Source organism: Diceros bicornis, chromosome 10 (genome assembly GCF_020826845.1).
Source record: "Diceros bicornis minor isolate mBicDic1 chromosome 10, mDicBic1.mat.cur, whole genome shotgun sequence".
NCBI classification, from domain to species: domain Eukaryota; kingdom Metazoa; phylum Chordata; class Mammalia; order Perissodactyla; family Rhinocerotidae; genus Diceros; species Diceros bicornis.
The window spans coordinates 79,621,235-79,765,413 of NC_080749.1; the positions used below are offsets into that span (position 1 = coordinate 79,621,235).

General features: G+C 42.4%; 1 protein-coding gene across 4 annotated transcripts; it reads left to right on the forward strand.

Annotated features, from left to right (window-relative positions):
- Positions 1-14,595: 14,595 nt before the first annotated feature.
- Positions 14,596-104,365, forward strand: CDK15 (cyclin dependent kinase 15). Of its 4 annotated transcripts, XM_058549616.1 has the most exons (14): positions 14,596-14,785; positions 15,498-15,647; positions 15,849-15,943; positions 23,584-23,663; positions 32,561-32,655; positions 33,406-33,468; positions 40,873-40,996; positions 42,654-42,774; positions 61,307-61,400; positions 67,874-67,937; positions 82,332-82,380; positions 89,138-89,277; positions 99,670-99,811; positions 102,236-104,365. In XM_058549616.1, the coding sequence occupies exons 1-13, from the start codon at positions 14,663-14,665 to the stop codon at positions 99,777-99,779; spliced, it is 1,308 nt and encodes a 435-aa protein (XP_058405599.1). In that variant the 5' UTR covers positions 14,596-14,662; the 3' UTR covers positions 99,780-99,811; positions 102,236-104,365. The 4 variants fall into 4 exon arrangements, with proteins under 4 accessions (XP_058405599.1, XP_058405595.1, XP_058405596.1 ...); XM_058549612.1 differs by lacking the exons at positions 89,138-89,277; positions 99,670-99,811; positions 102,236-104,365 and adding an exon at positions 84,147-84,278 and having other exon boundaries at positions 15,846-15,943; XM_058549613.1 differs by lacking the exons at positions 89,138-89,277; positions 99,670-99,811; positions 102,236-104,365 and adding an exon at positions 84,147-84,278.
- Positions 104,366-144,179: the final 39,814 nt, after the last annotated feature.

The following is a 144,179-nucleotide window of genomic DNA, read 5'->3' on the forward strand; positions in this document are numbered from 1 at the left end:
AGGATGACAGAAAGGAAATGACAAGGTCAGTGAAGGCCAGTATTAGAAACTGAGACTGAGACTTATGGGGGGGCAGTGTGCAGGGATTTGCCTCAGAGTGGGGTCAGAACGAACAAGAAGTAAACGCTGGCTTGGGCTCCCATCCTCTAGATGTGTATGTATATGTGTGGAGGTGAAGGTTCATTCACACATATATAAATGCTATTAAATTTAACAGCCATTTATTAAGAATCTGAAAGGATCATATGATATAGTTCATACCTCAAAGATTGTACTTACCAACTTGTTAGGAAAACAGTAAAAATAGTGATTAGAATGCACAGTTCAGACAATCAGTGATCCAGGAGCCGAGCCTTGGGAGAGATGGGGCTGGGGGTGGAGAGAATCAAAGAAGCAAGGAAAGATTCAGAACAGAGACGGAACCTCAGCCAGCACTCGAAGGAGGGCCAGGTACAGCGGAGGGAAGAACATGTCAGGTGAGAAACACGTGAAGGTTGAGTTGGAGCCGCAGGGAAGGTTGGTTGGACGGTGAGGTGTGTGGTGTGGTGACAGTGAAGAGCGGGCGGATGACTGGGGAATAGTGGTGGGTGAGGCAGGGTAGAGGCAGTTGTCAAAAGCCAAGCTGAGGGATTTAGACTTGTTCCATAGTTCAGTACGGGGGCCTTTGAGGATGTTTAATTAGAAAAGATCAAAGAGGGATTTAAAAAGTATACCACAAAGAGCTCTTCTGGGCTTTCAAAGCAGAGCTGTAGTCTGTGTATCTTATTCTGCTTAACTATTAAGATAGAGGCTCTGTGTGTGTGTGTGTGTGTGTGTATTACACTTTTTAGTCTTACTGAATTAGATTACATTTCTCTCCCAAGTTAAAAAGAACAGTTAAAAACAGCTTAGACCTTTGTCATAAAAGATGGATGCTGAGATTCTAAGTGGCTGAGATTTTAGAAAAGGGGCCCCCACTCTTGTTGACATTTTCGAGCACTTCACTATGTGGCTGAACTTCATGCACCAAGAGAATGACCAAAATGAGGAGCAAAGACCTGCTGACAACATATTGTAATTTGGTGGAATGATTTAAACAGAAATGCTTCTACTCATCTCATACCAAAAATAATTAGTGGATTGAATGACTAATCACCAGATGTAGGTAAGCAGATGCCAACTTATTTTTAGAATGGAAGCACATGGCTATATGAGAGTTGTTGAGACATATATTCTATATTATGACATGGAGGTAACCATATAGAGCATAAAAGAGCAAGCATATTTTAACAAAATGTAAATACGTGTATTTAAATGAAATATTCTTCTATATGAGTTATTTTTATGCAATATGTGCCTAATAATGTTACACTTCCCTCTCTTATTCTTTCCTTGTCTCAGTCTTGTTGACAAAACCTGTTCTACTGAGGTGTCTTAGCATTCTGATCTCAAGCTGAGCATTACAAGTCACTTCATTTTTTTTTTTTTTCTATTTTGCTAAAAATAAAAAGCAGTAGTTTGGGCTAAAGGACTTCTTTTCTGTGTGTATTACAACAGGTAACAGGTAAATTGTTATAAACATTTAAAGAAAGCATTTAGGCCCTAACCTACATAAAATAGTCTCAAGTATTTATTTGCAAGTGAGTTGTTTGAAATTTAGGACGTGTTTTCCCAAAGAAACACGGAGGTCAATGATGGTTTAGTTCCCGGACTAATCTACAAACGTTATTTGATTTATGAGGTCGTTCCAATAACGTGCATTTGCAATGAAAAATATAGCTGAGAGCAATACTTTTGCAATACTTTATAATTAAAAAACTGAGAAGGGAGAACCCTTGGTATTGAGTGAGTAATTTTTCATGAATGCTGGTACTTAAAGAAAAGCAAGTTTTAAGGGTCAAGGGGGAAGAATTCGATGGAAGGGGCGGAGCTCCGGAGCGCGGAGGGGTAGGGGTGGAGAGGGGCCGCAGCGCCGCGGCCAGCCGTGTTGGATGGAGACTTGGGCCACAGGAACAGCGTGCGCCCTTGTCCGTGCACAGATCAAAATGTCCTCCAATACGTCGACTCAATCAGAAAAAGTTAATAAAAGCCGTACAGGTTAGAAAAACATCCATATCTAAATCTGTTCGCACACACTCAACGCTCATAGACCCGCCCTGCCCGGCGGAGGGGGCAAGAGGGCCCGGGGGAGGGGGACGGGCAGCCACGCGGCGCACCCGGGGCCGGTGGGAAAGGCTTCCCTTTGCACGGCGACGCGGGGTCGTAAAACAAGCCAGCAACAGCTTGTCTTTATTTAAAACGTCGATATTGTATTTTGTTCAACATGGATTTTTTTTTTGCGTTAATTTTGACTTTTAAAAATATTGCATTAAGATTATTTAGTTATTATTTTGATTTGTCTTGATTACTGAGGGGTTTTTTGGTGCCCTCTCATGCCTGATCCCAATTCTGGCACTGGTGGGAAGCGGTGAGGAAGGAGGCCACAGGAGGTGCCCCCAGGTAAAACTTTTCTTTCTCTCTGTCTCTTTCTTTCTCTCTCTCTTCCTCCCCTCCCTTCCTTCCTTTTTTATCTTTTAAATGTACTTTTCGAAGGCCGGTGGCTTAGCGGTTAAGTGCGCTGCGCTACTGGTGACCGGGTTCGGATCCGGATTCCCACCTATGCACGGCTTCTCCGGCCATGCTGAGGCCGCGACCCACGTACAGCAACTAGAAGGATGTGCAGCTGTGACATACAACTATCCACTGGGGCTTTGGGGAGAAAGAGGAGGATTGGCAATAGATGTTAGCTCAGAGCTGGTCTTCCTCAGCAAAAAGAGGAGAATTAGCACGGATGTTAGCTCAGGGCTGATCTTCCTCACAAAAAACAAAAAAATAAAAAAAATTAAAAAAATTAAAAAAATAAATGTACTTTTCTTACTTTGGGTCTCCAGCTCCATCAGCTTTCCCCAGCTGTTACAGAGGGCCCAGCCATGGCGTGGAGCCAGCTGGCTCCTGGGGGCTGGGAGCTGGGGAAGGCGCAGTATTTCTAAGGGGAAGAGCCCCAATCGATTTGCACAGGTTTTAAAATTCTACCTAATTTTTAAAACGTAGTTAAATCCTCTAAATGTCAGAGCCTTGGGGCCAAGTCTGGTTTGCCCAGCCCCAGTAACTGCTAGGCTTATGTATGTGATAAAGGCAGTTAGAGGAATAAGAAAAACTTATGAAGTAACTGGGTGGGCAGAAGAAAAAAGATTTTTTAAAAAGGATGTGTGTCATAATAAAGGCTATTTATGACAAACCCACAACCAACATCATACTCAACGGGGAAAGACTGAAGGCCATTCCTCTGAGAACAGGAACGAGGCAGGGCTGCCCACTCTCACCACTCCTATTCAGCATAATACTGGAGGTTTTGGCCAGAACAATTAGGCAAGAAAAAGGAATAAATGGAATCCAAATAGGCAAGAAGTGAAACTCTCACTATTTGCAGATGACATGATTTTATATATAGAAAACCCTAAAGAATCCATTGGAAAACTATTAGAAATAATCAACAACTACAGCAAAGTCACAGGGTACAAAATCAATCTACAAAAATAAGTTTCATTTCTGTATGCTAATAACGAACTAACAGAAGGAGAGCTCAAAAAGATAATACCATTTACAATTGCATCAAAAAGAATAAAATATCTAGGAATAAATCTTACCAAGGAGGTGAAAGACCTATACAACGAAAATTACAAGACATTATTGAAAGAAATTGATGATGAGGTAAAGAAATGGAAAGACATCCCATGCACACGGATTGGAAGAATAAACATAGTTAAAATGTCTATATTATCTAAAGCAATCTACAGATTCAATGCAATCCCAATCAGAATCCCAATGACATTCTTCACAGAAATAGAAAAAAGAATACTAAAATTCATATGGGGCAACAAAAGACCCCAAATAGCTAAAACAATCCTAAGAAAAAGGAACAAAGCTGAAGGCATCACAAGCCTTGACTTCAAAACATACTATAAAGCAATAGTAATCGAAACAGCATGGTACTGGTACAAAAACAGACACACAGATCAATGGAACAGAATTGAAAGCCCAGAAATAAAACCACACATATACGGACAGCTAATTTTCGACAAAGGAGCTAAGATCATACAATGGAGAAAGGAAAGTCTCTTCAATAAATGGTGTTGGGAAAACTGGACAGCCACATGCAAAAGAATGAAAGTGGACCATGTGCTATCGCCATTCACAAAAATTAACTCAAAATGGATCAAAGACCTGAAGGTGAAACCTGAAACTATAAAACTCATAGAAGAAAATATAGGCAACACACTATTTGACATTGGTCGTAAAGGAATCTTTTCGGATGACATGCCTGCCCAGACTAGGGAAACTAAAGAAAAAATAAGCAAGTGGGACTTTATCAGATTAAAGAGCTTCTACAAGACGAACGAAACCAGAATCAAGATGAACAGACAACCCACCAATTGGGAGAAAATATTTGCAAAACATATATTTGACAAGGGGTTAATCTCCATAGTATATAAAGAACTCACACAACTGAACAACAAAAAAACAAACAACCCGATCAAAAAATGGGCAGAGGAAATGAACAGACACTTCTCCAAAGAAGATATACAGATGGCCAATAGGCACATGAAAAGATGTTCAACATGACTAATCATCAGGGAAATGCAAATCAAAACAACACTAAGATATCACCTGACACCCGTTAGAATGGCTATAATCACCAAGACAAAAAACAACAAATGTTGGAGAGGATGTGGAGAAACAGGAACCCTTGTACACAGCTGGTGGGAATGCAAACTGGTGCAGCCTCTATGGAAAACGGTATGGAGATTCCTTAAAGAATTAAAAATAGAAATACGCTATCCCAGCTATCCCACTACTGGGAACCTATTCAACGAACCTGAAATCAACAATCCAAAGAGGCTTATGCACCCCTATGTTCATTGCAGCATTATTCACTATAGCCAAGAAGTGGAATCAACCTAAGTGTCCCTCGATTGAAGATTGGATCAAGAAGATATGGTATATATATACAATGGAATACTGCTCAGCCATAGAAAAAGACAAAATCGTCCCATTTGCAACAACATGGATGGGCCTGGAGGGTATTATGTTAAGTGAAATAAGCCAGAAAGACAAAGAGAAACACTGTATGATCTCACTCATGTGTGGAATATAAACCAACACATGGACAGAGAAAGCTGTATTGTGGTTACCAGGGGCAATGGGGGTGGGGGGTGGGTACAAGGGGTGAAGGGAGACATATATATGGTGATGGACAAACAAGAATGTACAACCCAAAATTTCACAATTTTACAAACTATTAAAACATCAATTAAAAAAAGTTTATTAAAAAAAAAAGGGATGTGTGTCAATTGAAGAAAGAGATTGCCTGAAGTGGAATCACCTTGGCTGTGAGTGGCAAAGTGCAAAGAAAATTGGGATGAGTGTGTGGTGGGAGGAGAGATTTTGGGTTTGGGAGGGGCATTCTCTTGAAAAAGAAGTTAGGAGGAAGAAAAGTTGATTTGGCCAGTTCTCCATTCTGGCCACCAAGTGGCGCTGTTGGTACTAGGAGGGCTGCTTTCCGGAACAGAGACAGGGAGTTCCGCGCTCCTGGGATGTAGATGGGGAGAGGGAGTCTCAGAGTCTGCACGCGGTTTGTGGGGATCAGAAATTCACAAGTCAGGTTTTTGTAAGTTGTGTTTATGTAGCCACAATATATGCATATTTTAAAGTAATAGTAACTTGCAGGAGACATTTTCAAACAGTCTAAAACTACTGCTTTTAGTACTGTGGAGTGTGCTACACTCCAGCATGAAAAAAGAGGGGTTTCCAGGCTAGACCTCATTACTCTGACAGAGCAAGAAACTTTAGGGCAATGTTAAAGAAGGTGATGGGAGCATTTTAATGCATTTCACAGAAATTAATGATGATGAGTTGTACAAAAGCACCACTATTCTTTAGTCGTTAGCCCGAGCACTTCTATAGCGGACTGATTGTTCTGCTCCCACTTTGACTGCAAGGAGCTGCTAGAAAGAGATGCATTGAGTTGAAGACAGCAGATGGAGAACGCTCACCTCAGCCTCTACTTTCAGGAATGCGTATTTCGTATCAAAGAGGAAGTTCTTTCCCGTGGGTTAGGATGCCACTCTGAGTCCAAGAAGCAAAATTCCCTTACACGTGCAAGGGAACAGTGTGCTGAATTAATGGACCCACTGTGTGGTAGGGGACAGAGTGCTCATTGTGTGGAGACATGGATAAGAGCATAGACCCTAGAGTCAAAACCACTGGGTTTAAATTCACTTACACTCTAAAAAAACTTTGGACAATCCCCGGTTTTATCACCTAAAATTTGGGGAATAAATATATATGTCACAGAATTAAATGAGATAATGTATCTGAAGTGCTTGGTTAGAATAGATTAAAAAATGGTAGCCATATTAGGTGGCAATGCCTAAAAAAAGAAGGGAGGACCAAGAACAGGTGTGGAAACTCTGGTGTGACTGATTATCTCCCAGTTCTTAAATGTATCAAGAAGGAAAATGGTCAAGTAGGTTTTTTTTTTGTTTTGTGAGGAAGATCAGCCCTGAGCTAATATCCATGCTAATCCTCCTCTTTTTGCTGAGGAAGACCAGCTCTAAGCTAACATCTATTGCCAATCCTCCTCCCTTTTTTTCCCCCAAAGCCCCAGTAGATAGTTGTATATCATAGTTGCACATCCTTCTAGTTGCTGTATGCAGGACGTGGCCTCAGCATGGCCGGACAAGTGGTGCATCGGTCTGCGCCCGGATCCAAACCCTGGGGCCGCCAGTAGCGCAGCGCGTGCACTTAACCAGTAAGCCAGGCGGCTGGCCCTCAAGTAGGTTTAAAAGACGGACTTGGGAGCTGCTCTGCCTTGGTATAAATCCTGGTTCCACGACTTCTGGCTCATGTGGCCTTGGGCAAATTATTTAATACTTCTGACCACAGAATTGTTATGAGTGGATACAAGTAAACCGTGTGCTGGCCTTATTATTACTGTCACTTTTTTTTTCTACCTATAGCCAGAACACTTGGACTAAATATGTGACAAGTTACCTCACCATGGGACCTGATTATGCTATATTTACAAATCTGTTCTTTATGAAAAATGTTAAATCATTCTTTTAAAAAATAATGCTGCTATATTGAAAGTGGAAATTTAAATAGAAAACTGGTGTTCACCATTTCAATGGGCACCCAATCATCAGTTCACGTCGTTTCTGGAATTTTCCCTTAATGCATTCAGACTCAATAAATTAAAACAAACAAGCAATCATACAAATGCAAAGAGCAACAGAGAAAGCATCTGGTCTATAGAAGCACAATTTTATTTTTTTGCTTATACTAGAAATAGGGAGTCTTCCATTTTTCTTGCATGTACAGATATCCCAAGGATTCCTACAGTTTTAGACAATGGGTCCTTTTTAGGTAGAGTGTTCAGCATAATTGTGTTGTTTCACAAGCTAAGCCATTCTGTCACAAGAAGACTTTGCAATTAGATTTCTTTACCTGCCTGTGAAATATCTTTTTTAACTTGTTGTTGCTTTCTTTCCAGTAGTTTTAGAATGTGGATCTACACATATGGAATCATTCTTGATTGAACGCAGCATTCTTGAGCATTCCATCTGTAGTTCACAGTTCTGATCCACAATAGGTAAATTACTCTTGTGGAAGTGAAGGCCAGGATATGGGGAAAGCCTGAATGAGAGGTGAGAATCTAGTATGAGAGCCAGGAGAACAGAATTTAAGCTAGAAACCTGGTAACTGGGGCATTTGGCATTTCCGAGCAGAAATGCCCAGAGCTCCAGAAATTGTCTTCTTAAATCAATAAGAACTTGTGAAATTTGGAAATATAGTCATCGAGCTCTACATACTTTCTCAATACCTCATCGGTTTTGAACCTCACTTTTTCTTGAAGGTGGTGGAAATAGATAACACTGGAATTTATGCCATCAACTTCATAGGGGAAACTAGCTACAAGTAAACAAATAGCACACTGATATGCAATAAAAAGATGATGTAGATAAAGACTGTAAATAAACTTAAAAGAACAAATGAGCTTGCCGTTCTGCTTGTTGTCAGCAGACAGCACTCACAGCATGTACAAGTTTCAAGTTAATGTTCTCCAGGAAGAAGGAAGACGTGATTTAAGAATCTTGCTCTTGGGCCAGCCCCGTGGCTTAGCGGTTAAGTGCGTGGGCTCCGCTGCTGGTGGCCCGGCCCGGATCCCGGGCGCGGACTGGCGCACCGCTTCTCCGGCCATGCTGAGGCCACATCCCACATACAGCAACTAGAAGGATGTGCACCTATGACATACAACTATCTACTGGGGCTTTGGGGGGAAAAAAAATTAAAAGAATCGTGCTCTGTAGCTTTTATATGGAATGAAGATGCTGTCCCAAGCCTTCTGAATAACAGAGTCATTGACCTGTTACTGGTTCATCCTAAATATAATAACTAATTTAAATTAGGCTTAATAATTAATGAGAAATGCGACCAAACTAAGATTTTGTGCTCTTTGTGCAAATACTATTATCAGTGTCTCCTCCTTAAATAAAGTTTGGGAAATTTGGTAGTTTTGGGGGAGCTTTATAAATATTTTCTACTATTTGCTAGTTTAGAAACCTTGGGGAAGTAACTTAAACTCTCTAAGACTCAGTTCCCTCGTGATCAGTGGGGATAATAATGGTACCTCCTCATTGTCATGGAGTTGGAAGATCAGCGTGGAGTCTGGCACAGAGCAAGCTCTGATGTGGTAGCTGTTACTGTTATTATTATTATTGTACTTTTATTTCAAGTCTCCCCCTAGCTTGTTGGAAGTAGGTAGGAATATAAGGAAATAATCAAAATGTATGGATATCGTGTGAATTGTGTTTTTAAAAATATTGTTCTTTTTCTACTTGCTTATTTAGAAAATTCCTAAGCACACAAAAATTAACCTTTATATAGCCATCACTCAGCTTAAATAGTTATCAACATTTTTACCAAATTGGTTTTTTATCTCCAACATTATTTTTCTGGAATATTCTTTATTTTATTTTATTTTATTTATTTATTTATTTTCCCCCAAAGCCCCAGTAGATAGTTGTATGTCATAGCTGCACATCCTTCTAGTTGCTGTATGTGGGACACGGCCTCAGCATGGCCGGAGAAGCAGTCTGTCGGTGCGTGCCTGGGATCTGAACCCAGGCCGCCAGCAGCAGAGGGCGCATGCTTAACTGCTAAGCCACGGGGCCGGCCCTCTGGAATATTCTAAAGCAAGGAAATTATGTCATTCTACCTGTAAATATCTCAGTATGCATCTCTAACCATAGGATTGCTTTAAAAACATAATCATCATGCAAAATTAAAAATAAACTCTTAAAATCGTCTAATACCATATTTAAATTTCCATACTTGTCTCAGAAGTGTCGTTTTACAGTGGTTACCAGGGGCTGGGGGGTAGAGGAAATGGGGAAATGTTGGTCAAAGGGTCAAGTTTCAGATATGCAGGATGAATCAGTTCTGGAGATCTAATGCACAGCAGGGTGACTATGGTTAACAATACTACATTGTACACTTGAAATTTGCTAAGAGAGCAGATTTTTTTTTTTTTTTTGTGAGGAAGATCAGCCCTGAGCTAACATCCATGCTAATCCTCCTCTTTTTGCTTAGGAAGACCAGCTCTGAGCTAACATCTATTGCCAATCCTCTTCCTTTTTTTTTTCCCCCAAAGCCCCAGTAGATAGTTGTATGTCATAGTTGCACATCTAGTTCTGTATGTGGGACGCGGCCTCAGCATGGCCAGAGAAGCGGTGCGTCGGTGCGCGCCCAGGATCCGAACCCTGGGCTGCCAGCAGCGGATGGCGCACACTTAACTGCTAAGCCACAGGGCCAGCCCAAAGAGAGTAGATCTTAATTGTTCTCACCAAAAAAAAAAAGTTAACTATGTGAGGTGATAGATACGTTAATTAGCTTGATTGTGGTAGACATTTCACAATGTATGCATCTCTCAAAATATCACCTGTACATCTTAAATGTATACAATTTTTATTTGTCAATTATACCTCAATAAAGCTGTGAAAAAAAGAAATGTCCTTTTACAGTTGATTTGTTCAAATCAGGATCCATAAAAAGTCTACATATTGCATTTGTTTGTTGTATCTCTTTTTTGTGTGTGTGTGTGGAAGATTAGCCCTGAGCTAACACCTGATGCCAATCCTCCTTTTTTTGCTGAGGAAGATTGGCCCTGGGCTAACATCCGTGCCCATCTTCCTCCACTCTATATGGTACGCCGCCACAGCATGGCTTGACGAGTGGTGCGTTGGTGGGTGCCCAGGATAGAACCCCGGGGCTGCCACAACAGAACAGGCTCACTTAACCACTATGCCACCAGGCCTATTGTATCTCTTAAGACTTTTTAATTCTCTTCTTTTTCTTTTTTTATGCCATTGATTTGTTAGAGAAATCAAGTTATTCGTCCTTTCTGATTTGGCTGTTTGCTTCATTGTGGTGTTATTTAACTTCTCTGTCCTCTGTATTTCTTATAATTTGGTTTTAGAACTAGACACCTGATTAGATTTAGGTTAATTTTTTTTCCTTTAGTCAAAAAACATCACAGGTGGTTCTTCCAGTGTGTTTTCTAGTGGTGTCACATCAGAAGGCACATAATGTCTGGATGTTCCAAATTTAGTGGAGCTAAAATTGGTCAGCGGACTCAGATGGTGTCAACCCAACCCTTCATTGCAAAGTTCCTTATCAATCTTTCATCTAATAATTTTAGCATCCATTGATGATGGTTGCTTAGATCTATTATTCCGTTAGGGATTGCATAATAGTGAATTATTCTACTTCTATCATTTCTTGTGCATTTATTAGCTGGAATTTTTCTATGAGGAAGATTTTTTCCCTCATTAACTATTTGATAACGCTGGAAAAACAATTTATATACAAAAGACACAATAAATATTTGATTTTTCCCTTTTATTTATCAATATTCAGAGTAATGAGTTGGTGCACTAAAACCCTCCAGGTGACCATTTCTGTTTAGAATCACTAAAAGTTATAGGTTTTACATATTTTGTGTTTCAATCCACTGTAGACATTATTCTTTTTGATATTCAAATTGTCCCATCTTGGGCTGGCCCTGTGGCTTAGTGGTTGGGTGCACATGCTCTGCTGCTGGCAGCCCGGGTTTGGATCCCGGGCGCGCACCCACGCACCACTTCTCCAGCCATGCTGAGGCCGTGTCTCACATATAGCAACTAGAAGGATGTGCAGCTATGACATACAACTATCTACTGGGGCTTTGGGGAAAAAATAAATAAAATTATAAATTGTCCCATCTTAAGCCAAATGGGAGTCCCTTCAAGTTGGCTCCTATGTCCTTTCAACATGACTACCATTGACTTAAGATGAGCCTGGGACATCTTTCTTGACAACTTCTTAGATTTCATGTTCCAAACATTCAGCCACCATTTGGTTCTTTTGAATGGAAAATGGTATTTAGAGAACACAGATTGAGCACTAGGGCTGCTTATTGCTATTGAGTTGTCAATGTTTCTAGATCTTTTTTGGTTGACAGAGCTTTTTTTTGAAGGAAAAAATATATATGTTTATAACAAATTTTATTTATTTCCAAATCAAATTTAAGATCACATAATTTTTACTTGATTTCTTTGATTTGATATTTATGTCTAGTTTCACTTATGCTGAAAAAAATTTGGTTTCTAATGATATTAGCATAATTGCTTACTTGTTTTATCCTAAAATATACCAATAACAGTTTTAAAATAAAAGTAGTAATATTGCTACTATTAGTAAGACTACTGACTACACTTTATTTTCCGTTATTTCTTTGCCGCAAAAGGTAACACACAAAACACGAAAGCAGTTTGCTTTATTCACTTAACAATATATTTTGGTGATCACTGCATGTCATTATATAGAGATCTCATTTTTTTCCTTACAGCTGCATATTACTCCACTGTGTGGAGGTATATGGATTATTTTTAATGTTTCTAACACGAACTTCACATTATTTCTCACGTTATTAATTGTTGAATGCTTGTGATAATCTACATATTCTGGAAACATAATAATTAGACCATAATTCCTAATAATCTGGCTGAATTTCATAAAGAAAAATGCAAAGATTAGAAAAAGTGCAAACTCTCAACTAAACACAGTAGTTTGAAGACACACCAGTTGAGAAAGGAAATAGGACTCCAAACATGTAGAGTGGGAGAAGCTAGCCTGAAATTGTCGATAACCTATAATATTACTGATACTTAAAAAATGACTGCCATTTGTCTTAACACAGTTTCCCTGGAAACAGAGCCTCAAGCAAAAGCTTCCATGTAACACTTGATTTTGACGGGGAGGGGTCATATGCAATCCTGGGGAAATAGAAGTGAGGGGAAAGGGGAAGAAAAGCAGAGAAGGAAGGAGAGCAACTAAGTGGAGTGTGTTTCTGAGCCAGCCTCAGCTCCACACACAATGGTGGAGGTGCATTCCATGGGACTTCCCGCGTTTCTCCATCGTGTCACCTGGCCCTTGCAGGAAGTTGCTGGAGAAGCCAGAGCCACTGTTGGTCCATTCAGGCTGGTGGCCAGGCACAGGGTCTCTCCGTCAGTCAGCTTCATGTGCGGGGGTTCTTTGGTCTTTGAGAGCAGGAGGTAGCAGTAACAGTGGCCATGCTGCAGGACAGCAGAGGGGGCTTCTCCCCGCAAGCAGCCAACCCCTGAGGTAGGTCCGGCTGACCCGGAGTGGCCCGTCAACTGGGTCTGATTCACAGATCAAAATGAAGTCATCTAAGTCTTCTGTCCTTATTCAGAAATCTTTGGTAACAAAAATTGTTCTGGACAAGTGCTAGAAAACATCTTAAGAAGTCATCTAGGTGCCTGCCTGGTGGCGCAGCAGTTAAGTGCACACACTCCACTTCGGAGGCCTGGGGTTCACAGGTTCGAATCCCAGATGCGTCTGACTCACCGCTTGTCAAGCCATGCTGTAGTGGCGACCAATATAAAGCAGAGGAAGATGGGCACAGATGTTAGCCCAGCGCAAATCTTCCTCAGCAAAAAAAAAAAAAAAAAAGAAGTCATCTAATAATTTCCTTGAGTTTAAACAAGACCATAAGTTGTTTTATTTTTGAAAATTCTGAAGACTATTTCACAATTTCCCTCATAGCCCATTCTAGAATCTAAACATAGCATTTTAAACCTTAAAAAATCAAGCTATTCTATTTTAGCAACTTGTGACTTAGATGAATTACCCCCTAGGCTAATAAAAATGCTAACCATTTAAAAATTATAAAACTTATGATAATTAGAGGGTGATAAAAAAAACAGCTCAAACCCAGTCTGGGATATAACTTTTGTATGATGAAATTCACAATCTCCTTTTAGGAAGAAATCAGCATATCTGATAAAATGTATTGTAATCAAATTACGATAAATTCTAATGGGATTAAGAAATATTTGGAGGAACTAGCTTCTCTCACTCTATTGATTGTCAAAAATTTAATAGTCTTTAACCAAATGTTCTTTTTTTTTGTATTAGTGTAACTAGTCACTTTTTTTTTTAAACTAAATGTCTCTAATTTGAGTAAATCTTTGAATTGGCTGTTTTAGATATCTTCTCTTGTCGCAATTTTGAAATAAAACTTGAATACATGCTCATAATTAAATTATCTGAAAGATTTTTTTTAAACTGTTGTGAGGTTCAGATATCAAATATACATAATTATTGTTGTGATAGTAGACATGACTCTCATTCTTTTCTTTAATGCTGAGATTGTGTGTGTGGGTATCCTACATTCTGTCTCACTCAGATTAGTACATTATAGTAGCAATAACCTTAGGAGTCTATGAGAGAAAATAGTTCTGTTCAAAGGCGTCATGTATTAATATAGTAAACAATAATTACATATATGTGGAAGGAAGGAAGGAGGGAGAGGGAAGGAGAGAGGGAGAAGAAGGAGGTACTTCGTTCAAACTCCTCTCTCTCCACCGTTGGGTAACATTATCTGTATAGTAAGAACAACACAGGTGCTCACTAGCTAGTTTTTGAATCAATGAATGAATGACTACCCCTCTGGGACTATTAGATACACTATTGCTTGAATGCAAAGAGATGGAGTAGATATCCTCAGCTTTCTTCCTGTTCTATGATTCTGTGGTTTCTTTGACTAAAAAGTTGGCTAGGTTGCAAATTTATTTTAAAATCTGAAAAGCAAAATGCTTTCAGGTGAAAACAGGGAGAAATTACTTCTCAACATGTCCACTTTAGCACCAGGGAAGCCTAATAAATATCATTATCATTTACATGGCCAAGCAATGTAAATTCATGAAAACTATGTATACCAATAGCACTAACTTGTGGCTGGAATAAGAACCTTAACTGCGCCAAACTGTATTCTATCCTATATTAGCCATCCTGCTTTCAGTTAGTACATAGGAATGCGGTTGGCCGCCTCTCCAATCTCTAGTTTCTTGCACCGATAAGGAAAAACTGCTGAAGTCATGAGGCTGCTCCAGGCAGAGCCCGAATGTGAGTCATATGAAAGCTCCAGCATTGCTGACCTCTGGCAAAGAGGGAGGGAACCAGGACACGAGAGGCAGAGGGGGAGAGGCTCAAGCGTGGGTTTTCTCCTTGAACCTAGAAGATTATGGGTCAAGAGCTGTGTGCGAAGACTCTCCAGCCTGGATGCAGCTGCCGTCGCTGTGGGGAGGGAGGCAATGCACACAGCTGTCAGAGGAGTGTGCCCGTGACGACCGAGGCTGCGATTGAGGTATTTGTATCCCAGGAGGAGCATCTTCCTCTATTGATAAACCAAGGAGGTCAGAGACTCCCTCTCTGAAGCAGGGTCTGATTTTTCTGCCATAGGTCTAAACCAACAAAAAGAAAATACTATTAAACTCACAGAGAATTTATGCCTGTTGTTATCAAATTTGGGGATTTTCTTGTAAACCAAAGGGGAAAAATAATCCTATGCTTTGGACTGCACGAAACTTGGTTGACTTGAATTCGAGAAATTTAGTTATTCTTTTGGAATCTCTGAAGTGCTAAATTACAGAGCTGAACCTCAGAAACCCAGCTGCAGTATTGGTATGCCAGGATTCAAAATTTTAATAATTAGCTCATGGTTATTAGCAATGCCATGCCAGAAAATTATTCCCCTAAAGAGATAAATTAAGGGGACATGAAAAAAAAAAAAAGCCTGAGTTAGAGAAAAATTGGAAACCATCCATCAAAGAGATTTAGGTTAACCTGTGTTAAAGACAAAGTTTTAGGTGAAGAAAGAATCTAATATTTCAGCAGTTGATGTTAGTATGATCTTTTTTAGGGACCTGACTTTCAGGAAAGGTGACTTTGGGGGGTGTAGGAAGCTCAGAAAACATTTGAAGAGTGAAAATCAGGCAAATAAAGAAAAAATGGTTTATGTCAGCCACCGACTCTTGACTTTGCATAAATTTTATTCCTGCACTTTCTTCTTTCTCTAGCTAACAGATCTAAAGGAAGCATCATGTTCCATGACTTCATTTCACCCCAGGGGACTTCAGACTGTCCGTGCCCAGAAGTTCAAGAGTAAAAGGCCACGGAGTAACAGTGATTCTTTTCAGGAAAAGGATCTGAGACAGGGTTTTCAGTGGGTGAGTGAGCAGCTGATGTTGATCAAGAAGAATTTACTGCATGCTTATCTAGGGAGATGGCCCTTACCTCCAGGGCAATTCCTGACCAGGCCTTCCCAAGTACATTCTGGTAATGCTAATTTCTCTGGAAAAAAATCAACACTAAAAATGTGCTCTTTCTTTCTTTCTCACTTCTCGCCCCTCCCTGTTCCCCTTAAGCAGAGGAAGAGCGTCCCTTTTGGGGCAGCCTCGTCTTACTTGAGCTTGGAGAAGCTGGGTGAAGGTTCTTATGCTACAGTTTACAAGGGGATTAGCAGGTGAGTGACTCATAGCTGGGAGAGACTTTAGAGATGAGGACCCCACCCCCTGATTCCACATTGTAAAGCCCCGGTGACACATGGCAGAAGTTCATGGCTTTTGGGACCTGGGCAAGGCACCATAGTCAATAGGAAGAGACAAGATGATTTAAATAGCTTGAAAGGAAACCAAACTTCACCTGCCCCAATTAAAGTCAGCTCGCTAAGGTGCTTATCAGCTTTTCCTCTTTTGTGTGTGTGTGTGAGGAAGATCAGCCCTGAGCTAACATCCATGCCAATCCTCCTCTTTTTGCTGAGGAAGACTGGCCCTGGGCTAACATCTGTGCCCATCTTCCTCCACTTTATATGGGACGCCGCCACAGCATGGCCTGACAAGCGGTGCATAGGTGCACACCTGGGGTTCGGATCCCGGGCCGCCAGCAGCGGAGCGCGGGCACTTAACTGCTACGCCACGGGGCCAGCCCCAAGAGTTTCCTCTTTTTTATTCAATTCAAAGAAAGTAGACTGGCCCACAGAACAGTTACTGCTCTTCAGCCTGGTGGGAAGTGCAGTTGGTAAGTTGTCTCTAAAGGGTTTTTCAAATCCCTCCCTAAGTCACAGCGACAGAGGTTTGCAATGGCAACCTTGAGCTTGCTCCTTCATCCTTCCACTTTGCCTTCGTGGAAGAAACTGAAGTTGGTTTCTACAAAGTATGATATATGCAAAAAATGATGAACCCTGGGTTTTCTACGTCCAAAATACACAGAATGGCTGGGGAATAAAAATACTGCTAATCCAGAAGCCAAGTACCCGTTTTCGCTAACAACAAGCTTTATGAAACATATACTAAAGATCCATGAACTCCACTGCTTCTTAGTTAAGGTGGGAAAGTCAGAAGGTCGGATTTCTTTAATTTATGTTACTCCAATGGAGAAAAATAATGGCCCAATAAAAATAATAGTTGTTAAATGTTAATTAAAAAAAATTTAATGTAGGGCCAGCCCTGTGGCATAGAGGGTAAGTGCGTGTGCTCTGCTGCTGGCAGCCCGGGTTCGGATCCCGGGCACGCACTGATGCACTGCTTGTCAGACCACGCTGTAGTGGCGTCCCATATAAAGTGGAGGAAGATGGGCACAGATGTTAGCCCAGGGCCGGTCTTCCTCAGGAAAACAAGAGGAGGATTGGCATGGATGTTAGCTCAGGGCTGATCTTCCTCACAAACACACACACAAAAAAAATGTAATATAAATACTACAAGACTACATAGTCATTATTTATCTTAGTACTTGTGTTAATATTTTTGTTAAAACAGGATTTTAGGGGAAATATAATTTTAAATATATTCCGTAGAAACAGGATTTAATTCACTTCCACAGACTATCTTAGGAACTGAGAATATAAAAGATTTCCTTCAAGGGACTCAGCCTTATAATAATATGAAGAATACATTAGAAATACTTGTCCAAGTGCACAGAGATACATGTAAAAGTGCATTCACTGCAGCAAGATTTGTGATAGAAAAAGTAAAAACCTGGTCACAAATATCCATTAATGGAGGACTGTCTAAATAATCACCGTACAGTGAAATAGCACACAGCCATCTGAAGTATGAGACTGATGTACTAATATGAAAAGATGTGCAATATTTTAAGAGAAAAAAGTAGGTTACAGAACAATATGTACCCTATGAACTCATTTAGAAAAAAGCACTCGGATGTACTATACATGTATAAATTTGTATGTGCATAGAGGAATTTGGAAAAATGCACAAGAGATCGTTAAAAGTAGACACTTCTAGTGGTTGAAACTGGGGTGGGGAAAGAAAGATCAAACTTTTCACTTTATTCCTTACCACGAAGGCATTACATTTATGATTTAAAAACAAGTTTAAATGTATCATAGAGATAGATGCCAAAAAGGCATTTGATAAATTCAACATCAATTACTAGTTTTTAAAACTCTGAGCAAAATAGAAATAGAATAATAATTCCTCATTATGATGTAGAATATTTCAAATCAACAGCCCACATACTTTTTTGTTAAATACTAGAGACATCACTATTACGTAAGAGATGGGGCAAGAATGCCCATTATCCTTTATTGTTGAAGATTATTGTAAATGTTCTAGCCAACGCAATGAGGAAAAAAAGACAATATCATTTTTGTGGATTATAGAATTGTCTACCTACAAAAACCAAAAGAATCATCTAAGGAACTGTTAGAAGTAGTAAGATAGAACAATAAGGTAATCAGTTACAAAATCAAAGTATACTTATCAAAAGTTGTCTTAGGTATTAGCAATAACCATTAATAGAAAATATAGTAGGGGAAATTACTCTCACAATGGCAACAACAAAAAATCATCAGCATCAAAAAGTGGGCAGGATTTATGTAAAGACTTACAAAGGGACATAAGGGACTTGAAGGAAGAGCCGACCAGGCATTCATTCATTCTACTAATATTTATTATGCACCTACTGATGTGCCAGGCATATTAGCCAATAAAGATTCAACAGAGAACAAAAGAGACAAAAATCTCTGCTCTTGTGGAATGTATATTCTAGTAGGGCTGAGATAGACAATAAATATGTTAGTAAAACACTGAGTTTGTCTGGAAAGAGTGAAACAGGGCAGAGGGACACGGAGTGCCAGAGTGGGGTGGTGGGTTACCGTTCTAAGAAGGGCGATGAGACAGGCCTTGCTGAGAAGGGAACACTTGAGCAGAGACCTGGCAGAGGAGAGGCGTGAGCTGTGTGCATGGACAGTGAAGAGAGCTGCAGGCAGAGGGAACAGCAAGTAACAAGTCCCTGAGGCAGGAGGAGGCTGGCATTGGAGGGGAGAGAGGAGGGAGCTGAGAGCAGGGAGGGGTTGTAGTTGCCATCGAGCAGTAGAATAGGGTCTCATAGGTCATCCCAGGGACAGTTATAAGGGTATTTGAATTAGAAAATCTAATAATGCAAAGATGTCAACGATTCTCTAATTTAGAGTTTTAATGTAGTCTCATTGTGTTCAAAAGCTACCGTAACTAAAATAGTGTAGCACAAGTATAAGAAAAGACAGGTCAAAGAAATACGATTTTTAAAAGTGCAGAACAGTCACGAATCCAAGTATTAGTAAGATCTAGTGCATAATCATGGTGGCGTGTCGAATCGGTAGGGAAAAGAAGGCAGTCCAATAAATGGAGCTGGGACAATTGTTTGCAGTTTGGAAAAGGTAAGCATGCACTATGAGTTCCCAGTGCATTAAAGAGTTAAATGAAATAGAAAACATATGAGAACTAGAAGAGTAGGTAAGAGAATTCTGTGTCACGTTTGGGCTGGAAAGGTCTGTCTATATATAACACTTTTTTTTTTTTGGTGAGGAAGATCAGCACTGAGCTAACATCCGATGCCAATCCTCCTCTTTTTTTTTTTTTTTTGCTGAGGGAGACTGGCCCTGAGCTAACATTCCTGCCCATCTTCCTCTACTTTATATGGGACCCCGCCACAGCATGGCTTGACAAGCAGTGCGTCGGTGCACGCCCAGGATCCGAACCTGAGAACCCCAGGCCAAAGCGGAGCACATGCACTTAACCACTTGTGCCACCGGCCAGCCCCCATAACACTTAAATCAGAACCCATAAGGAAAGATTGGAAGTGTCCATGTGCCCCATCTATCCAAGTATGTCCTAGGAGGCCCCAATTCTGAGATACCTTTTTTTTGTGAGGAAGATCAGCCCTAAGCTACCATCCATGCCAATCCTCCTCTTTTTGCTGAGGAAGACTGGCCCTGAGCTAACATCTGTGCCCATCTTCCTCCACTCTATATGGGACGCCGCCACAGCACAGGCTGACAAGTGGTGCATCGGTGCGCGCCCGGGATCCGAACCTGGGCTGCCAGCAGCAGAGCGCGCACATTTAACAGCTACACAGTGGGGCTTGCCCCCTGAGATACCTTAATAGAGGTTTCATTGAGACAGTTACCATTGTCAGATTGACCTGGGAACCCTAGAACAAAATCAAATGTGACCCTTTATTGTAGGTGCTCTCAGCATCTTTAAAATGTTAACATATACCATGACCGTCTAAGAAAGATTAAGAATATTTAAAAAATATAGGGGCCAGCCTGGTGGCATAGTGGTTAAGTTCGACATGCTCCACTTCAGCAGCCTGGGTTCTTGGGTTCGGACCTTGGGTGCAGTCCTACACACCACTCATCAAGCCATGCTGTGGCAGCAACCCACATACAAAATAGAGGAAGATGGGCACAGATGTTAGCTCAGGGCTAATCTTCCTCAAGCAAAAAACAAGAAGATTGGCAACAGGCATTAGCTCAGGGCCAATCTTCCTCACCAAAAAAAAAAAAAAAAAAGTATAAAGAGTTTTCTAAACATATTTACCAAAAAACTTTTTTGGGAGGGTGGGGAGAATTTCACAGAGCTATGCTCTGAGTAAAACATTTCGGAAAATACTGAAACCATAAAATTTTTAAATTTCAAAGATGATAAGGCAAACAAAAGAAATTGGTAAAAGTATATGCAGAATATTTCAATAAAAATAGGCAAATCATGAAAGAACAGAAAAGACCAATAAACTTATGAAAATTCAGTTCTTTTCAGAAAAGTAGTTAAAGAAATAGAAATTAAAATGTGATAATCCTTTTTACCTATTAAATATGCCAAAAAATGAAGATAAAAGCATGCTCCATGGGGCTGGCCTGGTGGCATAGCAGTTGGGTTTGCACGCTCTGCTTCGGCAGCCTGGGGTTTGCGGGTTCCAATCCCAGGCGTGGACATGCGCACTGCTTATCCAGCCATGCTGTGGCAGGTGTCCCACATGTAAAGTAGAAAAAGATGGGCACGGATGTTGGCTCAGGGCCAATCTTCCTCAGCAAAAAGAGGAGGATTGGCAACAGATGTTAGCTCAGGGCTAACCTTCCTCACCAAAAAAATAAAACAACGAATGTTCCACAAAACAGCAAACCCCACATTTATGGGGGTATGTCAAAGGGATGCAGGAACCAACTGAAAAAACTCCCAAAACAAAGCTGGAAAAATTTGAGCAACAAAATAAATAAATTAGTATTGGATTATAACTCAAAGTATAAAATAAATATCTATGGGGGCCGGCCCGGTGGCGCAGCGGTTAAGCGCACGCGCTCTGCTTCAGGGGCCCGGAGTTCGCAGGCCCGGATCCCCGGCATGCACGATGCGCCGCTTGTCAGGCCATGCGGTGGCGGCGTCCCATATAAAGTAGAGGAAGATGGGTACGGATGTTAGCCCAGGGCCAATCTTCCGCAGCAAAAAGAGGAGGATTGGCATAGGATGCTAGCTCAGGGCTGATCTGCCTCACAAAAAAAACAAAAAACAGAAAACAAGGAAAGTTCAGAAAACTGTCACAGTCAAGAGGAGCCTAAAGAGAGAAGGCAACTATCTGTAATGTGATACCTGGATGGGATCCTGGAACAGAAAAAGGACATTAGGTAAAAACTAAAGAAACCTCGGTAATCATATTGCAATACATAAATGTATCAAATCAACACATTGAACACCTTTAACTTACACAATGTTATATGTCAATTATATCTCAATTTACAAAAAGGCTAAGATAAATTTACACATATCTACTGTGATATCTACTTTAAAAGAGAAAAAAAGAGATTAAAAAGAAAGCATTTTGAAACAAAATTGGAAAGCCATAATAAACTTATAAGTGCTGTGAAAAAAAAGGCAATATACAACAGCAAATGAATTTTTAAAATTTAAAAATCATCTACAATCCATTGCTTTAGCACAGCAATTGCCATGTGCATTTTGTCTTACACAAGCACACATTCTATATAAAGTTACAAACAAGGTGTGCTTGCTATCTTGTATTCTATTATTCATTTCATCATGAATTTTTTCCATGTTTCTTTCTATATGTCTCTGGAATTAAGCTTTTGTTATGAATGCAAAATATTCCATTGTATTGATGTACCGCAAATTTTTAAACTGTTCCTCTAATGTTGGACATTTCAGATATTTCTATTTTATTTTCTATTATAACTAACACAGTAGGGGATATCTTTCACGCATTTGGAATTTTAAAAATCTTTATTAAATAAGTTTATTGGAAAAAAATTCCTGGGCATGGTACTTTATGACTTTTCCTATGTATTATCACATTGCATTCCTCCCAAATTTTACCAATTTATGATGCAACCCACAATAAATAATACAATTTTACTGCAAAAAAAACCACAAACCACTGAAGAATTCCTAACAAATGTACCACACTAATTAGTATAAGATGTTAACAATAGAAGAAACTGGACGTGAGTTACATGGAAGCCCTCTGTACTATCCTCTCAATTTTTCTGTAAATCTAAAACTGTTCTAAAAAATAAAATCTTAAAAAAAGACAACCCTGCCTAGCGTTGGGGACGGAGTGCTGGCATGGCCACTCTCATAACCAGTTAGTGGTGTGATCAGTTTGGGAACCTGTGTTCAAAAGAATAGAAACTTGTGCACAGCATACTCTTTGATTTAGCAATTCCACCTCTACCCTAAGAAAATAGTAGGAACTGTATGAAAAGACTGATCTACAAATATGATTGTCACTGTATTTTTATACTAGTCAAAAGTTAGAAACAATTTAAAAGCATTTGGAATGGGCTAAACACATTGTTGTATATTTATATGATGACATATTATGTCATTTTCAAACATCACATAATACAAGAATGAACAAGAGAAAAAGTTAAGTTGAGGAAAAACGGGTTGCTAATAATATGACATGAATCCCACTATATTAAAAACAGTATATTTATACTTGCATTAAAATCTTCTCTGTTCTCTGGCACTTAGCTTACATCAGCAGACAGAACAATGTATCAGGGGAGAGTAGGAGGAGATGAAGAAAGAGAGAGAATGGTGGGACCAGGCAGACAGGCAGCACCTCGGAGGCGATTGTAAGAATTTGGCTTTTATTCAAAGTGAAATGTGGAGATAGTGGTAGGTTTTGAGCAGAGAAGTGACTTATTTTGACTTTCACTTAAAAAGGATGCCCCATGCTACTCTGTTGAGTGCGGATAGTGGGGGTACAAGTGTACCAGCAGAGAGCCTGTTAGGAGGTCACCACAATAATTCAGATGAAAAATAAAGATGCTTACATAAGTGCACAAAGAGGAAAAAAAGGAACGATATACATCCAAATATTATGAGGATGGATTTGTTGGGTTTTTTCCTGTGCTTTTCTGTGTTCTCCAAATTTTCTACAATGAACATATATCACTTTGGTAAAGAGAAAAAATGTCTTGGTAAATATACATATGACTTTTAAAACTTTTTATTTTTATAATTTTATTGATTTATTTTTTCCCCCCAAAGTCCCCATAGATAGTTGTATGTCATAGCTGCACATCCTTCTAGTTGCTGTATGTGGGACACGGCCTCAGCATGGCGGGAGAAGCAGTGCGTTGGTGCATGCCCGGGATCCGAACCCGGGCCGCCAGCAGCGGAGCGCACACACTTCACCGCTAAGCCATGGGGCGGCCCTAAAACTTTTTATTTTGAGAAAATTGTAGATTCATATGCTGGAATATATTTTGAAGGAAAGCTACTTTTGTTAAACTATCCTTAGTGTAAACTGCTGCTCCGAACCTTCTTGATAAATATGTGCCCTCTCCCCTGACTCTCCTAGAATAAATGGACAGCTAGTGGCTTTGAAAGTCATCAGCATGAATGCAGAGGAAGGAGTCCCATTTACAGCTATCCGGGAAGGTAAGAACAGTCAGATGGATCCGAGAGATCTGTTTTAAGTCCTTGATTTGGTAAAAAATGCATTGAGTCTAGCAATTTGGTGTCTAGCTTTTGATATTTTTAGAAGTAATATTATAACTGCAATTTTATTCTTCGTACTAGTTTTCCAAGTACATTTACACTATGATTTTATTATTTATTCCCGAGGAAATTAAGATTCAAAACTATTATATTAGTTGACTAAGACTATGAACTCAATGAGTACTGAGTATGAACTCAATACCTTCTGTGTGTGTGGTCCCATACTAATGCTAAGGCTATATCTATATAACCCCAGAAAAATCCATATAAAAAAAGAAAAAATATATATAATCACACAAATTGTCAGTAAGCAAATTGCCTGAAAATAAGTCGTTTAGATGGCATTTGAAAAACTCTTTGGCAAGGCATGCATTTTTAGTGTTGCCCTGTTTTCTCTGTACCCTGGGCAGTATAGCAAGTGGGTAAGGAACCTAGTGTCAGATGGACTTGGGTTTGAATCTTAGATCTACCAATTACTAGTGGTGTGACCACGGGTAGATGACTATACCTAGTTAAGCCTCCGTTTATTGCAGAAAGAGGATAATTATACCTATTTCATTGAGTTGTTATGAGGATTAAATGAGAATATGCATATAAAGCACTTATCACGGAGTCCGTTTTCAGAGTTCAACAAATGTTGGCTACTATTATTCCATTCTTGTTCTTTTCCCTAGTGATGTCTTGTTCACCATCAGGATAACTAATAATTTATAATATAAAAGTCAAAAAGCCACTATAGTGAAAATAAATCATTAAAAATGCAATTTATTAACCTTTTTACACGAGCCATTTGAAATAAAGTGTTGGCAGGACTGCCAACCATTCCAGCAAAAACCCCGAGAAATGTCTCTTCCCTGGCTTTAATTTCTCCCCGTTTAGCTTCTTCGTCTTCCCTTCTTTATGGAGCACATGCTATGTGCAAAGCAGATTGCTGGGCGTTGTGAAGGATGAGAAGGAAAAGCCCTGACCTTTGCTCTATATCGTTTTCAGTCTTAAGAGGGCAGATGATTCAAGTTACAACAAATGTTATAATGGAGATAAAAAAGACGCCAACTCAGATGAGAACCAGCTAGTCTCAGTGTGGCTGATGAAGTCGGCACATTTGGGACTGAGCTTGGAAGGACAGGTTATGCAAACAGGCATGGAAAAAGCAATTCAGAAAATGAGTTTATAACTGAATTTGATGCCATTTTCAAAAGTCTTTCAGAGCCCCTGGGAAATACATCATTTCGAATTTGAGTAGAAGGGCCAAACGGCAATTGAGTTATCCTGGTCAGATCAGGTGCCTTCTGGAGGAAAGCATGGTTTTAAGTGTTTAATATAATGGAAGCTGCATTTACTGATGTACTTATTAGTGGTCACCATGAAAGGATGATCAGCTTTAGAAAGAGATGTGTAGATGAGTTAAAGAGTATTTCTGAACATAATGGAAATCCCAGGTCACCAACATTTGGGGAGGGTCTCTAGGCCCATGTTCACCCCATTCTTATGGTGCTGCCTTTGTCAGACTTGCTCGCTCCGATTTTGCCCACAGCCACGTTTTTCAGGTTGGCATTTGACTTGAACATCGAAACCTTTTGCCGGGTTTGCTAACAGATGGTTCAGAAAAGCTGGACCTGTACTGTTCTGCAGGCTAAACGTTCCTCTTATCGCATGTTTGCTGAAGAATTGCCTTTCCATCACAGGTGTTTGCAACTATATTTAGTCTTCATCTGTGGACTTTCTCGGTTTGTTTTATGGACTTACCTTACTGAATGCTTTGCTTGTATAATATTAAAAACCACAAAAGGATTTTTGACACATTGGAGGTTGTTAGGCATCCAATTTCCAACAACGAACGTTTCTTTTCCACCAGTGTGAAAGCTTGTTAGAGGAGCCCTCTCCCTCAAGAAGATATGAGGCCTAGTTTGAAAACTTTGGCACTGTCCCATTTTTCCTGTAAGAACTTTAAGGATGTGAGACCAGGGAGACAGGAGGTTAAAGGAGAAGGGCTGGAAGACAAAATAAGAACAGCTGGAGTTCATTAGTTAAAATCCAGGGTCACTAGCTAAAAAGGCAATCGAAAACCACGTGCAGAAAAACTGAACGAGTAATGCAGACTTCTTTAAAAAGCCTTGAAACAGGAATTACTTTTCCTGAACAGTTTGGCTGCTGTGATGGCATATCAGCCAAAGATTTATTGAGTAGGATTTTACTACATGTACAGTCTTTCTATTTATAGGTAGAATACATGTGGCAGTTTATTAATCTGGTCATTTGGAACATTGTGTGATCTTAACATGAAATATTATGAAATTAGCAAAAGTATGAACAGCACTGAGAGAAACATCTCTTAAAACACGTGCCAGATTCTTTTCATGTGTTACCTCCTTCAATCCTCTTAACAACCTTTACAGATAGATATTATTATTATTATTCCAATATAGCCATGATACAAACCAAATCTCTCTAATTCAACAATCCATACACTCTATTCATTCCCTCTACAGGTATTTATTGAGCTCCCACTATGGACAGGCGCTCTGCTGGCTGCTGGATACACACCAGTGCACACAATAGACAAGTTCTCTACCCTCATTCCTTGCTAATTATAAAGATTAACCGCCTTCATAGCAGCTTAGAAAATCTTTCATAACTGGTTCTAGAATTATATTTTAAATGTTTATTTTTACAAGTAGGAGAAAACACTTTCATTTGAATAGGCTAATATTTTAAGTTTTTATAAAAGAACACGTTCCCTAGTTTTATTAAACTATATATCAATATCTTGATAATGTGCATTATTTTAAATATCTTCTATAACAATAGAAACTTTGGGTTTAAAAAGGACTTCCAGGACTTTCAGCCTGTTAACAGCATTTGTTTAGGAAGCAGCCATATAACCAATCTTTTTTGAGGACTAGGCGTATGACATAATCTCTCCTCCCAATAATCTGTTTTTTAAACCCTTACATCAACTCCAGTTGGTAAAGTATGTTATTTTTGTTGTAGCAATGTAGGAATCTAAGCCTCAGAGAGGTTAGGTAACTTGTCTGAGGTCAGAGAGCTAGTAATCAGAGTTGTTAGGTATTAGAATCTATTCTATTCTATTCAAAATCCTTTCTATATTACTATAAAGTAGATAAATTTAGAAATCAACTCAAGCATTTCTCTTTTAGCAACAGTAAAAATAAAAGCAGAAATCTATTTTTATGATACATTTTGTATAAATGTTAAGCAAAATGCAGAAGAAATATTTTAAAGAAAATAATATATAATATTGTATATTTGTCGGTTCTGATTCTATCATTGACTTCCAGTAATTGCAGTGTTTAAATTAGAAACAGTTTCAGTTGAAGATATTTTAAGATCATTCTCTAGCAGAAAACATTCCAAAGTAATTATTCCTAGTCCAAATAGTAGAAAGGGGAGCCAAAAATAAACTAAGGCACCTCCCCAAGGTCATACAATGAGGTGGAGGATGCCAGCTAGAACTGCTGAGTCGATGGTCACCATACAGAGATTACGACAGGTCTGGTTAGACAAGAAACCCTCCGGTGAATGCAATCAAAGCACGGCAGGGACATTATGCGTTTACACGTGCATAGTTACATTTGTATCAAACAAAATAGTGCTAGGATGATGGTATGTGATCAGGATTACAATTCCAAAGAAATCAGATAACTATTATCTAACATGTGTCTTAATATTTATCTACATTTATCTAGACGATTTCTTTTCTTGGAACACATAACTCAACTCATTGACTTGATTTGTGACACCCAGGCTGGAGAAAATATAACATCAGGAACTACAAACTCTTTTTAATCCAATGCCTCATGTGCGGTGGGTGTGGGAATTGACTCCATTAGTGACTCCTGCATAAACTCATTACAACTGTCTGGTCTTCATTAATTCACAAGCACTTATTGAGCACCACATGCCAGGCCTGTGCCAGGTGCTCGAGATGCAAAGACAAGGACAGGGGCCACCCACAGCCTAGAGAGGGTTTTGACCACCAGACACTCTCTCTATATATGGCCTTGCCCCAGGACTCTGAAAATCAGCCTTGTTCTTCCTTGTCGTTGCCATCATTACATTTTCTTCTAAACTAAAGCAGAACAGAGCAGAGCAATAGCAAAATATCGTGACCCATTGCACTTGCAAAGCATCAATTTTCCTCAAAATTCACAAAACCACAAACTCCAATGAAATTAATAAAACCAAGAAATTAGATATTCTCATATTATTGCAAGATGAAAATATTTTTTTCTAAATTATTAAATCTCTTACACATATGAGAATCAGATTAAATTCCATTGGTTGGAATCCCATTGGTATTTAGTTGGTCCTAGTAAGCACCTTTTTTGGACATTTAAAATAAAGAAAGAACTACTTCGCATTTTTTAAAATGTGCTGAATAACGTTTTGTCATGGGTCATTTTTCCTGATTTGAGATTATGTTGTTTTCTTCAGGTTTTCTCTTTGGCTTTCTGAGTGTTCTCACGATCATACCAAGTTATCACATGTAAAATTCTTACAACAGCACCTGGCATGTGGGAAATGCTCAATGAGTGTTAGCTGTTATTATCATCATCAACATCATCATCATTATAAAAGTATTTTAGAAGCACTTAAAGTACTTCCATTGTGATTCCATTTGTCTGGAGCTTTAAAGACTCCCAAATTTATCTTTGCATCTTTTCCTTGAGGAAAAACAAAAATAAGTATACTTAGAATATGTGAATTATAAAAACAATAATTTTACAGGAATCAGAATGCTCTGATTTTAGGCTCTTTCCCCTTCTCAGTTGGCTTTTGCCTCCCTCAGCTGATTAGCCTGCGGAACACACCACATCCTGCTGTGAAGTGTATGAGCTGGCCCTGAAATAAGAAAGAAGACCTTTCCTTCCTGGGTTTAAGACCCACATATCTGAGGCTGTAGGCATTTTAGATCCCTCTGGTGGAAGGATCAAGCCATATACCAATACCGTGAGAGAAATGCTTCAAACATCATCTGCTCTTTCATGTAAATTCCCTATTATTGCTCATCAAATGTCACAGTTTCTATATAAGTATTTCAGTGGTTCTGGGGTGTTAAAAAAGCAGTAGTAGACGTGGCTATAACACACAGCGTTTATAAAGCAACTCCAAGACATAGGGAATAAAAGCATCTTCAACAGAAATACCTAATGCCAACCAATAATAGTACAGAAATGTTAGGTAGTGACCACTAATTCAATAGTAAATATTTACTGAGTGCTCATAATATCCCAGGCATTGTTCTAGGCACTGAGGGTACAGCAATAAGCAAAAAAGACAACAGTGCCTGCTCTCCGTGGAGTTTATATTTTTAAAGGTGGAGACAGACAAGAAACAGACAGCATGTCAGGGGTGATAGAACTATGGAGAAGAGTACAGCAGTGTACGGGATGGAGGGTCACTGGAGACCCACTCTCGTGGGTCGGGGTGGGGGGTTGCTATTTTATCAAGAGGGGTCAGGGTAGCCCAGACTTTATATATATCATTTGGGCAGGGACCTGAAGGAAGCAAGGGAGGAAGCAAGCAGAGAGCGGAGACAGGAGGGTTACAAGCAGAGACAGCAGCAGGTGTAAGACCAGGATGGAAATGTGTCTGGAAGGGTCCAATGAGCAGGTAGGAGGCCAGTGTGACTAGGCCCAAGTGAGCAAGGATGGGAGTGTGAGGAGATGAGGGTGGGGAGGTCATGAGGCTGGGCAGGCCATTGTAAGTCCTTTCCATCTTACTCTGAGTGAGATGAGACACCACTGGAGAGTCTGGAACCAGGAGCGACATGCCCTGACTTCTATTTGAGAAGGATCACAGTGGCTGGTGTTTTGTGGGGAAGAGACTGTAGGAAGGAAGGGAGGAAGCAGGGAGACTAGTTAGGAGACATCTTTAATAATTCAGACGAGATGTGATGATAGCTTGGCTCAGGAAGGTAGCAGAGGACATGGCAAAAAGGGATTCTGGACGTGTTTTGAAGGTATTGCCAACAGATTTGCTGATGGATTGGATGAGAGTGGGAGAAGAAGAGCTGAGAGAAGTTGCCATTTACTAGAGTGGTGAATCCTCATCAAATGGATTGATGGTTTCAGATGATTTCTGCAAAGAAATTGTGGATCAAATATAAGACTATTAATGCAAATGTAAGTGAACAGCACAGAAATGGCAAAACAGACACTTTTCCTACTCCTATGAGACAGAAATTATCAAGAAAACTATGCTAAATAAAGATGTATACCCACTGTTGTCAGCAGTGAGCCCCACCCTAAGTAGATATTGTTCCTTGAGTTTTCCAGCAAATGATGGTGTGAAGCCATAGTGATTAACAAAATATGCCATCATGATTTTAAAAATAAGCGTCAGGAGTTTTAGTAATATTATATTTAAGCGAGACTAAAATTATATTAAAAATAAAATTAAAATATCAATATTCTTAGCAATTTTGGCTTTACCATATCCTTTTAAAACCTAATTTTGGTATATCTTTTGTAATGTGTGTGTGTATGTGTGTGTAGAGAGAGAGAGAAACAAAAATTCATGAACATAATTTATAAATAAAAATATACATAAAATATAAGCATTCTCAACTAATGTTAGAAGTCATTGTGATTATGGAAGGTGTTAAAAACTCTAGCAGAGACATGACATAACCAAGATTTTAAGATGTTAATCTGGAAGTAGGGGTTCAGTGGGGTTCACTGCGAAAAGGAGGGGCAAGAAGCTGATGGCTGGGATATTAATTCTAATTTGCACCTGTGTGATGCTTTACAGTTACCAAGGGTTCCGCACATGGGATTTGGTTCCATCCTTCTGTCAATCTGTGAAGTCAAGTCAGGAAAGGCATTCTCTCTTTTTCATAAGGAGTGAATTGAGACTTGGGTTGAGATTCTCTCCCGACCTCACTCAGATAGAAAGTGACAGGGCCAGGATTCACATTAGAGCTTCTGACTCCACAGGTTTTCGTTAGAACACTTCATAAATATATTTGATAAATTAAGTGCTTGCTCTTGGCTGAGCGTTGTACTAGGTGCTGTGTCAGCTCCAAAAGAGAGGGAAGTCACTCCCTCGGTTCCCATGTAGTCTTCAGTCTGGGACTAGGGACATTAACAGATGCCTGTGAGACTGTTTACTATATTTACAAAGCAAAGTACTTGTAAAAGTGAAATAATAAATTTAGCTCATAGGGATTAGAGGGGCAAACAGTAAAAGAGCATTAGTCATTAGAGCAAAGGAGGGTTAACAGGTGAGTAGGGAGCCTTTGGTGGTAAGAGGTTCTCAGCTCAAACTGACTTAAGCGAAGAAGGAAATTCACAGCTCACAGATCTGATAACTATGGGCTTGCGGGATGTGGACAATGTCACCAGGAATCCACGTCTCTCCATCTCCCAGCACTGTTTTTCTCTGCCTTAGATTTACTCCCAGGCATGCTCTCGCCAGGTGGTGGTCATCTGGCCAGAGCAGCTCCTGGCTAAATCCTACAAGCTCAGCCCTCGGAGTGGAAAAGAAAGCACTTCATGGCACCAGCAAAGTAGGGCTCTCCCAGGCTTGGGTTTTGTGCCTGTGTCTGAACCACACACTGTGGCTGGGGGTGCTGTGCTCTGATTGGCCAGGCCTGGGTCAGATGCCCACTCTTGGGCAGGGGTGGGGTCAGCCCCACCAGAATAGCATGAGCTGAGTAGGGAGAGGGTTGGTTCCCCGGAGGAAAATGGAGGTGTCCCCACTAGAAGGGAGAATGGCTGCCAGGGGGGCAAAACAACAGAGGATCAGTACAACAGGATAAGATTCCTGAAGCAAGCAATTGTGTTCCAAAATTTGTAGGGAGTATTTGAGTTTGTTTTTAATCTTATGGAATCCTGGGAGAGAGTTGGTGCAGGGGATTCATGATATGAAGACATACCCTGCAGAACACTGATTAGGGTTTTTTATGCTTAACGTGTCCTTTCCTTTAAGTCTTAAGGACACTGTTTCTTCATGTAGGGATGCCCTGAGCTGAGACTCATCATCTCCTTATTGAGCCTTTTCTGGTCTCCACTCTCCTGAAGCTGGGGGTCTTCCTATCTCTGGAGCCCCCAGAGACAGCTTTTCAAACCCTCTCCCATTCACTCACTGGCCTTTTGTGGTGACTTCTCCCCTTTAAGGCTGCCTTTAGTGACCTCATAGTAACCTGTTATTGACGATGCGAGAGAGTCCTCTATCTCCCCACTGCCTTGGGCTCCCTAAGTTTAGCCCTCTCCTCTTTTCAAGTTTGCATTTTCTCCTGTCCACAGAGGTTTGCAATTCTCCCTTTAAGAAATCCCCTCCACTCTCTATTATGTTTCAACAATCCTTCATCCCATGCTCTTATCCCTGCCCTCCACCAATCACATCTGTGGGCCTTCTTGACCCCTTGTGGGATTTTAAATTTTAGAGAATGGTCATATGTTGCAAAGTCCTCTCTAGAAAGAACACTCCATTTCCTGCTCCCGCATTGGCCTCTCTCCAGGCTTCCTCTCCTGTAGCTCTGAAGCAGAGATGATAAGATTCCCAGAGGAAAGCATTTGCAAAGTGCTCTGAGTGCTTTGATGAAATTGATTGGGTAAATGGAAACATATTTTTTGCAAGGGCTCCAGCCTGTAAGAAAAATAAGTTATGTAAATGCAATGACTTGCCATTTAACAAATAATGAAGGTCCTTTGTGATTTTAAATATTATTTCACAACAAGAGACTTTTTCCAGCTGTAAAAAACCAGAATGCTTGATGTGAAATGCTTAAAAAATAAATGCTGCTTGGTGTCTTTTAAAGCAGTACTTTCATTATCAATGATTGAATTAACATCTTTGTTTAATTTTTCTAGCTTCTCTGCTGAAGGGTTTGAAACATGCCAATATTGTGCTCCTGCATGACATAATCCACACCAAAGAGACACTGACGTTCGTTTTTGAATACATGGTGAGTTGCCGCAGCACTTTACAAAGCATGAGGGGAAAGCCTGGCGCTCGTATAATGAATCTGTTAATATTTTATGGCATGATAAAACTTTCATTACCATGTGGAAAGTGTCATGGAAATTTTCATTACTGTGATTCATGGAGGCTGTTGTTCTCAGTCTGATTCTTTGGTCCTACTCCTCCACCTACTATATTTGCTGTCTTTTTTCCCTCACCAACAGTAATAAATAAGCACTTTGAGTTTGCCTCCTAAATAAAACTTTTGCACTTATTTTTTATCTATTTTTAATCACCATCTGAGCAGAACCCAACATTTTTTCATTGACAATAAAGACATAAATCACAAGGTTTTAAAAAATTATATGCAAGTTTACTAAAGAATAACTCACTTTGTATTTTTGAAAGGAAAAAATATTCAAATAAGCAGAAAGAAATCATAATGTGTGTGCACTTAGCTTCCCTCAACGACACTTGGAGAGTGGAAAATCCCCACGTTGCTGTGTTCAGTGCCAGTCGTTTAAAATGAGCATCTCTTTGTGCCAAGAAACAGGCCTCCTTCTCAGAGCAGCCAGTTGGAAAGGCATGCTGTGTTTGGCTTTAACCGTAGAATCTCAGAAAACCTGGTTATGTACCTTATGCTCCTTGTTCTCAAAGATTCTGAACATTGTCACACTCTGACAGTCAAGCCTACGGTCTGCTTTAGGACATAGTCCAAGCACCACTAACGCCCCTCTCTCCACCATCTTTGTAGCACACAGACCTGGCCCAGTATATGTCTCAGCACCCGGGAGGCCTTCATCCTCACAATGTCAGGGTGAGTACTTTGAGGGGCACGACTCTCCTCTGGCTCACCCACCACAGGAGAGTTTCGAAACAGACTCTCATCGCAAAGCAAAGTCCCATGACACTAAATAAGAAGATGAATATCGTTGATATTCCAGAGAAAAGTAAAAAAAAAAAAGAGAGTTACCTCTCAGATATGGAGCAATGTCTAGCTGTTTTCTGGGCAGCCGGGCCTTGTCAGTCATTGCCATCATGCAAATGTCTTTAGAAATATACACCAATTAAAACGAATTGCAGTAAAAGGAAAGAAGTGAAGCTAGGCCATCATAAAATAAATGCCGTCTTCATGGCAGAGGACTGTGGTCTGTGATCATGTCTGTGTTGTACTTATATTTCCCCACTAGAATTAGCAAATGAAGTACCTCTGTTGGATCTTAATCACTCACCCTTTTGCCTGCTCTATTGGATACTGTTATATCTGGGACTGACTTCCCTTTTGCCAGTAACTGGAATAGAAGTAATAATAAACTTTTAACCAGCTGTAATTCTACATCTGTTATAAATTTTAGAAATCATTTGTATTTCATACTTTTCATTCCCTAAGCTTTTATTGGCGTTAATTAATTGGCCCTAAACATAACCATATGAGATTTGTATATGATGTATTCATTCATTTAACTAATATTTATGTATTCATTTATTCATTCATTCAAAAAATATTTATTGAGTACCTCGTACTATATTAAATTCTGAGGTTTCAATAATGATAAGTTGTGTGTCTTCTTTTCAGTGAGCTTAAAGCCTGGTAAGATATATGGACTTAAATAGACAGCGGAAAGCAAAGTGACAAGAGCTATGGCCATGTTAATTAAGAATACTATGAGAAATCAGTAAGGGAGCCTAATCCACCTTTGGAAGCAAGGGGGAAAAGGTTTGAGGACAGGGGGTTGAGGAGAGTGAAAACATTTTAAAATAGGTGTTGGAGAATGGGATAGAGAACTAACTAGGAAACCGAGAAGGAATGTCTAGTAGTGTGTTAACACCCTGGTGAGGATGAAACCATTGAATTATCTGCATGAACATGGGATTTTTTTTAATGGCAGTGCTTAGCAATTTGAGTAGAGGAGCAGAGAAAGTAGACAGTTGAATTGATTCAGAGTTGGAGTTTTGCCAGACATGTGAGAAGAAAAGACAGTTGGGCAAGAGAATTGAGGAGATTGTCAATAGATAGGTTAAGGTGATGGTCAGCAGTTTCTAAATTGAGTCTAATCCGAGGGAAAGAGGTAAAGATAAGCAGGTTGCTGATAGGTAGGGAGAGAGCAGAAGAGTCAAGGAACTGGAGGTGTTGATGAAATAGAATGGTTGGAGAAAGATAAAAGATTTTCAGGCTTGAGTGACTCACATACCAGACACTGTGCTAAATGCTTAGAAAGATAAAAAGGCAGAGAAGACATGATTCCTGCCCTCAAGCAACAAAAACAAGAGATAAGAAATATACACCGACATTATCAAAGAGTGTTTGTGAATCATGCCAAGTAAGAAGTAAGACCTAGTATTGTAAATGTGCAAAGAAGTAAAAGATATCATCTCATTTTAAGAGGTTTCATTAAGCCAGACCTTAAAAGATGCATTGCATTTCAAGGCGCTGGAATAGAGGAAGATGTTACAGAAAGAAGCAATGTTTTCAGCAAAGGCACAGAGCAGGGAAGTAGAGGATGCGCTCAAGGAAGAGGATCCCAGAGTCATGTGCTGTTGGGTTAGAGGGACCACTGTGGTGTCAGTGTTCAGGTTCTGACTCATTAGTGGGTTATGAAATCAATTTGGTGATTAGCAACCAGCATTTTAAAAAATGAAATGGAATGGATGAGAAGAGAATAGAAAATATTAGAGCACATTACACTTAGTAAGCGTTATTTGGTGCAACTTTTGTTCCAGTTGAAACTGCACTTACATCTCTGTATGGATGTGAATACTGGATACATATATATTTCTTACTGTGGGTTGCAGTTAAAAAAAGCCTTAAAAACACTAGGCTGGTCCAACTTCCTTATTTTGCGGAATTGAAATCCAAGATTTGAGAGAACAAATACTTCACCTGAGGTTAAAGACCTAGCTTTTGCAATTGTAAGAGGGATTCTTGGTTAAGATTCTATTCCACTAATGCTGTACCACATCTCTGGTCCTGTTGGCCCAAGATATAGAGTATATTATTGAAATAGGGTACGTAAGTCCAGGGAAATAGATTGATAGGTGGCTGAGAGCCTTACTTTCTAAGATGTGGACTTTATTCCTTAGACAGTAGAGTCATTAAAGGAGTTTGAGTTGAGAGAGAATGATGTGATCAGAAGGAAACTTAGTAACTGTGGTCTGTGGGATGGATTAAGAGAGGAGATTGGAGTCAGGGATTCCAGGTAGGAGTTCATTGATGCCGTCTAGCCCAGTGCTTCTCAAACTTCAATAAGCAGACGAATGACCCAGGGATCTGACTCAGTAAGTCTAGGGCGAGGCCTGAGCTTCTGCTTCTACCATGCTCCCAGGTGATACAGGTGCTGCTGGTCAAGCACCAAACTTTGAGGAGCAAGGATCTAGGTAAGAATAAAGGCTTCAATTATGGTAGTGAAGGTAGGAATGGAAAAGAATGTGAAAAATGGAAACAAAGATGGGTTTAGCCAGGACACGTTGACTAACTGGGCATGAAGAGGGCAAGGATGGGGCCAAACATGACTGGTTTTGAATTTGGTTGGCCAGGAGAATTACAGCTCTGTTAACAGAAACAGGAGACAAAGTTGACTTGAAGAGAAAGAGGAGGAGTCCTGTTTTGGACGTGATGAGCTCCGAGTTGAGGTGGGACATCTGAAGGGAAATGAGCAGCAGCAACGGAAGAGGAGATTGGTGCTCAGAAGGGCGACATAAGCTGGAGGTGCAGATTTGTGGGTAATCGGCACGTGGAGTTTGTAGTTAAAGACAAGAGAGTTGGTAACCAAAAGAGCAAATACACAAAGAGAGAAGGACTGGTGATAGAACTTTTGCCTTTAGGGGAGGAGAAGAGGAACAGGAAACAGGGACCAAAGGGAAGCAGCTTTTAGGAATGCAAAGGATCCAGTAAAGTACATTTTAATGGAAGTCGAGGGAAGAGACAATTTCAAGGAGGGCATGGTCGAGAGTGTCACAATACAGTTGTGTCTTATACAACTGAAAATCATACGTGACAGCAAGGACTTTGTGGGTCCGTGAGGGATACACTAATAAGTAGAGGGGTTTCCTAGGGGTGTATGGAAGCACAGAGGAAGAAGTTATCCAATCAAAGCAGGTGGGACTAGAGATGAGTTCCCCGTAGTAGAGGCAGCAGTGAAAATACTCAGACGCCAGAGGGCGTGGTATATTCCAAGAACTGAAGATAATTCAGTAAGGCTGAGGTTTAGAATTAACAGAGTTGGGGATGGTTAGAGACGAGACTTGAGAAGTAAGCAGGAGCTAGAGAATGAAGGGCCCAGCTATGTCGTGCTGTTCCATGTGAGGAGCCACTAAATGGTTTTAAACAAGGAGGTGGTAAATTCAGATTTTGTTTTTGTAAAGCTCGCTCTGAGGACACTATGTGACTAGATTGGAAGGAGGGCAAGACTTTTTTTTTTTAATGTTACAGTCTCCTGTCCCCACTCTGTCCCTGTTTTTTCCTACTCCCACCCCATACTCCCATTTCCTCTAGTCATTCTCTAAATGTTGGTGTCTATTAGGATTCCAGCATTGACAGTGAGGCTAATCAGGACAACAGTGGTGCAGATGTGAGATGTTGGTGGAGGAAAGTGGACATATATTTGATCAGTTACTTAGCCAGGATTGACAGGAGATGGAAGAGTCAGCAATAATTTTTCTAGCTTTGACTATTTAGACGGATGATGGTGCTATTCACTGAGATAGAGAAACAGAGTGGAAAATGGATTTTAGAGGGACATAGTGAGTTAAGTTTTGGATGTGCTGAGTTTGAGGTGATTATGGGATGTCCAAGTGAACTTCAGACTCTATGGGTCTAAAAGTTAGGACAGAGATGTGAGTTGGAGATAAAGATTTTGAAATCATCTGAATACAGTTGTTAATTGAGGCAGTCAGTGAATTACATGGCTAAGGGAGACTGTGTAGGGTGATAAGATAAGATGGTCAAGGAGGGAGCCCTAAGGAATATCAATATATTAGAGATCAGTAGAGGAGGTAGAACCTATGAAAAGAGCAGCCAGAATGATAGGAGAAAAGTTAAGGGATTGTGATACCAAGGGGAGAGAGCTTCAGGAAGAAAAACATGGTGCCAAATGCTACAAAGAGAAGAAATGAGAGGTATCCATTGGATTTCCATAGCAAAAGGCATTGGTGACCATGGTAAAAACATTGTGAATGAAGTTCTCATTGCAGAAGCCATTTTATAGAGGGGCAAATTTCACATTTCAGAGGACAGTTGCATATGATGGCAAGACCCAGGGTGTGACCATGGGAGAGTGAGAGCTGAAGTGGACTGGAGAAGCAGATTTTTGGAACTGAGGAGGTTGGCTGGGCTTGTTCACATGACCACTAATGTCAAGGAAGCAACAGCTGTGATCCAGGTGCCCAAGTCTTTAGTGAATGATGGAGAGTGGCGGGGAGTTCCGTGGATGACAGTGAAAAGAGGAGTAGAGGAAGATGTACCTGGGTGGCATGAAAGTCCAAGGGACAGGGGTGGAGAAGCAATGGTTTTGAAGTGGTATTGGGGAGTCAGGAGGCAGCTGACTCCACCTCACGGTCATCAAAGATATGAGCAAATTGTAGAAAAACCAGCATCCACCTGAGAATGCTGCAGGGAAGCAGTGAACTCGAGGTGTCATTTAAGGAATGGAGCCAGAAGGAAATTCACTAGTGGTTGGGTTGTAGAGAGTTTTTAAATCAGGAATGAGGAGTGAAGAGTGAACCATGAGAAGGGTTGGGAGAGGGAGGAACGATGGATGCTGGGTTAAATGAGAGGACGTGCAAAGCAGTATGGCAATGAGCTCCCGAGGGGAAAAGGAAATAGTCAGAGAGGCTTGTACTTTGAGTAGTGACCACAGAAGACAGGGTGGTCACAGAATCACAGTGAGGACAGCCTGTGTCGTATTTCTAATAGAACAATCCCAGGGATCACTGGTGAGTGGAAGGACTTGGGCTTCCCTGCTGGAGTTGGCTGATTGATCTAATTGTGTTTTTGAGGGACTCCTAGCCCAGATGGCACTAGCCCAGTGGAAATATTTTGTTCCCAAGAGCCTCATTGTGTTGGAAACAGGACTAACCCCTGGGTTATGTGAGCCTCTCTGGAAAGAGTCACCCACCATCTGGCTTGATGGTGACTGGGAAAGCACCACCAGACTGGGGCGTATTGTTGGTGCAGCTTCGGCAGTGCTGATGGAAGAGTTCAGGTTCTAAGGGACTTGAGAATGAGTAGGTGAGGTTAGTCAGCGCAGACTGCAGTTTTGAGAAGCGTGGCTGTGAAATACCAAACCTTAGGACCGCAGTGCTTTGCTGTGTACAAATACATGTAGACGTCTGCTGAGACAGGGAGGAAGGGGACTGAGGAGCACGGAGGAGGGAGGCGGGTGTGACTCACAGATGAGAACAGTCCATCCCAGGGCCAGGAAAGGCATTTGAGCCTGCTGCTTAGAAGCTCCGTCTCTGGCTCGGCTGACTCTCTCCTTCCCCGGCATGTTTTAACCGTCTGCTCTTGGGTTTCTCAGCATGGCGTAGTGGAGTCATGCAGGTCTGAATTTGAGACCTGGCCCTGACTCTTTCTCAACATGTTTTTAAAGTTTCCTTGAGCCCTGTTTTTCTTATCTGTAAATCGTGGACAAGCATATCTTCCTCACAGGGCTGTTTTGAGGATTACAGAAGGCGCTAGGTGTTCACTAAATGTTATTTTCCCTTCCTTCCTCTGGTCTCTGTCCCTCACCTGTCTCCATCTGCCTCTTTCTTTAGCACTATTACATTGAAAAACGTATGTTTAAGCCCATACTATGGCATCTTATCTTGTACCTGGAATTTGAGTCGGTTCTTTATATGTCTTTTCCATGAACATCTATATTTATAACCGATTGGAAGGTTTAAATGTTGGTATAGGAATTTTGTGCTTTGGCAGCTGAGTGATATGATGAAGGGTAAAATGAACACTGTGTGTTTGAAGCACCAGGAAGAGAATCACTGGGAAGACTCATAGAACCAGTGAACATTTGAAGTGGGGGTCTCAAGAAAATTTTAACATTCTTTCACGGTTTGTGACCCTGATGTGGGACCTGCGTGGAACCTACACGGCCACAGCTGTGCTGTGATGGGTACGCTCCCCAAGGTCCTGCTGTGGTCAGATCACGCTGCTCGTCAACTCGGCTCCAATGTTTCTAAGGCATTGTTAGCTCAGTGCAGGTCCTAGCATCTCTGAAGTTCCTAGTTTCCGATACGTAATGGAAAAAGTGGATTTATCCACACAGCTCTGCATCTGCTATTTTGCCTGTGTCCCCAGGAATGCTGGGGCTGGCCCTTTCTTTTCTAAACAGCCAGAACATGTTCCCAGTTGACATAGGTCTTTGTAAACACTAGTGTTGGTGTTTGAATTCTCAATTGCCAGTGGCACTGGAAAATAGCAAAAGACACTTAGAATATTAAGCATTCTTTTTTTTTCCTTAAGCTTCTATATTGGTGGGAACCTAATAATATCTTTGGTTTCTGTGCCTTCTAGCCATGTGCAATATTTTAAAATTTGGGCTCAGAATATATTTTTGCTGTTGTTTTCGCCCTTCTTTCTTCTCTCTACTATTTATTTCTTATTCTCTTTTGATTTTTTTTTTTGTCTAATTTCTTTTGATCTCTCTCCCCTCTTAATCTATACTGTATATTTCCCTCGTTTTCAACTTTGAACCTAAGACTTTAAAAATAAATTTAGGAAGATAATGGTTGCTTTATTTCCTACTACCATCTAAGGATACATTTCCCAGTCTGGTCCTCTTGTGTTCTGTTTTTAAAAGGGTTTCATATCAGAGAGCCTGGAAAACTTAGGCAGTTGTAAACCTTAGACTCGCATTTCCAGGTCAACTTTGATCTTATACGCCAAGTTCATTGGTGGGAAAGAAAATTAAATCTTTCACATCTAAATCAATAACTAGTGTTCCAAAGGAAACTTCAAAGTTTCCCTTTAGATATTTAAGGAAGGGTAATTCCTTCAGTATCAAAGAGATGAGGTGTCAGGAAAAGCCAGAATCCCTTTGTTTAGGACATGGTCTACTTATTTGACTTTCCTTGTCCTTTTTTTCCCCTCTGAATGTAAAATCTTCATTTTTTTTGTCTCTCAGGAGACACTTTTACCAAATTCTTTCAGATGACTGTTTTTGATTTAGAGGAGAAATCAGCACATAGTGGCTCCACTCTGTTGAGATAGGGTGTTCATTCCTTCCAGCTTTTCATGTTTCAACTTCTGCGGGGCCTGGCGCACATCCACCACCAACACATTCTTCACAGGGACCTGAAACCTCAGAACTTACTCATCAGTCACCTGGGAGAGCTCAAACTGGCTGATTTTGGTAAGCCGCCTCTCGAGTCTCTTTCTGGGCTGTGAACAATGATGCTTTTGTGTGCACATGTTTAAAACATTGACTAGGCCTGGCCTTTGAAGAGTGGAGACCTGGGGAACGTGAGGCTTTGTGAGGATATCAAGCTACCATATAGGAAGCGTTGAGGCAAGAAGCAGGGTGAGACTGGTATCTGCTTAGGATTCCATCAAGCCCCAGTCTCATCAGGTCCTAAAACTCGGGCACCCCTACAGCCTCACTGCCATTTTTGATATAGAGACAGTTGTCAAGTGAACTGGACTTAGTGGGTTTCCCTAAATCTGAGTGGATGTACAATTTCTGTCTGAATAGGTCAAGGTTATCCCAGGATGGCAGGATAAAGAGGTTAACCCTAGATTGTAGGATAGACTTCTGCTGGAAGGAGGCTCTGAGACACTTGTTCCCGCTCACCTATATATCTATACAGGTATGTCTATATGGGTACCTGAGGTTTTTATTCCCATCAAAGTGATGCAGGTGTCCCCTGAGTATCACTGTATCATTCCATTTTAGCACTTGTCACAGTTTATAATTATACACACACCACATATATATACTTGTGTGATGATTTTGTCTCCTCCACTACATTGTAGGCATTATGAGGGAAGCCTGGGTCCATTTTTGCTTAACATTGTATCCCTAGTGCCTGGTATCATAGTAGGTGCTCAACAAATATTTGTTGAAAAACTGGTTCTGTGTGAGCTGAGGAACCATACTTCTCTGTTTGAGAGAAGTCAGATGCTGGTACTAGGGCCACAGTACTTTATTCTGAGATAGTAGCTTTCGTCCAGATACGTAAGCATTTAACAGACATTCATTTATCAATTCCCCACAAAGTGAACTCATCTACTGAGATTTTTTCCAGCTATAAATCATGATATTCTCTGAAATAAGTAGCTGACTGACAAAAGTACTCTCATTTTGCAGAGGAGCACTTGAGAATGACTCATCTAAGGTCCTACTACACTTACTAATTTGGATGAGCAATCCCATCCCTTTATCTACTAAACTGGGGGTTCCTGGACTGCAAAAATGGAAGGTGGCCATATAAGTTGTGAACTGAGTTCAGTTGCTGTTACAGAGGTGCAAAATTACAGAGATATAAACACGCTGGAAGCTTAACTTTCTCACACATAACAGTCTGACCTAAGCAGTCAGAGCTCATGGTGGCCCCATGGTGTCTTGGCACCTTCTGTCATGTGGTCCCACCATCCCTAGGCTGTTGTCCCAGCTGCATATTTCAAAATGGCGGCCACCTCCTTCTCATTACAGCCTGGAGGAAGGAGAAAAGGGAAGAGTGCTTAACTCCTCCATTCAGAGCATGGTCTGGAAGTTCACACATCACTTCTGTTTATATCATAGAGGCAAGAGTTTAGTCACCTCCCTACACTTAGCTGCCAAGAAGGCCACATCTTGCTGCAAAGTAGGCCAAAATTTGAGAAATTCACTTGATGGAGTGCTATACAAGGATCAAGATAGTTGAATAGCTTTTTAAAAGCACTCAAAGTTGGCGTATTATTTTGAAAATGTTGTTTACTCTGCCAGTTATACTCTCCTTGGTAGAATACATCACTTTGGCTCTCCAGGAAGTCCCAGGACAATGACTTCTGTGCTTTTCCCCTTTGGTCAGGTCTTGCTCGGGCCAAGTCCATTCCCAGCCAGACATACTCTTCAGAAGTTGTGACCCTCTGGTACCGCCCTCCTGATGCCTTGCTGGGAGCCACTGAATATTCCTCTGAACTGGACATATGGTAAGAGCTGGTGCCAAGAAAATGTGAGTCATCCTAGCCATGAGGGTTGCTTATCATATGTATTACATTTTTAATAATAACTCTAATGATACAATCACATTTATATACAGAAACAGATATATATACAGATATATATATCAAGTGCTTTCAAATACATATCTCATTTGATTTTTGTAATCATTCTATGAGTTTTTACAGTTAAAGAAACTGAGACTCAGAGAGGTCTTGCCCAAAGTGTCTTCTGAATCCAACGCTCTTTCGACCACACTCCTCCTCCTAACTCTTCTCTTCAATCCTTTGTCTTTTCTCTTTGTCCTCAGAGAAACACACATACACCCCCAAACCACACACACACACAAACACACACACAAGTCTGTGCATGCATACCCACACATGCCCAAACACAGTTCAGAGCCTGGTGAAAAAAGCATAAAGATTAAGATTCAGGGGACCTGATTTTCATGCCAGTTCTGTTTCTAATCAATTACTCTGGATTATGTTGTCTTGAGAAGTCATATATCTTCTTTGTGTCTGTATTTCTCCATTTTAAAAATGAGAGTAACAAACTCTCCCTATGAGGGGTTAAATGGGACTGTTGTTGGGGAGGCTCTTGGATTAACGGGATGCAGTAGTGAGTGTGGGATCTCAGGCACTCATCATCCTAGGGCAGTGGTCTTATGTTATCTGGATCTTATTCCTGGAAATATCCCAGCCGTTTGGGGACCACAGTTGGATGTGTGGTGACTTTGCAGTCACAGCCACCTCCACAAAGGTAACCAAGTATGGGGACTTCTTTCAATTCCTTACAAGGTTTTATACAAACAGAAGGCACAATAATAGATTTTTAAAAAATTAAACAGTATTCTAAAAGGCTAACCTAAGCTTTTGGATTTCCCAAAGAATTGAGAAAGGCTGCAGAAATTTTCCTCCAGTGTATCTGTAGTCATTGATTTCCCAGTACCCGGTACTATTTCTAGAAATATAACCTGCTAGTCAAACCCTTCTGAAACCGTCAGCTCTTGCTGCTCTGCGCTGTCACTTCAAAGGCCTTCAGCAGGCTCTGGCTTTCTCAGCTCTTAATGATCACTTCCTAGTTGTGCTTCACAGACAGATGAAACTTCTACTTATCACTTTTAAACTTTGATTTATTATGGAGAATTCAAAAATATATATAACATATTTATACGTCAGTGATTTTCAACCAGGGTCAATTTTGCTCCCAAGGGACATTGGCAATGTCTGAAGACACATTTTATTGTCACAGCTGGGTGGGGGTGCCACTGGCATCTAGTGGGTAGAGGCCAGGGATGCTACTAAACATCCTATAATGCACAGGACAGCCCCGGCAACAAAGATTTATCCAGCCCAAAATGTCAATAGTGTCAAAACTTGAAACCTGATGTAGATTAAGCAACGTAATAAAGTGAACTCTGTGACCCCACTACCCGTTGTAACAACTAGAACATAATCAATACTGTCACCTCTACTTGTGTCCCTTTCCCATCAGCCTGCCCCTCCTGACTTTTTTTCTTGTCATCATTCCCTTACCCCTTTTAAGAATAATGCTTTTATGTATTCTAAAAAATGTTGTTTTATTTTACCTGCTTTTGAGTTTTTATAAAAATGATATTATATTGTTTTTAGTCTTCTGTGACTTGCTTTTTTTTCACTCAATATGTTTCTAAGATTCATCCATGTTGATCGCTGTAGCTGCCCTTTATTTCCTGTCAATGAACATTTCAATTATTTAGTTTGTTTTTTGTTTTGTTTGTTTTCGCTATTACAAACATACTTGGTATGTGTATTTAAGGATTTCTCTAGGGGACTTTGGAGTAGATTTGCTGTGTCACAGGGTATGTGAATGTTTAACTTCATAAAATAGTGCTGAATTGTTTTCTGGAGTGATTGTACTCATTTATACACCAGCAGTGTGTTATAGTCCCTTATCCTCATCTGCACCAACTTTATAATAACAGATTTCTTAATTTTTGCTGATGAAGTGGGTAGAATGGTATCGTGTTGTGATCGAAATTTGCATTTCCCTAATTGCTAGTGATGTTGGACATCTTTTCATGGATTATTTGCCGTTTGTGTTTTCTCCTCTATGAAATACCTGTTTGTGTCTTTCGTTTATTTTCTTTTGGTCTCTCTGTCTCTGTTTCTGTCTCTGACTGTCGGTCTCTCCCTATCTCTCCCTCCCTCCTTTTCTTTCTTTATTGATTTATAGGAATTCTTATAGTCTGTATACTAATCTTTTATCAGTTATGTGTGTTGCAAGTAGCCTCCCCCAGTTCACACCTTATGTTTTCATATCTTTGTGTTGTCTTTTTGAACAACAGTTCTTAATTTTAATATTGCTGACCTTATCAATCTTTTCTTTTATGGTTAGCCCTTTTGTATCTTGTATATAGAATCCTTCTCTCCCTGAGGTCAGAATGATATTGTCCAATACATTCTTTTAAAATTGTAAAGTTTTCCCTTTCACTTTAAATCTTCAACACATCAGAAATTGACCTTTTCTATGCTAACCAATTGTCCCACCCCAATTTCTTCAGTGATCTGCCATGCCAAATCTCTCGTATATCAAGTTTCCATAAATGCATAAGTCTGTTTCTGGGCTCTTTATTCTGTTCCACTGGAGTCAATTTATCTGTCCCTGTACCAGTGTCCCACTGTATTAATTTCTATAACTTTATAATAATACTTGATATCTGGTAGGACAAGTCTCCCCACTTACTTCTTCTTCTTCCTCAGGAGCTTCTTGGCTATTTTTCCCCTTTAATTTTTTGTATAAATTTTAGATGAGATGTTTCAAGTTTCATGAAAAATCCTAGTGGGATTTTCATTGGAATTGCATTGAAATTATAGAGCACTTTGAGGATAATTAACACCTTTGTAATATTGTCTTCCAATTTTTAAACATGGTATATCTCTCTGTCTGTTTAGTTCTCCCCTAATACCTCTCAGTAAAGTTTTACAATTTTCTCTCTAAGGTCTTACACGTCAAGAGCAAAAGTCCTTGTAAATCTATTTCTGTTGTTTATTGTTTCTTTTGGTTCTTGCATCTGGTATCTTTTTTCCACATGTGTTTGGTTGTTTTTGACAGTGATATGCTAATTTTCCAGAATTTCATTTGTGAGATTTTTTTGAGGCCTTGAATGAGGTGGATTCCCTCAGAGAGGATTTGCATTTGATTCTGTTAGGTACATTTTTTAAAAAAGAAATTTATTATTGTAGATTACATAAGTAGTGGTCTGCCACCCAGATCTTGATTTCTTAATACCATTTCTTATTAAAAAGAACTAGGACTTTTTGGAGAAATGGTCAATTCTAAGGCTGGAGCAGAGTAAGTACAAGATGAACCAGGAACATCTGGTTGGGCTGGAACATTTTTTTACAAAGTGATCAAAAAATGATGGGCATATGTCAAAAGGACATAGGAAGCAGCTTGAAGAGACTCCCACTGGCCAAAGCTGGTACAATTTAAGCGTCAAAGTAATAATAAGAGTAATGGATTATAATCCATTGAATAAAATAAGAATACATGAGTCCATACTGAAGATAAATAGCTAGATAGGTAGACAGATAAGAAAGGAAGCTTGGGGCCAGCCTGGTGGTGTAGTGGTTAACTTCGCACGCTCCGCTTCGGTGGCCCAGGGCTTGCAGGTTCAGATCCCAGCACAGACCGACACATCATTCATCAAGCCATGCTGTGGAGGCATCCCATATACAAAATAGAGGAAGATTGGCATAGATATTAGCTCAGGGACAATCTTCCTCAACCAAAAAGAGGAAGATTGGCAACAGATGTTAGCGCAGGGCCAATCTTTCTCACAAAAAAAAAAGGAAGCTCTTCCTTACAGTAGAATGCCAACAAATTATGGAATTAGAAAACCACTATTTTGCAATATAGTAGTAATTGGTTCAAACAAGAATCATCAATGCTAAACTAGAGGGAAAAGTTTGATGAGGAATAAGATATTTACATAATCTCAAAGCACCTCTCCACAAAGTACCTCTTTGTTACTAATTACAAAGGAAAAAACAGTAACTTTATAGTAGAGAAACTTGGAAGACACCACCTTAACCAAATGATTAGAGTTAATATGATCAATAGTGGGACTGTCTGACATCAGGTGCCTCCTCATATGATGCACTGAGAAGGATACAATATCACTTATGTGGTTTTCCTGCAAAAAAAGCATAACCTGAATCAAATCATAAGGAAACATCAGATAAACAGTTTGAGGGACATTCTACAACATCACTACAACATCACTGGCCTATACTCTTTATTTTTTATTTATTTTGTGAGGGAGATCAGCCCTGAGCTAACATCCGTGCTAATCCTCCTCTTTTTTGCTGAGGAAGACCAGCTCTGAGCTATCATCTATTGCCAATCCTCCTCCATTTTTTTCCCCAAAGCCCCAGTAGATAGCTGTATGTCATAGCTGCACATCCTTCTAGTTGCTGTATATGGGACACGGCCTCAGCATGGCTGGAGAAGCGGCGCGTTGGTGCCCGCCCGGGATCTGAAGCCAGGCCACCAGTAGTGGTGTGCACGCACTTAACCGCTAAGCCACGGGGCCAGCCCTGGCCTATACTCTTTAAAAGGTTGTCGGGAAGGAAAAATTTTCCTCTATCCTCTTAGGTTCAGTGGATGGGCCTGCAAAATACACTGACAAAAGACAGATTAACAGGATTAAAGCAAACAAATTTGATTTGATATTAAAAGCATTATGTGACATAGGGGAATTGGCTTCATAGAAAAGAGGAAAAATCCCCAAAGAAGCAGCTAGGCTTGGAGGCTTTTATACCATTCTGACAAAGGACAATACATTTGTAGAGAAGTGACAAGACAAAGGAACAGAGTTTCTGCACTCTTTGGGAGCCGTAAATTGTAGGAAAGTAAATATATGGGGGACCCTAATGGTAGATAAAGGTTACTTAGCAAGTTTGTTTATGTAGATTCTTCTTGCTGCCATCTCTGTCTCTGGTGATAAGGTTGTTCTCCTCTCTGGGTATGGGAAGGTGGGGTCATCTTCACAACGGGAATTTATGCGCTGCTTTCAAACGGATAGGGGGAGGTAGTAAGCTCATCCTATGTCTGCTTTTTCTCAATTGCCTTTAGCTTAAAATAATCCTTATGTCAAAATGGCATATTTTGGGCTGGCGTTTTCTGTTCCCCTACAGGGTCAAGGTTTTAAAAGGCAGAGAAACACTGAGGAACTGTTCCAGATTAAAGGAGATCAAAGAGACATGCCAACTAAACACAATGCATGGTCCTAGATTGGATGCTGGGATAAGTGGAGCCAAAGAACACCGCTGGGACAGTAGGTGAAGTTTAAATAGGGACTGTGGGTTAGAGAGTGGTATTAGATCAATGTTAAATTTTGATTTTGGTAATTGCACTGTTGTTATGTAAGAGAATACTTTTATTCTTAGAAAATACGCATGGAGTATTTAGGGGTGAAGAGTCATAGCATCTGCAATTTACTCTCCACTGCTTCAGAAAAAATAGATGATAGATAGATATACAGATAGATGGTAGATGATAGATAGATGGCTAAATCGAGAGAGAGAGAGAAAATGATGAAATGAAAGAGTCAAAACGTTGGCAATTGGTGAATCTCTTTGAAGGGTATAACAGAGTTATTTCTACTATTGTTGCAATTTTAAGTTTGAAATTAGTTCAGAATAAAAAGTTAGCAAAAAATTGAGAAAAACCTGGTGTTTCATCAAAGATAGTGTAAGAAGCACTGGCCTAGTACATGATTGGTGTTTGCAATTATTTCATGGGTGTTCAAGAAGCATGCATATTCCTGAATTGTTGGGTACAGGTTTTTACAAATGTTAAAAAATTCAAGGTTGTTAATTGCGTTATCCAAATCTTCTTTACATCATTTTTGTCTGTTTAAACCTATCAATGAAAGGTCTGTTGAAATTGTTCACTATATTGTTGATTTGTCATAATTCTATCCATTTTTGCTTTATATTCTGTGAAGCTGTTTTCATTAAGTGCAATAAATTTAAAACTGTTCATTATTCCTACATGCACTTGAGGTCTTACTTTTGGAATAATTTTCCTTTCTTTTGAAGTAAATCTTTTAGAATTTCTTTAGTGGAGGCCTGTTGGTGGCAAACTCTGTTTTGGTTTCTTAAGATAAACTTTCACTGTTGAAAGGTAGTCTTGCTGGGGTATCATTCTAGACTGATGAGTATTTTCTCTCAGAACTTTGAAGACATCATTCCTACTTTGTCTTCCATTGCTGCTGTTGTGAAGTTTGCTTTTAGCGTAATTGTCCTTCTTTTGCAGGTGATCTCTCACTTTCTCTGGATGTTTTTCTTTGTGTTCATGCAGTTTTCACTATTAGGCATCTAGTGTGGCTTTCTTTTTACTTATCATACATTGTGCTTCTTCCAATTATGTATTCATGTCTTTCATCAGACATTTTCTTTTTGAATGTTGCCTATGTTGCCTTCAGTGTTTCTGGAGCTCCAGTGAAAGGTTATTAGACTACATCTTTCTATTATCCATGAATCTTATCTTCTCTCACATTTTCTGTCTCCTCAACTTTCTGTTCTGCATTCTGGGTCATTTCTTCCTGAGGCTTGGACCAGGTCGCCCAGCCTAGTTCTGTAAGTCTCTCCTAAACTATGTATCCCTTACCTTTTTACTGCATATACAAATATATATATAATTCCATCAATAAGTGTTTGATTAACTTAACTGTGAATAATGATGACATAAAATAAAATTCAGTTACAAATTAAAATTATTGTCATTACTCTTATTCATTCCATTATTATTGTTGTTTTCCCAGTAAAACTCAAAAAGTAACATAGAAATAGAACAATAGGCATCTTCCATTGAGTTTCCTGTATTTGTTCACTCCCTACGTAATTGTTAGGTAAGGGGTGTTTACGCTGAGATACACTTTCTCCCATTTTTTTTCCCCCTTTTCAGAGTGATAAGAAGAGAAGTGAGTAGGGAGAAGATTTCCAATTAACAAAGGAAGAAAAGGAAAAAAAATCCTATTCTGCTAGGCCATGCAGCCCCATAGGGTACAAACTGAATGGCTTTGTAGGAGGCAGATGATGGTGGGTGAGCATTAGAGCCTTTGTCTTAAAGAAACTGATTATAACACGGTAGTGCATGAGCTTCTTATTCACACTGAGCCCTGATAGCAGCGGTGCCAGTGGGGGGCCCAGAGCAGATGGTGAGATTATGGAAAATGTACAAGTGGGACAGATCAGTTATTCCTAGTGCTTACACCACATTCTCTTATCTCCCAACATCTTTTTTCTCTCTCTGCTACCTTTTCGGACCTTAAAAGATTCCATTAGCAACTTCAGTGAGAAAAACGCAATGTTTTAGGGTGATTACACTGGTTCTTTTGTTTGTTTTTACTTTTTTGTATTGTGTTAACATATACATGACATAAAATTTACCATTTTAACCGTTTTCATATGTACAATTCAGTGGCATTGAGCACATTCACACTGTTGTGCAACCATCGCCACTATCCATCTCCAGAACTTTTCATCATCCCAAAGGGAAACTCTGTCCCTACTGAAAAGTCACTCCCTATTACTCCTTCCCATCATCCCCTGGCAACCACCATTCTATTTTCTGTGTCTACGAATGTGACTACTCTAGTACCTCAAATAAGTGGGATCATACAATATTTGTCCTTTCATGTCTGGCTTATTTTACTTAGCATAATGTTTTCAAGGTTCATCTATGTTGTGGTAAAGTGGGTTTTAAAGAAGGATTTATTGGGAGTGACGTCAGCATCATGGCAGAGTGAGCTGTTCTCTTTGTCTCTCCCTCCTTAAGTTATAACTAAATGGACATTCAGTAGCCAACAGAGGATTCCCACACAGCACAACAAAATGCCTGGGAGATCCATGCAGCTATACATCTGAAGGTGGGTGGACTGAATCCCCAGAAAGCAGTGGAACTAGGTGAGCACACCCCTTCTGCTCCCTGGCAGCAGTGAGCCAAGTCTTGGAGCCTCACACAGAGGCCAGAAGCAACTGTAAGAGGAGGCGAGGGCAGCCTGGCATGGTAGCCCTGAGTGTTAGCCCAGCCTGTGGGAGCACCCACTGCCGCACAGTGGCCCCGCCCATGGGCACACTCCCCATTGAGTGGTGGCAGCTCAGCCCCCATGAAGTTGCCCCACACTCCAAGCACAGTGGCTCAGCCAAACCACCTGCAAGTGCAGGACCAGCCTGCACCTGCGCAACCCACGTGCTGAGCACAGAAGCTCCACCACCATGAAAACGACCTACCGAGTGGCTGTGGCCAGCCCATGCAAACCAAGGGCAGCCATACCTGCACAACTTCCAGCAGATGTGGCAGGATCAGAAGCACAGCTCCTGGCTCCCCTCCAGCAGTGGCAGGTGGAATCTGTGACCTTATATTACCACAAATGCACCGGCAAAGGATCAGTTCATCAAACACCATGAAAAACTCTAGTAACACTTCAGAGCAGAAGGAAAATGACAAGTGTCCAGAAACCAACCCTGATGAAGTCACAGAAATTTATAATCTAAATGACAGAGAATTTAAAATAGTGGACATAAAGAAACTCAACTCAAGTTACAAGAAAACTCAGAGAGACAGTTCAATGAGCTCAGGAATAAAATTAGTGAGCAGAGGGAATACTTCACCAAAGAAATTTAAGCTCTTTAAAAAAACTATACAGAAATTCTGGATATGAAGAACACAATTAATGAGATAAAAAATAACCTAGAAACTATAAAAAATAGAGCTGACATTATGGAGGACAGAATTAGTGAATTAGAGGCCAGGAATCTAGAAATGCTTTGGTGGAAGAGGAGAGAGAACTAAGATTTTTTTTAAAAAATGAAGAAATTCTTCAAGAAATATCTGACTCAATTAGGAAAAACAAGATAAGGATTATAGGTATACCAGAGGGAGGAGAGAGGAAAAAAGGAGCAGAGAACTTGTTCAAAGAAATAATAGCTGAGAACTTCCCAAAGCTGGGGAAGGAACTGGACTTACAAGTACATGAAACCAATAGAATTCCTAATTACATCAATGCAAAAACACCTTCTCCAAGGCATGTAATAGTAAAACTGGCAAAAGTCAATGACAAAGAAAAAATATTAAGGGCAGCAAGGCAGAAGAAATAATCTACAAAAGAACCCTTATCAGGCTTTCAGTGGATTTCTCAGCAGAGACCTTACAGGCTAGGAGAGAGTGGAATGATATATTCAAAATACTGAAAGACACAAACTTCCAGACAAGAATACTCTATCCAGTAAAACTATCCTTTAGATATGATGGAGAAATAAAAGCTTTCCAGGATAAACAAAAGCTGAGGGAGTTCATTGCCACTAGACCTCCCTTACAAGAAATAATGAAGGCAGCCCTCCTACCTGAAACAAAAAGACAAAGGTTTAAAAAAGGTTTGAGCTAGGAGATAAATAGACAGACAAAATCTGCAGAAAACTGCATCTCTCTATGAGAACAGGTTAGCAAACACTTAATTATAACATAAAAGATAAAGGGAAGGAAGGCATCAAAAATAACTTGAACACTTCAATTCAGTCACAAAATCACAACACACAAAAGAATAATTTTGACAATAACTCAGAGGGGAAGAGGAAAGGGATAGAACCTGCTTAGGCTAGTGGAGATAAGAGGCTATCAGAAAATGGACCATCTCATCTGTGAGATCTTTTATGTAAACCTCATGGTAACCACTAAACAAAAAATCAGAGCAGAGGCACAAATCATAAATAAAGAGAAAACTGAGAAAATCATCACAAGAAACCACCAAACTGAAATGGCAGTCGGAAATACAAGAGAAAAGAAACAATGGAAATATAGAACACCCAGAAAATAAAAGATAAAATGGCAGTATTAAGCCCTCATATATCAATAATCACTCTAAATGTAAATGGATGAATTCTCCAATCAAAAAACACAGAGTAGCTGGATGGATTAAAAAGCAAGACCCAACAATATGCTGCCTTAGGAAACACATCTCAGCTCTAAAGACAAACATAGGCTCGGAGTCAAGGGATGGAAGATGATACTCCAAGCAAATGGCAAACAAAAGAAAGTAGGTGTTGCCATACTTATATAAGACAAAGCAGACTTCAAGATAAAAAGGGCAATGGAGACAAAGAGGGGAAGTATATAATGATAAAAGAGACATTCCACCAAGAGGACATAACACTTATGAATATATATGCACCCAACACAGGAGCACCAAAGTATATAAAGCAACTATTAATAGACCTAAAGGGAGAAATTGACAGCAACACAGTAATAGTAGGGGACCTCAACACCCACTTACATCAATAGATAGGTCATCCAGGCAGAAGGTCAACAAGGAAACAGTGACCTTAAATGAAATACTAGACCAAATGGACTTAATAGATAAATATAGAACATTCCATCCCCAAAGAGCAGAATACACATTCTTCTCAAGTGCACATGGAACATTCTCAAGGATAGACCATATGTTGGGAAACAAGGCAAGCCTCAATAAGTTTAAAAAGATTGAAATCATATCAAGCATCTTTTCCGACCACAATGCTATGAAACTAGAAATCAACTGTAGGAAGAAGGCTGGGAAAACCACAAATATGTGGAGACTAAACAACATGCTACTGAACAACCATTGGATCAATGAAGAAATCAAAGGAGAAATCAAAAAATACCTGGAGACAAATGAAAATGAAAATACAACATACCAACTCTTATGAGATGCAGCAAAAGCAGTGCTAAGAGGAAATTTATAGCAATACAGGCCTAACTCAACAAAGATGAAAAATTTCAAATAATCTTAAACTACACCTAACAGAACTAGAAAAAGAAGAACAAACCAAGCCCAAAGTCAGCAAAAGAAGGGAAGTAATAAAAATTAGAGCAAAATAAATGAAATAGAGACTAAAAAAAAAAACAGTAGAAAGGATCAACGAAACTAAGAGCTGATTCTTTGAGAAGATAAACAAAATTGACAAACCCTTAGCCAGACTCACTAAAAAAAAAAAGAGAGAAGCTGCAAATAAATAAAATTAAAAATGAAAGAGGAGAAATTACAATGGATACCACAGAAATACAAAGGATTATGAGAGAATACTATGAAATACTATATGCCAACGAATTAGATAACCTAGAATAAATGGATAAATTCTTAGACTCATACAATCTCCCAAAACTGAATCAAGAAGAAATAGAATATCTGAATAGACCAATCACAAGTAAAGAGATTGAAACAGTAATCAAAAACCTCCCAAAAAACAAAAGTCCAGGACCAGATGACTTCTCTGGAGAATTCTACCAGACATTCAAAGAGGATTTAATACCTATCCTTCTCAAACTATTCCAAAAAATTGAAGAAGACAGAACACTTCCTAACACATTCTATGAGGCCAACATTACCCTGATACCAAAACCAGGCAAGGACAACCCAAAGAAGGAAAATTACAGGCGAACATCACTGATGAAGCTAGATGCAAAAATCCTCAACAAAATATTGGCAGACCAAATACAGAAATACATTAAAAGGATCATACACCATCATCAAGTGGCATTTGTACCAGAGACACAGGGATGGTTCAACATCTGCAGATCAATCAATGTGCTACACCACATTAACAAAATGAGGAATAAAAACCACATGATCATCTCAATAGACACAGAAAAAGCATTTGATAAGATCCAACATCCATTTATGATAAAAACTCACAATAAAATGGGTATAGAAGGAAAGTACCTCTACATAATAAATGCCATATATGACAAACTCACAGCCAACATCATAGTTAACAGTGAAAAACTGAAAGTCTTCCCTCTGAGAACAGGAACAAGACAAAGGTGCCCATTCTCACTCCTCCTATTCAGCATAGTACTGGAGGTTTTGGCCAGAGTAATTAGGCAAGAAAAAGAAACAGAAGATCTATTCAGATTCCCTATTTCTTCTTGATTCAGTTTTGGGAGATTGTATGAGTCTAAGAATTTATCCATTTATTCTAGGTTATCCAATTTGTTGGCATAAAGAACAATGGTTACACCTAGAAAACATCTTTCATCTTTCAAACTTAAGGTGCATAGACTTATTTTCTTACCAATGCATTGATATTTATGGTATTTATGGATATTCCAGATACTGAAATATAATTGATTTAGGAATTTTGTTTGTCTTCTAAATGTGTGCATGTAGGCACCAACCATACAAATGCAAATTGGGAATTTCAGCCAGATATTAGCATTTTATTCCGTAACACAAACTTCTTGTACTACTTTGTATAACTTGCATAACAGTCTTAATGTCCAGCTTTCTCTAATATATTTTACAAATTGTGTACACTCTCCTAGTGAAGTAGAAGATAAAGGACACTAAGAAACTGTGTAAGGAAAGGACTTCCTTCTTGGTTCCCCACAGCCACTGGTATGAAAAGACAACAAGCTTTTTCTAGCCAAAATGGAAAGGGAGAAGTGAAACTCTCGCTATTTGTGGATGACATGATTCTATATGTAGAAAACCCTGAAGAATCCGCTAGAAAGCTATTAGAAATAATCAACAACTACAGCAAAATGGCAGGGTACAAAATCAACTTACAAAAATCAGTTGCATTTCTATACACTAATGAACTAGCAGAAAGAGAAGCCAAGAATACAATTGCATTTACAATAGCAACAAAAAGAATAAAATATCTAGGAGTAAATTTAACCAAGGAGGTGAAAGACCTATACAATGAAAACCATAAGACAGTATTGAAAGAAATCAAAGAAGATATAAAGAATGGAAAGATATTCCATGCTCATGGATTGGAAGAATAAAAATAGTCAAAATGTCCATATTACCTAAAGCATTCTACGGATTCAATGCAATCCCAATCAGAATCCCAATGACATTCTTCATGGAAATAGAACAAAGAATCCTAAAATTTATGTGGAACAACAAAAGACTTTGAATAGCCAAAGCAATCCTGAGAAAAAAGAGCATAGCTGGAGGCATCACAATCCCTGACTTCAAAATATACTGTACAGCTACTGTAATCAAAATAGCATGGTACTGGCACAAAAACGGACACACAGATCAATGGAACAGAATTGAAAGCCCAGAAATAAACCTACACATCTATGGACAGCTGATATTTGACAAAGGAGCCAAGAACATACAATGGAGAAAGGAATGTCTCTTCAATAAATGGTGTTGGGAAAACTGGACAGCCACATGCAAAAGAATGAATGTAGACTATTATCTTAAACCATACACAAAAATTAACTCAAAATGGATTAAAGACTTGAATGTAAGACCTGAAACCATAAAACTCCTAGAAGAAAATGTAGGCAGTACCCTCTTTGACATCAGTCTTAGCAGCATCTTTTTGAATACATGTCTACTCAGGCAAGGGAAACAAAAGAAAAAATAAACAAATGCGACTACATCAGACTAAAAAGCTTCTGCAAGGCAAATGAAACCATGGACAAAATGAAAAGACAACCCACCAACTGGGAGAAGATATTTGCAAATCATATATCCAGCAAGAGGTTAATCTCCAAAATATATAAAGAACTCATACAACTCAACAACAACAAAACAAACAACCTGATCAAAAAATGGGCAAAGGATACGAACAGACATTTTTCCAAAGAAGATATACAGATGGCCAACAGGCACATGAGAAGACGTTCAACATCTCTAATCATTAGGGAAATGCAAATCAAAACTACAATGAGATATTGCCTTACACCTGTCAGAATGGCTATAATCACCAAGACAAAAAATAACAAATGTTGGAGAGGATGTGGAGAAAAGGGAACCCTCATACACTGCTGGTGGGAATGCAAACTGGTGTAGCCACTATGGAAAACAGTATGGAGATTTCTCAAAAAATTAAAAATAGAAATACCATGTGATCCAGCTATCCCACTACTGGGTATTTATCCAAAGAACATGAAATCAACAATTCGAAGAGGTTTATGTACTCCTATGTTCTATTCACAATAGCCAAGACGTGGAAGAAACCCAAGTGCCCATCAACTGATGAATGGATAAAGAAGGTGTGGTATATATGTGCAATGGAATACTACTCAGCCATTAAAAAAAAGACAAAAATCATCCCATTTGCAGCAACATGGATGGACCGTGAGGGTATAATGTTAAGCAAAATTAGCCAGACAGAGAAAGGCAAACACCGTATGATTTCACTCATATGTGGAAGATAAACTCATGGATAAAGAGAACAGATTAGTGGTTACCAGAGAGGAAGGGGATGGGGGTTGGTGGGCGAAAGGGGTAAAGGGGCACATATGTATGGTGACAGATAAAAATTAGACTATTGGTGGTAAGCGTGATGCAGTCTACACAGAAACTGATATACAATAATATACACCTGAAATTACACAGTTATAAACCAATATGACCTCAGTAAAATAATTGAAAAATAAATAAATAAAATAAGGAGAGATTTATTTTGGAACACAAGTCCTCTATTCAAAACCGACTTCAGGCAGCTGCTAGTTTTAGGACTACGACAAGTTGTCCCTGCCTGAAAGATCCTTTGCAGTTAGATTTCTTGCTGCAAACTTCCAAATATAAAGAGTGGCTCTGGGAAAAGCAAGTGGAAGTACCGTGTCCCTGCCATACAGTATGTTGTTCTGCATTAACTTCAATAGCGAAAAACAAAAAACTAATTCATTTCTCCCAACATTTTTATGTGCTTCTTGCACCTCCAAAAACCTAAAACTCCTGAGATAGTTTATTTCCCCAGAAATTGCCTAAGGAATTTGAGGAATCCTTTTCTCTCTTATAGAAGAATTTGTTCATGCTCAGAATAGAGCAAAGTTTAGGAAGAGAGCCAAAAAATGCAGAAAACACATAAGCTGTTTCCTCTAACTTGACTGAAGACCACAGTTGGAGCAATAAAATGACCCAGTGCATCTCTCCTTTCTGGAAGGCAATCATCATGGTTTGATGCTACCAGGTCTTTTTTCCCCTGCATGTGAAGTTCCCCTTTATCTGCATGGGTTGCCCCAAGGGGATCTCCATAGAGCAGAAACCCTCTGAGAAGCCTAAAGACGTGTAGAGTAAGAAGAGCCACAGGAATGAAGATTTAAGAACAAAACAGAGGAATAAAAGGGAATAGTAGCTGGTTCCCTATCTGGACCTGAATGTTCAGAATATTTAATGTTTGCTTAAGGCTAGTCTGGGGTGAGTAAAATAGATGATAGCCACGCAACTTGTTTAAGAAGCAAACAAAAAATATGAAAGCCACATGACTTTTTTTTTACAAAGCAAATAAAAAATAAAACAGTTCTGAAGAATAAATGAAAACAATAGAAAGATGAATTGTACAGTTTTTAAAGAACAATGTTGGCACCTAGAAAACATCTTTCATCTTTCAAAGTTAAGGTGCATAGACTTATTTTCTTACCAATGCATTGATATTTATGGTATTTATGGATATTCCAGATACTGAATTATAATGGATTTAGGAATTTTGTTTGTCTTCTGTGTGTGTGCATGTAGGCACCAACCATACAAGTGCAAATTAGGAATTTCAGCCAGATATTAGCATTTTATTCCATAACACAAACATCTTGTACTACTTTGTAGAACTTGCGTAATAGCCTTAATGCCCAGCTTTCTCCAGTATATTTTACATAATTGTGTACACTCTCCTAGGGGAGTAGAAGGTGAAGGACACTAAGAAACTGCGTAAGGAAAGGACTGCCTTCTTGGTTCCCTACAGCTGCTAGTATGAAAAGACAGGAAAAGGCAACAAGCTTTTTCTAGGCTCCTTTCCTTTTGAGAGGAGGAAAAAAAGTGGGCTACAGGCTTAAACCTAGCAACGACTATGGTTTTGAATATTGTTTAAAATGCCCTCAGGCCTTCTAGTGGTTCGTGAGGCCCTGGAGTTTCTGGAAGGTGTTAGGGTACTGGATGGAGACTTGGTTCACGTCTTCAAAAACCAAGACATTTCCATTTCTATTTTATATCAGTTAATAAAGCAATTACATATATGTTTTATATACACATGTACATACATACATATATGTGTGTGCATATATATATGAAATGATGTGAGACCTTTCAAGTACATACAGAGAAAGCGTGAGGGGCAGTGCGTAGAGGCCAGTTGACGGTATTCACCAACTCAGTTTCTCAGCTGGCTTATCTTATAGTTGACCATTGCTAGCAACCAGGAAGGTTGTTAATCATTTGACAGTTTCCATTGCTTTTATTCTCTTCCATATGTTGTTTCATTTATACCTTTTGCATCTATTGTTTTAAAGACAGGAGGCAAAAAGAACATGGATATTTAAATACAAGTTCATGAAGAGCTTTAAAATGACAATAATTCTAAAAATTCACTTCAAGATATTATTCACTAGATTCTTAAGTTACATTTGTCTCATCAAAATTCTTGCGTCTTTAAGATGTCTCTTGTACATGAAAAATCAGTAAAAAGTAAATATACTGGCCATTATATCCAAATCGGCTTTTTTCAAATTGGGGATAAAAACAACCTGTTGTTTGAGAGGGGGAGAAAAACTGCTCGCAAAACTCGGTCTGATATCTTTTATTTATACATATAAAAATTCTAAGAACAAACCAGTTTATTTTAAATGCAAACCAACTTAATAGGACATGAGAACAGTTTTTGTCTCTTTTGACATGATAAGATATAGTTAAATTTCAATCTTTTTAAAAATATATATTCTCAGGCCGGCCCCATGGCTTAGCGGTTAAGTGCACGTGCTCTGCTACTGGCGGCCCAGGTTTGGATCCCGGGCGCGCACCGACGCACGGCTTCTCCAGCCATGCTGAGGCCGCGTCCCACATAAGGCAACTAGAAGGGTGTGCAACTATGACGTACAACTATCTACTGGGGGGCTTTGGGGAAAAAAAAAAAAAAAGGAGGAGGATTGGCAATAGATGTTAGCTCAGAGCCGGTCTTCCTCAGCAAAAAGAGGAGGATTAGCAAGGATGTTAGCTCAGGGCTGATCTTCCTCACAAAAAAATAAAAATAAAAATAAAAAATAAAAATATATATTCTCTCCCCAAACCAGACACAAGATAAAAATTATTCTTAAACTTGTTTATCAAGAAATCTGCTTTCTCCTACACAATCAATTTAAAGTAAATTAAATAGCATATGTCTATAGACAGATGGAAAAAGTAAACATTTATCATATGTAAAAGTACATATGAATAATATTAAAGACCATATTTAAAATGAATTTGATAAATAAATCTTTAGTAATATGATGATCTATAATAAAATGTTTTCCTTAAATATCCTTCTTTATCAAGCCACACAAAAAAAACGTCAAGATGATTAAGGGAGTTTGCAAAATTATGTGTTATGGGGAAAGAGATTTGGAGTCAAAGTATTGAACCGGGAGGGTGATCTCTGTAATGGGTCACCTGAACCATTTTCATCACTCAAAGACTTAGAAGAATAAAAATGTGCATTATCAGCAAATGAATCTTACCCTTTACTGTCTCTCAGTAATTACCTTCCAGTTTGACTACACAGGAAAGAGAATTTATATTTCACCCTATTAAACCTATTTTAAGATGTACATTCTCTGTTAAATCAGGATGCGTCTTACAATAGCCGTCAGCCAGGCTGCAGCTGTGACTGAAGTTACCATTGCACGTGGAAACATCAAACATGCCAGCATCGAAACTTGTAGAATGGGTGTCAGTGAGTTGGAAGAAAGTCTTGCAGAAAGGAGAGCTTTGTTTTCTTCTTTTTAACCCCTAGGAACCAAATGGTTGCGGAGAAGGAGTGATCAGACATTCTCTAAGCAGGAGTCAGAAGTAGGCTTACTCTTCATAATTGCAAGGTCAGCTAGGAGCCCAGCACCCATGACCCTCTATTATTTTACAAAATGCTACATCATCAAACTCCTGACACAGAGGAGGACGCCGTGGATAAACCCAGACATCAAAGAGTCTGAGTCAAATGCTGAATGTGAAAAAGTTTGAGGAACACTTAAACCAATCTTTTTCACTTAATGTTTCATTTTTTGCACGTACAAGTATGATATATGATAAAATAATCTGTCTCATTAATTTTATAACAGCCCTTCCAAGAAGTATAAAAGAAACATTCTGATCATGTCACAGTTTAACCTACAGTTTTTTTTTTTCTTAATAGTACATACAATAATGGTGCCTCTTACAATGATAGCATCTTAGATTCAGTGAAAGAGGTATTCAATTTGGAGATTCAGTACTTTCCCCTATTCTCATAAAATTGATAGTTAATGAACTTGAATAAGCTAAATGTTTGCTATCTATACTGTGTTCCTAAATGCTGGTCTTTCCAGTTTAACAAAAGGCTGCAGGCTGTTCGTATTTTTATTTGACATAGGGACTTTTTTTTTTTTTGCCCAAGACTGTTAATAGCATGTGGCCCCTATTTAACCATCCTCAAAATATTTCTTGGGAGAAGAAATGCCAGTAGTTCAGTTCCACATGTATGGTTTCCTTAAAAGTGTTGGGTTAACTCTTGTTTCCTTTGCTAGGGGTGCAGGCTGCATCTTTATTGAAATGTTCCAGGGTCAACCTTTGTTTCCTGGGGTTTCCAACATCATTGAACAGCTGGAGAAGATCTGGGAGGTAAGAAAAGAATTCCTCCTAGGAAGAAGAAATATCTGCATTTCAAACTTTGAACCAAATTTGCCTTAGAGACAAATGAAGCAGTCCATCTGGTTTGAGATATTATGCCATATTTTAAGGTTGTGGAAACAATGGTATTTGCCATAGGTATAAGCACCTGGGGAATGAGTGGTCAGGAAAGCCCCTGTTGTCCTGGAGCAGCTCCTGAATCCACCTCCTCCCTATTCACTGTCTCACTCTCCCAGGGCAGTTCTGCTATTACTACGTATGCACATCCCTGCCTGGCCACCCCCAGCTCTAATTCTACCATATATTTGGCCCTGGATCTTTGTCAACTGAAGACAAGATACTAAATTGTCATAGAACCCTGATAAAACAAAGGCCCACAGGTTAGTGTGAGAGAAGTAATCTATTTGTCATGCTCCTCCCAAAACCAAATTCGTGTGATCTCAAGGTGCTTTTGTGTGTGTGGTTCCATTTCTTTATTCATTATTTATCCCTACCTCATTTGTGCCATGATGTACTTCATTTTTATGTCCCTTGTAGCTTATGTGCCATGTACTGTAGTCATCTGTATATTTCCTTTTTTTCTGTGTGATTTTTTAATTATGGTAAAATATACATAAAATTTACCATCCTAACCATTTTTTTTAATAATTTTGTTTATTTATTTTTTCCCCCAAAGCCCCAGTAGATAGTTGTATGTCATAGCTGCACATCCCTCTAGTTGCTGTATGTGGGACGCAGCCTCAGCATGGCCGGAGAAGTGGTGCGTCGGTGCGCGCCCAGGATCCGAACCTGGGCCGCCAGCAGCGGAGTGCACGCACTTAACCGCTAAGCCATGGGGCCGGCCCCTAACCATTTTTAAGTGTACAGTTCATAGGCATTAAATACATTCACATTGGTGTGCAACCATCACCACCATCCATTTCCAAAACTTGTTCATTGTCCCAAACAGAAGCTCTGTACTCATTAAACAATAGCTCCCCATCTTCCCTCCTCCTAGCTCCTGGAAATCTCTCATTTATTTTCTGTCCCTATGAATTTGCCTATTCTAGGATTCTCATATTAGCAGAATCATACAGTATTTGTCCTGTGTCTGGATTATTCACTTAGCACAATATTTCCAAGGTTCATCCACATTCTAGCAGGTGTCAAAGTGCTCCAATCTGGGGGTTATCACCTGTTATCCTGCATCCTGCTCCCTTTCAAGTTTACTTGCTTCCAGCAAGCATCCAGAGCATTCTTGCTAACAGCCTCCAATGCAGGTATCTTGGGAAATATTGCCAGTGTGTGGTTTTTGTGCAGGTGAGGAAACTTGTCTTCTTTCGAACTCCTTTGTAATTTTGATTTAGTAGCCCCAAACTTTTGCCTGTCCAGAATAATACAAAATTTTCATTTTCAAATTGCATAACCACTGTGGAGTCCTTCATTTATTTTTAAAAAAAGTTGAGTTTATCTTTAATACACACATAAAGGTGAGGAAAACCTGCTAGGAAACATTTGGGAAAAGGGAAAAGAGTTGCCAGTGTATGGAGGGTCATTGGCTCACCTCTGTGAAGAAATTCTATGCAAATCAGTCTAGTGCTACAGAATCATGACCCAGAAGACGTTGTCTTCTGGCTTAAATAAAACATGCTTTGTGAGATTAAGACATTTTATAGAGATTAATCACTGTCATGGGGCTGGCCTGGTGGCGTAGTGGTTAAGTTCTTGCACTCTGCTTCAGCAGCCCAGGGTTTGCGGGTTCGGATCCGGAATGTGGACCTACACGTCACTCATTAAGCCATGCTGTGGCGGCGTCCCACGTGCAAAATAGAGGAAGATTGGCACAGATGTTAGCTCAGTGGCAATCTTCCTCACCAAAAAAAAAAAACCACTGCAGTTAAGTTTTCTTTTGGAAACATGGGGATTATTACAGGGGAACATGGGAAAAATTGGGAAGCATTCACAAACTAAGAAAACATTTTTCAAACCAAAAGATTTTTTTCTTCCAAATCCCCTGCAAGATTGCTAAATGCTATCTTCAAACAGCATCGCTGGATGAGGGAACATCATCTAAGCTGGAGACAGCCTAAAGTAATGGCTTTGGAGTTGTAAGACCTGGGTTTGAATTCTAGCTACTTCCTAGCTAAACAAATGTGGGCAGGTGATGTAGTCTCTCTGAACTTCAGTTTCCTGTTTGTGAAATGGGGCTAGTGATGACATTCTAACCTTGCTGTGAGCATCCCATAAGATCAAATGCATAACAAGCTCTGTGCACCATACTTGCTCAATAAGTGTTTGCTCCTTCTTCTCTCATAAAAATTATTATTGTAGAGCTGTTTCAATAACCTTTCTGCTGACAAGCATTTCCTGACATTTACCTAACTGTTCTGTTCTTCCGCTTAGCATTACTTCTTGTCCACGATAGAGGACGCACAATCAGCACTGCCTAGACCTGACCCTGCAATGACCCTTACACATTTGAAGAGTATTTCCTAGTCATTTAATCAGGAAACAACACTTATTGGACATATAAATACTCTACAAGGTCTTGTAAGAAGTTATAAGGCATGGAAAAAAGGGAAGAATAAGAAAAATGCAAGTGTTGTTCAGTCTAGGAGGGGTGAGGGGTGAAGTAGAAGTAAATATATGGGAAACAAACATAAACTATGTATATGTGTAAAAGGATCTGTTTATGGGTGGATAGTTAATATAAGTTGTATTATTGAAGTAGAGTGTGTTATTAGGATATTTGAAAAGTTGAGCATAAACTGATTTTTTAACAGTACATACTAAGTTTAAATGATCATGCTATTAAAAGCAATCATTTTAAAGTTCTTTGCATTTAGCTCAGGACTTAGAAATCATAGAACAGAAAGAATGGGCTAGACGTTTCCCAGGAACTGATGGCTCTCTAGTTGTTGGTTCAGGGTTCCAGGACCGGTCTTGCTGACTGACACCAGCCGCCTGAACGATGTTTTAGGTAATTCAGTAAGTGAAAGAATTTGGACTTGAATCTGGACATAAAGTACCAAAACATGAGTGACGCAGCAAAAACAAACATGTCTTAACAAGTCAGTCCAACAGTTCCTGCCCAGGAAGCCATGTTCCCTTCTACCATTATCCTTATCACACTGCAATAAATCAAAGGGACTTTATTTTGACATTTATGACAACTCATTACAAATTTAAAACAAGTAACATATTAGATATAATACTAGCCTGGAGTCAGGAGACTTGAGTTCTGAACCCAGCTCTAAATTCAGGTTATGAGATAGAACAAGTCACATAACTACCCTCCCTGGGTCTCCAGTGTCATTAATTGTATTTGGTTTTCTGACTCCATGAAGTTGTGACTTCTTTGAACAAAGTGTAAAGGGAATATTGTTGCTCCCATCATTTTACATCATAATATTCTTCTCTGATCATTAGATTCCCCCCTGCTCCCCTCCCCCAGTTAGTTATTTTTCAAGTTTATCAACTTGCACAACTCATTGTTGACTTTGAATCAGCACTGATCAAGGAGATAGTTCCATTTTGCTTAGCCATACTTTATGGGCACCAGGAGGTTAGATTCATTCCATCTCATTTTCCCCCTGGTCCTGTCCAAGCAGGTAAAGCCTACCATTTTGTTAGCACATCTGTAGTTCCATGCCCTGAGGACAAAGTGAGAGAGTGGCCACGTTCAGCAGAGTGTTGTCTTTTATACTACTATATCTCAAGCGGGTTAGACATTTAAACATTACAAATAGCTCCTGACTTTGTGTTTTACTAAATTACTATCTGGTCTATACAGAACAAAATAGGAAAGCTATTTTGGGTTCTATGATATTTGATGTAGGAATTGCTTACTTGAAAGCAATGTGTCCATTTTAAATCTCCCAACCTCTAATCTCAACCTTCCTCGACATTTATCCTGGGATCTAACTCTTAGGAGGAAAGACATAATGAGAAGTCCTGAATCTTTATTTTGCCATCTTTCTGAAATGCCCGTGTGTGCACGTGTGTGTGTGTGCGCGCGCACTCTTGATCACATCTGAATAGCTGTCACTGCTTTCTGATCAATTTTTTAGAAATCTAATTCTTTCAATAAGTGCTTTAAACAAATAATCCCGGATGTGGTTCTAAAATTAGAATAAAATAAACGATGCAGACTTTAAAACCATTAATCAAAATGCCTTCAGTTTCCATTCCAACAAAGGCAGAAAACAGCCCCTGCAGCCCACAGTGGTTTCAAACATAGCGCCTTCAGGGAGGGAGTAAATCAACAATTTTTGGTTTTCAGTTTCCCAGACAGTGAAGTGGAGATTTAGTAATTTTCTCAAGTGAAAATGAGTTCAATAACTTTCAAATAAAAACTGAGCATCAAATTTCCAAATAAAAGATATTGAATTTTTGCTTAAAATGTTAAAAATCTCAAGCTTAAAGCTTTTGGCATAATATTTAAAAAATTTTGGTATCCATTTTGTTGGCTTTAATCAAACATAACACAAAGGAACCAACAATTCTGGTAACTTTCACCTTAGAGAAAATATGGAGGTGGTTCGTCGTTGTTTATTTCCTCTATTGCTTTCTCTTCCGTATCTTTGCTTTGTTTTCATTGTGCTTTGCCGGCCAACAGAAGACGTATGGGTACACGTGAATCACAGCCACTTGTTTACATGCACGTCTGTGCAAATACATAGGATGGTAGGTTAAAAAAGAAGAATTAGCTTCCCATCCTCTGGCCCTCTCCCACAAAAGAAGAATTAGTCCAGTCCGTTTTTCAAAATGGATTCCAGGGTTCTTCATGTTCCCTCAGGCTCAGGGTGGTTGATAGGAAAAGCCCATAATCCCCTCAGTAGCTTTTCAGTTTATTCAGGGGATGGATCAAAGAAAGAAGTGTTTACTGGGTGGCATGATTTTTTTATTATATGAGGGAAAAGAGCACTCCAGTGTCTTTTGTTTGAGGACAAGCTTAAGAGGCACCACCAAGTACACCTCTCAGCCAGAGTCCTAGTCAGCATGCTGGTAGATATTACGATTCTGGATTCCTCTTGATTATTTATTTTCATATTAATTAAGAGCTAGTGCTTCAATTTGGTAATCCAAAGCATCAGTGAGCCCTTTGTCAAGTGATGTTACTATTACGATCCACCAGTCAAAAACCAAATACCACAAGCTACTGGGCCACAGAAAAAACAAGCAGATAAGATGAATTTGGTAGAATGACTAGAGTTAGGTTTGGGATCATTTTTAGCCAACATTCCACTGCCTAAACGTCAGTAATCCGAATCCTTTTTAATTTGAGCACATTGGGGAACAGCTGAATGTCCACACTGAGGCATAACTTCAGCTGTCAAGTGTCTCTTGTTGATATATATATATATATATATATATATATATATATATATATATATAGTCATCTAATGTAAGGCAAAAGGACAGTCACTCCTGCCTCTTTATGTCCCCAACTCCCAACATAGCATCCTCATGTATGGTAATCATGCAATAGATATTTAGTGATGAGAATATGACTTGAAGCAAGGCTCTATGATCTGCCTCAGAATAGCAAGTGAGTTAGTGAAGACACAGGCTCAGGACCTGTATTTGTCACGGTTCTCTAGAGAAACAGAACCAAAAGTATATATAGAGATATACAGTCATGCATCGCTTAATGACAGGGACGTATTCTGAGAAATGCGTTGTTAGGCAATTTTGTCATTGTGTGAACATCATGAAGCATACTTACACAAACCTAGACGGTATAGCCTTCTACACACCTAGGCTGTATGGTACTAATCTTATGGGACCACCATCGTATGTGTTGACCGAAAGGCTGTTATGCGGCACATGACTGTGTAAGACGAGATTTATATGGGAATTGGCTCATGTGATTATGGAGGCTGAGGTATGCCATCTGCAAGCTGGAGAACCAGGAAAGCCACTGGTATAATTCAGTCTGAGTCCGAAGGCCTGAGAACCAAGGGGGCTGCTGGTGTAAGTCCCAGAGTTTGAAGGCCTGAGAACCAGGAGCTCCAATCTCTGAGGGCAAGAGAAGATAGACGTCCCAGCTCAAGAAAAGAGAGAGATAATTTGCCCTTCTTCCACCTTTTTATTCTATTTCGGCCCTCAGTGGATTGGATGATGCCCGTCCAAGGTGAAGGGTGCATCTCTTTACTCAGTCTACCGATTCAAATGCTAATCTCTTCCTAAACACTCTCACAGAAGTAATATTTTATCAGCTACCTGGGCATTAAGTTGACATGTAAAGTTAGCCATCTCAGGACCACAGGAATATACTACATAGAAATGTACTATAGTTTTGTCCATGAAACTACAAATGTTGGAAACACTAAAGTTTCTTTCTTGTATACATCAGCTGGTGTAATGTGACAGACGTCTAATTCCTCCTTGTTCCTCCCTGATCTGTCCTTCATGTCTCCATAGCTGCTCCATCTACCTTGTCTCTGCCTCATCTTTGTTTGTCTTTCTTTGTCTTTCTATAGGTGTTGGGAGTCCCTACGGAGGATACTTGGCCTGGAGTTTCCAAGCTACCTAACTACAATCCAGGTAATATTGATTTGAGCTTCTGAATGCTCTGAGAATTAGCAATGTGAGAGCACTGGCCACACAAACAGGGTGTCCATCTTTTATTGTTAACTTAACAGCAAAGATAGGTCTAGACAAATTTTTAAATTCACACATTCTCTGACTAATCATTTTACGAGGAGGACACTGAAATAAGAGTTGGGGTTAGATCAGTTCTCTAGCTGTGTAAAACACAAGTAGTAAGCTGAATAAGAATTTGAAATAACTATTTCTGTAGATTCCAAATCCATTTCCAAATACTCAAGGGCTCAAAAAAACACTCAAAAGATGGCTTCAATTTTGAGCCCTATGATTACTATTGAGTTTCTTTGCTAGGTTATTGTACCTTTACTGTATATAAAGTATAAAAGGAAAGCTAATACAACAGAGGGGAAGTGGAGGCTCACCAGGGCTAGGACAGGCCAGGGAAGATGGCCCTAGACTACACATGAGTCATCTATTGTCTCTAGACCTAACACTTGGTCATTTTCTGTCACACATTTGGTCCTCCAAGACGGGCTCCTGGGGTTGGATTTGGAAGAGTTGGAAGTGTTGCCCATGGGGGAAGCTGTGAGAAATGGTCCCAAGGCTGTGCCAGAGGGGTCAGAGTATCCAGTAGTCACTTCAAGGATGTTGAGACAGAAGGGAGGAGACAAGCAATGAGCTACAGGGTGAAGAGCCATATCAGAGGCTGGAGAAGCAAGGAATGGCAATACCAAAGCTGGACGCTTGCTGGTAGGATTAAAGGGGAGGTAGATATGTCCAGTTAAGGGTGAATGTGGCCCAAGTCAAATTTTCCAGTCTTTATATTATTACATTGTTCCATTACTAAAAATGGATTTTCCCCAAATTGTTGTCATTACTAACTTTGGTATGAGATTACCCTGGAAGAGTTTCATGAGAGCAAGAAATTGTAGGCGATTAAAAAGGCAATTAAAGAGGAAAACGAAAGACACAGGAGGCTAGGGATTTTTTTCTTCTTTTTCCAGCATCTGATACTTTTGCTCAAACAGCTATATATAGGGATCATGCATCTTGAACTGAGCAGGATTATAGAAACCCTACAGTAAGCTAAAGACTAACTGGAAAGTCATTTCAGCTGCTTTGTGAATGATCCTATGCGTTGCTAAATGGCCTTAGGGTCATTTACAAATAGTTTACCATTTCTAACTATCTTGCTTGAGTTTAGCCTCTGACAAAAATGCCACTCTCTGGCCACAGGGCTTGGAATAGTGCCTTTTCCCTTTGGTCTGAGATAGGGAGAAAAAAGAACAGACTTCTTGAAGAGACCATGGTCCAGTGTGCAATGGGTCCTATCTCCAGTTGCTACACTTTCTAGGAGAACCTGGGTCTCATCTTTTCCTACCCTGCCTGTACCTCTCCCTACCTACTCTCTTCTCCAGGTGAAAATGGGACCCCTCAGCTTCCTAACATGGATGCAGGCAGAAGTTTAGGGTCACAGATGGGTGTAGCACACAGTTTGGATGATGTCAACACAAAGCTGCCGTGATGAGCATATGCTATTCTCCCAAACTTCAAACATTTGGGTTTCTGATTGATTCAGGCAATAAACAGTGATCTGTAATACAGGATATCTTGGTGAGCACGATAATGATAGAAACTTGTCCAAAATGCTTCCCTGCAGATTCAGTACTAAATAAGATAAATGGGTTCCAATAAAACAGGGAAAAATATATTGCATTTTTCAATTTGCTGTCGTTTCAAAGTAATGTGCAATTTTTTATTTGTGAAGAGAATTCTCCAAACCCAACATCAATAGGGCTTATACTTTGCATTGTTTTTCTAGTAAGGATTCAGTTTAATTCAAATAAGTCAAAAAATTTTGAGCACCTACCATCCACCAGGCGCTGTTATGTGCTAGGTCTGCACAGATGGATGCGGTATGTTCTTGGGTCTCTAAGAGCCTGGGTTTGTGTTCATTCACCCACACTCTCTCACCAGCTCTCCTCATTTGTGAGCCCTGCTTGCATGGGCTTGGCGGTGTGTAGCTGTGGGCCAGGCTAAGCTTATGGAAGGAAGGGAGTTGTAACCTTCGCCACAGCCAAGATGCCTAACCCCGTATTTGTAAATCTTAAAAGTCTAGTGTATCTTAGGCATGGAGTCAGTACTATTGACAACTCAATCATAAGGACTATGTTTTAACAGGGTCATCCACATCTGTGTTCCAAGAACGTCCCCTTATGTGAATCAAGAAGTCCCTTTGAGCCACTCTTCTCCCACCCCATCCCTGAGCTGCTGCTGCTGCTTCCATGCACTTGAACTCCAAGGATTAAGGGAACAGAAGAGGGGAAGGGAGCCAGAAAAATGTCACAGAGAACTGATAACGCCATTCTGGATGAGATTTCCATTCCTTTCCTTCTCATTCTAAGTACTAGTAGAGCCCCCAAACTTCTAATTCAGCTGTACAACAATTTTGAGGGAACCAGAGAGCTCAGAACTTGGGAAAACCACCCAGTGTCCATCTATGCCCACTCTGCCCTTTCCAGACCTGGTCTGGCACATGTCTAGGAGGACAACACAGTCTCTGTTTGTACCAGTTTGAAAAAAACACCTGCTGCTGACCCAGCTGGACAGGTTTCTCTGACCAGTTGTTTTCTTGGGGTGCTGGTAAGAGGGGTTGTAGGTTTTCTAGCCATCAATTCAGACTCTTGTGCTGATTAAATCTGGGCAAAGAAAGAGAGGTGTGTAATTTTAGATACTGGTCTGTCTTCCTTCCTTCCTTCTTTCCTTCCCTTCCCCCTTCCCCCTTCCTTCCTTGCTTCCTTCTTTCCTTCCTTCCTCCCTCCCTCCCTCCCTCCCTTCCTTCCTTCCCTCCCTTCCTCTTTCCTTCTCTCCCTCCCCATTTTAAGCAAGCTGGCTGAGAACTCTGTGTCCTCCACTTCAAAGAGGCAGTTGTCTTATTTTGATGTGGGCAGATTGAGAAGTAGGCTTTGAAAAGGAGGCTTTTTTTTTTGTTTAATCTTTCCTCCTGGGATAGGTTTCAGAGCAATATATCCAAGTGTCAATGAGGGGATTCTGACGAGCCCGGATTCCCAGACTCTCAGCAGGATCATTCTCTAACAGAAATATAAAAGTGAAATATTAAAAACCCTGGAACGTGAACTCCATCTGCAGAGTAGCCAGTGTCTTGCCTGCTCGCACCATGGGAAAAAAAGATCTTGAAAAAAGAGGGAGGAGAAAAAAAGTGCTTTGAGTAAGAGGTTTACAGGGTTAGCAGAGCATAGTAACATCCCCTCAAAGAAGTGGGTGTTGCTCTGTGACCCCCCAAAATGCTCCTCCTTTGACTTAGCCGCCAGAACACTCACCCTCCCCTGGCAACACACCCCGTTTTCACATGCTAACTGAGGCGCCTGTGATTGGCTGGACAATACACCGGTCACACTTGCTAAAGGCCTGCCATCCTTCACACAATCAGCCAAGACACATTAATCAAACTGGCGGGAACCGGGGCTGCGCTGGCCGCCTGCAGTGGGGGAGGGGACGTTTGGGCTATCCCTAAGGAGAGTCTGCAGGAAGCAATAATAAAGAAGGGCATGCCTGAGGGGCCTCCACTCTCAGAGAGTCTAAAAAGGTGAAAGGCCCAACTGACGCCATATCTGCGGTGCCCTGGATCTGTGGCACACAGGAGCCCAGAAGCTTGCAGCAAACTGGATATTGGTCTTGGCTAAAATCTGCTAATACCAGACCATAGTGTGACTTTAAAGGGTAGACCCCTGGAGACATTTTTATAAAGTTCCCTCGGCCCTCTTGGCTTCCCCTCCGCCCCCAAGAAAACGCACACAGGAGTCCTTTTGAGCCTCAAGCACTTCAGGTCCAACTGGAACCAATGGAATAAAGCATATATAAAAAGTAGAGAGAACCACCTAGAATCAATTAAGAGAAAGTATTAACTGGCACGGTGTTGGTCCTAAACTAAGTATTCGGAGGACATTAAAAATAGTTAATTTAAGATAAAAAACTTTTAGCATTTGTACTTTCAATGGTAATATCCTCTGACTTCTTTTCCAAACTCCCTTTATATAGATTTTCCAGTGGCAATATAGAGCTAATAAGATCATACCTTAGAGACCAGTTTGCTACAGAATCATGTAAGGCTTTTAAGAGAATCAGCTAAATATTTAGACATTTCTCAGCTAAAGTAAACGGAGACCGTCCTCCTCTGGAGGTTGTCCAGTCACCATCTCATTAGATGCAAAGATCCTATGATAAAGAAAAACTTTTTTTTTGCCCACATGGTTGCAGCCCAGTTGTGGTTTTTAATGTGTTATTGATTGTTTCATCCAACTCCTTTTGCTCCGCTGAAAGGGTCTGTCATGGCTCTGTTTGCTTCCTTAAACATGGTTTTTGAAAGCGCTCATGCTGTGTGAGCTCAAATCCTAGCGTTAATGTACCGCTGGGTTCATTTCACCACACTCAAGAGCACTGAATTTAAATCCCTCTCAATTCCATTGGAGGCACCAGAGGCCTTTATCCTTCTCCACTAATGGTTCCAAGTTTACATCTAGATACTGGGGTCAAGGACAGGAGAGGATTTAGAAATAACGGTGTATGACATTAGTCCATGTATTTGCCAAATTGGCAATTAGTTCCTGATGTGCGTGCAAAGCATTTTATTCCTGTCTCTTTGATGCTTGTTCCCATTGAGAAGGGACTAGAGTCCACAGAGGCCTTCAAACTTTTAAAGAAATATCTGCTGAGTATCATGCCTGATTTGTGACATGAGCTCAGCGGCAGGGAAGCATCTGGGATTATCCTGGTTCTTTCAGCTCCAGGAGAGAACACTGCACTTGGAAAGATTTTCCACTGGAGGAACTTAGTGGAAATCAAAAGGCAGGAAAGCGGTACTAAAAGCCCTGTGGGGACCCAGATTCAGATGCACGATAAACGGTAGGCAAAATGGATCCTGTTGACACCTAGTTATTTTCAGGACGCCTCACCTGCTGTTTCACCTTTTGACCACCAGGTGGAAGCAAGAAATAACCAGGACGGAATATGACATCAGACAGCATTGTAGCACAGCAACAGAGCCTTACTCTTGGAATGTTCTATTTGAACCTCAAATCCAGAGTGAGAGCTTCACTTCATCTGACGCCACTACAGGACAGATGATGATTAAAATCTAAAATGATTCTTGTCCATACTGGGATGATAAAGAGCTGCCATGCCTTGGGCTCGTCGGGTCCTGAGCACATCTTTGTGTGTTTGCTATGAACCCAACGCCAGGTCTGCACGCCCTCAGTTGCACGAGCCGTTAGCCGGAGAGTCATTCAACGGGCTGAACTAAGGGAAAGATACTTTTAATTATGGCATCAACTCCTCACAGAACGGCAAGTCCAAGCTCCATCTTGTACTCTCTGGGGCACTTGAGGAAGTCACTTGTTTCCTAGTTCCCTAATCTGCAAAATGGGAGCAATCCTAGCATTTTAAAAGTGTTCCCTATGTGCAGACACAGGACACAGATAACTGCTAATCCTGACTACTGCCTGCTGGGGTGGGTCCATGCTGGTCGGAGTAGCATGGTTTTACATAGGAGGAAACAGAAGCTTCCTCCCACGTCCACACAGAGCATTTCCTAGATTGGAGATGGTCAATCCACAGCCAAACCTTGTCCTCCTCCCGTTAACGGTGTTGTATCCCTCTGTCTCATTTTGCAGGGTGGTTCTGAGAAATAAATGTAATTATTGAACCACCTCTGCCATGGTACCTAACTTTTCTTGAGATTTAATTGACATATAACATTGTATTAGTTTCAGGTGTACAACATAATGATTTGATATATGTATATTTTGCGAAATGGTCACCACAATTAGGTTAGTTAACATCCATCACTACACATAGTGCCTAACTTTCAGTAGCTGCTCAACAGAAGTTAGCTCCCATTCTATTTCTTACACGGTGTGGAAGTTCATTCAGCTGCTCGGTGCCTCGCTGGGGGTCAGACTCCATGACAGGTGTGTGAGAACTGATGCTATGCCTGTTTCTGTATGTCGAGCTCCCTCAGAATTCTCAGCTTCTTTCTAGATGTCAGGCACACCTCCTGGCACCAGGACTGACTTTTGGTTTTGCTTGCTTGGGCCTAAACATTGCTTGACTTCGCACACACTCAGAGCCGACCTACAGTTTTCAAACACCTACCTAAGTCAGTCTGAGCGCCCGTTGAGGCTGTCCCTCTGGTGGAGGCTCCATTCTGCTCCCCCTCCTGAGCTGCTCGGAGATGCCTGCCCACTCTATGGCACAGGGCTCTTCCCTGGGAGAGCCCCTATTATCTGCATGCTACATGTGGGTACCCAGCAAGGGCTACTCAATCCCAGGCAGTGTCAGCGTTGTCACTGTTGATGTCGCCCAAAGTGTGATAGAGTGGGAGGGTCTCTGCAGAGCAAACCTGGCCACTTCTAGTATTTCCAGTATTTTACACATGCCCCCTAACTGGCACATAAGAGTCAATAAATATGTGTTATATGAAATCAGTGACTAGGAGTCAGAAAACCTGGTTCTAGTTCCATTTGCCCCCTCCAGGACATAATAATCCTTGTTCTGCATGCTTTGCAGAGAAAGTACATGTTCGTTATTATTCACCTTATTCCTGGGTAACAGGAACTGCTGTTTATTGAGCACTAACTCTGAGTTAGGCACTTTACATATATTATTCTGCTTTGATTCACAACAGCCTCATCCGATAGGGCCTTGTTATCATCCCTGCTTTACAGGGGAGGGAGCTGAGGCTTCGGGAGGCACCTGTCTTGTCTAGGGTCACCCAGCCAGGAGGGGGGAGGCCCAGAATATCCAGACCTGTTGGACTCCAAGGTGATGTTCATAGCAGTATTCCACTTTACCGTCCAACTATCAAAGGGCAAATATAATGATTTGGTAATAAAACAATGACCTAGACTGGGGACCAGCTAACAACACTTTTTCAAGTCCATTTCCAAATGATTATGTCCTTCCACCCAGACTTGCTTTTAGAGTCCGTGAGCTTGGTGACGTATTTCTGGAATGTAATGCGAGTTGAGTCCCTACCCTGGGACACCAGCAACACTCCCTTGCTCCAGGTAATGAAGCCACTGGTGTTCACCGAATCTCTGAACCGCGATTGGGCTCACTACGGCTGCACTTAGGGAGCGCTGCCAAAAGCTCCTGGGGAGTTACTGTTAACATCTCTATTAACCCACCCCCCAAATCAGTCAGAGAAATTCATTTAGATACGTAGCCTACTTTGATCTTCATTAATAGTTTCTACATTTATTTTTAGTTTTCTCATCTTTATTTGGTGGCAATTATTAGTTTTTATTGAGGGGGACTGGATGATCGTAAAGGAGTTAAGATAAGGAAAAATTGCAAATGAGTGAAAGCAGGTTAAAAAAAATTTTTTTTCCTCAAGTAAAACCCTGCTATGTTCCTTTCCAGTTCATGAAAAGGAAACTTAAGGTTCTAAATATCATGACACTGGGTCAAACCAGAGACTCCTTCCCCGGCTTCACAACCGGTACTCTGTGCCATCAATCTCTGGGAAACACAGAGCAAGGCACCCATGGGCTCTCGTGAGTTACTTTCACATTTTAAGAATAGGGTTTAGTAAATCTACTCTATTTTTATTTTTCATCCAAGCATCAGTTTTTCTTTTTCTTTGTTTTTTTTTTTTTTTGTGAGGAAGATCAGCCCTGAGCTAACAACCATGCCAATCCTCCTCTTTTTGCTGAGGAAGAGCAGCTCTGAGCTAACATCTATTACCAATCCTCCTCCTTTTTTTTCCCCCCTTTTTCTCCCCAAAGCCCCAGTAGATACTTGCATGTCATAGTTGCACATCCTTCTAGTTGCTGTATGTGGGACGCCACCTCAGCATGGCTGGACAAGCAGTGCATCGGTGCGCGGCCAGGATCCAAACGCGGGCCACCAGCAGTGGAGCATGCGCACTTAACCACTAAGCCACGGGGCCAGCCCCAAGCATCAGTTTTTCATTTGTTCAACAAATATTTATTGATTTTGAATCTCCCAGGCCTAGCTAGGTGCTGGCCTGGGAGATTCAAAAATAAATAAGGACATTGATACCTGCCTTCAAGGAATACAATCTAGAGGGGGAAACGAAACAACAATGTGGAAAAAATATTATTATAGCAGCATCCCCTGGGGGCCTCTAGGAACACTAAGAAAAAGGCACCCTTGGTTTGGGGAATTTAGGGACTGAGAAAAAGACACATGAGCTAAGTCTCAAAGATGAACAAGTGGGCTTTCTCCAGGTGAGCAAGAGGGGAAGGATATTCCAGACGAAGACACTTGACACAGAGGATAGGAAAGCAGGTATATTTGGTACTATACCAAGTAGGTAAACCACTCGGGGAAGCTAGGATGTTGGCTTTGTGGTGGGGCATTGCTGGAGATGAACCTGGAAGGGTAGACGGGGACCAGATTGGGAAGTGCTTTGTAATCATCCCAAGGATTTGGACTTGACTAATAAGCAAAGAGAAGGCATTGGAAGATTGTTAGCAGGGAAGTGATATGGCACGATTTAAATTTTAGAAAAAAATTGCTTGGAAGACTATATGTAGAATTAACTTGGTGGTAGTCGAGACTGGAAGCAGTGTGGCAATGTTCTAGACTCTAGAAGACAAACAGGAAGTCTCAACTAGAGTGGTGGCTATGGATAAGGAATGGAGGGGACAAATCTAAAAAGTATCTGGGAGGTAGAGTCAAGGGGAGGTTGTGAGTGGTTGGACTTGAGTCGTGAAGCAGAAACTTCTCCAGTGGGAGAGAGAATGACAGCACCTTTCACTGGCACAAGAAAGAACAGGAGGAAGGAACAGATTTGTGGGGAAGGTGATGAGCGGAAGGTTTGAACATTTTGAGAGTAAGATATCTGTGGGACCACCAAACAGAGATATCTAAAAAGCAATTAGAAATACAAGCCTGTGATTACAAGGGTCCAATCTAGAAATACAAAATGGGAAGTCATCTGCTTCAAGTGGTACTTAAAGCCCATGTGTGAATTCAGCTGCCCAAGAGAGATCATGTAGAGAAAGAAGACTGATGGAACCCTGGGACACCAGTACTGAAGGAAGAGGAGGAAGCTGAAAAGAAACAGCCAAAAGGGCTGGAGAAGACCAGGAGATGATGATGATGATGATGATGATGATGATGATGATGATGATGATGATGATGATGATGATACTGCAGAAACCATATGGCCGTAAGCTCCTTTGGGGGAGGGCCAAGTACCATGTCTGTGTATTCTCAGTGCTGAGCACAATGCCTGCATGTGGTGGCCCTGAACCATTTGTAGAGACTACAGGGAAGTGGTAAATGTTGTCAAATGATGCATCATTACATGCCATAAACACCAGTGGCATGATCAAGCTATAGCTCAAACATCATTTGTGGGGATGGACAGAGATTAAACATGGTACTGCCCTCGGGAGAGGAGAAACTCTTAACTCTGCCCATTCCCTCCACCCTCGCCATACACCCAGCAGAAGCAAGGCCTGGCCTCCCCTTCCTCCGCAGAGACCATTACCTTAGGAACAGACTTCAGAGGATGGGATATTTTCTTAGAATCCACAGAAAGTTCAAATGCAGGGTTAGAAAAGTGATAAACCACAAACAGGAGTTGGAGTGCAAGGCTTACATGCCAAGGAGCACCCTCGGTGACAGCACTTGCTTTTGGTGTCCTGATGATTCCCGAACAGGAATCTAAAGCCTGGTAATGCAGACACCAGAAGAGGAGACTTAAGACTCCTTGTCCAAAGACTAAGGAAGCTTCCAAGCCACTACCTGAGAAGAGGGGAGCAAGCAGCTGTGAGGTGCGTGTTTGGGGTGGGGGTGAGGCGGAGGTAGGAGGAGAGCTACAGATTTTTGCGATGCAGTTTTAAAGTTACTGCTGCAGATAGTGAAATAAGGCTAACAACATTATCAACTATTTAAATATATGGTATCTCAGGAATGCATTGTATTCAGGAAATTCCAGAGGTGTAGTTCAGTAGACCACACCATAAGATAACCTTAGGGTGATTGTGGCAAGACTATAGCAACTAGAAAATGTTTTACCTTGAGCTAAGACTCAGAATGGTCCTGGAGATGTTTGATCAATCAACCACCAAATCTCTGTTGACTGAGATTACCATGCTTGAGCCAGTTGTGCAATGAGCTTCTTAAACGTTTATGAAAAAATGCATTATTTTGCTATGGTAGCACCAGTTCTGCCCTTATTTGAATTTTACTCCACTTAGTTGGGAAGTTCAAATGTTGAGCCTTTTAAGTTTCCTTCTGCAGCTTACTTTGCTTTTCCTGCCTTAAATTCCATTTGAACTCAAATGAGAGCTCTTTTAAAGAGAACTGCAGAAGGAGAAGACGGAGCAAAATCTGGTCTAATGATTTACTCTTGTCTTTGGAAGGAGAAGGGAAATAAGCTACCTACAGACCTATTATTTTTAGGGACTATTGAAGCCAGGGAAACAGACTGCTCTCACAATGGTGCTGTGTACAATGCCTATCTGTTTGTGGATTGTTCCCTCATTGATCGCTTGCAGCTTAACTACCGGGAGAAATCAATGGGAGAGGCAAGGTCGTCCAGCATCAGGTTATCTGCACACGAGTGGGAGGGAAGGCCGCAAATAGACACCGGGCTTTGGCTCTGCTTCATATTAGCGACCTGGCTGACTCTGGACACATCAGTCCCTCTATCTCAGCTCATGTAGCTGCAAAATAGATGTGGGGAGAGAGTCAGGCACAGTCTATGCAAGACATGGAACCTCAAGTTCAATGTTGTTACAATGCCTCCTGGGGCAACTTTTACAGGTCGTTCTTCGCTGGTAGAATTTATGAGAACTGATTTTCCCCTTGTTGTGCTTCCTCTTTCCCATCCTTGAAAAATATATTAAGTATGTGGCAGACACTATGTTCTGCAGTTTTTATATACAGATTAATTGAATTCTCACAACAAGCTCACTTGAGCAAATGAGCCTCAGAGAAGTGTGTGGGGGTCACTGGTGAGTTGTCGACCTGCCCTCCTTGCTAGACTAGCATCCTCGGCCTCACGTAGTGCCATACTAGAAACATCTGGAGACCATTAAAGACAATAATAACACTGTGGCAGCCCGGGGTTGGGATCCCGGGCGCGCACCAATGCACCGCTTGTCAAGCCATGCTGTGGTGGCGTCCCATATAAAGTGGAGGAAGATGGGCACAGATGTTAACCCAGGGCCAGTCTTCCTCAGCAAAAAGAGGAGGATTGGCGACAGATGTTAGGTCAGGGCTAATCTTCTTCACACACACACACACAAACACACACACACACACAAAACCAATAATAACAACACAACATGGACCAATGCTGGGTCCTCCCTGGGCAGGTCAATCAGACTCTCTGGGGGTGGATCCCGGGCTTCCCTGCGTTTCCACACTCTCTCAGGTGATGCTAATATGCAGCTTGTCTTGAGAACCACTGTTAGACCACACTACCTCTCCAAAATGAGAGGTGAAAACAAGCATAAAAAAATTAAAAAGGAATAAGACTAACATTTATTGAGCCCCTACATGCCAAGTGCTTAATCTTATCTAATATTCCCAAGCAACTGGAAAAGTATTCCCATTTTACACATTTGGAAACTTCTGCGGTACTTAGCCAGAGAGGTTACGTTCCTTCCCCCAAGTCCCAGAGCTCATAAGGGGCAGAAAGAAGATTTGAGCCCTGGCTTGTGCTCACGTCACTGCCCCACACGGCTAATAAACATGCTTCTGGCCCACCATGAGGACTCAGAAGAGATCCAGCCAGGATTGTAAGAACTTGAGCCTGAAGGAAGTTAGAATTTCAGTAGAACAAAACAAGTATGGAAGGTTTCCAAGGGGAACAATAAGGCAGAAATACCTCCAAGGAGAGGGAGAAGCATAGTACATTGGACAGGGGGAGAGGCAGCAAGAAGAGGCAAAGGGTAAGGAAATACTTGTATTACACTTACTCTCCGAATTCTCACAACCACCTCAGGCGGCAGGAACTATAATTATCCCCGTTCTGCAGATGGGAAAACTGAGGACCAGTGAGGGTAAGCAACACCCTCAGGTTACCCAGCTGGTAAGTGGCATAGTGTGGATTCAAACCCCGGGTCCAGAGTCCTAACCACAAACGGCTTACATTGCCCATCACTTTTCAAAGGCAGAGAAAGGAGGAGAAGCAGACAGGATTCGTTTTGTTTAACGCTCTGAGGCAGGCACATTCATTCATTATCTCAATGAACCAATGAATTCAATGAATCACTTCATCCTCTTGAGGCAAATATGACCTCCAACTTGAGTTAAGGAAACAGGCTGGCCGAGGTTTGAATCTTTTGCTCAAGGTCTCAGCAAATCTGAAGCAACAGTTTCAAACCCTGGGTTCAGTGTTCAAACCCTAATTCAGCTCATTCCAAACCCATGTTCCACAAGAACAACTCTCAAGTTAGAAATAGTGTTAAAATACTAATGGCCAAAAAACACAGCACATGGGGTTCTAAGAAGGGGAAAACCACACGGGAGAGGATTGAAATGGATTCATTATGTTGATTGGAAATTGGGATATGACTGAGTGAGGAAGTGTTTCAATTTTGTTTGGCCAGGGAAGAACTGAAAACAGGCAGCAGAAAGTGGTTTGGAAATAAACCTACTAAACAAATGCCGGATACTCTTATCTTTACTGGTTGGTTGAGTCTGGGCACAGCCACCCGAACAGAGAGTAGCTAACCTGTCTGTCTGAACCTGGCTTCCCTTGTGCCCAACTGGGACGTGACCGCCAGCAGCGAGGTCCCCATTTGACCGCATCTGACCTTGAAAACTCAGCTTAAATCGCTTTCTTTGATCACTTCTGTCACTCTACAACTCTTAGAACTATAAATGCCATTTTTAATTGAACTTATTTTCGAAGTTACAAAATAATATATGCCTTTTATTTAAAAAATAAACTTCAGAAGATAAGCATGGAAGTAAAAAGGGTGAGGCCCTGTAACTGCTATTACTATCTGCCAAGTAGTCTTCCGGGTCTTTTCTGTGCACATGACAGGAATATGTCAGGATTGTCCAAATCATTTTTGATGATTAAACTCTATGATCAACTATGATTAAATTCTTTGTTATGATAAACATCTTGGTGTATTCCATTCCTATTTGAGATGGAAGAAGAGACCTTTTAAAACCAAAACAATTACATTTCAGGCCCAAGAAAGGTATAAGGCAGAAACATCATTTTAAATGAGAGTTGAAATACTGTTCTCAATTTGCAGAGGGAAATAGAGGATTTGATGAGGAGCACCAGATTATATCCCCTGCAGCAGCTCTCAAGGCCCTCACATAGAGTAAGCATTCAATTAGCACTTCTTGAATGAATGAAAAATTGTCCCCTTTTATGGTGGTTTTATTTTGGGTTAAGTAGTGTCAATACCAAGAATAATAGAAACACATGTTTCCACATATAAGTGTTATAAAGAGTGCTCCAAAGAAAATTACAGATTTTATTATCATCCATTTTGGATCATTTAAGTCAGGATTCACTTCCATTTTTGCTGCAAGTGACATAAAATCAGCCCCGTTGCTTTTTACCACTTTCGAGACTTTGAGCCTTTGCCCCATCATGAGTCACGTGACTTTTCACGCGCGCGTGCTTTGTCCTCTCTAATGAATTGTACACTCTGCAAGGGGGGAAGATTTCTTATGCATTTTCCTCAGCACTTGGTACATGCTCTGCACACAGTAACTGTCAGTAAATGTTTGTTGACCTTACCGAATATTGTGACCGTATTAGTTTGCTAGGGCTACCATAACAAAGAACCACAAACTGGATGGTTTAAACCACAGAAATTTATTGTCTCACAGTTCTGGAGGCGAGATCTGAAATTGGGATGTTGGCAGAATTGGCTCCTTCTGAGGTTCTGAGGGAAGGATCTGTTCCAGGCCTCTCTCCTTGGCTTGTGGATGGCCGTCGTCTCCCTGCATCTCTTCACATCGTCTTCCTTGTGCATATCTGTCTCTGTGTCCAAATTTTCCCTTTTTATGAGGACACCAGTATACTGGATTAGGGCCCGTTCTAATGACCTCATCTTAACTAATTATATCTGCATCAACCCTATTTCCATATAAGGTCGAATTCTGAGGTACTTGGGCTTAGGACTTCGACATATGACTTTTGGGGGGGACACAATTCTACCCATAATTGTGACCTTCCACAGAATCATACAAATTCAGAGTAAGGAGGGGCCTTAAACATCGTTTAGTTTGCCTATCTGATACTTGAATTCTCTCTTACCCTAAGCCAAGAAGAGCATTTAGAATTTTAATAATATTTTTGGTGACAGGATTTTAGGGTTGTTTTTGTTTTTTAACATGTCCGTGTATGCTTTCCAGAGTGGTTCCCACCGCCTAAGCCTCAGAGCCTTCAGAATGTGTGGAACAGGTAAGCACCACCGTGGCAAGCTTACCTTTCAGCAGGGTTGAAGGGACATTTCCCTGGACCTCAGTGCGCTGAACGCCCAGCCCCTGAGCACCTCCATCTGGGGGCCCTAAGCCCCAGGAAGATGCCTCTGGGGAGCCAGCCACCTGTGAGTCTGTTAGTTTTTCTCTATGAACCATTTTACTTTCAGTGAGTTTAGTCATTAAAATTGTTTTGTGCCCCTCAACCATGCCTGAGGCCTCGAGAACGAGGGAGTGTTGGCCTGCAAGAAAACCTAGTGGGTTTATTATTCTCTGACACACAGAAACCAAATAACATCATTGAGTGGCTAAGGGCGGGGGGGCAGCTTGATTCATGGAGGTCATCCTTTCCCAGGCCCTCTCTACGCAGTCTCGGCTCAGACCAGGGCAGACTTTTATTACCAGCTTTCAACAAATCCCTAGTTTCTTTTGCAAAGTAAAACAGATAATAGAGACATTCCCGGAATAGTTAGCTAACTAAGCCGTGCCAGGCAACCTCAGGCCTAAGAAGAACTCAGTGTTTTCGGACAATGACCAATTACAATAACCAGTATTATTTGATCTGAGAGTAATTAGCTGAGGCTCTGTTCTTTCTGCTTCAGTGAGGAGGCTAAAAGGGCAGTGAGGAAGACATCAGAGCAGGGGAAGCGAGCTCAAATGTCAAAGAAAAACACACTCTGGCAGGTGGGGAGGGGGGAAGAGAGCCTCACCGAAAGTCTGAGCGTTGTTCTTCCCTGAAAATGTGGAAGAGTTTAACCCGACCAAATTTTGTTTGATATTTTCCCATACTGACTGTTCTTGTGCTTTAAAAGCCTCCGCGTAGAGTGACTATCAGAGCACAAAATGAAATAGGTGGGAACACAGAGCTATGGACTGGGAGGGACGGTCTCTGCAGGATGCCCGCACACTCCACTCTTACCTTCAAGTGCGCTGTGTCACCTGGAACCCCCGTTGTAGTGGAGACGGGTTCCAGGGAACAGCTGTTCATCACTTCACTCCAGATGTGCAGACCCTCTTGTCAGCATGGCCAGCCTCCCTAACCGCTAGCTAGAGATGTGTGGATTCTAGCTCTGCCCTGCGGCTTTCTTCCATTTCATTACCGGCTTCCGCAATAAATGGTCACTCCAAACCTGCAAACCACCTTAATACCCCATGCTGCTGCTGTGGGCACTGTCGCATGGCAGAAAAAAGTGCCGCGAGCCTCCTGCTATGGTGCCACCAGCCCTTCCTTCTAGACTGAGCGGCACTTGGGTTCGCTGAACATCCCTCTGGCTTTTCTGACCGCACACAACACCCACCACCTCTGCCCATTGCCTCACTCCCAGCAATGCCTTTGCCTTCGCTCAGACTTCTGGCTTCTCTTTGCTCAGATCCTCAAGGCAAGGAGTAACGTCCAGAGACGTGCTAACACAGTAGCCACTAGCCGCATGTGGCTATTTAAATTTAAATTAATTAAAATTAAATGTAACATTCAGCTGCTCAGTTGCACTGGACGCATTTCAAGGGCTCAATAGCCACACGTGAGTAGTGGCTACCATATCAGACGGGGCAGAAATAGAATATTTCCATCATCAGGGAAACTTCTATTGGATGGCACTGACCTAAATTATCACAGGAGAAAGTTCTTGGCTGGGGGAAGGGCTTTGTTGTTGAAAGAGGGATGTTCTGTGGGATGTTTGCAATGTGCCTAGCGGGGTGCTGCGTATTTTATTTCATTTATTCCTCCCAAATCTCATTCCCATTTCAAAGAAGACGAAACTGAGGCTCAAAGAAGTTGAGTAACTTAGCCCAAGTCATCAAGCTGAGTAAGTGGTGGAGCCAGGATTCATCTGGTGATAGGTCTCCGTGGCTTTGGCAGTTGAGTCAGGTTGCCAGTGCTATGAGTAAAAAGCAGCCAAGCTGTCACTGGCTTCTTTACAAGATTTCTGCAGAGGAGCAGGGGAACTGTGCTCCTGCCGGAAATGCCCCTCAGGACCTGGCCTGGAGTTGGATGGTGACCGGACTATCGGGGGCCTGGTGAGTGCATCCTCACTTGTTAGGTTGAGTGGAGAATTACAGACAGCTTCTGTTGTTTCTTCCTGGTGTTGGATGTGTTTCTTATTGGGGGGTCTGCTCCACCTCATCCTAAACTGACAGCATTAAAAAAGCCCCCACTCTCCTGGAACAACAACAAAAATGTCACTATTGAAAAAAACCAATGTTATTTAAATAAAGTCTGCAGCTTAGTTACTAGTATTGTGCCCATATTAACTGCTTAGTTCCGATAATTTGACTACGGTTATATAAGATGTAACATTAGGGGAAGCTGGTGGAACATGTAAGGAAAATCTCCGTATTATTCCTGCAAGTCTTCTGTAAACCTAAAATTACTTCAAAATAAAGACAAATTGAAAAAAAATGCCCACACTATCCCTGCCCTTTTTCTCTTTCCGTGGATCTAGGGGAAAACGACCAAAAAACCCAGTTGAACTCATAGGGACTAGCCTTGTCCTACAAACAGATAAAGCCCTTCCACCGCCCAGGTTGATGGCAGCAATGGCGGTGGGAGATTTTTATACTCAGAGCCAGGCTGAGCTCAGAAATCAAGGCTGCTGCCTCAGGCACCTGAGAACCATGAGATTTCAGACGTGTTGAAGGACAGGCTGGTCGGTGGCACTTTATACAACCACCAAAGGAAAAGCCTGACTTTCATTTTTTCTTATTGTTTATGTTTTTATTCTGGACTTCTAAAATTAAATGTGGATGTCCTCGCACCCAGCACATCTTTTAGGATACATTTACAATTTTAATCCTTTTTACAACTTGTATAACCAATGGGACCTGTAGCAATTCAAATCTGGTGGAGGGAATTTGTTTTCCTTGCACACAGGGACAGGAACTCTCCACAGCTGCTATGGAACCGGAAATTGGTACAACTTCACTAAATGATTTTCTTTTTCTTTTTCTTTTTCTTTTTGGTGAGGAAGATCAGCCCTGAGCTAACATCCGTGCTAATCCTCCTCTTTTTGCTGAGGAAGACTGGCCCTGGGCTAACATGTCTGCCCATCTTCCTTCACTTTATATGGGATGCCGCCACAGCATGGCTTGACAAGCGGTGCCTCGGTGAGCACCCGGGATCCGAACCCAGGCCGCCAGCAGCGCAGCTCGCACACTTAACTGCTACGCCCCGGGGCCGGCCCCTAAATGATTTTCTTAATCGAAAATTTTAACATGTTGTATATCCTTCAACCTGGGAGTTTCGATTCTCAGAATTTGTACTAAGGAAATCATTGCACAAATACACAAAGATTTCTCATTGATGATATTTGTCACAGCATGATTTTAATAACGGCCCCTAACAAGAAAAGAAACAACTTCAATAAGGGTCTCACTATGAAGATTGTGGTGTACTCACATAATGGAACGCTATGCAGCTGTGACAAGTTATGTCCTAGGAGGCTAGTCAGAGTCCTGGGAAGATGCCCAAGATAGTCAAGTGGAAAAAGTAGGTTATAACAGCATGTAGAGGATGGTCCCATTTTTTTGTAAAACAAAAAATATATCTGCATAAAAATAAAGGACTAAAGAAGAAAAAATGAACACCAAAGCAATGATGATTATCTTTGAGTGAAGGGAGTTGTCTCAGAGTGTTGGGATAGTTTTAATTTCCTTTCTCTGCATTTCCTAAGTGTTCTACAATAAGTATGTATGACTTTGGCAATGGACCACTTCTCACTTCTTGAAATGTTACTGGAAGGAGAGGTCCATCAGAGGATTCTTTGTCTTTATTAACAGACTCTCATTAATTGTGTGTGTGGGTTCTCCTAACTCTGCAAGAGACTCCTGGCATGTTCTGTAGTTAACATCACAAGCCTAACAAATAATATTTATTAACATTTAGTCTATATGGAAAGGTGCTGGCAGGCAAATCAATGTTTGTGATGTTCGCTTTTCATGCCAACTTTCATTTCCAAAGTAGAGGTGGTAACCAGTGAAGATCTGTCCTAGTAGGAGTTAGAGGAGGTGGCAAATTGTAGAAATGTGACAATGAAGGCGGTGGATAGTAAGCAAGACTGTAAATGCAGAAAGAAGCAGAATGATACAAACATGGAAATCAATTAATATTTGTGCCCAAAGAAGCAACATCTGTATCCGTGGGCCTCTTTTCTCAGCTCCCAAATAAGAGTGCAATATGCCAATGGCAAGGTGGAGACTATAGGACACTTGCCCAGGTCAGGTTGTCCTGCACGAGTGCCGCTAGTACAGGCTTATATTCAGGAGGGCACAGATTTGGCTTATCCAGGGAAGACCAACATGAACTTGGCTCATGGGAGGAAAAGCTTTCATTTGTATACTTTGCCCTGGTCTATACTTTGCCTATCTCTGCCTCCTGGGGAGCAGGAGAAGTGGGTGGTGGGGGTCATAGTTGGGAGGCCTTGGGACGGGAACAAATCCTGACTGCACTGAAACCTTGCTATAACTTGTGGGAAGGTGAGGGCAAGGTTGGTTAGTTGAAGAGGAAAGTCCTAAAAAAGAAGTCCTCACGTCACCCATCAGGACCTACTCTCCTTTCTTTCATTTATTTGCCTGGTAAAAAGGGCCTGTGCTTGCATGTGTCCCTGCTAACCGGTAGGCTCCATCAGCCTTTCCTGGCTTCCCCAGCCCCCAACATTCACACACAGTCTAGACACAAACAGTATGCATGTCCTGCTAACACAGGACCAAAACTGGTCCCCTAGCCTTCCTTATCCAATCGGATTGCAGTTCCCAAGCCCCTTCTACAGAGCAATTCTGTAACAATTCAATTGTTATGGGCCCGTGGGTGGGAGCGTTGGGAGAGAACAAATCCCTGATTGGGGTGGAGGTGGAAGCTGACACATGCATTGCTCCCCACTCTCCATCACCAGCCACCCAGCCCCTGGAAATTCATAGAGTGGCTGCAGGCCCCAATTTTGGCACGCATTCCGCCCCACCACCCTATAGCGTGCGGCGACCAGCTAGAACTTTTTTCAGGAGATTTTCACTGAATCTCCTTCCAGACCGCCACCAGGCCCTAGTGATGTGTTCCAGCTCCCCACTCCAAGCCCCAATTTATTGGCCTGAAAACCTGTGCCTGGGGAGGGCACCCTGGATGGAGAAAACACCCGCCAGCCCTTCTTCAGCCACAAGCTAATGAGCAGCCTCCAGCCCAGGGGCCCTTCTCTGCTAACGGGCCTGGAAATTTGCAAGGAATGGGGATTTGCAAAGTTCTTCTCTATCTTCAGTCTGTGAAGCAATTACTCCTGAGATTGAGGTACAGTTATTTGTTTATAGAAACAGCTCTATGTCATGGGAATCAGATACCTGACAGTTTCTTATATAAATCTTATGCAAAAATTAGGCAAATTGCAACTCTGGGCCAGGCCTTCCAGCGTCACTGCATCATGGCCCCTGGGAAGGGGAAGGGTGTCAGTTCTTTGTCGCTTTGGTTGGTTTGTATATTCGACATTATATAAGCTCATCGATTTTGGCTTAATTGGGGATTTGCATGGCCACGCACCATAATTCTGAATGTCAGACATCAGTCCTGCAGTTAATTACCTCCTGGGATCTGCAGTTTTCCATCTCGTGGTTTTCCACTCGCAAACCTGTCTGTGGGCTCTAGAGATGGGTGCACTTAAATGATTGGCACTAGATTAGCAAAGACTTTCAAAACATTATAAGTAAGTAGCAAACATGGAGCCCCACAAGGCCCGCCCTCCCGCAGCTTCATATCTGGCCCACTCCCCCTCCTTGTGCCAGCAAGCCAACTGGCCTTTCTTCCCTGCCTTAAACTCACTCTCCTCCCTCCCACCTCCCCAGGGTCTGTAAGAGCAGCACAGATCTCTGCCTGCAGCGCCTGCTCCTCCCCTGCCCCAATTCCTCAGCTCTCAGCGCAAAGGCCACTTCCTCAGGGAAGCCTTCCCTGCCTACCTCTTCCCACACTAAGTCAGGTCTCTGGGCCTTTTTCTTCACGGTGGGACTTAAGCATTTGTATGATCATTTGGTTAGCCTCTGACTGCTCTACTAGACTAAGCTGCTGGAGGCAGAGTCTTGACTGTTTGTCCCAGAGCCAACCACCTACTAGCACATAGTAGTTGCTCAATTAATGGATTTACTCATCTCCAAATTTATAACTCAACATAGGGTCAACTTGAGGATTTGTCTACTGTAATTTGGGAACTTAATTGTCTCTCTTCCTGTGCTCCATCTCAGTGGGAACCAAGACAGTGTCTTAGCTAATAACCCTGGGAGCCGAGCTTCAGAAACACTGTAAATAAGGGTGTTTTCTACCCAAGCTTCCCCCTCCAGAGTCGCCTCTCCCCCTCTTCCCCTTGCAGGATTCTCTGCTCGCAGCGCAGCCTTTGGAGTCCAGAGCCTAAAGCATATTTCCAATGGGGCTTTTCTGCTCGCTGGGAGCTGCTGCGTCCCTGAAAGAAGAATCCTTAATTATATGTTTCTGCTTCTATAATTACAATTCTGAGTCCTTTCTGTATACACGGTGCCAGAGACATGGCAGAGGGTGGGGGCGCTGGATGACAGAAGCTGAGAGTTTTCCCTTCATCTTAGTAACATGACAGGGAAGAGTTTCCCTGTGGGGCTTATTTCCGCTTGCCATCAACGTTACTAATCCCAGGAAAATTCTACTTGAAACACTCTTCTAGCCATCTCCTTTTCTTTCTTCCCCTTTACTTTTCAGAAGGGAGGCCTCTGGAGGAACTTTTTCTCTTCCACTTTTCCAGGTTGGGCAGGGTTCCTGAAGCCGAAGACCTGGCCTCACAGATGCTGAAAAGCTTCCCGAGGGACCGCGTCTCGGCGCAGGAAGCGCTGGCTGACGGTTATTTCAGCGCCCTGCCGGCTCAGCTGCGCCAGCTTGCTGACGGTGCGTCTGTGAGTGTGTGTGCGTGCACACGCGTGAGTCTCAGGGTCTAAGTGTTTTCTCTGAGCGCCGGGGAATCGTAGCATTTGCAACCAGGAGTGAGCTCGGAGATCAGTTGCGTGGGAGAAGTGAGATGGGACCAACCTTGCCTGAGTTTCGCACGAGATTCTCTAAAGCTCGAAAGCGCTGCTGGGTCGAGGTGAGACAGACCTCCGTGTAATGATCCAAACACTTCCACATACACTCGCACGCTCAGAATCAGACGAGATGAAGGCTGCCCCTGAGTCGTTTGCTTTCGCTGGCATCTGCCAGGAGTAGCCAAAGTTTCTAACAACCCCCCTCTCTTTCCCTGGGGAGTAAGATGATAGGTGACATGGATATGTCAGAGAGCAGAGCTGGGCCTTTCTTGCTTGGTAACCTGATGCTGCTGAAGGAAGCGCCGGGGTGGGGCGCTGGGGGCGGGAGCGCCCGCCCAGGCCAGACGCCCATGGGAAACACAAGTTCCCCTGAAATCAGCTCTGCTGCCTGGGCCTGAAGTCATCCTCCAAATCTGAAATCTGCTGAGGGATCATGTGGCTGGAGCGCTGCTCAGGTTTCTCAGAATGTGGCCGGGAAGGGCCATGCGGAGGACGTGGGCAGTGCGGTCACGGCCCCGGCTGTTTGGGTGACTATCCTTAGGTGGGGTTTCCTTGAAAACATCCACCATGCAACAGAAAACAGTTTTTAGAAGTCCTAAGCCGGAAAGAAGAAAGCTAAGAAGGAAAGGCTAGGGGCTCAGGCTGGGAGGAGGGCGCAGGGATAGGGTGCGGAGGGCGAGGATGGGGCCAGGGCGGGAGGCACTGCCCGGGAGCCTTCGACAGCCGCGCCGGCCGCAGTCCCCAGGATTGGCCAGAAGCGCGGCTCGCCTGCATCCAGCACAGTCCCGCAACGGTCCAAGGCTCTTAGCTTGGGATGTCTTGAGGTATGTTATTATTAAAGTGAGTCATTTAGGATCTCCAAAAAAAACCATAATCATCCAACGGGGGTTAACGTCTTACTTAACCCTGTGAGAAGTCATTCGTCAATATTTATTAAGTTGCCATTAAGTGTCAAGAACATATTAAGTGCTATAAAAATTGAGGAAAAAAAGAGCCTTGTCCTTGACCTCGAGAATCCTCCAGAGTGGGAGGAAAAGAGGGTGAGGAAGAGGAAACAGGGACCCTTGTACACGTGGCAGCACAAATCACATCTCAACAGCCCGAGTCTGTGCATAATGAGCTGCAGATGGTCAGAGAATACGTGTGTACTGAAGGCGGTTCTTTGGAGGAACCAGAATAACTCAAGGGAGAGGGATTAGACCGGAGGTGAATCTGGACTGGAATTTGGAAGGAGGGGACGGACGTGGTTTGGCATGTGGGTGGAGTAAGAGACATTCCAGGCGACTGCAGTTCTCACCCCTTCCTGCTACCTCACCCCCACCACATCCCCATCGCTCCCCCGCTCCCATCCCAGCACCCTCTTCCCAGTCTGAGCCCCTGCATCCCTCCTTCTTAGCTTTCTTCTCTTGGGCTGGGGACTGCTAACTACCACTTCAGGCAAATATACACACTTGGGCGTACACACACACACTCAGAGACTCTCACTCACACACACACACTCTCTCACACACACACATACTCACACTCCCCTCTCTCCACTTAAAGAAACTTCCCCACTGCCCTCCTCCAGGATCTATTATTCTACATACTGAGAACCGTTGTCGGGGACCTTCAAAGTTGTCTGGGCCCCAGCTTCTGCAGGAGGAGAGTCATTAGGAAGAAACAATCACTGTGCCACCTGAAGGGAGGGTGGAAACTTGGGTTTGATTCTTCCTGGCCACCGAAGCAAAGCCACCAATAGAGGGGCTCTGCACATGCATCTCTGTGTGTCTGTCTGTCCTCTGCGTGTGTGCTCACGGGCACATAAAAGTGTAAGAGAGAGACCGATCTGTATTCCTTCTCTGTTCGCCCAGCCACAGAGCCCAAATCTACTTTGACACTTATAGAAAAATGAAAAGATGGAATCTTGCAGGAGCCTGCCTGCAGTGGGGGGAGACAGGAGTGCTCACAGCAGGAGGGAAGTTGACTTTTCTTTATACATATAGGGGTTTTTCCATGCAGAGTTTAAATTATGCCTGATAAAAGGAGTTTCGTGGATGTTTCAGTTCTTTCAAATTCTCCTGGCTTCCTCCCAATTAAATGAGGTTTGTCAAAGCCACAGGGCTCTGCTGCCGCTGCCTCGGCCGACAAGCACTTCCTGCAGCGACATCGCGAATCCCTGAGGGAGAAGATGAAAGGGCCGGCGCCAGGAGACAGGGGGAGGATGGTGGGGGGTGTATGTGTGCATGTGGGAGGGGGTGCAGAAGCAGCTTTAGAGACAGACCAACAGATAGGACGTGGGACAAGTAGACAGGGAAAGCAAAGCTCCCAGGAAAATTGGAAAGAAAAATAGAGGGAGAGAGAGAAGCAGCTGGGGCCACAGCTTGTGCGCCTTGACCCCAGTGACCCTCCCCATGGACACGTCCACTAAGGGATGTGCTCTCCTGGCCTGGCAGGGCCAGCCTATGTTTTCACTGCCCACAGCAATGAGCCTTTATTAAGAGCCTCCTTGGCAGACAGGGAGCACCTGTCTGGTTGTCAACGTTCCCAACCTGCAGGGACACAGAATCTCCATCCCCAGGATGGGCTGCCCCAGGCCGAAGAATTTGGCAGAAATAAGACATGCTCTTGTGAGTGGTTTGTAAAGAAAGTTGCATAATTATGCAAGAAATGTTGCTCTCTGGTGGCATTTCAGTATGGAATCATTTAGGGGTTTATATTTATATCATTTTATTATTCTGGTTTTATTCTGGTTGCGGGATAACAAAGTTGTCACTTTAAAATATATTCGGTTTCCCCTTTGATCTGGGAGATGCCAGCTCGTATTGTCTGCCCTCTGACGAAGACAATTTAAGCATGAAACCTGTGGCTGGGAAATGTGTGAAGAGTGGAAAGACAGCCTAAATTCCCAGTGGAAGAGTGGCATGGAAATTCCCCAAGAAATTCAAGATCGCTCCCATCCGTCCATGTCTGTTTTCACGAAGCTGAGAAATCCTGAACGACACTCTCTCTAGGTTGTGGCAGCAAGCTGATGGCCAGAGGAAATGGGGGCTTACTTGCCATGAGAATCCAGGGATTCCAGGATTGGTTCTCTTCTGGAGAGCTCTCTGAGGGGGAGAAGTGTGAATGTTAAAATGGCAGGCAGGCGGGAACTTCTGCCAAGTGCTGACATCGTCCCTGCTTGACTCTTGAACACCTGAAGAAACATTTGTTGAAGGAGAAATTATTGGTAGTCTCTCTCAAAACACACCCAACAGCAAGCTAATTGCTTTTGCAGATGGCCAGGGAGATGTTCTTCCCACTCAGTGCCCGGCTTACGGCTGCACTTGTGATCCTCAGGCTGAGGCAGCAGCAGGATGTCAGCTGGGGCTGCCAGGACCTAAAATTAGGCCAGTGGCAACTTCTCTAATCTTAGCTGCAGGTTCAGCTTCTTCGTTTAATTCCCTCTGCCCTCAGCATGAACTTGGGCTCTGGGAAATGAGGACTGTGTAATGATTTGGGGGTAGGGGGAGTAGAAAATCATTAAGCTGCCCCTTCTAGAAATAGGCTCCACTCCGTTCCTGCAGGGAGCCTTCCAAATGTTACCCTTGGAAAGTGAAGACTGATTTTGGAAGCTAGCCATTGTGAACCACAGACACTGATCCCCAAAAGTACGTTTTTATCTGGGGCCGTGAATGCCACGCGATTTAAGAGTCTGGTCCTTAAGCCCCAGGCCTTGATCGTCAGGACATCAAAGGCTGTCTCTCTGTGGGTTGCTCCCATTCTGCTTTTCCAATCCCAGGCTTGAGTCTTTCCCATTTCTTCCTGGACTAAATCCCCCTTTTCCTTTAAAACAGGTTTCAGCATCTTAGGAAAAAGAAAAATCCTAAAACTTAAAAGCTTACAATTGTTTCACAAGTAGTTTTGCAAAAACAACTTGCCAGAGTCCTTCTTATGGTCGTCCGCCCCTTACTTGTGGGGATGGAAGAGGCCGTGGCATTGGCCTCCAGCCGCATCACACCACCTGGTATCTGTACATACGCTGGTGGTTCCTCAGCCCTCAGCGAGCCTTATTCATATTGCCCCATCAAAATCTGAGTGATTTTTTGTTTTTTTCCAATAAAAGAACCTCAGCCTTTCTTTTAATATTATGTCTTTAATATATTTGAAGATCCTTTGGTATCACTTTCCAAAGGTCACTTTTCTAGGCTGAATTCCTTTGACCCCCTTCCATATAGATTCTATTTCTCTCACTCTTTAATCATTTTGTTTCATTATTCTATTCTGAACCTATCTCAATTATTTTGTTTATCTCTGAGACTATGGACCCAATGTAGACTCAGGTTTCTAACATAGTGGGAGAATTATGTTCCAGCGCATTCACGGAAGACCTACTGAGGGTCTATTAGGCGTGATATTGAGGGATACAAAAGTGAATTAGCCATAGACACTGTCCTCAAAGAGCTTACAATCCTTAGGAAATGAGACAATTATATAAACAGCCACAGATCAAATGTAAAGTACTCTGGGTGTTAGGAGGAGGTGAGATTAACTCTGGTTGTGGGGATCCAGGATGGCTCTGTGAGTGGGTCTTGAAAGATCATGGGGCCTGGATGGTTGGGACGGAAGGACATCCAGAGAGAGGAATGTCACCCTCCTTGCAATACGATCTAATGTCGTTCTGAAGGTGTCTTCTTTTTAATAATGGTTGCACAATCCTGACTCATATTCTATCCTAGTTTTTACTCCTTATCATTGTATGCCTTCTTGCAACAATTTAAACATTCTTTAACACGTACTAGTGAAATTTAGTTTAGCTCTTTTTATGCTGACGATACAAATCTGTTCTGTTTGTTGCTTTTATTGTCTAGTCTATTCAAACTTTAACCAGAATACTTTGTCATTCTAGAGGCCAGGTTTCAGGGCTTGGGGATGATGGGGACAAAGAAAGGGAGATTCTGAGCCAGGTCTCTCAACTCCATTCTGCTTCTAGGAGTTTCTAACCTAACTCAGACCACTCTCTCTACCTTTTAAATCCTCCATTAATCAGTACTTAAGAAGCCATACATTAAGAAGCAAGTTAGGAAGTGTCCTCCATCACACACTTCTTCACCTGCTATGCACAAAGCTGTCCTCAACTGATTTTAACGCATTAGACGAGATTTGGGGTTGAGACTTGGCTTATGGTGTTGCACAGAGTTGTGTTGCCAGGAGAAGTCTGGGTAAACCAAGTCCCTCAACCCCACTAAGCCGTTAAATTGGTTCAATTTGTTAGCATTTGGGGCTGAAAGAGTCTCCAAGTAAAGACAAACCATTCAGGAAAGAGTTAGAGACCCATTGAGTGGGAAAGGATCTTAGAGACTCACTATTCCAAATCTTCATTGTCAGATGAGTCCCTGACACCAGGAAAGAATAATGGTAGCTGCCATTTATTGGGCATCTCTGTGCTTTACAGAAATTCCCATTCAATCTGTATCCTAACTGGTGAGGCTGGAGTTATTATCCTCATGTTACATATTAGAAAGTTGGGACTGAGGGAGGCTAAGTAAATTGCTCAAAGTCATGCGGCTAGTAAGTGGAAGGGCCAAGATTTGACTTCAAGCCAGACTCCCAAGCCACTCTCTTCCCAGTCTTCATTGCTGCTTGTTAAATATCACATGGGAATTTGGTAGAAAAACTAAGATTAGAAGCAAGATCTTGACTCCCAGCCCTCTGACCTTTCCACCATCTCATGCTCTGTCTATGTTTATCTTAAAGCCTGCCCAGGAAAGATTCCACGTGTCTCCAGGTAACATGTTTAATATCTCACAATTAAAAGGGCTCAAATTTATGTTTAATAGAGACTCATGCCCCTGACCTCTTCCTCAGTCCTCAACGTCATCTTGTCTTAGTTCCTGTTCTTTTTCTGTTTGTTTTTGTTTTTGTTTTTTTTGTGAGGAAGATTAGCCCTAAGCTAACATCTGTTGCCAATCCTCCCCTTTATGCTGAGGAAGACTGGCCCTGGGCTAACATCCGTGCCCATCTTCCTCCACTTTATAGGGGACGTCGCCACAGCATGGCCTGACAAGGGTGCGTCCGTGCGCACCCAGGATCTGAACCCGTGAACCCTGGGCCGCCGCAGCGGAGCACGCGAACGACCTCTATGTCACCGGGCAAGCCCTTCTTTTTCTGTTTTTTGGGATTTTTTTTGGTAACACACAATCACCGTTGAGTTTTAAAATTTCTTAATCAATAGTGGTTATTTTTTCGTTTCACTATAACTCATTCAATTGTATAAGAAAAATATCAAGAATCCAATGGAAAATTGGGCAAAGGCATTAATTAGCAATTTATGTAAAGGAAAAAAAAGAGCATATTAACACATAGAATAAATAGACAGCCTTACTAGTGATGAAATAGATACAAATAACTGTTAAAGTAGTTATTTTTCCCCTCGGCCTAATGACTCCCAGTGCTGGTGAGGTTGTGGTGAAGTGATTCTCTGCTGATGGTGGTGTAAGCTGGGGCAACATTTGCAAAGCATTGTGGCAAGCACATCAGGAGAAATGGTCACATCACAGAAATGGTCACAACCTCCAATCCTATACTTTCATTCCTGGAATTATCCGAAGAAACAATTGAGCAGGGAAAAAAAAACCTAGATGCATAAAAATGTTCATTGCAGTGTTGTCTGTAATTTAAAAAAATTGTGCAATAAAAATAAAAGAAACAATCTAAATATTCAACACTAGAGAACCGGATGGACAAATGTTGGTATACTGACTGAGCATACAGTACTATGTAACCGTTTACAGTGATAATTCACAGGAGTGGGTGGTGATATGGAGATGTTTACGCTATGACAGGAGCTAAAGGAAGTAGGATACAAAATTGCATATTGTAGTGTACCTGTGAAAGTGTACTATGCATATCAACAAAGCTGAAAGCTCATGTACAAATATAGAAATGCTCTTCTAGTTTAGGGGGACTGTGGGTAATTTCTTTCCTTTTTCAAAGTGTTCTGTAATGTTGATGTTACATTGTGTTTACTGTTTAAAAGATGAGGTAAGACAAATGGTACAGGGAGCCCAAGCTCTGGATTGACAGTTAAAGGACCTGAGTTTTCTTCTTTTTTCCCAGCATAACATGCCTTATTGGCCTTCCTAAACCTCAATTTCTCAATCTACACAATGGGTTAACACTAGTTTCCTTTACCCCAGATTGATAGAATATTTACTTTATAAAGCTTTTAACTTACTGAATGCAAGACTGTTCATATAAATGTGGTCCTGGGAGAATGAGCGGCGGGAGGGAGAGGAAAAGATAAATAGGCACTAATTAATTTTAAAAGGAAAGATCATCCACTTTAATCGGAAATGCACATGTGCTGTGCCCCTAGTCAGAGTTTTAAGAGCACTCCGTGTTAGTTAGCAACTTCAATTTAAAGCACTGTGTGATCCTGTGGGCTTTGAAGATATGAAGCTTATCCACGCACATACACACACACACACACACACACACACACACACACGAACTCAGATTACCGCGGAGTCACGAGGCGGCGTGCACTCTGGATAATTAAATGCACTAAGCAGCTCGGGCTGATGGATTGATGATGTGTAAGAGCAGCACAAAGACCACGTGACAAGGGAAATTACAAGACATTTTGAAATGATGGTTTAATTTCCAAGCTTTCTTTTCAACTTGGACTTTCTCTTTTAGCCATTATGGGCGAGTAAAGAGATTTGATTATCTCGTTTCCTGTGAAAGGTTATTTAGCTCCTCAATCCTATTAAGTCACTTTCTGCACTCCAGTGCACCGGAGCCCTCACCAGGTTATCAGCCCAGGAAGAGTGAATGGAGACAGCAGGATCAGATTTCTAAAGGAAGGAAAGTCACAGCTAAGTTTGAAAGGGGTGACAGCCAGCAGCCAGGAGCTTAGGAACTCAATTAGATTGAAAGACAACTATCTCATTATCTCGTTCCGAAATGATCTAAATACATAAGAATCTAAAAGTTTTAAATAAACTTGTCCTACTGACTGTCTAGATGACTGAATTTCCCTTCTCAAAAATTTTTTAAACGCCCTCTTGCGTATTTATTTATTCTAAGCGCAAAGCAGCTGCGATAATTATGCTGTCAGACTCAGGAAGCTAATGACAGTCAGGCGGATGGAAGGGTTTGCGTTTGTGAGGTTGCTGGGGAGAGCCGCTCCGCTGCTTTTCCCTTCTTTCTTTTGTTCCCCCCTTGTTTTCCTTTTCTGTTTCTTTGAGTTGGGAAGGAGAATCGAGCAGTCCACTGCCAAGTTGGAATCCCTTTGATTAACTCCCTTTGGTTGCTGTCCTGGCACCGTTCTGCCAGATAATGTTTCTCTTTCTCTCTCTTCTCTCCTTTCTTCTTCTTCCTCCTCTTTTTCTCTTCTCCAACTTCCACCTTCTTCCTCTTCCTCTCTCTCCCTCAATCCCTCTCTTTCCCTCTCTCTCTCCCTTTTATTGCCTCTTTCCCTCTTCCCTGTCTCCCCCTCTTTCCCTCTCTCTCTCTCTCCCCCTCTTTCCCTCTCTCTCTCTCTCCCCCTCTTTCCCTCTTCCCTCTCTCCTTGCTTTTGAGGAGCTGCTGCTTTTCAGGGGCAAGGAAGACTGAGGGAAATCTTCATGCCACTGTCCCCAAGGCAAGAGGACACTTCTCCCCAAGGGAAGTTCCTATGATGGTTTGGACTTGAGTTGATTTGAGAGTAATCTGTAAAGTTTACATGCTGTTTATTTTAACTCTTTGACTGTTTATGCTATGACATGAGCTAAAAGAAAGTAGAATACGAAATTACAAATTATAATGTTCCTGTGGAAATGTATTATGCATATCAACAAAACCTGATGCCTCCTCTTTCCAGCCCAGCAAATACATAACTCCAAACCAAGAGTCAGGGCCACTGATGACCCACGGCATCGGAGGCAGAAGTCTAGGCCCAGCGAGGCAGAGCCAGCATTGCAGGTTTATTTCTTCCCTCTGGGTGTGAGCAGCTTCCAGCAAACAATATTGTTAAGGCATTTTATGCTTTCAGTGCGCCAAAACTAGAAGCTTTTCTTTTTGTTAAATTGTGAGATATTTAGAGCAACCCAGGTTTGTGCAGACTGTGGGCCTTGGAGAAGCAACACCTGAGTGGAAGGATGCCCTGGGCGGGTTGTGTGGACGTGCCTTGGGGACAGTGTGGCTGCTGCCTCTTGCTGTTTTTCTCAGATGGTATCTATGCTGATGCTTGTAACAGTGGCTAACTAGTCATTAAAAATACATTGTGTATCAGGAACAACCCAAGATGCTTTGCATGTATTATCTTCTTTAAACTTAGAGCAATCTGCCTGGAAGTTTTATTATCCCCATTTTGCAGATGTTAACTTTTGGAGGACTTGGCCCATATCTTTAGCATAGTAAGCACCCAGGAACAACACACATTTAGCAAACACAGGCATTTATAAAAATGCGAACTACCAGCCTTCCAAACTAACCAAATACACAAATCAGAGGACAAAGGTAGTGTGTATAAATATATATATATAAATATATACTTCAATTTTTTTTTTTTAATTTTCAAAAGTTGCCCCTTAGAGTCTGTTTACAGAGACTGTGTAATGTATCTCATGTAACAGGACTTGAAACTTTCCAAAACATCTCTGGGCCAGCGTGACAGTCACTGCCTATCATCACTGGGACTAATGTCCAGACTCCTTGGCTTGATATTAACTCCCCTGGTTCCAACCTATTTTCCTAACTTTATCTCTGGTCTGTCTTGCTCTAACCAGGCATGATTATTTGCAGTTCTCTCCAACACTTTCCTTCCTCCAGGCCTTTGCTCATACTGATCCCCCAGCGAGGAATATCCTCCCTGAAGTCCTTGACTGTTGAGAGCATGGTCATCCTTCACGGCTCAAAGGGTGCTGGTCCATGTTTTTTCCTGCTCCTCAGTAGACCTTGGAAAGGGGCTGTCACCATTCTGTGTTTGCACCTCACTTTTGGCCCTTGTTTGTAGTGTATGTGTCTCTCCCAGTTCTATTCCTGTTTTTACCACCTTCCACACCTAGCACTATGCTTTACCCAGTGTTCATTTGATAGACATGCATGGAATTGAGTTGAATAGGAGGCACTTAACAACTATTAGTGCATTCAGTAAAGTGAGTTATCCAGGAGTCAGCGTAAATAATTGGTGGATAAGTCTGGCTCATGTTTTGATGTCTCTTCGGGTGAAAAATATTACAACAGAAGTAAAAAATACAACATGAAAGATCCCAGGAAATAAAATATCGATGCTTTTCTCTTTTCCTCCCTATAGAGGAGTCTTTGTTTACGGTCTCAGGAGTGAGGCTAAAGCCAGAAATGTGTGACCTTTTGCCCTCCTACCGGAAAGGTCGTCACCCAGGCCGGCTTAGGAAAGGCTGGTGAAAAGAAAGGCGACGTCACCAAGATCCTTCCAGGTACGTGGTCCCAACAGTGAGGCTCCTTATGGACAGAATTGAAAATCGATCGCTGCCAGATGGAGACGACATTGTTCACGGAGTCGGAGCACCTCTTTTCTTTGTCTGGCTCTTCATTCCTACCCTGGGGACTGCTGGCCCGGCCTCTTCAGGCTGAGAAAGGAGGATGGCAGTGTGCATCATGTGTCTCTCCCACTCCCAGAGAAGCAGTCGGACTAAGACAGAACTACAGGCCATCGTAAGGCCTTCAGCTGACACATGGAGTAAAGGAGCACTCTGGCACATTGTATTCCCTTCGCTACACAGTTCGCTCTGTCGGCTGATAGGGCAAAGCCAGAGGTCAGGGTGACCAACTGTCCCCATTTGCTTGAATCTGAGGGGTGTCCTGGATTGTGGGACGTTCAGTGCTAAAACTCACACTGTCCCAGGTAAACCAGGATGGTTGGTCACCGTATGGTGCAAATTACCACCTGGCCGGCCCCCACCTGGCTCAGAGTCTGGCCCGCCCAGGAGGTGGTTTTAGAGGATCCAGTCACCGCTCTCCAGGCTTCTTAGGCCACCCTTTCTGCACAGGAGTCACAGGGAGTCCTCTCATTCAGGGGGAGTTCTGGGAACACAAGGGCCTGATGGAGAGGCCGGAGCCATCCACAAACATCACAGACACAGCTGCTTGCAGGAGTCTCCTCAGTCAGCCCAGGGCATCCCAGCCTTCCAAAGTAATCTTGAGGAGGAAGGGGTGCTGTGGAGGGTTTTCCCAAAGGCACCATACCCTAAAGGGAGTTCTGCTGGTAAGCACAGGAAGCCAGGTGGGACAGCTCTGAAAGCCACCATAGTACAGACACTGCTAGGTGTTACAAGAGCACTTCCCACGCTGGGCCTTCCATGGTGGGTGGAGAGGACAGTAATCTAGATAGAGGAATCGAGGGGGACCCATACCCAGAGCCAGCCAGCCAGCCCTTTAGGTAAGCTACAAGCATTGGACTATGATTTGGCCACCATAGCTTGGCTGTGCTTCCTAACAGAACTTCTGGGGCCTAGATGGTATCCACTGGCATACTCCCTACACCGCCACTTGCCTCGCCACGTCATTCACATGGCAGGATTCAGCTCTTCACCACTTTCTCTTGGATCTCTCTCTGGCTGCTGATATTTAAAGGCCCATACACATCTAAGGATGTCTGCCTTCTGGATTTTCTAAGATCGTTGTGCTTAGAAATATGGAAAGATCAGGGAAGTTTAAAATTACAGCTGTTTCCTCAGAGCATTTTTTGAAATACCTAAGTTTTTGTTTTGACAATATACAATTGAAATTACAATAGGCAATACAATAATATGGTACTTCCCAAGCAAAATATTTTCTAGAGCAGAGATTTTACTGTGTAATTATGCCATTTTAAACCCACTAGTTATGAAAATAGGATGTACTTTAGCTACATTCTATAAAGTGAAGGATTTGCCCTTCGTAAAATTATCAAAGACATTGAATGGTAATGGTCTCAGATCGTTGTGCTCCATTAGCATTACTATTATTTCTTTTGTTGTTGTTATTTTGTTTTACTAAGCAGCCAGAAGGTAGAAAGATAATCTTGCCTCTCTGATCTACAGTGACTTTCCACAAAGAATTGTTACCTGTAGATATAAATTGGCCACAATAGAAAATCAATTAAATGCTGAGTCAGAGTTGATGCCTGTGCCAGCAATGGAAGAAGGGAGGAGGCAGACTTAGCCACTATAGGAGTAATCTCGTGATGTCCCCAGGCCCTTGGTGCTAATGTAAGGAGATAAAACCCATAGGAGATGAACCACAATAGGGAAAAAAGCTAGAGCAATTAAATTGTTTAGTAAACGGCTTGGGATCAGCCAAATCGGGGAGCTCTGGAGTTGAAGAGACCCACAGACACTTGGGGCCTGTAAGTCTTTTCCACTAAATTGAATTTATGTTAAAATATTCACTTTTCAGGAGATTCAAAATGTAAATTGGGATATTAGGACTTGTAACTGTCAGCAATGCCTGAAAATTAAGACTCTTAAAAGATCCTCAAAATGTCAGTTTCAGGTATGGAAAAAATGTGTACCAATGCCTGCAATAGAGAAACAGAAGGGAAATAAAGGTACTGGGTACACACCACGTGCCAGGCCGTTTACACGTACTATTTCAAGGCTTGGCATGTTTTGAACAGTGGGGTGTGGTGAGGTACAACTGTGGTTTGTACACCCAGAGATAGATTTTGGTTATTTTTAAAACTTTCTTAGTTTTTATTACCAGGGGTAAGAAACTACTTCTGTTATAATTTATTATCACCATTTCTATCAATATATATAATTCTATTGATAACTTTGCAATAGCGTTTGACAGGTTTTCTTACTAAATCTGTACGATGTTATTCATTATTTTGATTTTGTTTATTCTTCATTTACTTCCAGGGCTACATTACTGCTATTTCAGTTTTAATATGCTTGAGTTTACTAAGAAGCTTCAAATCTAACTCCACACTGGACCAGGGGTTTTATACCATCACCTGTGACCTGAAATCTTTTAAATATGAGATCCAAGGCAATGGTCATAATACTTGAAGAAAAAGCAATAGAAGGTTATTGCTATTGTCATTTGCCTAAAATTTAAAGGTGATTGGCTCAAAAATTAGACATAGACTGAAATAGTCTGAGAAGAGAACTTCTGAATAACTTCATCCATTTTGTGATTTGATAGAGAGACTTCTGGGCTGGAAGGACCACAGGATGGATGGAGACTGACAACTGAAAGAATTGGGAGCCAGAGCTGGTGCTTAGAGAGGCCTGTCCCTCCTGTGTTCACTCACAATTTCTCCCAACAAAAGGACTTCTGTGGCAAGGAGAGGATTAGTCTAAAGTTTAGAAAAAGTCTCCAGGAAAGATGGTTTCTTGGGTAAAGTTGTCGACAGAAAGACTTGCTTAAGACTCTTTGTTATGATTTCCTAGGGGGCGCTTCCTCCTTCCCTAACTGGATTATAAACACATTACCACCCCACCCCAGCCAGATTTGAGGAGTTTGGATTGAGCTGCTGGTTAGAATTAAATTTCGAGCTATCTCCTCTTTCTACTGAATCCTAATTGTCTGTGATGATAGCAGAAGTGATGAGGAATCTAAGCTCTGATTTGATGGTAGAGATACTGAATAAATAGATAGGAGCAAAGAATTGCAAAGACGTAATTCAAGCCCTGTTGCACCATCAGACACACGTGCATGTGTGCACTCACATAACCATCAAATAAAATGAGAGATCTGTCTCGGCTAGCTTAGGTATCACTTTTTACAATGACTCATTCTGAAAGAAGCCAGGGAAATTCAAATTACTTTGTCTAGGGATCGTCTACTCAGAAAATGTAGTAGCCTAGAAACCAGAGACCTCTATATATCCTTTAGAAAAACAAAGAGGAACTAATTAAGAGAGAATTAAACAGTAGTACCTATCCACCCAAAGTCTGAGATGGAAGAAGGAAAAATGCATACAAACAGTCCAAAGAAATCTACCTTAGTGAGTATTTGATGTTAGAAAGGCATTTGACAAAGCCTGTCCAGATATACCTGAAAGATGAAACCATGTGGGCTGGTTGATGGGGCAGATGTCTGTGCTCAAAGAATGGTGGTCATGCAGCCTAGAGACAGGCCGATAGTGGTGTGGTACAAGGTTTGGTCTTGAGTCCCATTCTGGTCAAATATTTTTATTAATCACTTGAACAAAATCAGAGAAGGTGCATGATTTATTTATACAACTCGTTGAAGTAAGTACTGTTATCATTAATTTATTATTTCCATTTTACAAAAGAGGAAACTGAGGCTCAGAGAAGTTAAATAACTCCTCCATGGTAGTACACCAGAGTTAGGGTACAAATCTCAGATCTGGCTGTCTCCAATATCTGTGATCTTTCTAGTAATCACATACCTATCAAATCTGCAGAATACTCAACTCTTGAAGAGGCAGCTGATATTTAGCATTAGACTATGATTCAAAAGACTGAGACCTTGCTAAAAGCTAATGTGTACCACTACACATCTATTAGAATGGCCAAATTCTGGAACACTGACAACTCGAAATGCTGATGAGGATGTGGAGCAACAGGAACTCTCACTGGTTGTTGCTGAGAATGCAAAATGGTAGAGCCACTTTGGAAGAGTTTGGTGGTTTCTTACAAAACTAAACATGCTCTTACCATAGATCCAGCAACCGTGCTCCTGGATATTTACCCAAAGGAGCTGAAAACTTATGTCCACACAAAAACCTGCACACAGATGTTTATAGCAGCTTTATTCATAATTGCCAAAACTGGGTAACAACCAAGATGTCCTTCAGTAGGTGAATGGATAAATAAACTGTACTACATCTAGACAATGAAGTATTATTCAATGCTAAAAAGAAATGAGCTTTTCAAGTCATGAAAAGACATGGAGGAAACTTAAATGCTTATTACTACGTGAAAGAAGCCAATCTGAAAAGGCTACAGATTGTATGATTCCAACTATATAACATTCTGGAAGAGGCAAAACTATAGAGACAGTAAAAAGATCAGTGGTGGCTGGGGGTTAGGAGGGAGGGAGTGATGAACAGACAGAGCACAGAGGGTTTTTAGGGCAGTGAAACTATGCATGATATGATAATGGTGGATACATGTCATTATAAATTTGTCCAAACCTATACAATATATAACACTAGGAATGAATCCTAACATAAACTACTGACTTTAGATGATAATGATGTGTCAATGTAGATTCATCAGTTGTAACAAATGTACTGCTCTGGTGGGAGATGTTGATAATAGGGAAGGCTGCACGTGTGTGGGGGCAGGGGGTATATGGGAAATTTCTGTAACTTCTGCTGAATATTGCTATGAACCTAAAATTGCTCTAAAAAATAAAGTGTATTAAAAATACATAAAAAAGCTAAAGAGCAACAAGCCAATACAACATTTATTCCTATCAAATTTCATCTGATCTAATTTCTTACACTTTAGGCTTAAAATGTCAACAAGTTAATTAAGGCTGTGACTTAGTGGAAATCGGCACTTTTTAAGTACAGTATGAATTAATAGTTTGTCTGACTGCCCACAAAAAATAATGGTAATACTTTTAGGTGATATACGTGAAGGAATAAGAGAGTCCCAGAGAAGGGAAATGGTTTACTCTCTACTGATCAGATCACATCTAAATTATTGTTAAGTTTAACTCTGCCCATCACACTTTGAAAGAAACATCATGTTGAAGTATTTACTGTGCATCTGTTAGTTTACAGAGCTAATCCTGTTTCCTCCTCTTAACAAGACCAAGAGGTAGGTGTAGTTGTTCCCCTCTTTGCAGAGAAGAACAGAGTCAAGTTTAAGTAGCTAGAATTTGATGCTTAGACTCTCTGTCTTCAAAATCTGTACTGTCCTCACCCTCAACCCCAACTCTGTTGCATGCTCTAAGGAGGGCTGCTAGGAGAATAGGGGGCCTGGAGACCAAGGCACAGGAGGAAGAGCCCAAAATAGAAAACCCAGGGGGCAGAGGAACGCCCTCCAGAGGACTGAGGGTTTTACGGAGCCAAGGGGCTGGCCCTCCTGGGGGGCTGCAGAGCCAGGACAAGTACATTGAAAGCTCAGAGGTGCTACTTTTTTTTTTTTTTTTTTGTGAGGAAGATCAGCCCTGAGCTAACATCCATGCTAATCCTCCTCTTTTTGCTGAGGAAGACTGGCTCTGAGCTAACATCTATTGCCAATCCTCCTCCTTTTTTTCCCCAAAGCCCCAGTAGATAGTTGTATGTTATAGTTGCACATCTCAGAGTTGCTACTTTTGATGCCTCAGGAAGAGTTCTCGAACACTTTCACCTGTCCACCAGTGGAATGAGCTCCCACAGCAGTAGAGGACTTCCTCTGCACTTGGGAGGTATGGAAAGCTGTAGGAGGGAGTCCACATTGGAGATTAGAACAGCTGACCTCTAAGGGCCCGTCTCAATCCAAGATTGTCTAATAAAGACTTTTGAACAGCTGTGGAGAGGCTATACTTGGAATTACAGTAAGATCCTATTGTTGCAAGAACAAGTAGACTTTTCTTTTTAAAGAATATTTTCTTTAAGTAGAAATTGACAAAATTACCCTCTTTAATTATAATGGAAGATAAGTCATGCTTGGGCTTCCTTCTTTTTCTCTTTTAATTAATGGATTTGCCTATTCAAAAGCTTAATAAAAATTATATATAAAACACCAAAACATCATTACAATCTTCCTTCCTTCCTTGATTTTGTACAAGGAGCATTCCTGGTGTTTGTGCAGAGTTTTTGTTGATTCTCTTGTATAGACATACACCTGACTTTTAAAAACATAATTTATTTTTGTTCCATTTGATATGTTATTTTAGTGATGCTTATTTTTTCCATCACCAGTGCTACTCACCTAATGTTTTTGACTCCCAGGCTCCATAATTGGGTGGCACTTCCTGGCCATCTGGTGGGAGGAAGGGCAGCGTGATAAGCTGGCCAATGAGTGAAAGTGATATGTGTCACTTCTGAGCCGAGCATTCCTTTGATTGCCAGTGCGGGACCCTCCAGATCTCTCTTTATTTTTCCCTCTGTTACAACGACCAGCAACATTCAAGATGGTCCCAGAATGAGAAAACATAGAACAGAATCCCCAGATGACATATGATGAATGTATAGTGGGAAAGAGAAATAAAACATTATTTTAAGCCACTAATATTTTGGAGTTATTTATTGCTGCAGTGTAACCAAGTGTATCCTGACTAGTACTGGGTCACAGAAAACACAGACCTGCCATGTCCAACATGGTAATTACCAGCTACCTGTGACGATTTATATTTAAACTTAAATTTAATTAAGTTAAAATTTCAGTTCCTCAATCACACTAACCACATTTTAAGGACTCAATAGCCACATGTGGCTAGTGGCTACCGTGATGCACAATGCAGATACAGAACATTTCCATCATTGCAGAAAGTGTTGTTCAACAGGGCTGACAGAGAGAGGTAGCATTTTTATGAGAGTTGGTAATGATATCTTCTAACATTTCTTGTTATTTTAAGTGCACATCTAATACCACCTTGGAGTTATTCTCAAAAGGTTTGGCCTTTTTAAAAAGAAATCTCTGGGAGCATCCAGTGGAGGTTACCTTCTGGAAGAAAATAAATCACCCTGACCAGTTACATTTCTGAGAACCAAGTGCTCAGAAGGTCTATTCCTGAAAGTTACATTGACGCAGAGGATTGACACCTTTTTGTTCCTCTTGACACTTCTCATAAATGAATTCCCAGAGTAGATTTTTTCAGTCCATCCTCTATGAGCCTATCCACATTTTCTACTTCTCATTCCTCTCTGTCCTTAAGTAGCTTAATGGGCACCTGGTGTAAGATCTGAGGTGGTCTCTCTTAATGAATTCATTTAAGTTTATTAACATCCTTGTAAACATTGTTTCTATTATAAGAAAATCTTGTGGGAGCCCAAAACTGAACCAAGATATGAAATAATCCTTCCCAACTATTCATTAATTCATTCAACAAACATCTAAACACTAGAAATACAAAAATTAAAGTTTCCCCACAGGCCGGCCCCGTGGCTTAGCAGTTAAGTGCGCGCGCTCCGCTGCTGGCCCCCCTGGTTTGGATCCTGGGCGCGCACCGACTCACCACTTCTCCCGCCATGCTGAGGCCGTGTCCCACATACAGCAACTAGAAGGATGTGCAACTACGACATACAACTATCTACTGGGGCTTTGGGGGAAAATAAATAAATAAATAAAAATTAAAAAAAAAAAAATTTCCCCAAGGATCTTATAGTGTAAAGGAGCGTTAGATGGAAATAAATACAAGATCCAGTGACGACATATCCGTCTGCCCTATCATAGAAGAGATGACAGTTAATCTTTGTCTTGAAGTGAGAGTTTGGGGGCCCGCCCAGTGGCGCAAGCGGTTAAGTGCCTGCGCTCCGCTGCAGTGGCCTGGGGTTTGCCGGTTTGGAGCCCAGGCGTGCACGACGCACTGCTTGTTAAGCCATGCTGTGGTGGCGTCCCATATAAAGTAGAGGAAGATGGGCACAGATGTTAGCCCAGGGCTGGTCTTCTTCAGCAAAAAAGAGGAGGATTGTCATTGGATGTTAGCTCAGGGCTGGTCCTCCTCAAAAAAAATAAAGTGAGAGTTTGATAGACAGGAAATCAAGGGGGTGAAAAGAAGATAGCCTTGTGAGAGGGAAAGACAGAAGGGACAGGATGTTTTTTGCTGTGAGGAATTGAAAACCCCAATTCAATGGCTTAATCCATGAGGATATTATTTCATATAAGAAGTCCAGATGGGGCCGGCCCCATGGCTTAGCAGTTAAGTGCAGGCGCTCCCCTACTGGCGACCCAGGTTCGGATCCCGGGTGCGCACCCATGCACTGCCTCTCCAGCCATGCTGAGGCCACGTCCCACATACAGCAACTAGAAGGATGTGCAACTATGACATACAACTATCTACTGGCACTTTGGGGGGAAAAAAAAAAGGAGGAGGGTTGGCAATAGGTGTTAGCTCAGAGCTGGTCTTCCTCAGCAAAAAGAGGAGGATTAGCATGGATGTTGGCTCAGGGCTGATCTTCCTCAAAAAAAAAGATGTCCAGATGTAGGTGGTTCCAGCACAGATTAATTTGATGGATCAACGACAGCATCAACAACCCGGGTTCCTTCCATCTTTCGTCACCACATCTTTGGTGACCTTCATCTTCTCAATTCTCAGACTGGTTTCCTATCATGGTCGCAAGACGCTGCCACTGTTCCAGGCATCACGTGAGGTACAACAATGTCCAACTGAAGAAGAGAATATCTCTTCCCGTGTGCTTCCTTTAAAAGAAAGCATCGTCCTCTTCACATCTTACGATCAGACTGTCGTCGCACGGTCCCTCCTAAACCCCTAGCGAAGGAAGTTAGATGATGGCTGCAGAACGGTCAGCGTTTACTCCTGACAGAGGCTGGGATCACCTGTCTCGAGGGGCAAATTCCTGAATAATCACAGTTTTCTTTTAACTGAGGAAGAAGTGGAGAATGACTGTTGGACAGACAACCAACAGAATCTGCCACCACGACTAATTGGCTGCGGGGTCTAACGGTAAGGGGAGCAGGGGGGGTGAAGAATGGTGGTAAAGTTTCCAGTCCGGGGGCCTGGATGGCTTGTTACATCATTTGTAGTCAGGTAATTCGTTTGGGAGAGAAGGTTATAGGCTCGTTTCTAGACATCTTGGGTTTGAGGTATGCCTCAGACAATTGGAACTGCTGACCTGGGACCAGGAAGTGAGGACTGGCTGTATGTGGGCATCACCTACACACCGATGCCCTTGAAGTCCCAAAGGTGTGATTGCCCAAGGGAACATACACAAAGAGGAGAAGCACAAGGTGGGAGAAGGAAGAAGCAGCAAAGGAGACAAGGCTAGAAATTGGTGGGTTGGAGAGGTGAGACAAAAACCTAGAATCATTGTGGGTGATAAAAGTGAAGAGTCTTCCAAGACAGAGCAGCCTACAGAGAAAAATGTCAGGAGGATGTAAAGTATGTCAGGCTGCGGATTTTCGTGGCTGCTGGTCATCAGTGACCCACAAGGGAGCAGTTTCGGTGGCGTGGTGGTCACAGAAAAGTGCTGTGGATTAAAGAGAGATTGAGTGGTGAGAAAGTAGAAGCAGGGAATACCTTTCAGAGACTGTCACGAAAGGATAGAGAAGATAGAGTACTAGCTACAGTGCGGAGGGCCTCAGAGGGTTCCTGCTTTGTTCAGCACAGGAGAGATCTGTGCATTTTTTTGGACTGGAGGAAAAAGAAAGAAAGAAGTTGGAAGAATCAATGGACAGTCTAAACACATCTCTCCTCGGGATTCTGCCTGGCTCTTTCCTCTGCCCAGAACTTTCTTTCTCCCAAATATCCACACAGCCAACTCCCGGGACTACTTCAAGCCTTTGCTTCTGATGGTGCTCAGGGCAAGCTGCCCCAGGAAGCACCACTCTGGTATGCGGATTATTTCGAGCTGAAGACAATAAGGATATTTGACCTCCCCCACTAACTGCCTAGAGAATCTGGCATGGTGGCTCATTCCTGGAACAGATCTTCTATCATGATGGCTATAAAGATAATGTAAAATAGATGTTGCAATGGGAGGGGCACCAAGCCCCTTTTATCAAAAAACTCTCTCTCTCCCTGACCAAATTATCAATAGATGACCCTGAAAAGAATTGTCCTTCTGCCCTCTGAAGTCCCAGGCCACTACCCACCCCCAACACATTCCTTCACCTTTAGCTGCAATACTTAAGCAAGCAGCTTAGACAGAGGGACGAGTTGCTCATTTCTGAGCTTCTCCCATGTATACATGTTATTAAACTTGGTATTATTTTCTCCTGCTAACCTGTTTTGTTGATTATTTGGCCAGCCAGAAGAACCTTAAGGGAAAGGGCAGAGGGAGATTCTCCCTCTTCCCCCGACAGTTTTGGCGTAGTCGGCAGGATCCACACTGGCTGGCAAGTTGCCTTCTCTGGCTGGAAGACCTGCCTTCTCCCTGGACTACTACAGATGGTGAGATACGGGAACACCTGACGAAAGCCGGCAAAAGGTAAGACTTCTTACCACGTCAGCCTCCCGGAATCTCTATCTGCGGAGTCCGGCGGAAGGAAGTGGTGAAAATTTTTTTCTCTTTCTAAATTTAGATTGGCAGGAAAAAATATTTGAGAAACTAGTTTCTTGGGCTTTTAGTGACTCTTGGTTTAAATTTGGTAGAGTACTCTTGGTTTTTGATCTTGATCTCTTTTCCTCCCAGAGATAGTCTCTGTTTTTCTCTTTTGTCTGTGTCTTTTGTTGTAAGAAAGAAATACCATAGGGTAAGACGCAGGCATAGGCCCTATAAGCCTGCTGTCCAGGCCGGCCCCACAGACTGGTGAGTTTGCGGGTCTCACCAGACTGGCGTCTACAAACTTTGCTGTGGGTTATTATGCACATGAAGTGAAGGTCATTGCCAAGGGCATCTTGAAAGCCAAAAAGGCCGCAAATTTGGTGGGCACGGGTTGAGCAGTTAAGAGCTGTTAGGGCGCTCGCCACTTTCAGAAGACTCTCGTGACAGGATAAGTTGGGTCACGGAACGGGGTAGATGACACAGGTCCCCCGCCAACTGCAAGAAAATGTCCGTGCAACGACGAGGTACTCTATAAAAGCACACAGTCCCCAACCCCGCGGCACCTCCCCCGCTAGGTATTATTCTGGCTCCAAGAGACCTAAGGCGTGACTAAAGCTGTCATTGTGCACATAAAAACAAAAACAAAAACAAAAACCAGATGAGGTTTTTCCTTCTGTCTTGTTCTGTGTCCTGAGAAAACTTGGCTTTGTGACCAGTGAGAATATTCTCCTTGGTCTCCACCATACGGAAGGTGCATTTACCGGGGTGCACCTTGGTGGCCAGTCAAGTAGACTGGGGTTCCGAACTGTCTCTTTGTCCGGCTGTGCCAAGCTCTCAGGGGAGTTTGTCATAAAGGGCCCAGTCCATAAGGGCTTTTGTCGTCTTAACCTTCGTTGCTTGTTAGTGCTAGAAAAATCCCATTCCAATATCGCCTGCCCGGTGTCACAGATTAGCGGGTCTGTGACTGGAGGCGTTCCACACTATTGTGGGAGACCGGAGACACCGTTTTCACTACACCATCCTTACCGCCTGTGCAACGAAGGTCTTTACTTTCTCTGAATATCTTTGAGAGTGAATTCTGTGGATCATGGGGGCTACATCATCTGCGCCCTCACCAGGGACGCCTCTTGCGTCCATGGTGAAGATTTATTCTAAGCGTGGAGAGTTACCTCCGGGTCTTTCCTTAAAAAGGCTTATTGGTTCGAGTCACTATTGAAATAAATATACAAATAAAGAGCCTACTCATCAATGGCCAGACGATGGATCCTTTGAATTGGAAAAACTTCTAAATTGGGGGAAAAAAAATGTTTTGAGAGCTCTCACATAATTGCTTAATTGATACCTAAAAATTAAGGCCAGAAAAAAGAAGAGAAAAATTTGACTAGTCTTAAGACCTTGACTCAGGTTACAATTAAATTGAGAACATGTAAAAGTGTAAGTGTTGATAAGATTATAAAGGTTGAAATGTTTGAGCTAATTTTATACAAAGAAGTTACATCAACTTTGCCTGAATATGTTTTAAAGTGTCTGACTGGGAATGCTTCTCTTGTCCAAAATTAGAAGATCAAGACCTATTGATAAAAACCTTAATGATAATTATGTTTAACGGTATAAGAGGTGACGAAATTTACATGAAATTTTGTAGGAAAAAAACTGATGTTATTGCTATTACAGAACTGGTTAACAAAAACAGTAATTTAAATGATGGCTAATTTTATCTCAAGTCTTATGAAGTCTTGTAGGCAATCTAAAGAATTATTGGGAATAAGTAACTAAATAGTTGTGAAAAAGATGAATGTTGGATGAACTTTAAACAATAATTATGTGTTATGGTGGTTACAGCTTCCAAACTCTTTTTGGTGACCTAAAACTTTAGAGTTTTGCTGAATTTTATGATAAAAATTCTCTGAGTATCATCATTTCCAAACAAGATAAAATATTAGACATTGATTGCTAAATGTACATTTGTCTACTTTTGGCTTGTCATTACAGGAAAACTAAAAGATATTTTGGGTCTATTGGTAAACGTGTTTTATTAAAAGATTGTACTATAAAGTAATGTGTTTCCAGAAGTTATGAAGTGTTTATAAATTTTCCAAGCCACAAGATACTAATATAAAAGAAAGTTTATAATGGTTTACTTAGTTTTTACTCACAAATTAAGTTTTCTAAAGGTTAAAATTTCTAATTAATATATGTGATTGAAAATTAAGAAAAATATGTCTGTGTACAAGGAAAGTAAGATGCATAAAGAAGGTACAAAGAATGGAAATATTTTGTTTGATTGATTAAGAAAGATAAATTTGTCCTCAAGTACTAGGAGGGAAAAGAAAGACATGGAACAAATTCTGAATGTAAAAAGAAAGTTATAGAAGGTTTGTGGAAGAGGAATTCTGGAAAAGGAGTTTTTGCATGATCAAGTTGGCTAAGATTGAAATGAATTTAATTAAGTAAATGAGTTTTAATAGCAGAAGTAAGCTGGTGCAAAATTAAAATTTGGTCTTATTTCTCTTAAAAAGATAATCTTGAACTTGATAAAGAGGTTATAAAAGATTATTCTTTACCTTTGAGTAAGTCTACCAAAAAGAAAAAAAAAAAAAAAAACTGTTAAAATAATTTCCTGTGTTCAAAAGACTGAGGTCTCTCTATTAAGGCTTTTTAGACTGTTAATGCTCTGTTTGCTTTGATTGTTTATATTTTTGACAAGCTCCACCAAAATTCATATCTTAAATAAAGTCTTTTTTTTTCTTTGAGAATTTTCAAAGGGCCTGGAACTTCTCAAAGAAATTTGCTCTCTTCCTATAAGGGGAAAGATACTAAACTTATTAGGCTTATTCAATATGTTCAATTACATAGAAAGCATTGTCAGACCAGTGATGATAAGCCTGCTTAGGTGCTATTATGTGGGCAAATGTTATTGACATAGGTGTTTTAAAATTGTATAACATTACTGAAATTCTGATCTGTCCTGGTTATCAGTCATAATTCTGGTTATTATTATTTTAAAGTGTTGTATGTCACAAAATTAACCAAATTTCCTTGTCAATTGCCATTTTGAGGTCTTGTTGTTTACAGACTTATTTCTTTGCTCTAATGCTTTTGCAAAATGTTTCGACTTCAGAAAAATTCATGGAAAGGACTCTGACATTTACACTGGAGTACAGGTTTCTGACAAACTTTCTGATCATAAAACTGAACTGGGTAAAAAATTATAGAAATCTGATGGAGAGACTGATAACTTCATGAAGCTGCTAACAAAAAGATTGGGATCAAGAATGGATTACACAGGACTGAACCAACTTATAAGGATGATTATAATTTTTATGATTTTTCATTTGAAGTATTGCTGAATTTTTAATGTTTTTTCAGATTTAAGAAAAACTTTCTCTCTTTTCTCCTGAACTAGCTATGACGTATAGCAATTTGGTAAATGATACTTTTGTAAGTAAAACTGAAATATTTATCTTTTTCTCTCTATCTGATCCCTCAAATTTGGAAACTCTTAGTGAGTGAATATTGTTGTTTTCATGGCCATATAGGTATTTGCATAAGTTCAATAAGAATCTGTTCTCCTTATAACAGGACACAATTGGAAACACTGGTTATATTACCAAGGTTGTGACTGGAACATCATATTTGCCATATAACCGTACAGCTTTTGAGGAATGAAGATTGGACTTTATGGAATAAAGCCAGGTAGAAATATTGGCCTGGTACCTTATGTTCCAAGCAGCACTTACCAGGATAAGTAAAGAATGTCACTTATCTGGCAGGTACAAGGAACCTTAAAATATTTTGGGGAAACCTCGGAATAGAGGAATTCACCCAAATCTATAGGTGTTGCAGGCAAAGACTGATGACAAAATCCTTGGCTTGGCTTTCCTGGCCTCGAGAGACCTTTAAAGTTCAATGTGAGATTCCTTATAAAAAGTTCCAGCAAAGCAGATTTAAAAGAGCCTATGTGATCAACTGCTATTCTTGCTGTACTTATGTAAATAATTGAGCCAACTCTATTGGAACTAGACTTATTTTGCAAACTAGTTTTAATTTTGCTATCTTAATAAAAATGAGGGTGATTTTAGAGAGAAAAATTATATTTCAGTAAAAACTATTTCAGTATAAATTTGCGGATATTAGATCCTAGTTTTGTTGTCTTTTGAGGTTTTTGTTTTATATCTGTTGACTGGACTGGATCCTGATTTCTTCTAGTCTCCTAAAATATCTGGCTACAGATGTCCAAACTAACGTTTTTGATTTTTTCCATCATTTTCATTTGAAATCACTGAGAACTGAACCTGCCCTTTTTCCTGAAGCCTTACAAACTGAAGCTGATGAACTTGATATAAACTTAAGAGATGACCTGACGACACCATCAGAGACATTTTAAACTGCAAAAGATACTTTGACGCTGACATCTAAAATTCTTCTTCACTGGCTGTCCTCTGAACTCAAAAACTGGTTTACAATTTGCTCTAACCATTAACCTTGTTTTTCTTTCGTTTACACAAATATGCTTTTAGAGTCTGCCATGCTGTTGGCACAATTTGGAAATCCCGTGGATTCTTAACTTCTGCAGAAACTCCTATTGCTAATGGACACTTAATTGCAGCCTTATTACAAGCTATTCACCTTCCTTCAAAAATTGCCATTGTTCATTGTTCAGCCCATACTAAGGAGACTGATGTCATATCTTTAGGCAATGACAGAGCTGACAGAGCTGCTAAACATGCAGCTCACTATGGACCGCCTTATCCGTTTTCCACCCAATTTTTAAATCTGCCTTTATCCCTGACTGATGTTATTAACTATCAGGCAAATGCCCCACAATCTGAAAAAGACAATTGGATACAAAAGGGTGCCAAACAATTATCAGATGGATTATACATTGGACCAAATGGACTTCCAGTAGCTCCTTTTCTTTTGACTTTTTGGCTTGCACTTATCTCCCACCAAATGGGACATATGTGCAAACAGGGGATAGTTAAGGAACTGAAAGACAATTGGTTTTGCCCTGGCATCCATAAAATTTCTGACCAAATCACCTCCCAGTGCACAACTTGCAAATCTTACCAAGTCTCTGGGAAAAATCAGTGTGATCCAGGAAGTCCTCCCAGGCCCACGCTGCCTTTTGCGGCACTCCAAATAGATTTTATAGACTTGCCTTCAGCTTTAGGTTACTCTCACTGTTTGGTTATTGTCTGCATGTTTAGTGGATGGACTGAATGCTATCCGACCAGACATGCAGATGCCACAACAGTGGTAAAGAAATTAATAACTGAAGTTATTCCTCGCTTTGGCATTCCTTTATGGATTGAATCAGACCAAGGAACTCATTTTACAGCAGAGATAAACCACTTGCTTGCAAAAACTCTGGGGTATTCATTAAAATTTCATACCCCATATCACCCTCAGTCATCAGGGCAAGTGGAACGTAAAAATCTAGATATAAAAAGAACTCTAGGAAAAGTCTGTCAAGAAACTGGACTTAAATGGCCAGAGGCTCTGCCCTTGGCCCTTATGAAGATTCAAAATACTCCAAATAGAAGGCATGGACTGACTCCTTTTGAAATAGTTTTTGGACGTCAGATGCCTACTGGCGTCTCTAAACCTTCAATTCCTGGATTAAATGAATATTATGGGAACTTAAGTGAACAATTTGATGCTATGACTTGTTATATACAAAAATTAACTAGTATACTTAAAGCATATTGTCAACAGGTAAAAGAGGCATGGCCACCACCTTCTGACAAGCCTTGCCATCCCTTTCGACCAGGAGACCGGGTGTACATCAAGGTCTTTAGAAGAAAACACGCACTGTCACCTCGCTGGGAAGGACCTTATGAAGTCTTACTGACGACCTGCACTGCCATCAAAATAAAGGAAAAATCTTCCTAGATCCATGCGAGCCACGCCAAAATAGACCCAGAACATCGCTCTCAAGACAACTGGGAGATAATCCCCACAGGTGACCTTAAACTAAGGATTTCGAGGGCCAAAACCCAGGCCCCAGAAGCAGCTGACATCACAAAGTAGACAGCTTTTCCCAAGATCACGGATCGAGAAAACCTACTTTGACCCATTTCCTCCCCCTTGCTTCAAAACTCCCTATATATATACACACTCACACACAAACTATTAGTGGATATATATATATATATATATATTTTAATCATTTATTAGAAAGCTGACTGGAGAGTGCTGGTCTCTATCTGTCCCTCTTCCCCTCTCTAAGTCTCCGCTATGGGCTCTTTTCCGATCCGTGTCTTGCTTTTACTAACCCACTCCTTTTCAACAGGTCGGGCACAGACCAAACACCCCCTTATGCCAGTTTACCAAGCCCTAGCCACGCTAACTAATCAGTCTGACTGTTGGTTATGTCAACAGCTAGATAGTGCAAAAGAACCTGAACTAGTCTTTGTTCCTGCTGATATGAACACCTGGTAGACTAAGTACGGAAAATGGATGAATAACAGAGTATGGTATCCGCAACAAGGGAAACTTCACTCTGCTTCTTCTCCTGGTGAGTCACTTGGGCCCCAGAAAGACTACTTAGAAGGTCAAGGACTGTCCCTTGCCCAAGTACAAGCAATAGGTAAAAGTTTTTCCCTCTGCATTGAAAGTAAACATGGCGCTGGACCTTTCCTGGGTGACATACCGAGACAATATTGCAGTCAAACTCTGTGGTTTGATTCCGCAGGTGACATCTTCAGAACTCTCAAGGGAATTGTAAGTGACTCTATCACTACTCCCTCTGGCAAAAACATTTGCCAAATCACCAAGTGCTCTGGATGGCCTACGAGCCACCCGTGTGCAACTTGGGGTATCGCAGCTATCCGCATGGTTAGGCTGCCCAATGCCACAGACTATATATGGGTGGATCAAAAATCTGGACTCACCTGGTCAGGTGACAAGACCAGGCTTTATAGCTGCCAAAATCAGACTGCAGACCTCCTGTACCAGCTATTCCGCAATCTATTCTGTTCTCGCAGACTGACAGGAGCTCATGGGAAATGGAGATGTTTAGGTAGTAACAGTGCAAGTGGCAAAGATCATGAAATAGTCCAGATCCTGGGAACTACAGACTCAATTCTAACCTTGTCTTTAAACCACACTGGTCTTTTCATTTTATGCGGCAACAAAGTGTATAAAGGATTCCCACCTAATTGGTCAGGAAGATGCGGACTTGGATACCTGGCTCCTTCTGTCACCAAACACTTCACCTTAAATGCTAGGCAAATTACAAACTTGGGTTCGTTTGTTCATAAGATTGTGCCACATAAACGTGCCAGTCGAGAAATCGTGGAAAATCCATTTGTGTATCACAACTCCAAGTTCTTTTCAGCCTTGAGAGTCCTATTCCCCAGCTTTGGAGACTGTGAGTTGGAAAAGGCAATATTAAATCTCTCTATGGTAATGGAGCAAGAGTTCAACACCACCATGCAAACCTTGAACGTACTCCAGTCAGAGATTAACAGCCTAGCATCTGTGGTGCTCCAAAATCGACGTGCTCTGGATGTGCTCACTGCCCAGCAAGGAAGAGCATGTGCAATCATTGGAGAAAAATGTTGCTTTTATGTGAATCAAACAGGTCAAGTAATATCTAACTTAAATCTATTAAAAGAGAAGATTGACATTTTTCATCAGATAAACGAAGCTAACACATTTTATTGGACTGACTTATTTCCAGGATTGGGGGACTGATTTAATGGAGTGTGGGGAAATGTGCTCCGATTTGTTTTTTTCTGCCTGTTCATCCTCATTCTAATCTACGTTCTTTTCTCCCTTTGCAGACTTCTTATCACTCGGATACTAACACGATTTCTCTCTCCACAGTCACCAGCTCAGCTTTTAATATGTGAAACTTCTAGGGAAGTTTCAGAGGAGGGAACTGATGGTGCTCAGGGCAAGCTGCCCCAGGAAGCACCACTCTGGTATGCAGATTATTTCGAGCTGAAGACAATAAGGATATTTGACCTCCCCCACTAACTGCCTAGAGAATCTGGCATGGTGGCTCATTCCTGGAACAGATCTTCTATCATGATGGCTATAAAGATAATGTAAAATAGATGTTGCAATGGGAGGGGCACCAAGCCTCTTTTATCAAAAAACTCTCTCTCTCCCTGACCAAATTATCAATAGATGACCCTGAAAAGAATTGTCCTTCTGCCCTCTGAAGTCCCAGGCCACTACCCACCCCCAACACGTTCCTTCGCCTTTAGCTGCAATACTTAAGCAAGCAGCTTAGACAGAGGGACGAGTTGCTCATTTCTGAGTTTCTCCCATGTATACATGTTATTAAACTTGGTATTATTTTCTCCTGCTAACGTGTCTTGTTGATTATTTGGCCAGCCAGAAGGACCTTAAGGGAAAGGTCAGAGGGGGATTCTCCCTCTTCCCCCGACACTTCCATGCTGCCCATCAGCGAAGCCTGCCCCAGCCACCCTGTGAACACCCACGCCTCCTGCACACCAGCCCCCCTTGCCCTGCTCGGGATTCATGCTCTGTAACTTTCGGTTTATTCATTTATGATGTTTATCATTTCTCTCTCCCCGACTAAAATGTACGCTCCATGAAGGTAGGGAACTCTGTTTTACTCACTGCCGTATCTCAAGCACCTTGAACGGTGTCTCGCACATAGTAGGTCCTTGATAAATGTCTTTTGAATGAATGAACTCCTCCACCATGTTTTCAATTGCAACCCAGCACCCCTTTGCTCCCTGGACCTGTTCTGGGTTTTTTCACGTATGACATACTGACGTTTTACATTTATCATTTATTTTCTATGGCTCCCACTAGAAAGTAAGCCCCACAGGAGCAAGGATAAATCACTTCTGTTCACTGATGTGTCCCAAGCACCTAATTGTGCATGACACACAGCTGGTGTTTAATAAATACTTGTGGAATGTATAAGTGAATGGCTCAAGGAAGATTCAGAGATTGAAGGAAATGAGATTAAGAGCCTATGTTTTCCTGGGAGAGGATAAGAGATATGTATCTTCTGAGACAGGAAAAAAGAAAAGTACATGAGTAAAGATTTAGAAAAGTTCTGAAGATTGCTCAGCCGTTGAGCAGGTGTGCAGAATCGAGAGACAGACTGCTTGTAAACACAAGGTCTGGCTCTGCACTAATGAGCTGTGTGACCTTGGGCAAGTTCACTTCACTTCTCTGTGCTTTTATTTCCTCCTTTGTAAAACGGGAATAAAAGTATCTATTTCACAGAGTTGCTTGTGAGGATTAAATGAGTTAATACAGTTAAAGTATTTTAAACAGTGCCTGGCAGATAGTAAGCACTACGAAACTAGCAGTATTAGTAGTGGTGGTGGTGGCCATGGTGGTGGCAGTAGTCGCAGTAAAGCGGAAGAAGGAACCAGGGAAATTGAAGGTGTCAGAGCCCTGGTGCTCTGGCCAGCAAGGTAAGGCAGGAGTCCAGGAGGATGATAAGAAACCAAGTTAAAGAGTGAAAGAGTTAGATCGGGGCTTAGGGTGAAGTTGGGGGAGGAAAGGCGACCCCACCGGGTCTGTTTGGGGTGACTGCAGTTCACCGTGCTGAGACTGGCTAGTTCAAGTTGCAGGCACTTTTTTTTTTTTTTGGTGAGGAAGATTGTCCCTGAGCTAACGTCTGTGCCAATCTTCCTCTATTTTGTATGTGGGATGCTGCCACAGCATGGCTTGATGAGTGGTGTAGGTCTGGACCCAGGATCCAAACACACAAACCCCGGGCCGCCAAAGCAGAGCACACAAACTTAACCACTATGCCACGGGCCGGCCCCTGCAGGCACTTTTATAACGAAGTGAACTTGGGTTTTTTTAACCTCCTACTCTAATAAACATTCAAAAATGAAGATCCGGGGGCCAGCCCGGTGGTGTAGTGGTTAGGTTTGTGTGCTCCACTTTGGTGGCCCAGGGTTCACAGGTTCGGATCCTGGGCATGGACCTACACACTACTCATCAAGCCATGCTGTGGCAGCATCCCAGACAAAGTAGAGGAAGATGGGTACAGATGTTAGCTCAGGGACAACCTTCCTCAAGCAAAGAGAAGAAGATTGGCAACAGATGTTAGCTCTCAGGGCCAACCTTCCTCACAAAAAAAAAAAAAAAAAAATTGAAGATTTGTGTTTTAAAATATATTTTTCTCACCAGACAAATTCCAATTCCTGAAAACTTGTATGAAATATAATAATAGCACAGATTTTTTTTGTCCTCTCTGAGACTTTTGGTCTTTTTTTTAGCTTTGTAATTTATTATGTTTAAACAATGTTTGATGAAAGATCTAAGGGATTCAAGGCAGGAAAGGCAAAAGGCCAAGCTGGTCACACTACCATAGCCCATGACAGTGGCTGCATCGGGCCACACATCTCTGGAAAAGACAATTCCCCAAAAGGGTGGCTGGGGGAGGCAGATAAAAGACCCAAGTTGGGTCATGTGACAGGTGTCACTTGAGTACCATGCTGGGGCCAGAGATGAAAGCCCACGCCTTCTGGTCACATGACATAGCTTCATTACACTCTCAGCGGGGGGCCAGAGAGTCTGGATGCCATTTTTACCTATTTATTTATTCGTGTTTTTTCCCCCTTATTCTGTGATAATGAGAAAATGTTTAAACTCCCATCTCTGTGTTTAAACATTTCTCCCTGCTGACAGCAGCAGGGTACCCCTTGATCAACTGTCAGATTGGAAAGCCAAATTTCTCTGGAAAGTAAACAGCATGTTAGCTGGTTGGAAATAATTTTCTGTTTACTGGTAGCTGTTAGTCCAGGAGTGATGGAGCCCTGGACAGCACTTGTCAAGTGAGGAATAAGAAACAAGTTTGGAAATACCTTTAAGACATGGCTCTGACGATAGGGCCTTACTGTTTTTTGATAGAAATGTACTCTGAGAAAGTTATATTAAAATGGGCAAAAAAACTTTTCCCGTGTTACCAGCTCCTGGAGATCCTTCTGGTGAAACTGACGTGGAATCAAAGGCAAACTCACGGAATGCTGGAGTTGGAAGGGTCCTTGGCAGTCACCAAATCCCCCACTGGGGAAACTGAGGCTCAGCCAAATGCCTTGGATTCTTCTCACGAATAAGAGGAAAACACAATAACTATCAATATAACAAAGAAATAAACATTATATTTGCTTTTCAAATTCATGTGTGAAGATAAATGGAAAAAACTGATGGAGGCAATTTAAACGTTTTGACCTATGTATACTTAACAACCAGGTGTAATGGCTCATGTATAACGTGAATCTTTATTAGTCTTTTATTGATTAAACATATTGTCACCAGAAAAAAATGGCTCCAATAGAAGTAATACATATTCTCAAGCTGTATAGTCATCGGTCTATATTTGCCTTGAATTAGACTAAATCTGAGGTCCTGATTTGTCCCCAAATTTGCCTCACTTCTTCCTCATAGCTAGAAAAGCATTTTCAGATGCTGACAAGGTGCCTTCACCTAGATGCTTCCAACAAGTATGTCAAGCCCTGCATGCCCAGACGTCTTCTTCCCCACCGTGAACAAGCAAAGAGGTCTCCTCCTGCCCATTTTGGTTAATAGTATCTCCATCCACCCAGTTGCCTGATCCCTCCCCTGCCTCCAAAACACCTTCCAGTCCGTGTTCTCCTCTCCATCTCCACTGCCAGGCCACAGACCTGTGCTTCTCAAAGTGTAATCCCTGCACCAGCAGCATCAGCCTCAGCTGGGAAAAGGTTAGAAATGTACATTCCCTGGCCCACCCCAGACCTGCTGAATCTGAAGCCGGGGCCTGGGCCCCGCAAGTCTGCATCTTAAAAAGGCTTCCCGGTGATTCTGACACACTGAAGTTTGAGAACCACTGCCCTGGCCGTGTCCTCCAGGCCTTGCCCGGTAGTCCCCTAACAGGCCTCCCAGCCGCCAGTTCGTTCTACTCTGGAGTGTTCTCCACACCAGTGGTTCTCTACCTTGGCTGCACATCGAAATACCTGGAGAGTTTTTAAAAATACTGACGCCTGGGTCCCACCCCGGGAATTCTTGTTTAACTGATCTGGTGCACAGCATTAGGCTTCAGGATGTTTCACAGCTCCCCGTGCTACTCTGAAGTATGGCCGGGGCTGATAACCACCGCTCCACACCAAAGCCAGGGCTCCTTGTTAGCAGACAAATCAGATGATTCACTATCTCCCCAGAAAAACCTCCACTAGTCACAGGATAGTTCTGAACGAGACTCTCGGACACGGCCCAGCCGACCTCTCCAGCCAGCTCCCTCATCATCGAGTCTCACTTGCTCCTCTCCTCTCAGTCCCCAAATGCAGTGTTCTGTTCATATCCCTAGACTTGTGCACTTTCTGTTCCCCTGCTTGGAACGTCTTCTCCTTCCTTCTGCCTGTGAATTCCTACTCATCCTTCAAGACTCAACTCAAAGGTCACTTCCCTGCCTGCTCCAGCCCAGAGCACTGGGATCCCAGAGCACTGTCTGCTGTGACATCGTAGAATTGGTCCTATTTCATTGTAATTATCAGTCGACACTTCTTTCTCCTTCACTAAATCTGTCTGCATCAGGAGCAGTCGGAAGGATGCTCAGTTCTAACATTTTATCCCCGGGGTCTAGTGCAGGGATGCTCGATAACTGTCGGTTAAGTGAGTGAATTGAAAACACAATCCACGATGCTTGCTGCCTTTCACGGAGATCAAATCACGGTGCCATGCGGCTTTCCTTTCCAGGAACAGTAAAGTTCACGTAGCTTGTACTACACAGATGACGAGGAGTCAACAGACCGAGGCTCTGTCCTCGCTGGCCTTCACTTTCTAACCTTTAAAATAGCGTCAATAATACCTACGTTGCAGAGTCAGTATGAGGATTCGTTGTGTAACACCCTGCAGTATGCTTGACACAGAGTAGGCACTAAATAGAGTTTTTATGATCATAATAAGTAAAACTAACGGAAAACAAAGAAAGTTGAACTGAGCAGTGCATCTGTTTATGCATCTTCTGCCCCCTTCAGAGTGTGCGCTCCTGACAGGCAGAAGCTGTCTTATTTATCTGTGTTCCCTGGGGCCAGAACCCAGGGGGCATTCATTAATTAATTCAGTCATTCATTTAACAGCATTTATTAAACTAATGAATGAAATGAATAACATTTGTGTTTGAATGATGGCTTGCTGTTTGGAGGCATAGACAGAATCGCACACTGGCCCATCTCACAAAACAGAGAATTGCAGTCTTGGCAGCTGGAAGGTATCCTGGAGATCATCTTCAAAGCTTCTAATTCACAGGAGAGGAAATGGAGATAACTAACCAAGAAAGCCATTTTAATTTCCATATTTAATAAAGAATTTCTGGGTTACAAATTGGTGCTAACCCAGCTGGAAGTCAAATCCGTGTCGGTAGAAGTTGGCCCTGCAGTGCCTCGTGGGGCGAGCGATCACAGGGCAGCACCTTGTTTTTCACGTGGTGAGAAACTGGGAGGTTGAGATGAATTTCAGGGAAAAAAATCACTGGCGGCAACTTTGAGTATGGTGGGTTCCAGATTATATAGTTCCTGTCTTGGAAAATAAAGCACCTTTTACCCAAAAGGCATTTAAATTCATGTTACTGTGTCCTCTCACAAGATGGGTAGAAGGCACAATTTGGGTCATTTAACAGGTGTTATTCAAGCAACAACAAAGGACAGATACAAGCGTTTAACAGATATAATCGCATAAATAAGCCTCGTTTAAAAATGAAATCAAAACTACGATGAGATATCACCTCACGCCCGTCAGAATGGCTATAATTAACAAGACAGGAAACAACAAGTGTTGGAGAGGATGCGGAGAGAAGGAAACTCTCATACACTGCTGGTGGGAGTGCAAACTGGTGCAGCCACTGTGGAAAACAGTGTGGAGATTCCTCGAAAAATTAAGGATAGAACTACCATATGATCCAGCTATTCCACTGCTGGTTATTTATCCAAAGAACTTGAAAACACCAATGCATAAAGATACATGCACCCCTGTGTTCATTGCAGCGTTATTCACAATAGCCAAGACTTGGAAGCAACCTAAGTGCCCATCTAGGGACGAATGGATAAGGAAGCTGTGGTATATATACACAATGGAATACTACTCAGCCATAAGAAACGATGAAATCCAGCCATTTGTGACAACATGGATGGACATTGAGGGTATAATGCAAAGTGAAATAAGTCAGAGGGAGAAGGTCAAATACCGTATGATTTCCTTCATTAAGTAGTAGATAATAACAACAATAAACAAACACATAGAGACAGAGATTGGATGGGTGGTTACCAGAGGGGAAGGGGGGAGGGAGGAGGGTGAAAGGGATAATTCGGCACATGTGTGTGGTGATGGGTTGTAATTGGTATTTGAGTGGTGAACATGATGTAATCTACGCAGAAATAGAAGTATAATGATGTACACCTGAAATTTATACAATGTTATAAACCAATGTTACTGCAATAAACAAAAAATTTAAAAAAAAAAATGAATCACCTCAATAGACACGTTCTGAGATCTGAGTCACTCCCAAGAGGTCTGAAAGCCACTCTCAGCTTTCTGGGGGTGTCTACTGTGGACTCTCCCCGAGAGCCGGATGACTGGACTGGGGAGTCAGGAAGGCTGGTCTGCTGGTGCCGAGGTGACAGCCCAGAACATGGTCACAGATGTGCAGGAGGGAAATCCAGGAGGCTCTTTGTACCCAACGTCCAGCACGTTCGGCCTCAGTGCCCTGATCTCCAGGAAGCATCTCGATGCAGGGTTCTCCCCGGGAGGCCTCTATACCCTCCCCTCAGCCCTGTGTGCAAGCCCCGAAACGAAATTTAGGCCTAGTGTTAGTTTGCTAGGGCTGCCATACAAAATACCGCAGACTGGGTGGCTTAAACAACAGAAATTTATTTCCTCACAGTTCTGGAGGCTACTAGTCCAAGATCAAGATGTCTGCAGAGTTGATTCCTTCTGAGGCTTCTCCTTGGTTTGCAGAAGATACTTTCTCACTATATCCTCACATGATCGTCCCCCTGTTTGTGTTATCTGTGTCCTAATGTCCTTTTCTTATAAGGACACCAGCCATATTGGATTAGGGCCCACCCATATGACCATATTTTACCTTAATTACCTCTTTAAAGGTCTTATCTCCAAATACAGTCTGAGGTATTGGGGGTTAGAATTTTAAATATGGATTTGAGGGGACACCATTCAGCCCCTAACAGGCCTCTTAGTTACAAGACTGGCTGCTGACTTTTCTCATACAGAAGAAAGATGGATGAATGAATGAATAAATGAATGAATGCTCTAGACCAGCCAGACACTAAGCTGCAAACAATGTTGTGTTTTCCTCTGGTCACTCAGGGTTTTTCTTCATTTCACTCTGTGAGAAGGCACTATGGGAAGGGGGGAGTCCCAAGCAGGGGTTGGGGTTGGCAGGCAGCGCCCCACCCCAGATAACAAGTTGCTCTCGAGGAACACGTGTTGGGAAAAGTGCTTGATCAGAGTGTCAACTTGTGGCCGAGGAGGAACACTAAGTGGTTCTGTCTGTCACCTCCTCCACCTCCACTGGAATCCGGCCATAATCTGATGGAAACGCTTTGACCACTTTCGGGAGAATTTTCCACTATCAGTAGGCTCTCTTTCATACTCAGGCTATCACCAAAGGCTTTCAGAGCAGCCGGAAGTCTGGCCCCGGGGGGGAGGGGGGTGGATCTCAAGGGTAGGGGGATGTGGACCAAAAGCCACTCTGTGCAGAATGTCCTGTTAATTGAGGCTTTCCTGCACATTTTATCATAGCCTGCGTTTCCGAGCACAGCTCTGTGCAAAGGCGACTCCCGCATCTCTCCCATCATCCTCATTGCAGTCGAGAAGACTCAGGAGGGCCCACAAGACAGATGACTGGGTGAGCTGGGTTTCAAACTCAAATCCAGCCCACGCGGTTCCACAGTCTGTGCTTGAACCCCTACTCATGCTGTCCTCACGTGAAATGAGCCTCCAGAAGCAGCTGTACGAGAAAGGGTTACAGGGGCTAGTGGAGGAGTTGGAATGCCTGGTTCGAATCCTGACTCCACAGCTTTGTAGCTAAACGCTTTGGGGCATGTTATTTAACCTCATCAGGTCTCAATTTCCTCATCTGTAAAAATGGGTCGAATAACAGGGCCTACCTCTACCGGGGTTATAGTGAGGCTTGAAAGGGTCTGCCCACCAAGGTCTTCAATAAACGATAGTTACTAGTCCTATCATGTCACCACACACGCAATCGATATTACAGATCTGCTCCTACCTAGAGGTGAAGAGGCGTGTGTGTTTGTGTCACACAATGCGTCCATGAAGAAACAACAGCCACTGTGTACTGAGCACCTACCGTGCGTTATGCGGTAGACCAGGTGCCTTGTATACGTGACCTTGTGTTTTACATATATGACCTTGTTTATTCCTCGTAGGCATCCTCTGAGGGAGTTAATATTATAATCCTATTCAGATGAAGAAAATGAAGCTCAGAGAGGTTGACTTGCTTGAGGTCACACAGTTAAAAATAATGGCGCTGAACTTTGGTTCCAGGCCTGACTCCAGAACCTGTGATTCTAATCTCTAAGATACGATGCCTCTCTGAAGTCACAAACTTAAAAAAGAATCCAAAAGTTGCTACCTTCAACTGTGTATAATCTTTTAAAGAAATCTCTTTGAAAGGCACTGACGTATCCCCTCCGTGCTGCCATTGTTCTTACCCTATGGCTCTCAGAACCATCCACAGCCCTCAGGAGAAAACTAGTCTCATTCAATTAAATCAGCCTCATCTTTTAATCTAAAATGGTATTACTTAACTTTAGTATTCACCTTATTTCCCAGACTTTGATCTAAATGAATTTTGGCTGTTGTTAAAAATCAAATCCACCTTTAAAGGGTAAATATTTGCCCCATCAAGATACTCCGAAGAATTTAGACCTAAGTGTCTAAAAAGAAACGATCCAGAGTGTTTTTAACAGTATCTTTGGAATAAGTGATTCGTCTTCTAAGGAGACTACTTTGAAGGGGAGGCTCATGTGGGATGCATCAGCTCTGGTACGTTTATTTAAAACATACCTTAAATTTCCTTATATATATTCACAAGTAACAGGCCTGGAAGACGCCGCACTCTGCTAAGGCAGGGGAAATTGATCAGGTCACCGAGTCCTTTTCAGTTGTGTCTTGCCCGGACTTTCAAATTTTATTCTGTGGATTATAAACGTGAGCAAAAGGGGTCATTGAGGAAAGGGACCCCTGCCTAAACAGAGATACCCCCACACGCGCCCCTTGCACCAGCTCTCTGTTCTGCAGTGCTGAGCCCGAAACCAGAAATGGCAACTAGCAGCTGGGAGAGAGTCTCGGGCTCTGAAGAGACAAATGAGAGTACCGGGGGCAGCTTTTTAAAGCAGAAGTCAGCAACTCTCCCATTCATTGCGCTACCTTGAACTTAAACGCCTCCCGACTGCTAGAAAACTGATGTGGCATCTGATCCCTGACAGTGCTGGATAACTGTTGACCAAATTTCTCCACGTGGTTGTTACGTGGCTGGCCATTTGATGATCAGTTTAGTGTCAGACACGTGGGATGGCCCTCCATAGCCTTTCTCAGCCTCCAACACTAGATGAGTCAGGGTGGCTAACCAGGCCCAAAGACATTCTAAGCAGATGTAGTCATTACATCAGACGCTACTTAAACCCCTCCTTTCCAGTTCACTCAGAACACCGCCCTTCTACTTTTTGCAGTAGTAGAACTTGGGTGTCTTTGAGCGCTTGTCACTTTTAGTTTTGCCTGCACTGCTGCACAGTTCCTCCCGAAGCTCCCCCCTCACTGTACTGTGCTTCCCAGATGTTTGCAACCTGAAATACCCCAGGTGGCACAATGCACACACATTGTAATTGTCCAAGTACGTCCATCTTCACTTACGTTGGTCTGGCTCTCATTTGTCTTATCAGTCAAATAGTAAAACTTCAATTAGTGGGGTAGGCACAATAATGGTCCCCCAAAAATGTCCACATGCTAATCCAGGAACCTGTGAATATGTTACATTACATGGCAGAGGGGAATTAAAGTTGCAGATGGAGTTAAGGTTGCTAATCGGCCAACCTTAAAATAGGGAGATTACCCTGGATTATGTGGGCAGGTCTAATGTTGACACAGGGTCCTTAAAAGTGTAAGACAGAGGCAGAGGAGGAGGTCAGAGGGATGCAGTACAGAACTGGACCCACTCTTGCTGGCTTTGAAGATGGAGGGAGAAGGCCATGAACCGAGGAGCGTGGGCAGCTTGTAGAATCTGGAATGGGAACAGATTCTCCCCCAGAGCCTCCAAAACGGAGCTTGGTCCTGCTGAGACCTTGATTTTAGCTCTGTGAGACCCATTTTAGACTTAGGAACTACAGAATTTAAGATAATAAATTTGTGTTGTTTTGAGCCACTAAACGTATGATTGTGTGATTTGTTACAGCAGCAATAGGAAACAAATACAGTTAGCTGAGACCTCAACAACCAGAAAATACAATTCACTGACATTTTTTCTGCTTATCACTTTTGAGAGAAATATTCAAATCTCAAGAAAAGTTTAAGTCAACAATCTAATTTTGAGCAAGATCTTAGATTGAGTTCTCCTGAGACGGACTCTGACATGGAAAGCTGGGGCCACAGGTTCCCTGGGGAGAGCTCTTGGGAGACGCGTCCATGAAGGGGGAGGACCTGGCAGGGGAGGCCTGGCCTGCGATGCCACTGACCCTACAGGCAAGCCCGGAGCCAGGGCGGCCCTTCAAAATTGTCCCAAATTGAGGCAATGGGGCTGAGCCCTTGTTTCCACATCATCCAGTCTGGGAGGGACGATGAGCTTAGGCCAGGCAGTTCCTGGTGGCTGAGGGCAATGCCCAGCTAGGAGCACAGCTGTGAGTCATCTGATTCCCAGCTGCTGGGGGACAGGTGGGCTGGCCCTGAGGAGGGGATCTGAGCAGGCACTACAGTGCTCGCTGCAAGCGGTCAATATTTCTAGGGTATGTGAGATCTACCTATGTTCCATCTTGTCTTCATACAATGGGTAAGAAGAACTATTATTTGTTTGATGCTTCTTATGTGGCAGATACTAAGCTTAAGGACTTGACTCTCGGTATCTCTAATCCTAACAGAGTAACTACTGTTAGTTCCACTTTGCAGATGAGAACGCTAAGGCTCAGAAGCTCAGACTGGTGAAGCAGCTTGTCTCAGGCCACCCAGCTTGTTAAGCAGCAAAGCCGGGTTTTGACATCAAAGCCAGCCCACTTAATCCCCAGTCCATATCAGAACACACAGAGTGCGTCCTCAGGAAGCGAGTTCACGTTACAAACATCAATCTGACACCGCAAGATTCTTGGCCATCAAGAAAGATAAGATTATATTCACAAACTTTGCTTCCTAAATAGGAAAGTTGTCCGAGACCGATTGATAACGTATTAAACAAGGGTGGAAACGAAAAAGAATTTCTGGTGGCCCAGAGGGTCGCTAGATCGAGGTTTGCTCTACACACTGTAAATCAGAGTTCATTACATTTTTGCTCCGCATTGTACATGATGAATTGGGTCATCACTTTTAGGTGTGCCTTGGTGCTCTCTTTCCAAATGAAAGGTCCTAAGGGAAAAGCGTCAAGACAGTCTACCTTTCCTCGTGTGGCCCCCAGCACCGTCTCAACACAGGATGGCACATAATAAATACCACTTGATGATTTTCTTCCCTTGCAGTCATGGCCCCGACCCCGTCCAACCGCCTATAACGCAATAGCTTTCTCTTTGCGCTCTCCCTGTGGGTGGGTCTAGAAAATATGGTGCTCTGAGAAACGCTGTAAAACTCTCTTCTTTAATAAGGATCCTGGTGTCCCGTGATGCATACTATAAAATCGTGGGCCGGCTGGGGTGTTCAGGGCCGTGTGGGCCCATTAACAGCGTCTGGTTCTGTGGTAACGTACTTCATATCCTACGAAGGAGATGGTGGTCACCAGAGTGCAAAAGCGAAAGCATTTATTACAAAGAACACGAGGTGACCCTGGAGTAAACACAGCTGTGCCCTCGTGGTGTCTTGTCAGTGGTGCTCCCTCAGTAGATTAAAGAAATCCACGTTTTATGAGGCCATCATTTATTCTGTATATACACCACAGAAGGCTGCTTCTCTGTCAAGCCTCGCTCGCTGCATCTAAGGTTTCAGGCCCTGGAATTGCATGGTGCAGAGATGCCTCACTAAGACACCTATTCTTGCATGTTCTAATATTTTCAAAGGGGGATGAGGATCAGTTCCCATTTGTTCCTGAATGATTTACACGCATTTCTGGCTCCGCATAACTTGTAGCTGCCCTTCCAGTGTCTTACAGCCTCTTCCCACGTACCCCCTGGCGCTCTCCCCTGCAGCCGGGGCGGGCGGAATGAGCAGGAGACTTTCTCTAGGAAGGCTCGGGGCCTGGCTCTGTCGTCTACTAGCTGTGGGGCTCAGGACTCTTCCTTTAACTCACTGAGCCTATTTTTCTCATCCTTCAGTGGGGAGAGTGAGCTCTGTTTCCTGGAACTGTGGTGAGTTAGATCGTTGGCCCCCAAAAGGGATGCAGAGTCGGGGGAGCGTAGCAATACATAGTAAGACTCTAAGCTTCTGGGAAAAAAATAGAATATATATGAGTATTATTACCTTTACGTAATATTATATACATATTAATAAATGTAAGTATTTATTAAATATATAAATTTAAATTCACACAAGGATTATATATACTGTATATGTACATTCGTGTATGTATATATATGTATATATAAACCCTTGCGTGATTTTTCGTGTATACCATCAGCGCAGCAGTCCACACATGATCTCCAACTCCCCCTGTAGCGGGGTGAGCTGTCGGGACCACTGCACGTGCAGGCACAGCTGTGGACTCACGCCATCGGCGGTGGTGAACCAGTGGCTGTGTGGGGGTTTTCTCACAGGGTTTCCACCACTTCTCCAACCACTTCCTCCTCATTGGTCAGGATTAGACCCAGAGACGTTGCTCCTTTCATTGTTTTCTCTGCCTTCTGCAAACTGAGATGATCGAGCTTTCCTCAGCACTGAAGAGGGTTATCCCGAGTCAGAGGGAGGAGGCATCCCCAGTGAGGTGGATGGTGTGTCTATGTCCCCTACAACAATTGGATTTTTTGGAGAAAAAGCTATTATCGGAATGGAAACAGACTCTTGAAGGTTCTATTTATACATGAGCTTGGTTGCCTCTCCTCTATTCCAAAAGAAAAAAAACATATAACCTGCTAAAATAATGCAGTTTTACATTATTTACAATACAGCAGTCACAAGCTGAGGGCCACTGCATATTTATTTATTCAGTTATGTTCAGAGGGCCCACTATGCCTCAGGTACGTTGCTAGGCCCTGGGAATTCATAAATCTCCGCCACCTCATCCATGCCCTCGAGGTGCTCACGGTGGCGTGGGGGAGATGGACAAGTCAACGGAGAATCATAGAGCATGTGTGAAGCGATGAAATTTGTACAGTGTTATGGGCACAAGTAACCTGCCTGGGGATCCAGAGAAGGCTTCCCAGAGGCCTCAGCTTCCTAAGGAGTGAGCTGAATTTTGCCAGATGAAGAAGAGTGGAGTGGATGGAGCGAGGCGTGCAGGACACAGGGAAGCTCGTCTGTGAAGGGAGGGGGTGTGGAATGGCACAGGGCAGCCAGATAGCAGGGGTGCACCGTTCTGAAGGCCTAGAGAAGAGAGGGTGTTCAGGAGAGTGCCGGGAGATGACCTAGCGAGTTAAGCAGGGGTGGTGTGTGAAGAGTTGTGTGTGACCTTCTCTTATAGGCAAAGGAGGGGTTTGAGGCTTGTAAGCAGGACACAGGCACGATCATGCAGTGGGGTCCACACTGGAGATTCAACATGTATTTTCCCATTTTTTAATTAGCAAGTTAAAGGCATTGGGGATGGACTGGGACACATTAGTCAAACTTTAAACAATCAGATCAGTGTTTAGTCGTGTTAATTACCGGAATATCATAGGACACTTCGTAGAAGTTATTTTATTATCACTATTAGGGCAAGCACCCACCCCACCCCCACACACAAACACAAAATCACCTTTAACTTGCCACGTTAATATTTCCTCAAAATTGGAACCTATTCATTTTATTTAAAACAATTTTTTAATATAACAGCTGTGTTTTTTAACAGATTTCTTGAGATATTCACATACCATATAATTCACTCATTTAAAGTGTGTGGTTCAATGGCTTTTGTTATATTCACAGGGTTGTGCAACCAACACCACAATCAATTTTAGAACATTTTCATCACCCAAAAAAGAAACCTCACGGCTGTTAGCCCTCACCCCCCAACCCCACAACTCCCTCAGCCCTAGGCAACCACTAATCTACTTTTTGCCTTCATAAATTTGCCTGTTCTGGACATTTCATAGAAATGAAATCATACCATCTTTTGTGACTGGCTTCTTTCACTTAGTATAATGTTTTCAAGGTTCATCTATGTATGTATCCATACTTCATTCCTTTTTATGGCTGAATAACATCCCATTTTATGGATAAAGCACATTTTACTTATCTGTTCATCAGCTGGTAGACATTTTGGTTTTTTCTACTTTGGGGCTATTATGAACAATGCTACTATGAACATTCATGTACAACTTTTTATGTGGACATACGTTTTTTTCTCTTGGGTATATACCTAGGAGTAGAATTGCTGGGTCATATGGTATCTCTATGTTTAAAATTTTGAAGAACTGCCAGACTGTTTTCCAAAGCGGTGGCACCATTTCACATTCCCCCCAGCAGTGCACGAGAGGAACATCTTCATTTTAATGCCAAGGTCTCATTAACCCCTATAGGAATTCCCCTTCGGACAGAAGGACTGGCTCCCCGCCCCGAATCCTGAGGGAAGAGGTAGGAAGTGTTTGCCATGCTGGCTTTGTTTTCAGCCCTGCTTGGAACTTGTTTTAGAGTAACTAGGCCGCCCCCTTTCTTTCAGGCAGCCTCAACCTCTGGGATGGTTGGAATGGAATGCTTATTTTCCTGTTTCATAGAAGTGTTTTGAGGAGGGAAATTCTTTGTGATCCTTGGAATGGAATAGCACAATTTTATGGAGTCTGTTGGTGGTGGTTGCCACAACAGAACAAATAGCCGTAATACTTAAAATGATTGAACGTTAGCCTTGGAAGGGACAGTAAAGAGACCATCTAGTCCAGGCACGGTAAACAAGCTGCAGCTCAGAAGGCTGTCTGACCAACTGTAGGCGTGTGGGATTATGGAGCTCCGTCCAGGCCCAGGAAAAGGGCTGGGATTGATTAGCAATGTCTGCCCTGGTGACAGAGGGCATCGTGGTGGCACATGTGCTACCAATTTGCTTTCCCTAATTGAAGCCAGCCATAGTACAGCTGAGGCTGCAGCCGAGGTCACACAGCTGGTTAATGACAGAGTTGGAACAAGAATCAGTTCAATGTTTTTCCCTCTGCACCATACTGCTCCCAGTTCTGAAAAGCACATCATAAAGGCCCCTGTTTAGGAACAAGACTAGGGTTACCAAGTCTATCCTACTGTGTTCAGACAATTCTCATCAACGCCTGTGGGAATTACTCCATCAGGGTAACTAGTTAATGATTATACAGACTTGGTAAATGCTAACTAATAAAGAGGGGCCATTCCCACCTCCTGAACCCCCATATCACCAGTGGAACGCCCTTTGATGTCCACAAACTTGGTGCATTTGTACACAGTGGGTGTTGAGAGGGATGGGTTTGGACCAAAGAAAAGAAGTTAAGTCCCCTCTGACTTGAAAGGGAGCGACTGTTTCCACCTGAACGAAGAGAAAAGAAGCCCCATGTTCAGCCCCTAGATCAATCAAACCCCATCTTCCTGGAAAGAGTGAGGACCAAGGTCATTCTAGGGGAGAAAAATGATTTTTCTACAGGGGAGAAATGAATATTGACTATAAAAGAACCATTCTTAAAATCCTCAAATCTATTTGAATTTCATTAGAATGTAAAATATGCCTCAGTTTCTCCTTTCCCACTTTATTAATGAATTAAAGTACACACTAATAAAAAACTACAGAGAACTCAGAGACCTTGTGTAACTAATTCCTTTTCTTTCTTTTTAAATGTTATTATATAAAAATGGAAACAATACCAAAACGACTTCCCTTTCCCTCTGTCCCTCTCCCTTCTCATTCCTTTTTCCCTCCATCACCACTTTAGCTCCTTCTCTCTGTGCCGCATTGTGCCAGGGTCCGTCCAGGCGAGGGAGCCGCGGTCCGTGCGCCTGACGAGCTCAGACCAGGGGGCCTGTCCTTGTCCCCCCAACCCGCCCCAGGGACAGCCACGAGCTGACCTGACCACAGTCCGGGGGGAGGCAGAGACCACCTGCCTCCACGGAAAGGGAAGGTCAGAGAAGGCTCTGGAAGACAAGTAGGTGGTCAATGGGCAGAGAAAAGCACTCCCTGGTCAGAAAGCACAAGCTCAGGGAGGCCTTCCCAAACCGCACAAAGCAGAAGGCACCCAAGCGTGAGGTGGATGTGGAGGACGTGGAGAAGCCGCAGGAGGGGAAGCTGGAGGAGGGGCCTCTCTTCCCAGGCTCCTGCGGTGAGCCTGGCCCCAGACCCCTTCTGTGGAGGAGACGCCTGGTGTTCCCATCAAACTGTAGAAACTCAAGCAGGAACGCAGGCAGGGATGTGTGTGTGCGTGTGTGTGAGAGTGCACATTTTAATTATCCATTCATTCTTTGATGGACATTCGGGTTGTTTTCACTTTTTGGCTCTTATGAACAGCACTGCCATGAACATTTATGGACAAGTTTTCGTGTGGCCCTACGTTTTCATTTCTTTAGGGTATAGACACAGGAGTGGAATTGCTGGGTCATACAGTAACTGTCTGACATTTTGAGGAACTGCCAAAATGTTTTCCCATACACCTTTTAAAATCTGAGTTAAGGGCCGGCCCCGTGGCTTAGCGGTTAAGTGCGCGCGCTCTGCTGCTGGGAGCCCGGGTTCGGATCCCGGGCGCGCACCGACGCACTGCTTCTCCGGCCATGCTGAGGCCGCGTCCCACATACAGCAACTAGAAGGATGTGCAACTATGACATACAACTATCTACTGGGGCTTTGGGGGAAAAAATAAATAAAATTATTAAAAAAAAATCTGAGTTAAAAGGCAACTTTAAACCTTCAAAAGATGTGGCTTCCCTCTAACAATCGTACAGACAATCCATGCTCCTCCGGGGTTATGTGTTTATTGTATAAAAAAGACATCCTTTCTCCCTGCGATTCATGGCTGGAGTATCCTGGAACTCAGGTGGACAAAGCCTGAAGGGATCTCCATCCTCTTGGGAGATCCCAGGTCAGTGCCTTGGACTCCCGGAGGAACAGTTTCCTTCCTGCCTGGCCTAAAATCTTTTCTTGGTTTTATGTAGAGACATTGGCTTTGATCAACACTCACATCCATAGATCCTCCCTTCCCCTATTCATTGACCAATGTCTATGGGATCAATTAGCTTGAAAGCAAAGGCCTAGATAGTTCTGGGTCTTCTGAATTCCCATGACAACAAAGGGAAGGAAACACCAAGAGAGACCCTCGTCATGACCAGGAGAGCTGGGTGATGCTTCCTTGTCTAGTTGGGTCCCTGGAGCCCAAATTGGGGAAGGCCGTGGGATGAGGAGGGGTGTCATCGATTGGGGTGGGGAACGGCCTGGCCTGCAGAGCTGATTGCTCACCTACTATGAGCGTGGTGCTCTGGGTCCAGGTCCTTATTTATCCCCAATTTTATAGAGGAGGAAACCAACAGCTTGGATGCCCCACAGCGAGAGAAGACAGAGTAGGTCTGCGTCCCGATATTGGCCTCAGAACCAGCCACTATGGCTGTGATCTGGAGCCTAGAGGCTGGAACAGGAGCGAAGGCCTGCCTCCATTTGCCAGGGCATCCGTCCCACGTCATTCGGCGGCCCTCCAGCACCAGCACCTGGCCCTGCCCAGAAGAGCAGCTGTCACTGCTATTTTGGAGGCAATCATATATTTTTAATGACCTGCAAAATCTCCCCATGAGAAGGGAGAGAGAGTTGAAATTAGGGCCAAGCTATTTGCATTGCGAATCAAGTTATCCTCCCTCCTGCTCTCCAAGAATATGCAAAAATAAATGCCTCCTAATGAACCCCGGGGGGCTGAGGCTTTGATATGAATTCTGCTGGAGGGGTAAAGAGTTCTAGCCAGACTGAGACCCAGCGTGAAGTTGGAGCGGGAGGGCCAGGGCAGTCCTCTTCAGAGCGAGGGAGAAAGGAAATTGGATTATCTTGCTCACAGTTGGTGTTTTTCTATTTCTTAGAACCACAGATGAGAGCTCCCCTCCCTCAGATGAAGGGAATTCAGTTAACCTTATTTAACCAGCCAGCTCCTCACCCTACTCCGGCCTCCCCACACAGGCCTCACTCACTAATCCTCCAGTTCCTTCCAGACTCCCTGGGCCTACAGAGACCAGGAGTTCCAAAGACTTTGCCTTTTCCAGAACTAGAGAAGACCTATTAAAGATGAGGATAGATAGATAGAGACATAGATAGATGATAAATAGATGTATAGGCAGGTAGATAGATAGGTAGATGATAGACAGGCAGACAACCTTTCTATCTGAAGTCAGGCAGCCTTTACTTCTGACTGACACGGCGAAAACCCCACCCCTCCTCCCCTCCTCAAGGCCTCCAGCTCCGTGTTTGCTCAGCATGGTGAGGTGTGTGTGGGCAAGCATGTGCTTGTAGGGAAGAGCCGTGTGGGGGCTGGCCTGCCAGCTGAGTGGTGTGGGTCTGAGGGCATGTGGATGTGGTATTTGTGTGGGCTTGAGAGAGTGGTAATGACGGTTTGTGTGGACTTGTGAAAGAGACGAGGTGAGGAGGCCTGTTCCCAGCCTCCCTGGGGAAATTCGTGAGGATGGGCACAAGCCCAGCCCAGACAACAGGAGTCCACAGAAGATCCGGAGCTCTCATCAGCTCTGCCTCTCTGCTGTCTCCTTGCCCTGACCTCTCTCCAAAACTGCAAACACCTCCTCCTGATCAAGATTTCTCCTCCTTCCCTGCCGGTCCTGCCTGAGAGGAGCCTGGGACCTTGCACTGTGAGGCAGGGTCTCTTGGCGGTTAAGCCAGTGGGTGCGTCCATCAGACAACCTGATTTCAAAGCCCAAAACCACTGATCACAAAGAGTAGAACAGATTCTTCTATCCGTCCATTTCCTCATCTGGAAAATAGGGGCAGTAAAGGACCAATCCTAGTGGGCTGTGGTAAACACTGTGTGCTAATAAGTATGAGCTATTAGTGAGGTGAATGGGTCGGTAACTGCTCTGGGCTGTTGGCTCGATTATTGCACCCAGTACCAGGATAAGATGATTTAAGCTTCTTAAGATGTTCTGAGGGATGGTAGGCAGAGGCCTGTGGGTTAGGGCCACACTCAAGGGAATAAATAATTTAGCCCTTGGTAAAGGAAGGCTCTGCTGATAAGGGGGCTTTCAGGATCTCCCGGTTGGGGATGGCACAGGGCCACCACAGGAACATACGTGTTCTGGGCACTGTCTCCATCAAGATGCCCCCCAAAAAAAAGAGGAGAGGAACTGTTATAGGTTAAACAGAATCACAAGAGTCGTATTAATCAATCGAGAATACTGATTAAATCCTGACTTATATAATCAAATATTAAATAATTCTGGGACAATCAAGAAAATTTGAACACTGAGTGGATATTAGATAATATTAAGAAATTATTGTTAATATTTTTAGACGTGACCATGTTACCGTGGTTATGTTAAAAGACCAGATAGTCTTTATCTCTTAGAAAATATACTGAAGTGGGTGAAATGATAAAATGTTTTAGATTTAATTTAAAATAATCTAGCTAGTAGAGGCAGTTTGGGAAGCGGGGAGAAGCAGATGAAACAAGACTGGCAAGGTGGTGGGTCAAGGAGTTCCATTATATTATTTCTCTAATTTTGTGTGTTTGAACATTTCCTTAATTAAAGTTTTAAGAAGAAAAAAAGAAGCCGCCTCTGGACCTGCTATTTGGAAGGTGGCTTCTGCCCTCCTACAATGCCACCAGGCCCTTGGACCAATGTGGAGGGCACAGCCGAGCAGTGCTTTGTAAGCCCTGTAAATCAACAAGCACAGCTGAGGCCATTTAGTAGGAAGCTTGTTAATAAAAAGATCTGGTTTAACGGATCATTTTATTGGGGAGAAGGAGTGGAGGATGATGGAGAACAGGGCCGCCCTGGCAGTGAGGAGCTTTGTAACTAGTGCCAAGCTCTCCCTCACAGGCAAGGATTAGATTGCATTAACTCTATCGCCACCTCAAACCTTTTCCAAGAGGATGGTGAACCCAAGGTGGTAGCAACAGGGGTGGGGGATGGGCCTAGAGAATGTAAGAGAGAGAGAGCACGAGCCCATTGGGTTATCTACCTCACCATAGATGTGGGGGGCCTTCAAGAGGGCGCTGGGAGTTTTCGTATTCTAGGGAGGCCGCATCTGGGATGTAGCAGGACTCTCATGCAACACCCGGGGCAGAAAAGTGAAGGGGAAACAATCAACTGGCAAGAAGGTTTTAAGTAGAGTAACCTGAGCCCAAGAACAGGAGCCCTCAGGGAGAGGCAGGACTTTGAGAGGGAATCTTAATGGAAAGGACCCAAGAGGGACCCTGAGAAATAAATAATGTAGCCAAACCAAGGTGAGGACGCTTGTGGTTAAACTGCACTGGAAAGTGGGTTTTGACGACAGGTCCCTTGGAGGGTCACGTGACTCCACTTGCTCAGCCCAAGGGCTAAGAAGGCCAAGCACCCGAGTTCAGGGCTTCGGTAATGACGGGCCAGCGCCAGGGGCCCTGGAGGGCCTATGAACTTTCTCTCCTTTCTTAATTTGCCGGTGACCCAGGGCTGCTGCAGGGATCAGAGGAAGAGCATTGAATTTGGAGTCAAAACACCCAAGTCCCAGTTGTAGCTTTCCCAGTCTTTAGTGGTAAAGCTTTGGGCAACAAATCCCTCGCACTCCCTCAGCCTCAGCGTCCCTATTGGCTATCGGGACGAGCAATACCTGCTTCCCGGTTGCTGTAGAGGGGCATTTGTGCAGTAAAAAGGGCTCGGGATTTGGAGACAAGGTGCCACTTGGCTCAAGCGCAGGCCTCACCCTCTGCGAGCCATGTGACCTCGAGCCAGTCGGTGCCCCAAACCCCTGTCTCCTCATCTGAAAAATGGGGGAGAAACAGCAGCGTCATGTGAAGACACAAAGAGGAAATGCGAGTGACTGGCCCAGGGCAGGGCCTGGCGTGTGGTGAACACTCGAGAATGTCAGCAGTTAGCGTTAGTGATGTAAGACAGAAGAACATAAATGAGGTCAAGTGTGGGAAGTCACTAGGACAGGCACCAGGAAAGCATCCCGGGCTGAGAGCGGGAAGCTCAGACCTTCCCAGACTCCTGGTCATCCCAGCCTCTCCCTCCTGGACTCGGTTGCTGTCTTTCACTTGGAGCACAGAGATGGCCCCGTTTTACTGCAGGCGCCCTCTATTTGGACAGCTACTGTAGTGTCCTGGGAGTGTCGATCAGATCAATCAAGCCTGTGAGTGACTGAGATCTTTCTTCTTGGGGAAGATGATTAGAACCAGGCATGGGCATGACCCAGGGTTTAGGAGAAGAGAAAGAGAGCTTAGAGATTGGGAAAACAAAGGCAGAATATTGTGGTTGTTTTTAATCTTGAGTGTAACTGGGTAGCTTCAGAAAAATCTTTATTGTGAGCAGTGATTTGCAGGCCAAAAATCTTGGCACCAAAGCAAAAAAAAAGAGTCCTGTTTGCATTATTAACACTCATGGGTATACACGGATCTTTAAATAAGGGCGTGCAGACAGTCATCTTTCCCAGAGTCTGTACCTTGTGGTTACTGAAGAGACAGTTATGACACTGCCCTTGCTAAATTAAACCTCATCCACTTCACCCACATTTGTTCTTGGCTCCTGCCACACGGTAACACCCGTCCCTCTCCTGGCCCAGGCCTCCGCCCTGGCTGATCCCCAGCCCTCCCACGGGCCAGGAGGGACCCCAGCCGGATGGCAGGATGTTTTCCTTCCCGTCTGCCCCTTTGGTCCCCTGACGGTAGACGCCAGGGTGTGAAACTGCGCACCTACAAAGTTGGCCTCCTGCTTCGGAGGCCTCAACAGGAAGCCACCAGGCCCTCCACTTCCTGTGGATGAAGGGCTATGTGATTGAAACGAATCTCGCTCTCGTTCCCCTTCCCAAGTCACACGTGCCCAGGCCAGCAGCTGAGAGTTAACAAGCAAGTGACATTAAATCAAGGCTGCGCTGAGACCCCAGAATTTAAAAATAGGTGTTTGGACTTCCAGTTGCTTGTTTGTCTGCTTCCGGCTCCATCTCCACCCTCCCTCCCTCCTGGTACCTTCTCAGCAGGGAAGGTAGTGGGATGGAGCCGCTGAGCGCACAAAGGGTCAAGCCCTCCGGGGGAGATTCCTCCACCCCCACTGCTCGCTCACTGCTCTCTTGCTGTTGCTTCTCGCCCACTTTCTTCTCTCATGTAGGCTCATTAAAAGCTCTTCGAGTTTGAAGGGGATTGGGTCACAACAGCTCTGCCGCTGCCAGCTGGGCTCCAAGCAGGGAATATGCACCCTGTTGACAGGGGACACCTCAGCCAGGGTGGCCCAAGGGCCCAAGTGCTTTTCACATGGAGATGAGCTGCCAGTAGGCTCCTTCTGTAACTAATCACCACTGTTGTTGAAGTATTACTACTGCTGTTGCGGCCAGAGTGCCCCAAATGAGGAACAGGCGCTTTGGGATAACATCAACCACGGGATGGTCACTTCTCATCTGGGATCTCCCAGCCCTCCCAGTGAACATCACGGAACCCGTTCCATTGCATGGCCAGGTTGTTGCCTCTGTTAGCAGAGTTGCAACAGTGCTGGGATCTGCCTGTATCTTGTTTAAACCAGGGCTTCCCTGATGAAGGTCCTGGGGTGCAGAATCTGAAAAAAATGAGTTATGGGGGAGTGAGTGCAAAGAGCCTGGGCCTCGGAGTCGCCCGGCCTTGTTCCAGTCTTAGCTTTACCCCTCTCAACTGTGTGACCTTGGACTACTTGCCCTCTCTGAGCTCATTTCTTCATCATAAAAACAGAAATACTAGGGGCTGGCCTGATGGTGTAGTGGTTAAGTTCGTGCACTCTGCTTCGGCAGCCTGGGGTTCACATGTTCGGATCCCGGGCACGGACTTACACATCACTTATCAAGCCATGTTGTGGCAGGTGTCCCACATATAAAATAGAGGAAGATGGGCATAGATGCTAGCTCAGGGCCAATCTTCCTCAGCAAAAAGAGGAGGATTGGCAACAGATGTTAGCTCAGGGCCAATCTTCCTCACCAAAAAAAGAAAGAAAAGAAGTACTGATAACACTGAGGTTGTTATGAGGGCTCAGAGTGATGTTGATGGGTGGTTAGCACAGTGCCTGGCACCCAGTAGGGCTCCATAATGAAAGCTGTTCTGGTTATGTTGATGTTGGTGTCTGACGCCTTTCACAGCCCACCCCCCCCCCACACACACACACCATGCCAGACACAGCCGGTGTCCCTAGCAAAGTAACTAGCTTGCGAATTACACTTCTCTCCCCACTGGCCCTGGGTCCCGGGAAAGCAGATGCAGATCATAGTAATGACAACAACCAGCATTTGTAGTTCCCTTCCTGGTTTATAAAGCACGAACGCACACCCTACTATTTAATCCTCACAACTGCCACATGGGGTGTGTGTGTATCCTCATTTTTTTTCAGAAGAGAAAGCTAAGGCTCAGAGGGGTTAAACGAGGTGCCCAAGGTCACATAGTTTACAAATGGCAGATCTGGGACTGAAGTCCAGTGTTCTTTCTCCCACTCCAAACTCCCTGTTGCCCAGTACCCTGCCCATGCGGGGAGGCAAACACCCTCATTCCCCCAAACAACACTCACCATCCCCCCAGGGGTAGCTGCTAGGGAATTAACTACTTACCTGTGACAATGCAGAAACAGCTGTCATGGGGTTACCCTCCCGGGTGAAATATTTGTATTTGGATGGGGGTCTTCTGTTGACTAGGCCTTTGCCCAAAGGGTTTACTGCAATGGGGACTTGCAGGTCTTATGCTGTGAATTACATTAACCCCCCCAGGTGATTGCCTTTTCCTTCTCTGTAGAAGACTTGTCACACGCATGGAGGCCGTGACCACACAAAATAAAGGGGAGGCAGCACACAATTGCAAAGCTGTCAGCAATCTTTAACTCAGTAGGGCGTAGCCCAGTGATTAAGCCACGGTACTCCAGACTTAACTTCATCTCCTCACCAACTAGACTCAGTCCCTGGGCTCCCGCCAAAGGGGGCCACTTTAACCTTTCTGGGCTGAGCTGAGGGAACCATGGACTTTTCAACGACACCCACATCTCATTGGATCTTAACAACATCCTGTGAGGTTGTATGAGGTTGGTGCTGTTTTTCCTGACATAGATAAGGATGCTGAGAGGTTCAGAAGGCCCAAGGGGCCCAAGACCCCAGGCCAACACCCAGTAGCATCCAAACCAGTCTTGCCTTTTCAAAATGGTGCCTCTCTACATCTGCCTGCAGACCCCACACTTCCTGGGTGTTCATAGAATGAAGCAACCACAAGTTTACCCTCCCACAGGACTAGGCACTCGCCAGTCCTTGACTCTGCAGATGAAATAGTTCATCAAGGAGACTAGTGGAACCCACAAGACCACCCTGTCCACCGCCACATGACACTCAGGTGTGGACCCTGGAACTCCACTGTGATGTGGGTTTGGAGAGGGCACAGAGACAATTCCCTCCCCAAATGGAGGCAATGAGAAGGAAGCCCCACCTGTCTTTGTGCCAGAAGGGAGGGGGAAGTCAGGGGTTGACCCAGTTATCCTCTCTAAGAATGTGAGGGGTTGACTGTGTCTGTCATTCCCCCAAGACAAGGCAAGAAATTGTGGGTTTGAATTATAGCAGAATGGTTCAGGATAGACATTAGAAAGAACTTTCTGACCAAGAAGGCCACGAGAAGCTGACGCAGATTCACGTGAGAGAGGAAAGGAAGCTGCTTCTCTGGAGATTTGTAGAAAATAAGTCGGCTGCTGGGTAGGTAGCATGCCCATCGTGGAGATGAGGAGGTTGAAGTCTGCGATTACTAGAGTTCCCTTCAAGCCTCGTGGCTAAAAACTGCTAGAAGACACCAGATAAACAGAAAGTGTAACTATACTTATTTTTAAGTGAATAATCATTGCTTCCAATTTGGGATGATTTCAACAATGTTTCTTCTTGTATTTCTATTTTGGCTCTCTAGGGGAAATTTGAAGTTTCCTGGTAATTTATAATTTTAACCACAGTTTTCCTGAGGCAGTAAGTTTATATGGGAAAATAGTTCACTCTGAATCTTAAATTTTTCTCCTATGGTATAATTTGCCATCACGCTAAACACACATGTCATTATCTCATAAGCTCATAATTGCCGACTCCTCTAACCCTGACATCTCCAGAACAAGTAGTTCTCCCTCAAAGAACATAGCATTGTCATACCAGTACAAAGTTGAGGGGCCCCTGCAGGACAGGTAGAGAAGTTTTTAAAAAATGGAAATGACACCCAGGAAATAGAGAAATGAAGGCCGCTCTGCGATCCTGACATTGACTCTTTCCCCTCCCTGGATTGGAGGGTCCTGTTCCTCATATACGCAGATGAGGGTGCTGACTTGTACCCAGAGGGCATGTGCTCAGCAGCCTTTCTGGG

What these genes read in the sequence shown, in the direction of transcription:
- CDK15 (XM_058549616.1), top strand. Translation starts at nt 14,663, where the DNA reads ATGGGTCAAGAGCTGTGTGCGAAGACTCTCCAGCCTGGATGCAGCTGC. An exon ending in TGAGACAGGGTTTTCAGTGG is followed by an intron (nt 15,648 to 15,848) that starts GTGAGTGAGCAG and finishes CCCCTTAAGCAG; the next exon opens with AGGAAGAGCGTCCCTTTTGG. An exon ending in ATTTACAGCTATCCGGGAAG is followed by an intron (nt 23,664 to 32,560) that starts GTAAGAACAGTC and finishes TAATTTTTCTAG; the next exon opens with CTTCTCTGCTGAAGGGTTTG.